Source organism: Acomys russatus, chromosome 21 (assembly GCF_903995435.1).
Source record: "Acomys russatus chromosome 21, mAcoRus1.1, whole genome shotgun sequence".
NCBI classification, from domain to species: domain Eukaryota; kingdom Metazoa; phylum Chordata; class Mammalia; order Rodentia; family Muridae; genus Acomys; species Acomys russatus.
The window spans coordinates 51,463,553-51,584,311 of NC_067157.1; the positions used below are offsets into that span (position 1 = coordinate 51,463,553).

General features: G+C 43.6%; 1 protein-coding gene and 1 non-coding gene across 2 annotated transcripts; one reads left to right on the forward strand and one right to left on the reverse strand.

The window, feature by feature from the left end:
* Window positions 1–4,385: 4,385 nt before the first annotated feature.
* Tulp4 (TUB like protein 4) lies at window positions 4,386–101,854 on the forward strand. The gene is made up of 14 exons (XM_051164052.1): window positions 4,386–5,538; window positions 45,952–46,080; window positions 51,197–51,358; window positions 64,428–64,608; window positions 66,781–66,915; window positions 75,511–75,677; window positions 81,580–81,804; window positions 82,575–82,809; window positions 85,698–85,842; window positions 90,057–90,201; window positions 91,785–91,878; window positions 95,376–95,519; window positions 97,419–99,931; window positions 101,708–101,854. The coding sequence occupies exons 1-14, from the start codon at window positions 5,287–5,289 to the stop codon at window positions 101,822–101,824; spliced, it is 4,644 nt and encodes a 1,547-aa protein (XP_051020009.1). The 5' UTR covers window positions 4,386–5,286; the 3' UTR covers window positions 101,825–101,854.
* Window positions 24,470–24,600, reverse strand: LOC127205405 (small nucleolar RNA SNORA17). The gene has a single exon (XR_007832621.1). It is a non-coding gene; the product is annotated as a small nucleolar RNA SNORA17 (small nucleolar RNA).
* Window positions 101,855–120,759: the final 18,905 nt, after the last annotated feature.

Here is a 120,759-nt window from a genome sequence, read left to right on the forward strand (position 1 = left end):
GGCATGATAAGTCCTGAGGTATTTCTAAGACACCATGTGATTGCTGGGAATTGAACTCAGGACCTCTGGAAGAGCAGACAGTACTCTTAACCTCGAGCCATCTCTCCAGCCCTGACCTGAGGAATTTGTAATTGAAGATTTATTGGCCATCCTAGCTGAAGTCCTGGCTGAAGACATTTTTATATTTTAGTCAGTCTCAGAACTGTTCCCTGTGGAGAGATCAGCAAATTAAGTCCTTGCTAGATTACTGTACACTCTGTGCCACGTTGGTATGCCATATGTTGAAGTTATTTTTACAAAACAATATTTGTCTCTCTTAGTTTATTTTTTAACCTGGCTATCATACAAATAATTGAGACTCTTTTATACTTGTTTATAAGGCTTTACAACACAATCTTGAGCAATTTAAGTCTACTCTTAACTGTCTGTGCTATCCTGACTCCATCTTTGCCAAAAATCCCAAAGTTACTTGCTTCTTAGTTCTTTCTCTGCTCCAGCTGAATTTTCTTTTTTTCTCTTCCTTCTTTCTTTCTTTCTTTCTTTCTTTCTTTCTTTCTTTCTTTCTTTCTTTCTTTCTTTCTTTCTTTCTTTCTTTCTTTCTTTCTTTCTAGTATCCCAAAAGTTTAGTTAGCAAAAAGTTTCATATGAAAAGGTACATGACCCAATTTTTTTTGTTTTTTTAAATTTTGTTTTATTAATTTATTCTTATTACATATCAATGGTTATCCCATCCCTTGTATCCTCCCATTCCTCCCTCCCTCCCATTTTCCCCTTACTCCCCTCCCCTATGACTGTGACTGAGGGGGACTTCCTCCCCCTTTATATGCTCATAGGGTATCAAGTCTCTTCTTGGTAGCCTGCTATCCTTCCTCTGAGTGTCACCAGGTCTTCCCATCCATGGGATGTGGTCAAATGTGAGGCACCAGAGTACATGTGAAAGTCATACCCCACTCTCCACTCAACTGTGGAGAATGTCCTGTCCATTGGCTAGATCTGGGTAGGGGTTTGAAGTTTACGGCCTGTATTGTCCTTGGCTGGAGCCATAGTTTGAACGGGACCCCTGGGCCCAAATCTGTCTATCATAATGTTCTTCTTGTAGGTTTCTAGGACTCTCTGGATCCTTCTACTTTGCTGTTCTCCCATGCTTCTCTCATCTAGAGTTCCAATAGGATGTCCTCCCCACTGTCCCAGTTTCCTGGTAAATGAAGATGTCATGGGACATTCCCCTTGGGCTAGTATGCAGATATAAGTGAGTATATACCATTTGACTCTTTCTGCTTCTGGGTTAACTCACTCATTATGATCATTTCTAGTTCAATCCATTTGTCCACAAATTTCGGGAATTCCTTGATTTTAATAGCTGAGTAGTATTCCATAGTGTAAATGTACCACAGTTTCTTTATCCATTCTTCTACTGATGAACACTTAGGCTGTTTCCATGTTCTGGCTATTATGAATAAGGCAGCTATGAACATGGTTGAGCAAATGTTCTTGTTGTGTGCTGGAGCATCTTCTGGGTATATTCCAGGAGTGGAATAGCTGGGTCTTGAGGAAGCCCTATTCCCATTTTTCTGAGATAGCACCAGATAGATTTCCAAAGTGGCTGTACTAGTTTCCATTCCCACCAGCCATGAAGGAGTGTTCCTCTCTCTCCACCTCCTCGCCAGCATGTGGTGTCGCTTGAATTTTTGATCTTAACCATTCTGAGGGGTGTAAGATGGAATCTCAGAGTTGTTTTGATTTGCATTTCCCTGATGACTAAGGAGGTTGAGCATTTCTTTAAGTGTTTCTCAGCCATCTGATACTCCTCTGTTGAGAATTCTCTGTTTAGTTCCAAGCCCCATGTCTCAATTGGGTTATTTGGTTTGGTGGTGTTTAATTTCTTGAGTTCTTTATATATTTTGAATATTAGACCTTTGTCAGATGTAGGGTTGGTGAAGATCTTTTCCCAGTCTGTAGGCTGTCACTTTGTTCTCTTGACAGTGTCTCCTGCCTTACAGAAGTTTCTCAGCCTCATGAGGTCCCATTTATTAATTGTTGACATTAAGGCCTGGGCTGTTGGTGTTCTGTTTAGGAAGTTGTCTCCTGTCCCAACGTGTTCCAGGCTCTTTCCCACTTTTTCTTCTAACTGACTTAGTGTCTCTGGTTTTATGTTGAGGTCTTTGATCCACTTGGATTTGAGTTTTGTGCAAGGTGACAAATATGGGTCCAGTTGCATTTTTTTACACATAGACCTCCAGTTAGACCAGCACCATTTATTGAAGATGCTATCCTTTTTCCATTGACTGGATTTGGCTTCTTTGTCAAAAATCAAGTGACCGTATGTGTGTGGGTTCATATCTGGGTCTTCGATTCGATTCCACTGATCACCCAGCCTGTGGCTGTGCCCGTGCCATGCTGCTTTAATTACTGTTGCTTTATAGTACAGCTTGAGCCTCGCAAAGACCCAACAAAGAAAGAGAATTTCAGACCAATTTCTCTTATGAAAGCTGATGCAAAAATACTCAATAAAACACTTGCAAAATGAATACAAGAACACATCAAAGATATCATTCACCATGACCAGGTAGGCTTCATTCCAGGCATGCAGGAATGGTTTAATATACAGAAATCCATCAATGTAATCCACCATATAAACAAACTGAAAATAAAAAAACACATGATCATCTCCTTAGATGCAGAGAAAGCATTTGATAAAATCCAACACCCATTCATGTTTAAAGTTTTAGAGAGATCGGGGATACAAGGCACTTTCCTCAACATAATAAAGGTTATATACAGCAAGCTAATAGCCAATTTTTTTTAAAAGATTGATTTATATTTATTTTGTATACAGCGCTCTGCTTGCATGTACACCTGCCCACCAGAAGAGGGCATCAATCTCATTGTAGATGGCTATGAGCCACTATGTGGTTGCTGGGGATTGAACTCAGGACCTCTTGAGCAGACCGTGCCCTTAACCTCTGAGCCATCTCTCCAGCTCCCCCACATGACCCAATTTTACATCACAATCAAACAGGCTCTTTGGGGAGGCATGTGGGCGCCTCTTCTGAACAGACATTGTTTAGACTCTGCCCAAGGCTTCTAACATGATGCCATTTCCTCATCTGACACCATATTCTGATGTTGTTCTGTTGCCCACTAGTTGCCATCTCCACACATTCATCAGTTATAAGATTCATAAAGGGATCAAAGCCCTGTAGTATTCCTTGTATGTGTCTGCTTGCGGCAGAATTCCCTACTGAATCTGCTACTTCCTCTACCTCCTCCTTCCCTGAATAGCAGGAAGTCCAGCCCTATTCTCTTTCCTGCTCAGTGTTTGGCTGCAAGCTGCTTTATTGACATAACAGGGAGACAATTGGAGATCAGAGATTATACAACATTGAGACTGGAGATTCTCAGAACAAGAGTTGCAACCAGATATGGGGGTGGGGGCACAGAAATCAGAGTTTGAATTACACAATAAACTTATGCCTGCAACAACACTTACTTGCTAGAATTTCTATTTGCTACTTAAAAACAAAAAACAAAAACATAATATATCCAATTTTTTGTTACTGTTGTTTTACAGATTTGTAAGAGCCCAGGCCCTTCAAGTCATGAGTGATCTGATGGTTCCTGAATTAACTGGGAAAACGAACATATCAAGTGCCAGTTGGAGAGTGTGTCTGCATGTGTAAAACCTTTTCTCTTCATATATACTTTTTCATAAGAAGACAGGCTCATTCTGAATATCAAGAGGTTTGTAACGGATGAAAATTAATCCAAGCATCAGATGGCAGAACTTGATGCTGTTGGGGTCTCGAGTCCATGGAGAACAGCTCATCACTAACTGCAGATTTTCCCTACGGTGTTCACAGGCGAAGCAAGTTTGTAGAAGAAGAAAGGATTGCATAGACCGAGCCTCACGAGGACCTCTCCAGTTTAAAGAAGGAACAGACTTTAAAACTGGACTGGAACTCAGTAACTTTTACTGTGGTTGTAGCTGGAGTGAGGGGAAAGATCTGAAAAGGAACAGATTCCTTTGCGTCTTCAGCTGACTGTTTGGTTTTTTAAAATTTATTGTTTATCTTTTCCTTTTCTGCACATATATGGTATTTACAGTTTTAGTTGGAACTGTCATTTCCAAAATAAATATCAAAGAAAAGCCTTTCTTGCCCTAAAGGTATGTGAACAGCCTGGGATGTGAACAGGAAGATACCTTTCAGCAAAGTGCAGAGCCATTCTCAGGAGACACTACAGCTTGGAGGACTCTGATGCACACCTGAGTGCATATGAGAGGGATTATTTAATGGACGTAATTCTAAGATTGCTTTTTATTAATAGAAGAATGCATGATCTTTAGGAGCAAAAAAGCAGAGAAACGAGTTTTAGGACAAACAAAATCTTGCAGCCCAACTCTTCGTAAGCAAGAAATAGGACCAAACTAAGGAAAATACTTGGTCCTTTAGGTGGCTCTGGCTTTTACCTCTGCTGAGGGCAAGGGGCTTTGCTCCAGTCTCTATGGCACTGAGGGTTGCTCCACTAGAGGAGGAGCCATTCTAGGGACACAGGGACAGTCTTTGAGACAGGAAGCTTCTGATTGTGAGCAGTGGGGGAAAGAGTGTTTTTCTTCCTAAGACTTCGACTGCTGTCTGCATGAGCTGTGGTCTGATTTTGCACGTTAGTGTGCCTTTTCCCTTATGCCACCTTTTCCAGCTGTACAGCAGAAATTTGTCTAATTCAGAAAACGTGCCAGAGTGGCTTCAGAGGGAGGAGGATCTTGTATCTTCATTCTCTGCATTTGAACTTTTGAATAGAAAATTCCAGCTAGAGGGATTCTTACTGCCTTATGTTACTTGAAATCTATGTGTTTGCAACCTTTTATCTCTGGAATCACACCACACACACAACAACAACAAAACAAAACCAAAACTGGAGTCTCAGGCTGAGAATAACCAAGCTGAGTAAAAAACGAAGAGAACTGATTCTCCATCACCACTTACTGACAGAGCTCTTTCTCCAAAGGATTGGGATATTTTCCCCCTAAGAACTTGAAATTAAAATACACCCCATGTATTTTTAGGTGTTACTTTTTTTTTTAGCAGGCTGACATCATCTTTTATAGCGGAATTTTTCACTATGCATTGGTGGATCTTTATAAAATACTGACCTAATTAGACTCAAGATCAGTTGTAACTAAAGGAGAAAAACAAAGCAGCGGAGTTCAACCACAAAAATAACCAATGAAAGAACTTGTTTTGATGTTCTCAGCACTCTGCAAGGAGATAATTCATTGAGAAAAGTATGTATGCAGCAGTGGAGCATGGGCCTGTGCTCTGCAGCGATTCCAACATCCTCTGCCTGTCCTGGAAAGGGCGTGTCCCCAAGAGTGAGAAGGAGAAGCCAGTGTGCCGAAGGCGCTACTATGAAGAAGGATGGTTGGCCACAGGCAATGGGCGTGGTGTGGTGGGGGTGACTTTCACTTCTAGTCACTGTCGCAGAGATAGGAGTACTCCACAGAGAATAAACTTCAACCTACGAGGCCACAACAGTGAGGTGAGCTGTGATTTTTGCTTTGCTTTTTCTGTGGTCATTTCCAGTGGTCATTTTGAGCTTCCCCCCGGCCCCAAGCTTTATTTCAATTTCTTAGACTTGGTGGTTGTAAGACTCGATGCCGTGAACTCTGTCTCCTGTGTGCCACCAAGAAGGGCACTAAGGTGGGCATGGGTCCCAGTGCCCTGTCCTTTCACAAGTAAGTCACTTGTCCCCTCCTTCTGTGCTTTCCTCTCCTCCTGAGAGTTGCTGCTGCTTGTGTGAAAGGCACAGCTATTTGGCGGATGCCCAGTGTAGGTAGGCGAAGGGAGAATCTCAGTAGACAATCCTAACCTGCTTTTTAATGCGTATTTTATTCTGTCTGTACGGCTCAGTGTGAAAATCAGGGTGGTGTTGCTTTTGTCTTAGTATTGGATTGCTGTGTGTTCTGTAGTGATGGCTTAATACCTAGCCTGTACTTTTGTAGTGGAAGTATAAGACTTCATTAATTTGACAAGACCCATTTTTTTTCACATTGTATAGGCTATATTATACTGATGTTTGGGTGTTCTATATTCACACATAGGTTCTCTCGTCTTCTGAAGCCCCAGAGTGTGTTATATTTGAAGTTTATTCTGCTATTTATTGAGGAATGCTTAAGTGCTAACTACTGCATTTAAAAGGCGGCCATGGCTGATAGTTTCTTTATTTATTAGTTTATTTGAGTGTTTCTTAAGAGGAATCTGACTATTTCAGGCACCTTAAAATGTCATTGTGGAAAAGCAAGACTTGTTGAGATATGTGTTTAAGCCCGTCAGGTTGTTATAACTATACGCCATAGATGTGGTAGTTTATGAACAACACTGACTTGTTTCCCACAGTTCTGAATAAGCTTGGCCTGAAATCTGGGTTGCCAACTTACAGGGTTCTGTGGAGATGCTGGAGGTATGCTCTTTTGACTTGTACACTGGGATGATTTGGTGATGCCAAGCATCCTAAAGGCGCTGTTTGAAAAAGTTCCTCCCGTGCTTGGGCAGCCTGGACTGACCTTTCATTGCCCTTGGTGGAAATTCACTACACAACTTTACCTTGTACTATATTCCTCACTCTTAAAGGCCTCTCACCAAAAGCTATAGCTGGGATAATGTAATAAGAACTGATGTTGATAAATATAGACTAATGGTAGTTTCCTGGGGAGAAACATCTATGCAGAAAATTGACTCTTCCATAGAACTGATTGCTTAGACACGGACATTTAGATATTAATGTCATATCAGTAAACATGAGACAGAGGATCTGAGAAAAACCATTAAAGGAGAAAAACTTAGGGAAATTCTAGAAGCTGACAAACTATAACTGAATCATTAGTTTTTCATGTCCAGCTTCAGAAACACAGAACTAGTATGGGCAGGAAAAGATTTTGATTATACAATTAATGACAAACTCTGGTGCCCTCCTGAAGGCACAGCAAATAGTTTTAGGAATCCTGATAGTCTTTTATCCTTTACAGGGTTATAGCAAAGATAAGGATCATAGTGAAACAGACTTTATTACAAAGACACAGGGAGGAATATTTGGCTCAGTGAACTGCCTGCTTTCTTGAGCACACTTATTAGATCAGGACTTCTCTGGTATTGAGAAAAACAAAGAGCGGACTGCGTTTGCATAAGCAATGTTTGTGTGATGCTAGAAAAACTGCACAGTATTTTAAGACTCAAAGGAAAGGATGGTGGTCTTATGTCAAATGTAAAAGGAAAGTAGAAGAGGAACAGGCAAAATTAAACAAGGGCCTGAGAGACTAGGCTTCTGTAGGAGGTAACTTTGATATGTCAGGTAGTAGGAAATAACTTCTGATCTGTTAACTCTGTGCCAGACTTAGAGTCAAACTCAAATAGAGTCATCCCATCTAGCATTTCTGTAACCTCAAGGAGTTATGACACTACTGTTAAGGAAAAAGCCATTGAGTTAAAAGAAAATTGATTTTATCAAAATGTTAACTTTTATTTCTCATGAAATTTGTTGTTTGCTCACTTTGTTTCTTTTATTTCAATATAATTATGTAATCAAGGAAAATCTTAGAAAAACTGTATCCTAAAAGGCGATATAATCAGTGATTAAAACTTCTGAAGAAATGGTTTTATGTATAAATAAAGCCGGTGAGAGACACAGATTGTCAGAGTAGGTCTAGGTGCTTCCTCTGTCTGTCTCTGGTAAAATGAAACTAACAGGTATCTCGCGTCTGACCGCTCTTGGGGTCCACCTGCTTCAGGCCCAGGGCTGGACCCCCACCCTCAGCCCCACCCCACAGCCACTATTTCCAGAACTGCCAGAATCTCACTCCCGAGGGCTCTGCTGTCAGGACTTCCACATTGTTAGAAGCCTTGCCTCCAGGTTATGCTTCAGCCAAGGGATTTAGAGAGGACCCAGCGTCCATAGAGGAGTAGTGTGACTTACAGCCTCACACATAAACTTCCACCAAATCAGACTTTATACTCATCTTAGTCCATTCTTGCTGCTGTAATATGTTATACTATATTGATTACAAATAATATAAATTTAAGGAAAACCAAGAAGTACCAGATCAAGGCAGGTTCGATACACATGTCTGAGAGCTTGCTCTTCTCTTGAGAGATGTCCCTTGGTGTAGTGCCCGTCGGGTCTTTCATAGAGGTGCTGTGTACTTCAGTGAGGCGCACCCTCACTGAAAGGTAGCCCGTGTTCTTTATATATATGCTGTGAGACTTCTTTTGCTCAGTATAATATCTAAGCTCCATCCCTGTTGTGTACATTGTTAGACTGTTCTTTGAAACTGGTGTTGGTTTTCCATTGACGTAAGATGCAGTTTGTCCATTCTTTTGATGAGCATTTGGATTTCTTTCAGTTTTTGGCTATTATATTCATAACTGCTGTAAACACTCATGTACAGTGCACATGAACTCAGAAAGTGGAATTTCTGAGTCATGGTGTTGGCATGTATTTAAGAGTGAAAATTGCCAGTTTTCCTAAGTGGTTATACCATTTTACTCTACCATCAAAATAGGAAAATTTCAGTTGTAAAACCAGGTTGAGATTCTACTCAGTTTACTAAGTTTACTAAGAGCTTTCTTATGAGTTTGAGCTTTCCTTACTAAAAATATAAGTGCAGGGATTATATCTGCTTATGTGTATATGTAATATTTTTATTCTTGGAGAATTTTATATAATGTATGTACTTTCATGAAGAATTATATTTTACAGATACTTTCAAAGTTCCTACAGTGGGTCCACAAAACACATGTCTTACATATACATGGTTATTGTCTTAAAAGATACATAATAAAATCAATATGAGCATGCTTGCTAAAATAGCATATATTTCAGGTCTTCCAGTGCTGTGGTTTTGAAGTCCTCACACAATGCAGTCTCTGCTCTAGATCTCAGTCTGGGTAACATGGTACTGGCATGCAGGTGTTGGAGGTGTAGGACTAAGGGTTTTGGGCCCTGTACCGACTGGTTTTGTGTGTCAGCTTGACACAAGCTAGAGTCATCAGAAAAGAAGGAGCCTCAGCTGAGGAAATACCTCCATGAGACCCAGCCCTGTGGGACTGAGCAGCTACTAGAATCTAGGTTTTATACAGAACCTCACACAGTTAAAAAAAAACAAAAACAAAAACAAAACTGTCAAGAGTTTGTTTGAATGGTTGGCTGAAACGTATATGAAAAGAAACAGAATTGGAAATGCCCGATATCCCTTGGCTTAGTGCTGATGACAGGATTCTAAGGCTCAGAGACATTGCAGTGCTAGAGTGGGGGTACACTGTGTAAAAACCTAGTCCTCCACAGTGGAAAGGTCTAGAAGATGTGTCCTTCACCAATTCTGTAAGATGAAATGGTGAGGGAGCACCAGCACATTTGAAGAGTTTCGTGGTCTCTCCATTGTGCGAGACCTTAGGGTTGGAGCTGCTACTCACTGGGACAAATTTAAGTGCAGTAGGTTTAATTAGAGCCCTAGGATCAGGGGCCAGGTGACAGCACAGACTCACCAGGGGCAAGGTGACCACGATGGGCAGTATAGACAAAGCAGTGTCCAGAATGGCCTAACTGGTAATGGTCAGCACAGATAAAGTGAATTTTTATGATGGTGTGACTCATGGACATTTTGTACTGGCTAATCAATCATGGTGTTTCCAGGCATAAAATAGATAAGAAGCCTACTAATTTTTGTTTAACCTGTGTAAGCAGAAAAATTCCCAAACAAATGGAAGAAAGGCTACATTGGGTCATGACAAAAGGCAATCTCGGCCAGTGAGTTAATTTGCAGATTTGAGTCAGTTTGCAGACCCAGAACCCCTTGAATGAAGAGGCAGCGAAACTCCCCTGAGGAATGATCTTGGTAAGACACCTAAACATTTTACTGTTAGCCTTTGTGCAGTTGTTTCCCAGAGGGACCTATTGCCTTTTATAAGGGTAACTGTGCACTGGGGGAAATGAAACAGTCAGACTTTGGAGGGTCTATTGGACACTGGTTCTGAGTTAACATTGGTCCAGGAGATTCCAGGAAACATTGTGGCCCTCCAGTTAAGGCCAGGGCTCATGGAGGCACGGTGATTAATGGAGTTTAGCTGAACTGTGACTCACAGTATGTCCAGTGGGTCACCAAACTCATCCTGTGCTATTTCCCCAGTTCCAGAATGTACAATTGGGATAGATATACTTAGAAGTTGGCAGAATGCTCATATTGGTTCCCTGACCTGGGGAATGAGGGCTATTATGGTTGGAAAGGCTAAATGGATGCCTTTAGAGTTGCCTCTGCCAAGGATAATAGTAAATCCAGTACTGGGAACCCAGTATTGCATCCCTGGAGGAATTGCAGATATTAGTGCCACCATCAAGAACTGGAAAGATGGAGGGGTGGTAGTTCCCACCACATCTCCCTTTAACTCTCCATCTGCCCAGTGCAGCAGACAAAGGAGATGGGCCATGGAGAATGACAGTTGACAGTTGAAAACTCAGTCAGGTAGTAACTCTGATTGCAGCTGTTGTACCAGATGTAGTGTCCTTACTTGAGCAAATCAACACATCTCCTGGTACATGGTATGCAGCTATTGATTTAGCAGAAGCCTTTTTCTCAGTATGTGTCCACAAGGTCCACCCGAAGCACTTTGCTTTCAGTTGACAAGGAGAAATATCTTTATAGTTTTACCTCAGGGATATATTAACCCACCTGCCCTGAGTCATACCTTAGTTAGAAGGGATCTTGATCATCTGTTTCTTCCACAGAACATCACACGGGTGCACTAGACATCAATAGACAGCATTACCCTGACTGAACCAAGTGAGCAGGGTGTAGCGACCTCTTTGAACTCATTGGTAGCACATATGGGGATCACAGGATGGAAAGTAAACCAAGATTCAAGAACCTTCTGCCTCAGTGGAATTCTCAGGGGTCTAGTGGTGTGAGGCACGCAGAGATATTCCTTCTAAGGTGAAGGACAAGTTATTGCACCGGACCCCTCCTACCACCCAGAAAGAAGTACAACGTTTAGGGGCCTATTTGGATTCTGGAGACAGTGTGTTCCCCACTTGGGTGTGTTACTCTGGCCCGTATACCAGGGGACTCAGAAAGCTGCTAGCTTTGTGTGGGGCCTGGAACAGAGAAGGGTCTTCAGCAGGTCCAGGCTGACCAATATGATCCAGCTATAAGGCATTTTCTCAATTAGTGATCAATGGGGGAGGGCCCAGTCCCATAGTGGGTGGTGCCACTGCTGGCCTGGTGGTCCTGGGTTCTGTAAGAAAGCAGGCTGAGCAAGCCATGGGGAGCAAGCTAGTGAGCAGCGCTCTCCATGGCCTCTGCATCAGCTCCTGCTTCCATGATCCTGCTCTGCTTGAGTTCCTGTCCTGACTTCCTTCAGTGTGGAAGTGTAAGCCAAATAAGCCCTTGCTTTTTAGTGACGGTGTTTCATCACAGCAATAGAAACCCTAATTAATACAAGTCGGTAACAGCCCAGTGGGATATTGCTGTGACAGACCTGACCGTGTCTTTGGAGGACTGTGGAAGGACTTTGTGACTTTGGGCTAGAAGAGTCACTGAGTGTTGAGGACATAGTGGGATGTTGTTCAGGAGCTTGAGAGATAAGAATGTTGAGAGCAGTGCAGGAGGTGGAGGCCTGGCCTGTGAAGTTTCAGAGGGAAATTTAGATACTATTTTGAATTAAGATTCTGTCGTTCTGATCTGCTGGGGCTGAAGAGTCAGCCTCAATTAACAAGAGAGAGAGATAGCACTGAAGCGAAACCTTTGTCTTCCTGGGACAGCGGATGTTGGTTAGTTGGAACCAGGAAGTTAGAGGTGATTAAGAAGAGGCTAGCGTCACTGAGGATGTGGAGAAAGGTGGGACTGCAAACTTTACAGCCATTTTGGATTTAGGCCTGGCACTATCTCGGAAAATTGGAAATAGTTCTACCTCAAGACCCAGGCATACCACTCCTGGATATATACCCAAAAGACATTCCGCCATACTTCAAGGACATTTGCTCAAATATGTTCATAGATGATTTACTCATAATAGCCAGAAACTGGGAACAACTTAGATGTCCCTCAACCAAAGAGTGGATAAAGAAAATATGAGATGCTACTCAGCCATTAAAAAAAAGAAATCATGAAATTTGCAGGCAAATGGATAGAACTAGAAAGGATCATCCTGAGTGAGCTAACCTAGACCCAGAAGGACACACATGGTATGTACTCACTTATAAGTGGATGTTAGCCATACAGTACAGGACAACCGTACTACAGTTCACAGATCCAAAGACACCAAGTAACAAGGAGGACCAGGGGAGGCTCTCCTTGAATCTCACTCAGATAGGAAAATAGAATAGGCAGCTGAAGTGGATGTAGAGAGGGGACTGGGTAGGAGAGGGTTTGGGGAGGGAAATGAAGAGAGGGATCAGATGTGAGAAATGTGGGGAGGTGAGGTAAGAGGGCTTGGAGAGAAAAGGGAAACTGAGGGCAGGAGTATCTCTAAGACAAGCTGGAGACCTGTGACAAGGTAGGCTACAGGGATGATATTGGGATGTCTCTAGCTGAGCCTCCTAGTAGTGGGGGTCATGGAGACTGAGGAGGTCACTCTCTAGCCAGGCGGGGCTTATACTGGTGGGAGGGAACACCAATCCACCTACAAAACCTTTGATTCAAAATTTACCCTGCCTACAAGATGCACAGAGATAAAGATAGAGTAGACACTGAGGGAATATCCCATCAATGCCTGGCCCAGCCTGAGACCCACCCCATAGGAGAGAGAGCCAACCCCTGACACCATTAAGGAAACTGCTATGTTTACAAACAGGAGCCTAGCATAACTTCCTCTGAGAGGCCCCACCCAGCAGCTGATAGAATCAAATACTGAGACTCATAGCCAAGCTTTAGGCAGAGCTCGGGGAGTCCTGGGGAAGGATTTGGAGGGGGGATGATAGAAGGACCTAGAGGGAGCAGTGACATCATAAGAGGACCAACAGAGTCAACTAACTTAGACCCAGGGGGGCTTACAGAGACAGAAGCACCAACCAAGGAACAGACATGGACTGAAACTAGGCCCTCTATACATGTGTAGCCGATGGGCAGTTTAATCTTCATGTGGGTCTCCTAGTGAGTTGAGTGGGTGCTGTTTATGGTGTGGACTCCGTTGCTTGCTTTCAGTCACTTCTCCCTGATGAGGCTGCCTTGCCTGGCCTCAGTGGATGAGAATAAGCTCAGTCCTTATGAGACTTGATGTGCTAGGGTGAGTTGGGGGTGGCTGTCATTTTCTGAGGAGAAAGGGAAGGGGGATAAGAGGAAGAGTCAGGGGGACCAGGAGGAAAGGAGGGAGGGGGCTGTGATCGAGATGTAAAGTGAATATATGAATTAAAAGTAAATTTTAAAATTAGGAGGGGGGGAGGAGGAAGAGGAACAGGAAGAGGAGGAGGAGGAGAGAACCCTGATATAAGCCCATTGAGCCATTCAGAGAATTTGTCATTTTAGCCTCTCTGTGCCATCTTTCTGATTCTGTCTCTGGAGAAAAGCCCAATTGCATTCTTTGAAGAGGACTGCAGGTTATACATACTAGAGTGAATGAGTTTACAATTCTGTCTACCACATTAGGGGTCTGTAACTTGTAGACAGTGACCTGTTTCATTGTTGAAACTATTTTGAATCATTTTTTTCCCTGACTGTACATTTTTATTCTTCATTAACTTCTATTTTTTCACATTAGAATGTGTCCCATTTATGACTACCTGCTGAGTAGAGTGACCAACTGTGCTAGTTTCCCAAGATGTGGTATGGCCCATACTAAACCCAGGGAAGTCCCTAGAGCACTGAGATAGTCATCCCAAGTTTCCAACCCCAGAAGACTCACAGTAGATACCATCCAAGCTCGCAGACATTGACACTTTGTCTAAGGTCAGGAGAGCTGTAATCTAATCTACAGCCCTCTGGGGGATCTTCAGCCTATCTTTATCTTTGCAAAACTTGCATTAAGTACAAAACCATAGTCCTCTATCCACAATTATGAAATATAAGGGCTCTAAAAATGGGAATTTGTGTTCATTGGTAAGATCTGACCTGATATGAGTGAGCTTCCTTATTATTATTCCATTGCTTCAGCTGCAGAAATATTTGTTTTATTATGAGTGCTGCTGAAGCTAGCCATATGTGCTCCACTGTGTTCTCACTGGCTGCTTCAGTTCGGCTACTTCTCTATGAAATGCTTTCTCTGACTTGCTCCCTCCTGTACCTTGTGCAGCACAGAAACAGACAGTACTTTGCTGAAGTTGTCTGCTCAATGATGGTGTGGCAAACATAGAAGAAAATGCAGCCGAGTCTTTCCAGAGACGGTTTAATTCTTTATTCCAGTTCTTTCCCTGTCATTGTAATGAAGCATGAACCTTCCCGTGACCTCACAGTGCTAAGCCTGTAGGTCTCCTTTCTGCACTTGATGTGCCTGTGGCAGCAGTAGAGTTGAAATGTTATCTTCTTTTTTCAGAGCACCAGGTTTTCCTATTTATTTTTTTGGCTTCGACTTTACACTTTCTTTTTAGCTCTAAACACCCCCATCTTTAAATGTTAGAGGGTATTCAGCTCCTTAAAGATCATTTCTTTGAGCCAGGCGTGGTGGCACATGCCTTTACTCCCAGCACTCAGGAAGGCAGAGCCGGTGGACTGCTGTGAGTTCAAGGCCAGCCTGGTCAACAAAATGAGTGCAGGACAGCCAGGGCTACTGAGAGAAACCCTGTCTTAAGCCCCTCCCCCAAAAGAGAAAAATTAAAAAGATTAATTCCCACCTATATTTCTGCCTTCTTCTGTCTTCTCCCTCTGGCTCCAGATTGCATTGCCCAATGTGGTATATGAAATTTAGATTGGACATCAATAGTCTCAAGTCATTGTCACCACATATAACTCAAATCAGGACCCTCGGCACTCCCCGCTTCAGTAGACGGAGAGCCAGCAGTCAAGCTTTTCTGATCTCCCGGAGTATTTCTAGTCCCCAAATCCAGTTGTTACAGCAAGATCTTCCCTGTCCGTGTCCCAGGTAGGCCAGATGGGTGAGAAGTGGGTGGAGAGAGCTCCAAACGGAATGCTACTCAAGGGCCCCACAGGCCTTTTAGGGATGGCAGACAATGGGGCACAATGCCACCTATTCTTATACAAAAACTTAATCATACAAGTTGGATATAACTGTACTACTTTAGGTCCTTGAACGTAGCTTTTTATTTACCATTTTTCTCACCTCTCTCATCATTTAGTTGATCTCTCACAATACTAACCAACACAGAGAACTATAAACATACTACACCCAGATGCCTAGCATAAAAGCACAATTAATAACATCCAGAATAATATATCTCCCATAGAGCCCAGAAATCCTACTATAGTGAGCCCAAGGGCTTCACAATATCTATTATGAATATAGTCAAGCACCTTAAAGAGGTCTATTAGTAAAATCCATGAAGACACAAGCAGTGGAATAAAATGGAGAGCACAATTCAAGACATAAAAGTGAAAGAGTCACTAACAGAAACCCAAACTGAGGTAACTAGAATTAAACATTGTGTGAACTCCTGACTTCTCATAGAAGGATCTGTGTTCATCTTTCCAGTATACATATGGTAGCCTGGAGCTGTTAGCAACCCCTGGGGATCCAACACCCTGGGCCTTCTTCTTTGGGCCTCTGTATATAGCTTCCAGATCGCATCATAAACGTGCTGTTTCCACCCCCTCGTCACTACACCTGCACAAGCCTCTTCACAGGCCCTTTGCCTTACACTCTGCCATTTAGCTTGTCTGGAGACTGTGCTTAACAATATATACTATTAAAATATTACAGAAATTATTTCTAAAGTACTTTTTCTTTTTTAAAACCACTGCACAGCATGCATCACAGTTCCAGAAAGCCAGGAATGTCTGGCTTATGAGAACAATCCTCTACATTTAGGTCTGTGCCTCTGTTGTGCTCTGTGGTGAGGACTCAGAGCCAGACTTCTGGTCTACTTCTCTGGACACAGGATGACTGGCTTTCTTAAATCCAGAAGAGCCGAAAACACTTTGTTGTTTTGTTTTGTTTTTTTAAAGACAGGGTTTCTAGGGGCTGGAGAGATGGCTCAGTAATTAAGAGCACTGGCTGCTCTTCCAGAGGGTCCCAAGTTCAATTCCCAGCAACCACATGGTGGTAATGAGATCTGGTGCCCTCTTCTGATGTTCAGGTGTACATGCAAACACAACATTGTATACATAACAAATACATCTTAAAAAAAAAAAAAAAAAAAGACAGGGTTTCTCTGTGTAGTCTTGGCTGTCCTGGAACTCAACATTAAAAAAAAAATGTTAAATTAGCATCCAAATAAAGTAATGGGTATTATTATGGCATTGAAAACTTTTGATTTAGAAGCATTTTGCAGAATTTAACACTTAGTAATGTATACATTGACTCTACTAAGAAAATTCATTCTGTGTTAAAGCCACCAAAGCCTATAATGCTTTTGTGTCTCTTCTGGATTCTTCATAGAAAAGTCTATTTGTGAGTACCGAGTAGGTCAGGACAGGATTAGTTACCGTTGTTTCTTTCCATTTCCTGTTCTCTTTTGGTTCAGAGAGCAAAAGCGCTTACTGTGCAGCTGATGACCTGTGCTTCCCTGGGACCTACAGTGGAGGGAGAGCACTGAGTCCCCAAAGGTGTCCTCTGACTTCTACACACTCTATGGGACATGCTCCTACATGCACATGTGTGACAATATGTTTTAAACATTGCCACAGTTAGCTTCACTGCTTCCTGTTAGGCCTCCTTAAGGCCATGTCTGAAGAAATAATGTGGCAGCTGTTGTCCTGGACTGGTGGCTACTGAGTGCTATAGCAGGTCAGAGGATGATGTGCTGTGGATGCATGTCTTCAGAGAAGCTCTCTTGGCAAATCAGACAATGAGCTATTCCTTGAACGCCCTCTGATTGGACTGTGCTGAGTTGGACCCTGCTAGTACAGAGATGAAACAGGAAGGGTTCCAGCCTAGATGATGTGGGCATCACAATGGCTACCATTCAGGTGAATATAGTGCTGCTGTTGGCTGATGACAGTTGTCACAAATGCCCATAATTCTCTATGTGCTTCATTAGTTTTTCAAGACAGGGTTTCTCTGTGTAGCCTTGACTGTCCTGGACTCACTTTGTAGACCAGGCTGGCCTCGAACTCACAGCAATCTGTCTACCTCTGCCTCCCGAGTGCTGGGATTACAGGCGTGCGCCACCACGCCCAGCTATGTTCATTACCTTTTAGCCCTTACAACAACTCTGTACAACTTGTTAACCGTGCTGTGCAGCCTTAGGGTTTTCAGTTCAGAGATGCTAGAGATCTGTGTCAAGGCTACAGGGCTAGACGATGGCAGACTTGGGATTTGCTTTTGCTTCTCTGTTTTTCCTTCTTTATGACACTGTTTCCAGAATGTGAAATGAAGAAGCACGGTAGTGAGCAGAGCGACAGTGAGTGCCTGTGAATGGCTGCAACAAGTACAGGGACACGGCAGTTGAGTGACATGCTGGAGAGAAGGGAAGGCCAGGCTGCGTGGTCAGGTGGCCACACACAGTCATGATAAGAAGCAGTAGTAGCAGTGTGCTTGTGGGAGGGACAAGGTGTGCTTTCAAACCCCGAAGACCATTAGAAGCTCATTGTTTTCAGAGTAAAGAAATGTTAAGAAATCAGATGTGAATACAGAGATTAGTCTTCTGTCCAGTGCACTTATCTTCACGGTGCTTTTGTCCATTACGTGGCTCCCTTGTTCTGACTTTCTCTCTGGAGCACTCCACCTGGGATGGTTTGTGCTTCTCGGTTAGAGCAGCCCACTGGCCTGCTGCCCATCAGATTGCCAGAATTCCAGTTTGTAATCATTACCTGGGTATTCCCTTTGCTTCTTACTCTTCTTGGATTCTTGTGCTTTACTTTCCAGTTTTGAAGATAGTAAAGTTTAAGATTTTGTATTACTAAACTGTTACTTTTTTCTTTTGTTTTTGTTTTGTTTTGTTTTGTTTTGTTTTTTGTTTTTTTTTTAAGACAGGGTTTTTCTATGTAGTCTTGGCTATGCTTGACTTACTTTGTAGACCAGGCTGGCCTCGAACTTAGAGATCCACCTGCCTCTGCCTCCTTGAGTGCTGGGATTAAAGGCATGTGCCACTGTGCCCGGTTTACTAAACTTTCTTTTCTTTTCCTTAAGATTTATTGATTTATTATTTATAATGTATTCTGCCTCCATATATGCCTGCAGTCCAGAAGAGGGCATCAGATCTCATTATAGATGGTTGTGAGCCACCATGTTGTTGCTGGGAATTGAACTCAGGACCTTTGGAAAAACAGCCAGTGCTCTTACACTCTGAGCCATCTCTCCAGTCCTACTAAACTGTTTTAATACTTGTGTGTGTCTGTGTGTGTGTGTGTGTGTGTGTTGTCGTCTGTGTGTTGTCTGTGTGTATGTGTGTGTCTGAGAATATGCTTGCCTATGTTTGTAGAGGCCAGACGTTACCCGCAAGTGTCATTCTTTTCTTTTTTAATTAATTTATTCAGATTACATCTCAAGTGTTACCCCTTCACTTGTATCCTCCCATTCCTCCCTCCCTTCCTCTTTCACCCTATTCCCCTCCCCTAGGTCTGTGACAGAAAGGGACCTCCTCCCCCACCATATGGTCACAGCCTATGAAGTCTCATCTTGGTAGCCTTCCTAGTCTTTCTCTGAGTGCCACCAGGCCTCCCCACCAGGGGGAAGTGGTCAAATATGGGGCACCAGAGTTCATGTCAGGGTCAGTCCCTGCTTTCCACACAACTGTTGAGAATGTCCTGTCCATTGGCTAGATCTGAATAGGGATTCAATGTTACTGCATGTATGGTCCTTGGTTGATACAATAGTTTGAGCAGACCTCCCTGGTTCCAGATCCATCCATCATGATGTTCTTCTTAAAGGTTTCTAGGACCCTCTGGATCCTTCTATTTCCCCATTCTCCCATACTTCTCTCACCTACAGTCCCAATAGGAAGTCCCCCAATCTGTCGCAATCTCCTGATAAGTAAAGACTTTCATGGGACATCCCTTTTGTGCTAGTGTCCAATTACAAGTGAGTGTATACCATGTGAGTCTTTCTGGGTCTGGGTTAACTCACTCAGGATGATCATTTCTAGTTCCATCCATTTCCTCGTTTTTAATAGCTGAGTAGCATTCAGTAGTGTAAATGGACCACAGTTTCTTCATCCATTCTTCAACTGAGGGACATTTAGGTTGTTTCCAGGTTCTGGCTATCACGAATAAGGCTGCTATGAACATGATTGAGCATATGTCCTTGTTGTGTGGTGGAGCACAGAACTCCAACAGCCCAGGCCTTAAGGTCCACAATTAATAAATGGGCCCCCATGAGGCTGAGAAGCTTCTGTAAGGCAGAAGACACTGTCAACAGAACAAAGCGACAGCCTACAGACTGGGAAGAGATCTTCACCAACTCTACATCTGACAAAGATCTAATATCCAAAATATATAAAGAACTCAAGAAATTAAACACCACCAAATCAAATAACCCAATTAAGAAATGAGGCTCAGAATTAAACAGAGAATCTCAACAGAGGAATATTGAATGGCTAAGAAACACTTAAAGAAATGCTCAGCGTCCTTAGTCATCAGAGAAGTGCAAATCAAAACGACTCTGAGATTCCATCTTACACCCATCAGAATGGCTAAAATAAAAAACTCAAGTGACAGCACATGCTGGCAAGGATGTGGAGAAAGGGGAACACTCCTTCATTGCCGGTGGGAGTGCAAACTTGTACAGACACTTTGAAAATCTATCTGGCGCTTTCTCAAAAAACTGGGAATACGGCTACCTCAAGACCCAGCTATTCCACTCCAGGTGTCATTCTTAAGGAGCTGCACACCTTGTGTTTTGAGATAGGGCCACACATAGTAGATGTGGCTGCCTTGCCAGCAAGCCCCTGCGATGCCCTGCTCGTACTTCTCCAGTGCTGGGACTATATCACACCTGCCTGAGGGCCTGTCTTTGCTCTCTTAACTCTGCCCTCTCTCCCTCCCTTCCTTTCTTCCTTTCTCTTTCTTCTTCTTCTTCTTTTTTTTTTTTTTTTTTTTTTGCTTTATTTATTCTAAAATTATGGGTTCTCAAATACACTGTTATCCTATGGTAGGGGAGCAGGGGTGGGAGACCTTGGCAACAAGAGTCTAAGTGGCTAGTCTGTTGAGAACTAGAAACCTTTCCCTACCTGCTGCATTAGCATATGTGAGAAAAGCCCTGTGCTAGGTGGGAGTGGAAGGTGCTGTGCAAATGACCTGTAAAGGGTACTGAGCCTTATGTCCCAGCACATGTCTTCCCAGATAACTAGCTTTCTCTCATTCTTGGAGGTGTTTTTATAAACTGTTTCTATTAATATTACATGTCCTTGGTGCAGTTCTTTGTCCTCTGACTTGTGCCTGTGACAGTCCGTAGGGTTTTCTTCATTTCCATTTTGCATTTCCTTGGGTGGCTGGAAAGTGGAGCTGAGGTTCACGGATAGAGGAGAGGAGTGTGAGACGAGGGGACTACAATAGCAGGGGAGTGTTGTGGAAGGAGGGTCCTACTGAGAAAGGCTAGGCTGCTGCCACTCTTTCCACTATCAGTTTGGGGTCAGTAGGATAATATTGTGTGTTGCTTTCTTATGTGCAAGGCGCTTCTGAGTAGGAAGCTTGTGCAGCTGCTTGCCTTTCAAGACAACCAAATGTGATCTGTGGCCTCCAGTGTACGCAGAACTGTTAGCAGACATTTCAGTGGGGAGCCCTTTAGATCAAAGCTGCCCTGGGATGGGGCTTAGGATGGGCAGTCTAAGGGAGACATGAGAATTCACCATGCGCTGTTAAGTATTTCCAGTTGGTCTGCCCACGTGCTTGACTCTGAGCTTGGCCTAAGACTGCACTGCTGGGTGTTTTTGTTGTACTTTCTGGGTTTTCTTCCTCATTGCTGCTGTTGTAGGGACTGCTTAGTGACATGTGTTGTTTTTCCACTTGGCCTATTAGATTTGATCTTCTAAAATACAGTCCAAGTCCATGTGCCTAGGGATGGCATCACCTGTAGTTAGTTGGGCCTTCAGACATGCCCATAGCCTAGACTGTTGGAAGCATTTCCCCATATCTTAGCCCAGATATGTATGTATAGGTTTGTGTCAAGTTGACAAAAACTATGACAAGTACCAGAAAACTGAGTTCACATATCTACCATGAAAAAGGAAAACAAAATAAACTACAACGAAGTTGAAAGTATAAAAAAACCAAAAGCTGAGCTTGAGATTGATATCCTTTCATGACTCAGGTATCCTTTGGCCTGTACTTTATCCTTCTTCCTCACCTGGTACCACCCTCCCCGTGTCCTCTAAATTTTAGATCATACCCACACTTAACCCTGTTTGTACTTATTATTACTTGATCTGCATATTAGTGATTATCTTCCAGGAAGTGAGAATTTGAATTAATGAGATAATTGTGAGTCCAAGCCAAGTCTTGTCTTTAACCTTCTTAGCTTCTTGGTCTGTTTATAGGTAGCTCCTGAGGCTAGCCCACTCCTTTTGAGATGTTTGGTCTGTTTATAGGTAGCTCCTGAGGCTAGCCCACTCCTTTTGAGATGCTTGTTGTTTATAGGTAGCTCCTGAGGCTAGCCCACTCCTTTTGAGATGCTTGTTGATAACCATCAGCAGATGAACGGGTAAGGGAAGGGAGGTACATATACAAAATGGAAAGTGATTCAACTGTAAAGAAAAATGAAGTTTGCAAAAAATTGTTGGGTTTAGTAAATATATTAATAGATGTAATCTAGACTCAAAGGGGAAAAAAAATCATGTTTTCTCCCATTATCAGATCCTAGCCTATAATGTTTATTTTTAAGACCAAAGTTAAGATTTTTTTGTTTTTTTTCTTCCCCCTCCAAATATCTAGGGTTACCCCCCCCCCTTTTTTTTTTCCTACTGTATGAGTTGCAGGTGTTGGTGTCTGGCTCAAGCTTAGCCAGCATTACAGGCATGTGCCGCTGTGCTTGGCCTCCTTCATCTGCTTATGTTTAGGAATTTTAGTCACTTTGTCTTGTTCATGTTTTATTTTAGCTAATTCACTAACTTTGGTGCCAGGGATTGAACTAGAGCCCTGTGCATGCTAACCACTGAACAATATCTCAGACCTTTAAACTTTTATAAGTTCTTTATTGTGAGGTATTATGACACACTTGTAATATAAGCACTCAGGAGGAAGAGGAAGAAATAGAAGTTTGAGGCCATCCTGGCTACATACGACCTTGCCCTCCCCCCAAAAAATTAGTTTGTGTATATTAGGGTCATTAGTCCTTTATCTTTGGTATATGTAATAAGTATTTCTTTCAGTGTTTTATTTAATTTTGACTTTGCTTATTGGAGCATCTGCCATGAAAAAGGCTTATTATTATTTTTATTTTTACATAGTCAAATATGGTAATCTTTATTGCCAGATTTTGAATCAGAGTTGGAAAGCCCTGTTTTAATCTTTGGTCGTATTACCCTGAATGTATATGATCTCATCTGCTCTTGAAAGCTAAGTAGGATTGGGCCTGATTAGTATGTGGATGGGATTAAGTCTTTTTAAAATGCAGGTTATAGAAGAATCCATGCAGTTAACTTGTAGTTTATAAGTGGACTCAGGAGTACTGCTAGTAAGCAGATTAACACAAACTTTGTACTCACTAGAATCTTGTATCTATGGCTCCTGTACAGCAAGTACTAATTAAGCACTCTCAGACATGCCAGGCAACCTGTCTTAAAACTGTTCCATACATAGCTGAACTAAAGAACAGAGCGATTACCATTCAGGTCTTTAGAATTTTAGTTAGTGAGATAATTGTGAATATATGTCTTTTAAAAACCTCTTTGGTTTGTCGGTTTATTTATAGGTCACTTCTTTTGAGAGTCTTGACAGGTTGGTCACTTTGTTTAAGATGGTGTCTTCTTGAGTACACTGTTTTGAGCAGAGTCTAATCCAAGGCTCATCAGTGTCAAAGAGTTCAATTTTATTGCAGAGTATTATTTGAAATGAAATATTGTGTGTTATAAACCATAGCCTGTCCTCCCTGATTCATACTAAGGGGACAGTGAAAGAATGAAGATTACCTTTTTGCTATTAGAAATTGTATGAGAAACACTTCCTTACCCCTTATTAATGGGGTTAACCCTTATCTAGAGGTAGGGAGAGATTTATCCTCTGCAACTGTAATTGAAAATAATATTGAGTCACTCATTTGCTCCTTGAAAAGATGCATAATGTACTGGCCATGGTTTCTCACACCTTTGATCCTAGTACTTGGGAGGTAGAGACAAACAGATCTCTTAGTTTGAAGCCAGCCTGGTCTACATAGAGAGCTCCAAGGTAGCCAGGCTACACAGAGACACACACCTTCTCTTTCTTTTTACGATGCACAGTGTAAAAGAAAGAACAGTCAAGGAGTAGCATGCTGATGCTGAGTCCTCAGTCCCCCACATTTCCCCTCCCATAATGGTCAGGAACCAGTAGGAAGACACTTGGGGTTTGTTGCAATTCTTAGAGGCACTGGGCTGGTGACTTTCAGTCAGCTACTTTTTGAGTTGTAATATACTTAATCTTTTAATGAGGTGATGTTTAAAGACTTTGCCAACTTTCAGGCTCTGTATTACAATGTGTTTTAATTCCTACTTTTAGTGTCTTTGTTACAATCCCAGAAAGCTTAGATTATTTGATAATTTTCTTTCTTTTCAATTAAATGAATTGTGAATATTCTCAGTCTTCAGCGGCTTCCTTAAGTAAGTTGTTTGCTATAGAGTATGTTGGGTACAGAAAGGATTAGGTAAATTGAGAATTGGTTCTTGGGGACCTGTGCCTGCAACTTGAAAGGTAAGTTCAAAATATTCAGTGACTTAACACTATACTCTTGAGCCATTTTAGTGCCTCTGCTGAGTTCAGTTTATATCATATCTACTTGTTTATGTCTGAAGGATGGAGAATCCAGTCATTAACAAGCAAATCCATTCTCAACTTGGAGGACATTTACTGGGAACTTTAGTCTTTTATTGATCAGCTAACTTATTTTCTTTTGTGGAGGAAAAAAAAAGCCATTTTAATTTTTAAATATGTGACCAAGGCTGGGTATATGGTGTTTGCCCACTTGTAATCCCAGGACTTGGGAGGTGGAAACAGGAGGATCCTGAACTTATGAAAAGTTCTAGGCCAACCTGGCTTACATAAGACCCCTTCTCAGTACTCTCCTTCCTCCTCAGGAAAAAAAAATCCAAACAAGTGGGGGTACGGGCAGGGGCCAGGTAACTTAGAGCCAGAAGCCTTTTGAGGCAGCCCCCATCTTCGTAAGGATCAGTTCCTGTGGCGCTGTAGCAGTCAGCTGGCACCATAGACTTGGCTTAATCAGGAAGGAAAGGCCCGTACCTTTTTTCAGGGAGTGTAAGGCTACTAATCATTTAGATGTTCATAGGTCAGAACCCTTGAGCATAGATATACCTCTCTTCTCTCTGCAACCTACTGACACACAGTGACACAACAGTCACATCTGTAATGCCTCTAGAGGCAGCCATCATTACTGTTCAGTGTTCAGTGATCACCTCCTACTCCCAAACTGTCTTCACCTCTGACTCCCAATCCCACCAAGTCCTTCTCTGGTCTAGGCTCTGCCGCAGCACAGTGATGAAGGTCCCTGGACCAAGGTCACCTTCCAGCCTACAAGGCTCAAACTCCCTACAAGGTGTAATACACTGCGGTTGGACAGTGTCACAAAAATTGAACTAGCTCACAACATGTACAGTGCTAAATTCTCTATGGGATATGGAGAAAATGGTAACTGTCCTGCTGTGGTACAGTTTATACCCTAACCAGGCCTTTTGTAGCTATGTACAATAACCCAAAGAAAGCTAGTTTTTTCTGGGTCTGAGGAAACTTGGGGTACAAACTCCACCCATATGCATACCAGGTGTGTGCTCTTCTCTTGGTATATTTTCTGACTGAGCAGGCATTCCCCATGTAGGACCAGGTCTCTAGAGAGTCATGGAACTCAAGTAGGCATATTCCCTATACTCAGGTATAGTATTGGGTCCCCTGAGACTCATGGCACTCAAGGTGAACTAATACAGTGGTTAAACAACTTTTAAGTGACATGGATCTACCTGCTCCTAAAAAGTGAATAAAATTGTGTGGGCAGCATAGCATATTGAAGCTCTGTAATTTCACTTGGGAGTGTATATATGATCTCCTTGGTCATAATGGTGGTTAGTGAATGCATTTTTTAGGGGAAATGTATTAGTCTCTCTCCCTTCCTTGATTTCCTCTCTTCCTCCGTGTGTGTGTGTGTGTGTGTGTGTAAATATATTTCAGTTTTGTTTAGTTCATTCTAAAGGCATTTGGATAGTGGCTGTGATGGTTTGAATAAGAAGGCTCTATAGGCTCAATGCTTATTCACCGGGGTGCGGCACTGTTTGAGAAGGAATCGAAGGGTTAGGAGGTGTGGCCTTGTTGGAGGAAGTGTGTCACGGGTGTAGTGTCAGGATGTAGTTCTCAGTGATTTCTCTAATATTTACTGAGTCACATGACTTATGCCTTGTGAGCAGTTAGCACCTGTTTTACAAAGAGAACTTCACTGGTGGGTTGTTTTAAGGGTCACTGTGAATAACAAGAGATAAAGGAATTTGTTGATTCTTATAAAAATGTTAGGTAAGAAAAGTGGGTGTTTCCTATGAGTTGGTTGTATATGACACGTCTGCTGTGCCCTGGTATAAGAAGGCCATGTAGAGACCTGTTATTGGAAGGCAGGAGCTACACTTGTAGGGCAATAAAACATCTAACACAGGAAAAAATGCTAAAGCAAAGGCCTGACTGAAATAGACAACTCGGAGAAAAATGCTTATTTTGATGGTGTCATTACACTCCTTTCAGAAAGAATAACACTTTAGGTTGGTAGTGCTCCCCCGCAGGCAACCAAGAGACAAGTACTGCCCACACTCTGTGTTTAGGGATATGAGAAGGCCAGCAGCTGGCTATGGGTGAGACACTTAGGGTAAGCATACAGTTGATGAGAGCTATGGGGCTTTGTTCCCAAATAGTCACCAGCTATGTTCCTCACTGATCTTCAATACAAATTCTTTGATGTTGACCAAAGAGAAAGAGGTGACATCAGAAAATAGATGTCACAGGACGTCTCCCCTGATTTAGTTCTTTCCCTTATATGGGTGTTGTGCCAGCCACCCTCTCTTCCCTTTTGACCCAGAAGGAAATGAGACCAATACACAGGGTCATGTATATTGCTAGAACTTGGTGGTGAGACCCCAAACACTTTTTCTTTTTAAAAGAAGAATCTTCTTTTGATAGTTATTCCTGCATTCCTTCCTGGTTACATTCTCCAATGGAACTGACTAATGCTTTCAAATTTGGAAGTTAAACATACTAATATTATGCAGGCTTTTCTTCCCTTAAGCTGAGGAGGCCTTGCACACACAAAAAGCTTATGTTTTGTTCTAATTATTTGATGTGCCTTCCTGTGGATTAGCATAGAACTTGCCGTTCAGCTTTGGCCTTTGCCTTTTTAGAACTAGCAGTGATTCTTCAGGCTTCTGCATTTTGGGTCTGGCCTTGCGGGACTAGATTGTTAGGACCAGCTGCGTTAATGACCAGAATGGATTCTTTGAGTTTGAAAAATAAACTGAAGCTTTCTGCACCCCTTCCCTTTGTCTCCAAAATAATGTGGCATGAGATTAACCACAAACAGTGCCACTTCAGGCTGCATCCCAGCACATGGTACCTGTGACCAACAGAAGCCACTGTGTGCAGCTTCTTCAGCTTTGCAGTGGGTGTTCCTGCGCCTGCCTGTCCATCTTGGTAGGTTGTAAGGATGCAGAGCCTTGAGACAGAATTCTAGGACGGACAGACCCTGAACTCGCCTTCTTCTGAATTGGCAGCATCTTAAGGAAGGAGCAGTGTCTATCTCAAGGAGTGTGTTGTGGGACACTATTCTTAGCAAAAGTCTATTCACCTCAGACAGGGAACTGACAATAGACCAAAGTTAGCATGCCGCCAAAGTCCAGCTTGAAGAAGCAGTGCATTTTAATTGGGGTTGCTTACAGAAGCAGAAATGACACAAAGACAAACCATATCACCAAAGTCCACTCCAGCATGGTGGTAGCTCACTAAAGCTGACACTTAGAGTACACTGTACAACACTGCAGAGTGGTTTTTATTTGTTTGTCTTGGTAACTCTGTTGGTCTGGGCGTCTTTCAGCTAGCTCTACTAATGTCTGCTCTGTACAGGCAGTTCAACTTGTCTGAGGGTGTCTTAATTGCACCAGCCCTTAATTGCATATATGAGTGGAGAGGGAATGATCCAGTACATCTGCTTGTTTATTTCCTGGTTTTTATAAGCTTCCCTGCAAGATTTAGTGTTTCATTTGGAGCCAGGTTGTGGTGGTGCACACCCTTAATACCAGCACATGGGAGGATCTCTGAGTTCCAGGACAGCTGGTCTACAGAGTGAGTTCCAGGACAGCCATGGCTATAGAGAGAGACCCTGTTTCAAAAAACCAAAGAGAGGGAGAGGGAAGGACAGAGAGAGGGAGTGAGGGAGAGAGATAGGAGAGAGGAGAGAGAGAAATTGTTTAGTCATTGGGATCAAACTTGGGTAATTAGGATTGAAGGCAAGTGCATGCACCCATTGAGCCACCTTACCAGCCCAGCGCTGAAATCCTGTGATGAAATCAGGCCTTGTTACCATCTAGTTACATTTGTCTCTCCCCTAGTCATTATGAGCTGGAGCTAAGTTGGAGCTGCTAGGCAAGATTGTCTCTTCAGCAAGTGGTGTCGGAAGCAGTTGTCGTCATTAATGGTATACTAGGTTCACTGATTATTTGACTAGAGTGGTGTTTAGCTATATAGTTTAGAAATATTTTAAAAAGTGTGAGTAGTGCATGTTTTAGTGTTAAGAGATAGTAGTGTGTTGTCCTTTGCAAATAAAGAGGTAAGCAGTAACTGCCTAGACAGGAACTTAGCCTATTTTATCTACTGTGCTAGAGTGCCCCTCAATGAGCTCTTTCTTGCTTGCTTGTTTGCTTTCTCTTTCCTCCTCCTCCTCCTCTTCCTCTTCCTCCTCCTCCTCCTCCTCCTCTTCATTTCTTTTTATTTTTACTTTATATGTATGGGTGTTTTGCTTGCATGTTAGTCTGTGCACCATCTTTATGCAGTGCCCAAAGGGGCCAGAAGAGGGCACTGGATCCCCTGGGATTGGAGTTATAGAGGGATGTGAGCCATCATGTGGTTGCTGGGATTTGAACCAGGTCCTTTGGAAGAACAACCAATGTTCTTGGCTGCTGAACCATCTCTTCGTCCCCAAGGGTTCCCCCCCCCACCCCTTAAATTAGTGGGTTTGTGTTCTATTTCATTGAATTGGCAGTGAATCCCTAAATTACAGTTTGTTGTTCAAATCTTTCAGCATCTCTCTTTCAGGGATGCAAATCACTTACCATCATTTTAAAATTAGTATATACACATTTTCTCTCAGTAAAAGGCCGCACTACATACAAAGGTATGTACTTAAAGTCTTCATTTCTCCTGATAGATTAAAAACTAGCTGTTTACTTTATCACTTCCATTTTTGTTGCTCTTTTTTTTTTTTTTTTTTTTTTTTGAGGCAGGGTTTCTCTGTGTAATATAATTTCCTTTTTAATAAGGAACATATAGCCACATTTAAGAGGGTCTAATACCAATTACATCTTGATTTTATAAGTTATTTGTAGATAAGTCTGTTTGACTCATCTCTTTTTTCTTGTAGTATAAACTATTTCTTATCAATAACATAAACATTTTAGGTGCTTTATTGATTTTGCCTCAAAAATTTTCAGATATGTCAATTTTGAAATTGAAATTGGTTTGAGATTACTTTTATTGGTTTCTACCAAGAAGGACCCATTGCATCATTGAAATAGCTCTGTTGCATAACTGTCCTGTATCTAAAAATACTCAGTTGAATGGCATCAGCATTTGCCAGGATGTGAACTCAACTCCTTGCTTCTGTGACTCCCTGGAAGTATGTCCCTGGAGCGATCACCCACAGATCACATCCAGCTTGTTCAGTGACACTTGATACTGTTGTGGTTACCGACAGCATAACAGACAGACTGAGCTGATTGATGTTCAGGGCTGGCCAGTTAATACTGAGGTCTTTAATGATTGTATGTATACTGCTCAAGTGTCTCTGGTGCCTAGAATATTCCATACCTGCATCTGATCTATACACAAAAGCTGGTATGCATTTCACTCCACCTTTGTATTGGAGCCAGGAAGCTTGTCATGGTTACTTAATACTAGTCAGGATTAATATTCCTTTGATTGCCTAATTTGTCACATGGAAAAAAATCACACAAATTTTTCTTATAGCTTGTGTGTACAGGTTACAAATAATTTATTGAGCCTAAAAACAGCTAAGTTAGGAGGGGTGTTTGCTGTGTTTTCAGGCAATAGACAGGACACCAAGTGTTGGTTAATCTGTTCCTGCCACAGTGAAGTTAAGGTTGTATTTCTTAGGATTTTTTTTTCTGCATCAAAATGATGTCTAGAAATTAAATTTATTGAGTGTTGACTGTAATAGATAATGTTGTATCTTTTAAATTTTTTTATGTGTCTTTGTGTGTTTGCCACGTATATACTTGTACCCACAAAAGCCCAGAAAGAGTTCCCTGAAAGTGGGGGAGGGACAGGGTCACAAGCTCTTGTGAGCTGCCATGTGGGTGCTTGGAACTGAGCTCAAGTCTTCTACCAGCGCAACTGTAAGTACTATAAAATGCAGAGCCATCTATCTGGATCCTGTGTTAAGGTTTTTAATTTGTGCAATATTTAGCATTCAACGTAGTACAGAGAATCTTTATCACACTTCTAGGTCTCAGTGCTAATCTGCTAGAGGTGTCTCCCTGTATATATATTGTTAGTTTTTACAATACCATTACATTTTTCCATAACGGCCACAGTTTTAATCTCAGGCCTTTATCTTATTATAATTACTTGTGATAATGTCACTTTAGAAGGGAGGGCAACTGCGCATTGGGAACTTTGAGTCATCCCTGGCATAGAGTGCAGCAGGCAGGATCAGGACCCTGACACTGAGGGCATTCACCAGGAGGGTTTGTTTGCTCATCCTGCATTGAACATTTTCTCTCAGGCTCCTCAAAGGTAAAAGCTGGTATGTTTTAAAAAACAAGGCATAGAATAGATGATGCCATTGATTGTTTCTAGGAAATCTGTACTCATGTTTCTGTATGTATAGATATCTCTAGAAGGGGATGTGCAATAAACTAGTAACTGGTTGTCTCTGGAGGGAATTAAGAGGCATGGAGACAGAGCAGGAGGGAGCTTTTCTTCTCTGCATCTTTTTCCACATTGTGATATTGTACCACATACATGCATTCAAGCCATAAATACAAAAACCACAAAAATTACCTGATTCCACAGTAGGTTTGTTCTGGTTTAAGAGTCTGTTCTTCTTTCTCCTGTTTGTTTTGATCAAAAAGGAACACTATTGTGAGTTGCATATGGAGTAAATCCTTGAAATGCTTACCAGAGAATGATTCAAAACCCGGGTCTATAGTTTAAGCAATAGTACCCTCTCCGGTTTGTTGGGAGTAAGTTGTGTGGTGGTGACAAGATGTTAGTGGAATCAGAATAGTTCTGACAGCAATTTATTTAAAAGTCTCCTGAGTCTCCATTTTCTCTGCAGCATGGTGTGACACCTGTTGTTTAAGGCATTCACCCACCCTCTGTGCCAGTCCCACTCTCTAGCTGGGGCTCCTGCTGAGTGGAGTCCAGTTTGAGACAGCTGATGATAGCCTAGGCTTAGGTGCTCTGTGCTCCTGGAACCAGTGAAATGGCATCAAACAGCTCTTCCAGAGCAGTGAGGTGCAGAGAAACCCTGAACAGCCTATCAAGGGGGGAAATCTTTGTTCATTTCCATTGGACTTGAAAGAAGAGAACATGAAGTTTGGAGTAGTCATCTGTATGTTAGAACCAGGAGCCAGGGAGGAGGCCAACAGATTGTGGAGCATGGAGACAACTGCTGTCCTGGTGACCCTGCTTGGACCTGGCTTGAGCTATAACTGATGTTCATCCTGCTTCTGATCTCATCTGAACTCTTCACTGTAGGGGCTAAATGGCAGTTTTTCATTGTACATTTGTATATTTAGAAATACAGTTTTCAGCCAGGCATGGTGGCACACGCCTTAAATCCTAGCACTCTGAGAGGTTGAGGCAGGAGGATCTCTGAGTTCGAGGACAGCCTAGTCTACAAAGTGACTCCAGGACAGCCAAGGCTACACAGAGAAACCCTGTCTGAAAAACAAACAAAAAAACAAACAAACGAAAAAAGCAATACAACTTTCAGTTGATACAATGGGTTATTAGCTGGTGAAATGACACGTGATCTGTACAGCACAGTGTATTGGTACCTAAAAAGCACCAGTGAACAACATTCCAAAATAGAAAGTAGAGTTGAGGCTACAAGAGCATATAGCAAGGTGTTTAGTTCCTTAGCTGGCACAGGCATACTAACTGTGCAAAGCATGTCCTTTAAAATAAAAGTCCCTTTGCCATAAAACTGTCAAGAAATACTTAGATAAAAGTCCAGAAGAGAGGCCTGTTGAGTGCATTCTTCTTTGAATAGATTTGAATCTCCTGTTTATTTTCATCTTAAGTTGTGTATGGTGGCACACACCTGTCATTCTAAGTCCCTGGTAGGCTGTGACAAGAGAATTGTGAGTTTAAGCCAACTTAGGCTACATAATAGGACCTCATCTCAAAAGATATTAATAAACAGATTCATTCTGCTATCTTTAAGACAAAAAAGGAAGCCATCTGATAACTTGGAAAAACAACAGGAACAACAAAACCCTCAACAGTATCAGGACAGGTATGAACTGACAGGTTCTCAAAAGCAGCATTGTGGTCTGTGCAGATTTGGCTTCTTTCTTGGGTCCTCTAAAGCAAAAAGGTTGGAATAACAATGGTAATGCTGTAGAGATGGGAGTAATTTAAAACTGTTAGCATTGAACTACAGGACCTATTGGGTTACACAACAGCAGAAATGTCTTGTTGATTTCCTGACATCTTGACAGGAAACCTTTAAACCTAAAGATTAGGTTTAAATAAAAGTCCATTTTGATTTTAAGAGTTTGATGAGTATGAAGTAATTGGAAAAGACCTGGAGAGCTTCAAGACTAGAGAACATGGCTGGAGAGATGGCCTGGCAACTAGAACACTGCTTGCTTTCCCAGAGGACCTGGGTTTGATTCCCAGTGTCTGCATGGGGCAAACAACACTGGTCCCAGGGGATCTAATACCCTCTCCTGACCTACATAAGTGAAAGGCACACACATGGTGCAGAGACATACAAAACACACATGCACATAATGTAAATACAGATTTAAAAATAATAGTAGGGAACCGTTGTTCTTTTAAAAGTTTTTAAATTTATATAGTCACTTTACATGCTGAGAGTAGCCCCCTCCCTCCTCTCTTCCCGGTTCCACCTTCCCACCCTCTTCCTCTACTCCCCCTCCCCTTGCCCTCAGAAAAGGGGAGCCTCCCCCAACCCCAGCACATCAAGTTGTATCAGGACTGAGCTCATCCTTTCCCTGGAGGCCAAGCAAGGCAGCCGGTTGGTTAGGACAACATGATGGAAAGCAGGCAACAGAGTCCATGCCATAGACAATGTTCTTAATAAAAATGAGCTCTGCAGTGACAAATGGTCTATACATTCTAGATCATCTAAACTTTAAAATAAAAATATTTCCACTGCTTGTGGAACTTATGGTCCCATCTGTAATGATTTTACCTTTCCCTCTCATTATTGCCTTAGACACAACATTCTACAGTGTTCTCCTTTTATTATCAGCAAGTTGACTTTGGAATACTTATTCTTATTTTTGTTGCTCAGTTACTTCCATATTATGAAAAGGCATACATTGTGACAAAAATTTGGGTATAAATATACATAAGACGAGGAAATCAGGCTCAGAATTTAGATTTTTTGCAGTAATAATGGAAATTATTGATAGTGTTTTATATTGGTCTTGATGTGATCAACTTGACCCTGTTGAGTTAGAAAGAACTTGAAAGCAGATAATGTATAAGCAGGTGGGAGCAGAACTGTAAATAAATGTTAAATCAAAGAAAGTTCTTCCATGTGATTGAAAGCAGAGTCTAGTAATGACAGTCACCTGAATTGCAGCAACAGAGCTTGCTTACATCGCTGTATGCTAGTGTGTTCCTGATAATAGAAACACTTTCTATGCCATTGAATGTCCACACAACCCTCTGAGGCAGGTGTTTGCTCTATCAGGAAACATAGGTGGTTAGATGTCTTATTTCTCCACTTCCTGCCCTGCTTCCTTACAGGAGCCATAAGTAAGAAACCCAAGAGACTCCAAGTAAAAGTGTAGGATGTGGCAAACCCACTCCAGTTGAATGGGTTTTACATCTCTACATGGGAATTTTGTCTTACTGATACCAATACTTTTCAAAGAAGGGGCATTTGACTAAACAGGTCATGGAAAACTTGGGTGTCTGCTAGCCTTTACTCAAGGAATTACCTTTTTTCTCAATCATGCAGGCTTTTTCTAGGGACTTACCATAATATTCATCTATGAGCTACTGAAAAATGGGTGTTTTAGGATCTGTTGTTGATAACATTCAACAGATTTTTTTTTTTTTTTTTTTTTTTTTTTAAAGCAAGGCCCCCACTATGCTCTGGCAATTGGAAATATGATTTAGACCTCCCTTCCTCTCCCCCTTTCCTTCCTTCCTTTCTTCCTTGTTTGTTTGTTTAATTAGATTTAGTTTTTTGAAGATAAAGATTTCATCTTTCAAGACTAAATTGATTCCATCTAGGCGGGAACATTGGCAGACCTTGCTGGACTTGTAGGGTGTGTACCTGCCTCAGCACAAGTGTGAGAAGCACTGCTGTTGTCTTTTGTTTGGAAAGACAGTTACTTCATTCTGAGAGTAGAGGCAAACCTCCAGGTTGGCATAATCCATTATTTGGGAACTTGGGTTGAAGAGACTGTTGTGTTAATGGAGTGGTGAAGATTCTATTAATAACAGTAAGATGGGTGTGCCTGGATGCAGTGCTGATGAGAACGGAAGTGCTGATGTTTTCTAGAGTGAATTACAAATGTGGTAGGTCACAAATGTTGGTGGTATTTTGTCATTTATGTTGATTTTACAGGAATAAAATGTGGGAAGAACTATAAAATTTAAAGAAGATAATTGTCCTTTAGGCTCAATTCTCACTTTGTATTCCATCATGAGGGTGGGCGGAGAGAGCCGCCACACTGGTGGAGGGGTGCTGTAGCCTGCTGTTGACTCAGGCAGCATAGCTTATCACTTTGATTGCCATGTGATTTCAGAAACTTGCTGTTTACTTTTAATACCTTAAAGCTAGAGTTGCTTATGAAGCAATCCCCTTTCCCCTGGTAGTAGTAACCATAAATATAGGGAACAGTGTGCTGCACCAGCTAGTGTCACATAAGCACTTGCGCTCTCAGCCGTTCAACTGTGAGTTTATTCAGGAGTGGTCCTGTTAGTACTCATATTTTTGTTTCATATTTTCAGGGTGATTTTCCTTTAAAACCATGGCCTTGCTATGCTCACATAATCTAAATGCTAAACAATCCAGGTTCTCAGCTACAAGTTAAACAATTAAGTGGAGTTTTGCATTTTTTATTTCCTACCTTCCTCATTTCCTTTGACAGATTCTCCCTATGTTGCCCAGGGTGGCCTTGGACTTCTGGTCTCTAGTAACTAAGATTATAGGTATTAACCACTGTACACCTTTAAAATAATATGTAAATGTGAGAATGTGGTGAGATATCTATGGCTCATACTAAAGAAACTAAAGATATAACAACTAACGTACCTTTCAGGACAGAAATAAGGGAGATTGTGGCTTGCTAGAAATGGGGCTGGAGTATATGGACACTTTGGCAGTTCTAGGTAGAGCTCTGATGAAGAGCAGTAGAGATAAGAAACAGCATAGAGCCGGCTGGCGGTGGCCACAGCTTTAATCACAGTACTTGAGAAGCAGAGGCAGGTGGATCTCTGTGAGTTCAAGCCCAGTTCTGACCAGAACAAGTTCAGGTCAGCCAGGGCTACATAGAGAACCTTTATCTTGAAAAACCAAACCAAATACAAAAAGAAAAACAGCACAGAATTTCACAAAGGTAAGAGATGTGGTGGGCACTAGCAGCGAACCCTGACTGTCCGCATCGACTTCTCTGTGCCTCACCCCTCTTGCTTGACTCCACTGCTGCGTTGGTTAGCTGTTGCTGCACGGCATCCTACCACAGAGCACACTGGTGGAAACAGTAGAGGGTGTTGCCCATTCAGGATCTCAGGAGCACACTCACGGGCAAGTCCTAGGTGCGGCTCTGATAATTAGGGTGGCTGGGTGGTGCTGGGTCATCTTGAAGCCTCTTCACCCTTGACATCTAGGCCTAATTAGGGCTTCTTCAAGCCTCTGGGCTTTCCTGTGTGCTGTCTAATTCCTTAATCTCAGCATAGCTAGACCCTGCACCTGACACCAAGGGGACAGAAAAGTGTGTGTGTGTGTGTGTGTGTGTGTGTGTGTGTGTGTGTTTTCACAAGTGCATATGTGTATGGAGGCCAGAGGATAGGGTGTGTGTGTCTTTCTGTGTATTCCTTCATCTTGCTCTCTACCTTAGTTTAATTTTTTTTATAACCCTGAAAAGTATTTATTATATGATGTGTGTGCTGTGCCTGTATTTGTGTGCAAGCATACATGTGCCATGGAACACATCTAGTCAGAGATAACTTTTGAGAGTCAGTTCTCTTGTTGTAGGTTCTGGGACTCAAACTCAGGTCATCAGGTTTGACAGTGCTTTTGCCCACCGGGCCATCTTGTTGACCTTTCATATTTTTATCTTACCATTTTTTAGAATTTCATGTGTATGAGTGTTTTGCCTGCATGTATTCATGTAATATGTATACATGTATATATGTGTGCCTAGTGCCCACAAATGCCAGAAGAGCATGTCAGATCCCCTGAAACTGGAGTTACAGGCAGTTGTAAGCCACTATGTGGGTACTAGAAACCAAACCAAGATCCTCTGTAATTGAGCAGAAACTGCTCTTAACTGCTGAACCATCTCTCCAGCTCCATTTTCTGAGGACATTCTATATTCTAGAATATTTTTATATTGTCTTGTAACACAGTTAAACTTTGTAGCAGTTATTATATTAGTATTTTGTAGTGTAAAACAACTTATTCCAAAGCTTAGGTGTTGTTGCTGTTTTGTTTGTTTTTTCGAGACAGGGAAAGGGAAAAGGGGGAAAAGAAAGGGAAGGAGAACTCAAACTAGCAGGAAAGGTGACTGGATGCTGCATGTGCTGTGCCTGCAGATTGGCAGTATTGACCAGTGAGTCACATTTGAGATGTGCTAGAGATGACTCAGAGCTTCCCGGCCTGACGATCAACTGAAGAGTGGAGCTGCCTTCAACTCAGACACATAGAAACTTTTGCATCAGTGCTGGACTCTGCGCTGGGCATGGGTGGGAATAGCGGTTCCTTACTATCATTCTTTGGTGGTGACAGCAGAGTGGTGGGTCTTTTCAGCAGAGTTTGTGACTGAAGTTGCCCACATAGGGTGGGGAGGGGAGTTCTTATATACAGAAAACCTGCCCAAACCATCCCAAAATAAGGCCTTGAGGGTCCAAACAAAGGAACCCTGAGTATCACTGTGATCAAACGTCCATACGGGTGGGTATACCATCTGCACCACAGTAGTGAGAGTAAAAGAACACTCTGCCTAAGTATGTCGGTAAGGGGGCAGAATATGAGGTTCTTTTTTTCATATACATTAAAATTTTTTTTTTATGTTCAGGTGTTTTTACCTGTGTGTACATTTGTGCATCACATGCCTACAGTGCCCTGGGAAGGCAGGAGACAGTGTTGGATCCTCTGGAAGTGGAGTTGCAAGGCAATTGTTAACTGCTACGTGGGTGTTGGGAATTGAATCCACATCCTCTCTTCTTAACTGCTAAGCCATTTCTCTAACCTCAGGGTATGGAGCATCTCTGAGGCTTTAAAGTATTTGGCAACATGTTTTATATTTACTAGTATTTTGGACAGTAACCTCAACAACCTTTTCAGTCCCTTGGAATGTTCAAAGCTCCAAACTGAATTGAAGCTTACAGGAAAAACTTGCTTCAAGCATCGAGGAAAGTCTAGGTTCTTTGCTGGGAGAGAAGGCTGTAGGGTTGAAGGGTGGGTTGTATTGTTTAGGTCAGCCTTCCAGAGCTGTGCTTTGAACTTGGAAAGTCAGGAGGTGCTGTTCTGACCTTGTAGAGACTGAATACGGCAGTTTCATTAAGGACTTAGGGTTCAGGTTATAGCAGAAAACCAGGAGTCGTCTGCGTGTAACTGAATTAAAACATCAGCAGAGTAGATAAAGCCACTGAGGGTGCTCTGATAGATGACCACATGTGGACAGGGCGAAGCCAGCAGGAAGTGTAGGTAGGAAATCCTAGGGCTAATTAAAAGAAAAGCAAAGAATGACAAGCTAAAAATCTAAGGAAAACAAGGAATAAAAATGTGTAGGAAAAAGACCAGTCTTGTTCCCCTACCCTGGGGTGAATGAAGGCACTTTTTAAGATATTTTTATTAGTGTGTAATAATTGTATAAGGTAATAGACTGCCTAAAAGTACTTATTATAATCTAATATTTTATAAAGTGAAACATAAGGAAAAAGCCTTCTAGCTAAGAGAAGAGTTAAAAGGTAAAAATGACAAGCCTTTTATACTTTTGAGATCTTATTAGCAGTTTCTAATTTTCTTTTCCATTACACATTAAAATGAAGATCATTTGAGTTTTGTATTTGCACTGAGGCTCTCTCCACTAGTTCAGCAGATATTATGGCCAGCTTCTCACTAGCATCCAGGCTACATGTTTTCCCTAAAGTTGCGCAATAACAAGAGTCAGGAAACTATTATACTAAACAACTGCTTCTTAGTCCTTACCTGGCCTCTCTGTGTTCGGCATCCATGCGTCACATGCGTTGCTTGGTCCTATCAGACAACTTCCAAACAAAACCAAATGCCAGCAGAAAAACACCTGACACAGGTGTGTGTGCACAGCTGCACTGACAGGCAGGGCAGTGTTGTAAGTGCCACTGGATCTAAGTGCAGATGACTAATAGAATGCTTTCCATCTGACAAGAGCCCCAGTGCCTTGCCAGGCTCTAGGGTGGAGAAATCAGTTGTCTTTGTATAGTGGCTCTTATGAGAGAGTAACAGACAAACATGGCATGAGCTGAGGTGTCATATTACCCAGGCCAGGGAGAGGGCCCAGGAGGATCTAGGGATTCATTTATACATTATCTCTGATTTGTGGTGTCTTGGGAAATGATTACAGGTAATAAATAAGATACACAACTTTTTCCCCTTGGCAGTGAGTAGGGTTTTGTTGTTGTTTGTTCATTTGTTTGACACAGCACCATGATTTTATCTGAGGCTGCCCTTGAACACTTATGTTTGTGGTTTAGGAGGCATGCAAAGCACCTCCTATGTGGTATGACCTAAACATACCACAGAGCGTGAAGGCACTTGCAGTGCAGCATTAACTTTCCAGCAGGCCTCACTGAGCAGGAGGAGTATGGGCCTGGAACCCCTTTTGAAAAGGTTTTGGAGTCATTTTTGGGTAACTTAGTGGAAAATGGTTCACTTTCAAAGATTTAATATTTTAAAAATATGAGTAATGATAGATTTGTATTTAAATATGAGCCCCCCCCCTTTTGTGGACTTGATGCTTAATAAAGTTGTGAGAGACTGAATTTGTGACTTGCTGTGTGCATAGAATTTTCATTCTGCCTATCCAAGATGGCCAGTTTGGATGTTCTTATTAATATAGGCAATAGCATGGTTTCATTCATCTTTCTAAAAGCTCAGACTATAGGCCTGGAGAGATGGCTCAGTGGTTAGGAATGCTTGCTCCCTTGCAGCGGACCCAGGTTTGGTTCCCAGCACCTATGTGGCTGTTGATAATCACTTGTAACTCCAGTTCCTGAGAATCCTGTGACTTCTGCGCTCCATGGGTATCTAAACATGGTGCACATAAATTCATGCTGGTCTGCATGCGCACACACAAATGCACATGCACATGCTCATGCTCATGCACAAATAAATAGCCAATTAAAAAAAAAAAACCTCTTATTTCTTAATGAAATCTTAAACAGAGCAAATTGGCCATTGATCTCTGTTTGGGTTTGATGTTGTCGCTGTTAGTACATGTAACACATTTACAACTTACACATCTGTCTCCCTTGAGGGGAAGCTCCACTCAGGCAGAAGGTGTGATGCTTTCATTTCATTTTTGGTGATGGGCATAGTAGACACTTAGGCGGGATGTGCCTAAAAGGGAAGCAGGAATCTGTAGTGGAGGTGCAGAGTGTCGCTCTGACTTGACACTGAGGTGCGCCATTGTCTCCTGTGTTCTTTAGACCATTCCAGAGGATCTGCTGTGGTCTTTTGTGCAACACCTAACAGAGTTCTGGGAATTCCTCTGGCTGGGTGGCTGTTCTGGGATCAGGACACCCTTGCCTGTATTTGTGTTTGTTTAGTTTTGGGTTCTCGAGAGTCCTTGTGCCTACTGACCTCCTGGGCCTCTGGAAAGGCTGGCAGGACAGTGGGTTCAATGACTGATGAGGCCATGAGGACTCGTTCTCAGCTTGAGTTGTATAGTAGTAGGATGGGAAGAGCTTTGTAGCATCATAGATAATCATCCCCTGTGATCTTTCCTGTCTGCAGTAAAGAGGGCGGCAGAGCAGAAGGCGTTGGTGGCCTTTCCCTTGCTGCTTTTACTTTGGTGAAATTATCTTAAATTTATGAACCAGGTTCTCAGCTCTGAAATGATAGTAGTACATATTCTCCCACACAGGTGAATAGTGAGAGTAAAACGAGGTACTTTAAATACTGTGATGTTGGGGAAAGCTACTTAGGAACCTAGACAAATGTCACTTCCCATACCATCACTGATAATTCATTATCAGAGGCTTGTGGGTCATTAACTCTGGTATTTATTTGAGCTGTCGTTACAGCAAAGGGTGATACATTAATTAGGAAAATATCTTTTTCACAAAAATAAGTCAAAATGCATAATAAATGCCATTAATCTTGGGAAGTCAAGGGGGAATGATGCTATGTCAAAAATTCATTAAGAGCTCAGATTCAGAGGTCAGTGTCAGTTTAGTTAAGTGGGTCCTAAGAAGCAGTTTGTTGAATTAGAGGCTAAAATCAGCCCATCTTTCCCAGTCCCGCAGTCACTAAGCTTCAGAGCCTGAACTCAAGCTCAGTCTGGTGACTTCAGACCTGGCATGTTGTTCTTCATTGTGCTGCCTTACATTGTTCAGAATATAACCACCTGCTTGGTACACATTCCAGCAGTCATTCCTGCTATACTTTGTAAATTATGCTAATATTCTGTCTAGTTCCCTGTTATCATCTGGCCATGCTCATATTTGTTTTATGGCACTGTTATGTGGATTATAATGAAATAATCAAAATGAAAGTGGTTTACAAAAAATACCATACCTTTTTTTTGCTAAAATTAGAGGTGCAGTTTTGAGTTTTCAAGGTCATGGGTGACAGTAAGGTGATGAAACTTAGAAAGGATAGCAGCAATGTGCTATTAGTGTTCTAGAATAGGCAAAATTCATCCACACCCAGGAGGAAGATGTCACGGTCCACAGGGACCATAACAGTGCTCTGAGCTGGACATGAAAGATCTGGGGATGCAGAAGAGCACTGCAGACCACTGGTGGTGAAGACAGAGCCAGAAGCTATGTGTTGCTGTTCTGCATTCATGATCTACTTGCCTCAGCCTCTCTCAAGTGGCTGGGAGGACAGGTGCTCAGCACTACTCCCAGGTAATTAACAATTTGACTTTTAGCATAAGTGCTTCAAGCCTGTTATAAAGATACATTCCCCCCCCCCCCACCCCTTTAATGACTGGTATTAGCTGATTTTTTTTTTCCAGACCAGGCTTTGAATTTATTGACAGGGATCAGCCCATCTAACTTGAGCAGAGGTGACATTCATTATAACCTAAGTGGACATGGGCAGCATTGACCTGAACAGAGTTGTGCATGAAGGCTTCTAGGATAAGGCAGTCTTGGGTTTATTCTGACGGCTGTAACTGTTGGTTTATTCTGGGTCCGTCTTTCTATTTGATGGGTCTTCACATCTGTTTCTGTGCTGCCTCCGTGTTCTCTGTCACTTACAGCTCTGTAGTATAATTGTAAATTGAGGTCAGATAATGTGATAGCTTTAAGGTTGTTCTTTCTGCTTAGAATTTCTTTGGCTATTGATGTATTTTGTTTTATCATATAGATTTTGGGTTTTTTTTTTTAAGTTCTGTGAAGAATGTTACTGGAATTTTGATGGGAATTGCATTGAATCTGTAGATGTCTTTTGTTAATATAGTCATTTTCATGTTATTATTTTTGTCTTGTGCATTTGAACTTGTTGCTATTTCACTTAGTAAATTACAGAATTAGATGAACTGGGTGATGATCATCACAGGATTGTTATAGAGACTTTTTAATTCAATTTTTGTTAAAATTGTGTTCTTTTTAGATTTGAGGAAATGTTCCTGGACATGAGTGAAGTGTTGCTCATTGAAGTAATGTCTTGTGTGTGTGTGTCCCAACCATTTGGAGGGTCTTTCTCTAGAAGTGATTCTAGGTATAGGGAATGAGCAGCATATTTTGAACTTTAGCTTATAACCCAAATGGACTTCCAGAGATCCTGTCCTGTGCTTTTATACTAGGTTTCTCTGACTTTTTAACAGCTTTAATAGTCAATTATTTATTGACTGCCATGCTATAAAATGATAAAATAAAATGCTGGGTCTTATATGAGATGGTCATAGGTTGTTGTTTTTGAGTACTTGAAGGTGTGAATGAAAACTTTTTCTAATAGATGAATGAAACCTTCAGCTAACACCCTAGCTGAGGGAGTCCTTCGATGCACAGGCAAAATCAATCCTGATCTCATTAGAAGGGCAGGAAAGCCGTGGCTAGGATGCCTAGATGGATCCATAGCATCTAACTACATGCTCTGGGCAACTGACCCCAGCTGACCCCTGGCTGGTAATTCCTCAGTACTCTGGTATGTCGTAACATTGCCAAGTAGGCTGGCAGGATTTAGAGAACAGGAAATAAGCTGCTGGAAGATAAGGCGGGCAGCTGTGCATTGCAGACAGGAAAGGAAATGAGAGTGAACCAGCCAAGCAAACATTGGCAGTTCTACATTTGTTTTAAAAAGTTTTTCGAGACAGGGTTTCTCTGTGTAGCCTTGGCTGTCCTGGACTTGCTTTGCAGACCAGGCTGGCCTCGAACTCACAGAGATCCGCCTGCCTCTGCCTCTCGAGTGCTGGGATTACAGGCATGCGCCACCATGCCTGGCTTTTTCACGCAGCTGCTCAGCTGTGCCAGTGAGCAGCCGGGGTGAAGCAGCCTGTGAGTGAGGGCCGCATTTCCAGCTGCTACAGCATCTCACTCAGAAGAACAGAAGCTGAAACTGAGTCAGAAGGCATTGTTTACCCAGCAATAGCAATGGGGTTATCTTACTTTGGTAGTAAATGGTTTTTGAATGTATTTTGCCTCTGCTCTGTATTGTTTGTGTCATTCTGTGACTGGAGATTATTTCCAGGCTGAGACATTTTCTTGTTGGTAACTAAGTATGTAATCACAGGGCACTGGCCACTAGAGGTAAAAACATCCATTTTAAAGACAGCCTTACAAAAGGTAAATGTTCACTATGTTCACCTAGGGAAATAATTTAAACCCTGACAAGTCATGAACATGGTGCTCCTGCCTGTCACATTCCATGCTTTGGTAGCCATGCCCAAATGGTTGTGGACGTCTGGGAGTAAAGCTTGTCAACTAGACACCTACGTATTTGTGTATTGCAGCGCTCATGCCAAATCACTGTCAGATCTGAAAGAAGTAAGGGAATTTGGCTTTATTTATTGACTGTTAGGAATTTTTGAATTTAATGATACATTCAAATGTTATTTAAAGACTTTAGATTGCAGATTTAAAAAAAAAAACAAAATCAAGTCAATTAAATAAAGAATCAAACTAGATTTATATGAGTGAATCTTACTTTATTCTTCCTTTATCCATACCTGTGAAGATCTCCATCTCTGTTCATTGTGTTGAGCACTGTATTTTATCTCTTTATTAAATCAAACTCTTTGGAGCCAAAGATGTCTTACTATTTTTTGGCATATAACAGTGTTGATTCATCTTAAGCACACAGGCAATATTTATTATTGTTAAAATGCCTTTGGGAGTTTGAAATAATTTTTAAGACTTTTATAGTTCAAAGAAATAATAAGGATTAAAGCTTTCAATTATTTATTATCATTTCAGAATACACCAGAAGTAGCTGGTCATTTTGAAAATGTCCTTAGCAGCACAGACCCTGCACTCACAGTGACAGTCACAGCGCATTATGGCAGTAAGGAACATCCAGGACAAGGATGTCCTTGGCACAGGACAAGGCTGGCTGGGGCTACTAAGGGAGTTCTTAGTCTTGCATGTTGTCTCTAGCATGGTAAGCCATCAACTGGGTTAGGTTAGAGATTCCCAGGGTTCAAAAGATCAAAACTTGACAGCTTCCTTTGTTTTCAGTAGTGTTGTAATACTCTTCCTTTAAAAAATGTTGAAGTAAGCAAACTGTGATCAGCCCAAGGCAGACTAAGTCAGACTATATAGGGAGACTGTTAGTTGTCTTGTGTCCTGGAAACCTCCAGAGCTGGACTTGGTGGCTCACAACTATAATCCCAGCACTCAGGGAGGCATAGGCAGGTGGATCACTGTGAGTTTGAGGCCAGCATAAAAAGACCTCCAGATCAGGAGTTCCCACTGAATAGTTTTGAGAAGTTACAGGGTTTGTGTATTGTTGGTCTCTAAGGGGGAAATATTACAGATGGACATGAGGAGAGTCTGTTGTGGACGTCTGGGAGTAAAGCTTGTCAACTAGACACCTACGTATTTGTGTATTGCAGCGCTCATGCCAAATCACTGTCAGATCTGAAAGAAGTAAGGGAATTTGGCTTTATTTATTGACTGCTCCACATTGGAGCAGATCTGTTAGCCCCCTTGGGTTTACTTCAACTGTAAAACTTAAGTTAGAACTTGGAAACCATTTATAGTGGCGCTACCTGTGATGACAGCTGCACTGGGTTTATTAGATGGAGTGGTAAGGACAGATAAGATGTCGTGCCTTGATCAACTGGAGTGCGCTTGCTGATCGGGGACAGTTCCCTCCTGTCATATCAGAGGCTTCCATGTATGTGTGTGTGGGTGTTCTAGGTTCCAAGTTTAACTTTGAGCTCACTGAGGGTGGGGGAAGTGATTCATAGCCTCCACCTCAATTTTAGCCACATAGCATAAGTGTAATGCTGCTGCTGAGTTCATCACAGTCACCAGGGTAGGCCAGGAGGGAAGAATCTGAGGGGACACTCACTGTGGTGAACCTTGAGATACTGGTTTCATGGCTTAGATTCTCAAGACTAGGCAGCTGGTCACTGCTGTATGGTTGTTCTGACCCTTTTAATTGGGGCTCCCAGACTTGCCAAGTGTTTAGTACATAGACTCACAAACCATCTGACAGATTCCTACCTTTTAAAGTTTTACTTATTATTATGCATGTGTGTTTATGATGAAGAGGACACAGGTGCCACCACAGACATGCATGGAGGTCAGAGGGCAGAACTATGTAGTTGTTCTCTCTGAACACCCTTCCCTCAGGTTCTAGGGATCAAATTTTGATACTGATCATCTTGCTGTCCCCAGATTTTCTGCATTTTTAGATAAAAAGTTATAATTTATAATTGAGAAAGATGAAAGTAATTTTTTAGATTTAGAAAAATCTAAACTTTAAGTTTTTCTAATTAAAAAATTAGTAGTGTATTAATTTTATAAAAGGAGTTAAGTTCCCATACTCATAAAATTAGAAACTGTTTCAGTCGCTGTTCTATTGCTGTGAAGAGACACCACTACCAAGGCAACCATTATAAGAGAAAGCATTTAATTTTGGGTTTGCTTATGGTTTCAAAGAGTTAGTCCATTATCTTCATCATGGGAGAAAGCATGGCACTGTGCTGTACCTGATTCCTAGGCAAAGGGAGAGTGAGTGACACGGGGCCTACTGTGGGCTTTTGAAACCTCAAAGCCCACCTCCAGTGACACACTTCCTCCAACAAGGCCACGCCTTCTTCAATAAGGTCACACCTGCCAATCCTCCTAACCCTTTCAAATAGTGCCACTCCCTGTAACTAAGCATTCAAATATATGAGCCTTTAAAGGTTGTTCTAATTCAATCACCACAGAAGCTTATAGCTTTATATAACAGATAAATTCAAAACAACTTAAAAATTTCAACCGTGAGTTTTCCACAGTTGGTCTGTTTAGATGCTGAGCTGTTCAAAAATTAGATAGTCCAGAAAAGACCAAAAGTTGAGACTTCTTTTTCTTGTACTAAACAAATACCATGTTTTAAAAATGAGAATTTTGTGAAAACTGTTTCTACCTAGCACAAGAGCAGTAAATGAGAGATCTTTGCATACCTGTGAGAGGCAGGTGGTGTGTTGAGAGGGGGGCCTCTCTTTTCCTATCAGTGAACATACTTCATTGTTTACTCAGGTGCCTGGGTTGTCTAGGACATGTCAAGTATCTGGATTCATGTGGCCTTCACATGGCCCCTTACTACTCCCCGTGTTCTCTCCTTTTCCTATTTACTTCTGGGATCGGAATACTTTATGGAAATGAACTTGGCCAGTTGTTTTCTTTCTTATGGTTAATACTTTCTTAATTTCTAGGTTGTGCTGGTGAGATGGAATGAGCCATACCAGAAACTGGCCACATGTGATGCAGATGGAGGGATATTTGTGTGGATTCAGTATGAAGGCAGGTGGTCTGTGGAACTGGTCAATGACCGTGGGGCTCAGGTGAGTAGATGGCTGACCTCTTCCAATGAACCACTGTCTCTTAAAGGATACAAAGCCGAGTCCCAGAGCAAATGGAATAGCCTTGGTCTGCAATGAAACTTTTTTATATATGAGGTAAAGGGGCAGTAAATTAGGTCCTTCCCTTTCATTCAGTTTGAGCATGAACATGGAAGATCATGCCTTCTCCTCATCAGCCAAATGAGCACACTCTGTGCTGCAAGTGACTGACCTAGCTAGCTATATGCCTGCCTGCCTGCCTGCCTGTCTTTCTTTCTCTCTCTCTCTCCCTCTCTCTCTCTCCCTCTCTCTCTCTCTCTCTCTCTCTCTTTCTTTCTTTCTTTCTTTCTTCTCCCTTTCTGAGAGCTGTATCCTAGTTTGTAGGCCAGGGGAGAGACTCTGGCCTTGGCATGGGCTTTTGAACTTTCAAAGTCTACCCCCAATGACACACTTCATCCACCAAGCCCACAATTCCTAATCCTTTAAAATAGTGTTATTCTCTGGTGACTAAGCATTCAAATATGTGACCCTGTGGGGCTGTTCTTATTCTAGCCACTACAGCATATGTCCATCTCTTCTGTCCTGTCTTTCTTGGTAATGATTTAAAGTGTTCCTTGATATCCTGAGTCTGAATGTACATCTCTTCCCATCAGTAGGGCTGAAGAGACAGCCCAGTGGTTAGAAGTGCTTGCTAGTCTGCAGAGGACCTGGGTTTGGCTTTCAGCATCCACCTGGTGTCTCACAGCCATCTGTAACTCCACTTCTAGGGCATCTAGCGTCCTCCTCTGGACTCTGAGCACGTGGCGTGCACTTGGTATGCATACACGTGTGCAGGCAAAACACTAGTACACTTTAAAAACAAGAATCCTGCATTTGAGCTAGGTAGATAAGTGCAGCACCAAAGAGCCCCTGTAAGCAACGTTAGAAAGGGATCTGTCTCACAGAGCTCATAAAGAGCTTGACTTGACTTTGGACATGCCTTAGGGCTACTGCTCTGACAAGCAGGCTCTGTGCTAGGGCTGTGAGGCAGCAGTTCTGTAAGAGTCTGCAGTGACTGTTAGGTGTAAGCAGTGTTTTAGTCACTTCTCATATACACTTAGGTTTCATTCTCAGTTTCCCCCGAGACAGGGATCATTACTGTCACCTTATTATAGATGAGAAACCAGGCACAGAGAATTACCTTGACCTTGCAAAGAGCCATGAACTTCTCATGGTCTTATAGACTACTGCATTTGAAGTTTTCCTTCAAAAGGGGTGATTAGAGTCACAGGGCAGGTACTGTTCCTCCTTTCCTCACTCTGAGGCATGGTGCAAATAGATGTGGCTTTCTCAGGGTCAAGTGACCCCATTATGCCTAACCTACTAAATGAAAACACTCTTACACACAAAAAAGAATGTTCTGTTTTTACAGAGGCAGGCTCCTGTGATGACAGCTCACAAAGACTTCAGCCTAACCAATACTGACAATAATAGCCTGTTCCCTTGGGGGGTTTATGCTACCTGAATGCTCTGTATTTTTCAAGTATGAGAAGCTCATAACTTAGGTGCAGATGAGAAAGGAGCAGACGACGATCCAGTAAACTAGAAGTGCACAGTGAGGCAACCACAGGGTAATAGTTAAACTAGTATGCGGAACCTTCAGTGGTAACTGCTCTCCGAGGGTGCCCTTTAATACAAGAGAGGAGGTGTGCCAGAGAGCCTCACTCTGCTGGGTAGGCACTGGGCTGCATGACGGCATGCCTGAACAATCCAAGGCCAGTTTTGTAACAGCAGCAGCTCAGCAAGAAGTCCTTGGAGGTGTTCGTACTAACTGAAACAACAGAAAAGAGCCATAAAACTCTTCAGTTGGTGAAGGGCTGTGAGAAACTGTCATAGAGATCAGCACAGCAGATACCTCCTAAGACAGCAAAGGAGTAATCACTAGAAGCCTCTCAGAGGATCCAAACTGAGCATGGAGCTGCTGCTCTGGCCCCTGCCTGCACGCTGCTGTGCTCCCTGCCATAGTGACAACAGAGCATACCTCTGAGATGGTAAGGCAGCCCCTAGTAAATGCTTCCTTTCATAAGAGTTGCCTTGGTCCTGGTGATTAAGACATACGCCATAAGTGCTTCCCACCCCCCCCACCCCCCGGTGTGTTTTTCCCTCAGGCTTCACAGGAACTTTATTCTGAAAATTTGCTCTTGTCAGTTAATAGAAGAGAAAAAAATCTGGGTCAAGATGCTCAATAACTTGCCCAAGGAGGTTTATGGGTGTTAAATTGAGTACTCGAACCCCATTTTCCTTCTAAAACATTCTACCACTGTTTCTAGACAAAAGAAAAACCAACCAGATCAAAGACAAAAACAAAAACTCCAAACCAACCTATTTCTCTTTGGCAAAAATCCATGTGTTCAAATCCTAAGTGCCCAGACTTTATTGTTTGAAAGACACACCTTACCAGGCAAGCACCAGCACCACTGTGTGTCCCCCAGCACTGTCATTTCTCAGCCAGGGCCCATGTGCACTCCAGTCCCTGTTCTCTCCACATGGCACCTGTGTAACTGATGTACCTGTCACATTCGTCTTTTTTTTCTACAGAGAGTTTAGAACAGACACACATGTCAGAAACAAGAAAGGCGAGGGAAGTGAGTCCTGGGGACAGGTGAGCTGATGTGGCCCACAGGACATCTGGCAGCACTCAGAGGTCACAGACGCCTGTGCCTGCAGTTGCTACTAAAGGAATTGCTATAGCTTGTGAAGTACTTGGAATTTTTCTGTTCTTTTGCTGTTAAAAACTGGTTCTTCAAACCCTAGACCCTATTGAGCAGTCACTATCTTTAAACACCGACATTTGGGGAAGTTCTGTTTGCTTCTGATGATGTTGAAGTTAGAGCTGCCCTTAGTTTAAAAAAAAATGAACGCACAGATTACTGATTACTGGTTGAGGCAGTGAGCACTTAGTACACTTGGAAAGTGTCTGCTGGAATGAGCAACTCTGCACCTTGGAGGAGGAGCATCCTTGAAGCCAGCTCCAAGAAAAGCATCAGTGTTTTAGGAGGAGAAATAGGTGATCCTCACTTACAGCATGCAGTTTGTTGTCACAGAGTAGTTAAGCATTTGGCAAAAGCTAAGCAATGCTGTAGCAGTTTCTTTTTCAGGAAATGATCATGAGGCCATTATTTCAAAGTGGGTGTGGAACAGTGCCTGCATTCTTTTACAGAGTTAGTCACTGAGGATGGCTGTGCCAGGCACATACTCTGAGAGGGTCTGATGAAAAGCTGCCTCAAGAAGTGATGTGGCCAAAATGCTGCCCAGCTTCAAGTAACCTGAAAATGGTCTTCAGTAAAGCAAGGCTGAAATTTCAGTAACATTTTCTGTTCAAAACAATCCCCCAAAGAAGAATTTCTGCCATTTTTGTTTTGTTTTGTTTTGTTTGTTTTTTTGAGTGTGGGGATAATACTCTCAAAAGCACAGGAGTCAAAAGCAAAATGAAACAGGATTGTCTCAAACTAGAAAGCTTTGTATAACAAAGAAAAGAGCCTTTATTTTTATTTTATTTTATTTTATTTTATTTTATTTTATTTTATTTTATTTTATTTTATTTTATTTTAAGAAAAGAGCCTTTAGAGTGAGAGATGCTTCCACACTGTACATCTGACAAGAGGTTAATATTTAGAATGGCAAGGAATATAATAGCACAAACAAACAAACAAAAACAAAACAAATCCAAGATGATCCAGTTAAAAACTGAATAGTAGACCTAAATAAATATTTCTCAAAAGGAAACATACAATAGGCAGCAGGTATATGAAGAAATGTTCAGAATCATTAGTCATCATGGAAATGCACATCACAACCACAGTGAGATGCCATCTGATGAGGAGTCTCCTGTCCAAGAGACAATGACAGTAAGAACATGCATACCATGCTGGCTAGTCTTAAGCCAGTTTCCCACAAGCTAGAGTTATCTGAAAGGTAAGTGTCTCTTCGCTTTCTAGTTAAATTGGCTCAAGGGTTGTCTATATTGTTGATTTTCTCAAAGAACCAGCTCTTGGTTTCCTTGATTCTTTGAATTGTTCTCTTTGTTTCTATTTGTTTATTGAGTTCAACCCTGAGTTTGATTATTTCCAGCTGTCTACTCCTCTTGTGTGTGTGCTTCTTTTATTCCTAGGGCTTCTATGTGTGTCATTAAGTTGCTTGTATGAGATGTTTCCAGTCTCTATGAGGGCACTTAGTGCTGTGAATTTTATCTTAGCACTGCTTTCATTGTGTCCCATAAGTTTCAGTATGTTGTACCTTCATTGAATTTTAAAGAAGTCCCTAATTTCTTTCTATATTTCTTATCTGACCCAGTTGTCATTGATTAGAGAGTTGTTCAGTTTCCATATGCGTGTAACTTTTTTTTTTTTTAAATTTCTGTTGTTGAGGTCCAGCTTTAGTCCATGGTGTTCTGATTGGGTATCTATTGAGGCTTTCTTTGTGACCAACAATATGGTCAGTTTTGGAGAAGGTTCTGTGAGGTGCTGCAAAGGTATAATCTGGTTTTGGGTGAAAAGTTCTGTAGATACCTGTTAGGTCTATTTGATTTATGACTACTGTTCAGTGTCATTATTTCTCAGTTTAGCTTTTGTTTCGTTGACCTATCCTTTGGTGAAAGGGGGGTGTTGAAGTCTCCCTATTAATGTTTGGGGTTGTTTATTTGTTGGGATTTTTGAGACAAGGTTGTAGTTTGGAGCTAAGATTGATCTGGAATTCATTATGATAGCCTGTACCATGCTGAAAATATAGGCATACACAGTCATGTCTCCTGCTGTAGCTTTCCCCCTCCCCCTTTTTTTTTTTTTTCCCCTCTCTTTTTTTTTTTTTTTTCTCCTCTGTGTGGCCCTGGCTGTCCTGAAACTCACTCTGTAGGCCAGACTGGCCTTGAACTCACAGAGATCTGCCTTCCTCTGCCTCCTGAGTGTTAGGATTAAAGGTGTGTGTCCCTACACTCAGCCTCAGCCTTCCCTTTTATACTGTTGTCTTTAACCCATCTTGATCTTAAACAAAAATTTAAATGAGTGAATATACCTCGGCTTTGATAAAAGTATTGTCTCTTTCATGCTGTGTGTAAACTGACCCTTCTTTATATGTCTTTAAGGTGAGTGATTTCACGTGGAGCCACGATGGGACTCAAGCACTGATTTCATATCGAGATGGGTTTGTCCTGGTTGGTTCTGTCAGTGGACAAAGACACTGGTCATCTGAGATCAACTTGGAGAGCCAGATCACCTGTGGTATATGGACTCCTGATGACCAGCAGGTAATGCTTCTGAAATGTCTCTGTGCACTGTGACTGAAGCAAGTTGAGAAGGAGGCAGGAGGGGACTGATGCCAAAGCTTCTGAAAGAATCACACAGCACTGAGAACACTGCTCACTGGAGGACAAAGCCCTGAATCCCATTTTTAGCACTGAAGGAAAAATAAAACAAGAAAACCGCTCAGGTGAAAATTAAAACAAAAATGTGAAGAAATCCTAATGTGGTAAACATTCAGTTAATGTTTTAACTATATAAAATGGTCATAGAAATCCATTTTAAACATCCCCAAAACCAGCCAATTGATCAATAAGTAACAAGTAAAAAAGGAAGTTCAACTAATAATCACTTTCCTCTGCAGGAAAGGTAAAATTACCAGAGTTCACTTACTAACAACAATGATGAAATAGTGTAGATGATGCTGAGATCATTAAGCAGGAGTGTGAATGGTGCTCCCCTTCACTCCTGCTCAGGGAAGTAGTTTGCCAGGCTCTGTCAGAGACTTACCGCTTGTCAGCATCCTGGGAATACACTCCTGAGAAGAACAAAAGCAGGAAGAATCAGCTGCAGACCTAAGGCTTTGTCTGTGATGGTAGAAGAGGGCCTTCCCTGTAAAGTAGGTGCATATGGTGTGGCTCAGCCACAGAGAGAACTAAGTAGGGAACAGGCCACAGACCGTAGTTATGAAAGTGGGAGACTAGCAGTGCTCTTAATGTGCTAAAGGAAAAATTAGGGGCCTGGAGAGATGGCTCAGAGGTTAAGAGCACTGGCTGTTCTTCCAAAGGTCCTGAGTTCAGTTCCCAGTAACCACATGCTGGCTCATAACCATGTATGAGATCTGGTACCTTCATCTGGTGTGCAGATGTTAAATGGAGGCAGAACATTGTATACATAATAAATAAATAAATCTTTTTTTAAAAAAGGAAAAATTGGGATATGAAGTGGTATGTTCTGTGTTGCCACATTGTAAATTAAACCCCCAGGATTCCCTGAGTGTAGTGAAAAGAACTAGGAGGGTGTGAGTCAGACACGTACCACAAATGCTTTCATGGCAACAAGCCTGTGGCTGGTTTTCTGAAGTATGATTTCAAATGTGTCTTTAGTGTCCTTCTTTGATTTAATGATAAAATAGCATGATGGCTCATAAAATTATGTATTGATAACTTAAAATATATGCTTGGCTGATTTAAACTTTTGCAAATATAAGACACGTGTTTACCAAGTATAACAGAATTCATAAAGTGCCAGATTTCATAGCAGAGCTGAAATAAATTTTCTTTCTTCATGATCAGTGCTGTTAATTGTAAATCCTTTTGTTTTTCCTTTAAGATTTATTTATTTATCTTATACACAGTGTTCGGCCTGCATGTCCACCTGCACACTGGAAGAGAGCACCAGATCTCAATTTAGGTGGTTAGGAGCCACCATGTGGTTGCTGGGAACTGAACTCAGGACCTCTGGAAGAGCAGCTAGTGCTCTTAACCTCTGAGCCATCTCTCCAGCCTGGATTTGTGAATTCTTAAGCCTCTTCTCTCACCCAGCAGGCTTCTTACTGTCCATGAGTGTTTCTGTGAAGGGTTAGTTTTGTGTGGAGTTTGATTCTCACAAGGCCTTACTGTTCTTACCTTCTCACTGGCTGGCCTTTTCCTCTTCTCATCAGTTTTCTCTTCTGTGAAAGGCTGTGAATTACTTCCTGCCTTCTTCTCAACACTTTTGTAATGTGATCCTCAAATGTGAGGATACTTGTGGGTGCACTAAAAAATGTACCAAATTGAAGTCTTAGGTTCAGTTTCTAAGTTGCCTAGAAAGATGGAACTTGTGCAGTATCTGTGAAGATCATTTGATGCCTGGTGTGCTCTGCCAGCAGGTGTTTCCAACAGACCACACACATACGCACACTTGCACACACTTATAGTATGGCAAGTATGGGCCACACAGAAGATGGCTCAATAGGGAGATGTGGCTTCTCCCTTGGGGAGCTTGGGAAATGTGAAGAGACAGACGCCTGAGCTCACAGATGCAGTACCTGGAGTGCATTCTCCTGGGAGGGAAGCAGACACACCCCCATTGGACTCTGGGGGATAGTGTCCACGACATGTAGCAGATCACAGGGAATGCAGGGATGTACAGCACTGCCCTGGGTCCCCAGAGCTGGCACTTTCATGCTGTTGTCACTATTCTGAAGCAATAGAAATGGGCTGAAGGAGCCAGTGGGGCAGGGCCATGATGATACACGTAGTAAGGCACTGCCTGTGTGCTGTGATGTTCCCAGCCTACAGTCTGTGTCCTCAAGACTGCTTTCACTCCCAGGGAAGGATCTGCATCCACGCTTTGAAAAATGATGCACAGGGCACTGAACGATGTGGATTTGTAGATGAAGTTAGAGGTGAGAGCTGGATACTTCTGTAGGCGTATTTGACCTGAAAATTGAAAAAGAAAGTTTCTTCCCCCGTGTCAGCTACAGGCTGTGGCAAACACTTCAGGGAGCACAGGAGAAGAGATTCCTTTTGACTCACAGAGGTTGCAGTCTCCCATTGTTAGTATGGTTTAGAGCCTGTACTAAGACAGAGTTATCATGTGGAAGAGCAAGAAGGAACAGAGCTGTTTAACTCATGCCAGCCAAAAAAGACACAGAGAGACAGGAAGAAAAAGGTCAATACGTGGTCTTCAAAGATAGACTCAAGGTGACAACAATTCTTCCAACCAGACCTAACCTGGTGCAGTTCTGTGACCTTTATTTACCTTCCTTTAGTCTGTTGACTTTGAAATCATTGTTGGATGAAACCATTGATTAAGTCAGACTGCTTGTTACCTAAGAGTTCCTTGTGACACCATCACAGATGTGCTGTCTTAATGTCTTAGGTATCTCTCCATCCCATCAATGAAAATGAACTCTCACGTCCTGTTTTGCCATCCTTTGATCTCTCTTACATGGTTTTGAAGACACTTGAAGTGGCTTTATGTTTGCAGTTAGTGACCTGGTTCCAGCATTGGCTATGTGACATGGAGAGCAGGATTCCCATGGCTCCTGCAAGCCAGGAGTGGGTCAGACTAAACCTCCAGGTATATAAGGGCTGGCTCCACCTTGTTTCCCAGAGAATTTAACAATGGTCAAAATAGCATTCAATAGAAAACCCCCTCCCCCCGAGATAGTTCAGACTTGAAGAGGATTTGGGATATTTCTTGCCAGCCTCCAAATATCTAAGCAGTGAGTCTTTTACAATTGAATTAAGTCTAGTTTTCCCCCTCCTGTCTGCTGTATACTTTCTTCATTTTAGATTGGTGGCTTATGTGCCATTTTGGGTGGAGAGTGTGTGTAATGGGGGACTCTTGAGTATCAGTTGCTAACTGTGCACACACTCGTAACCAATTCTCAGTGGGGAGTGCATTTCCACCTGTGAACTCTGCTCCACCTCATGCTAACTATGCACACACTTGTGACTCCTTCTCAGTGGGGAGTGCATTTCCACCTGTGAACTCTGCTCCACATCATGCTAACTGTGCACACAATTGTGACCACTTCTCTGCGGAGTGTGTTTCCACCTGTGAACTCTGTTCCACACCGTGCTCCAGATGGTGGTGGGGTGGGGAATGTTTGCCCAGTTTGAGGTTATGAACATGTTCAGTATAAAGCATATTTAACAGAATATATTCTCTTTAAATTCAACAAATATAATTCTATGATATTTTTGCTCTCAGTTGTGTTTTTTTCCTCTTACCCTTCATGCACATATTTTTGTAGTACATTTTGTATACATTGTGGGTGTTGGCACACCAGCCTTACATAACGTACAGTCCCATACCTAAAAAGTAGTAGTGATGCCATCCAGTGTCTAGGTTCATTTCCCTGATTGTTAGAGAAACATATTTGGGTTTTTGTTGTTGTTGTTGTTGTTGTTGTTGTATGGATTTTTTGCCTACCTGTGTGCCTGTGCACCATGTGCATGCAGTTCCTTTGGAGAGCAGGAGAGGGCATCAGATCCACCAGCAGTGGAGTTGACAGATAGGTGTGAGCCACCATGTCTGGGAATTAAACACAGTCCTCTGGAAGAGCAGCCAGTGTGCCTAACTGCTGAGCCATCTCTTCAGCCCTAAGAATGCGTTAACCTTGTATACTTTTGTTTTGTTTTTGGAACCAGTTGTTTACTTTGTATATGACAATTGCTTGTCTTTTCCAACCTTTCACTTTTGAGTGTTAGAATCTAGAGCTGAATGTTAATGACCATGACCCAGGAACGCAGATTCTGTGCTCTAACACAGTAATGGCTCTCTGTTTTTTTCGTAGCATGGAGAAAGTCATATATCAAGACACTTTTCACATGAATTAAAATACCAGGTTATAGTACAGAGGGAAGTCTCTGCCCCGGATCTCAGACATTGCCTGGTCACATTCTTCACCTTTGGGCTGCTTGGAAGCTAGAGCCCTATCCATACAGTCTAGGAGGGAGCCTGCCTGTCGTAGAAGGAAATTTCCCCAATAGAGCCCTATCCCTACAGTCTAGGAAGGAGCCTGCCTGTCGTAGAAGGAAATTTCCCCAATAGAGCTCTATCCCTACAGTCTAGGAAGGAACCTGCCTGTCGTAGAAGGAAATTTCCCCAGTTTAAAGAAAGAAATGCCTTTAACATACAAGAGGCCTATATGTGTGCTGGATAATTTTACATCAACAGGACACAAGCTAAAGTCATCTGAGAAGAGGGATCCCCAAATAAGAAAATGCCTCCATAAGATTGGGCTGTGGGCAAGCCTGTAGAGTATTTTCTCAGTTAGTGATAATAGGGGAGGGCCCAGCACATTGTGGGTGGTGCCGCCCCTGGGCTGGTGGTCCTAGGTTCTATAAGAAAGCAGACTGAGCAAGCCATGGGAGCAAGGCAGTTAGCAGCACCCCTCCATGTCCTCTGCATCGGCTCCTGCCTCCAGGTTCCTGCCATGACTTAGATACCAGTGATGACTATATGATGTGGAAGTGTAAGCCGAATAAATCCTCTCTTCCTCAACTTGCTCTTTGGTCATGGTGTTTCATCACAGCAATAGAAACCTTAACTAAGGCACTGTGTAATCTCTTCATATCCATACAGAACTAGTTTTAGATAAGCACAACTGTGAACAGTGGTTTACAGTGAAGTGTGAAACCAAGCTCCCCTAGTGGTAGACTGTGAAGATGTAGCATCATTTTCAGGATGCTTACGGGGAAGCAGCAGCATCTCACCAGTGCCTTTATCTCTGGGCACAAGTGTCATCTACGTTCATCAGTAAGACTAGCCTGAGGAGCTGCGCGTCAACAACACGTGCTTCCACGGACAGCTCTTTGTAATGTAGTGTAGTCACCAGTACTAGGATGAGTTCCTGAAGGAGGTGATGACTTTTTCTACAAGCTTTAGGGCTCAGAGCTGAGGGAAACAAACACTGATAAAGGGTTCCTGGAAGCCTTGGCACTGATGGAGGCAGAACTGAATGGCCTGCCGAGGACCAGAATGAAAGGACATTCCTCTTTTTCTTCAGAGGGAGCCTCTCTTCTGATGTGCAACACACACCAAACCTCCCTCTCAAAGACTTCCCTTGTGCATTTTAGAACAGTGGCCTTCAAAGGAGCTTCAAGGCCTAGACATTTTGTAGCTAAAGAAACAGTTTCTAAAATGGGGCAGCTGTAAATGAAAAGAACTGCTCACCTGACAGACTCTTTCCTATTTCATTTTGAAAAGATATGAAATGCGGCTTTACAGCTGACCTTAACCATCACTTGTAAACCTGTGCACTTCTGAAGATACCTCCTCTCTTTGTGGCAGAAAAGAGTACTTCTAAGCTAACCTAGAGACAGGAGGAGATTGCCCTCTCCTGCCCGGAAATGAGCGTTTCCTTCCCTCCTTCCCACACATCTAGGAATGACTGTGTAGTAGTGCTGCGCTGTAAACAGGAGCCCCATCTTTATTTTAAGCCCTTAGCTAATCATATATGGAAAGATTCCTTTCCAGAACGAGCAAGGAGTACATGAATCATCACAACTGAGGGAAAGAGGAGAGTTTGGGTGACTCTTGCCTTTTCTGGCTATCTTCATCCATCCATTGTCCTATTGTGTTTCTGGTTTGGAACATTTTGTTTTGTTTTATGTGTATTCTGAAATTTTTCTTGAGTACTTTGTGGGAGAAAATTCATTTCTTTAACTGAAACAGGTGCAGTTACTGTACATTGTACTGGACATTTGTACATTGTGTTTCAGTTGTTGTTGTTGTTGGTGGTGGTGGTGGTTACTGAAGGTAGCAATTAAGACTCAGAGTTGGGCACAGTGGTGCACATCTGTAGTCTCTGTTTCCAGGAGACTGAGGTCGGAGAACCACCAATTTGAAACTAGCCTGAGCTGCTTAGCAAGACCCTACTCCAACACACAGATTAGAATTCTTACTGATTGTGGCTCTCTCTGGGCTCAGCTAATTATAGAATCATGAGGTAAATTGTAAGATGTATTAAATAGAAATCTTTCATGAAATTTACACTGAACAAATTAAAGCCACATTTTCATCGATTTTCTTCATACTACAAGCCTGATGATGGTCTTACCTGAATGCCAGTGTCTGGCTAGGTCTTTGATCTCCTGAATCAATTTTCCAGGGATCCACAGGCATTCTTGAAGAATTGTTATGGCTATCTTTTCATGCCTGTGCTTGGCACTGAGAGCACCTGGGTCTTGTCAGAGAGGTGATATATGTGCAGTTCCAGGACAGAAACTTTCCCCAGCCATACACCAGTCAAAGCCTTTGACCCCTGACCTTGACTGCATCTAACCATGACCTAAGGAAAAAGAACAATCTCAGCACAAATAGCTTCATTCACTCCCTTTCTGCCTCTCCTGGCCCTCAGTGATCATTGGTATAATTTCTAAAAACTCAAGACCATGTCCCTAGAACGACACTGACCTCCCTCAAGTTCCTGCCTATGAACCTTCCAGGTCTCTAAGAAAACTGGTTGTTCTAGCCCACAACCCAAGATAAGGCCCCATCTCCTTTGTTTGTCCCTTCCTACTCAATAGAATGTCAGTATGCCCCTTTCTCCTTGATACTTTTTCTTTTAATGACCCAGTCACCTCTGCACAGATGGCAGAGCAGCTCAAGTCACTCAGCTGCAGTAGGTGCTGCCAGCTGAAGTTTGTCCCTCCTGTGTTGGCACCAGTGATAGTCCTGGTACTGTGGGACAGGACCGACCCAGATGTTAGGACCTCTCAAACCCCCTGCCTGGCCTCAGACTTACAGATCAGCTTGCCTCTGCCCAAATGCACCATGCCCAGGCCTCCTCTCAGCCCTTTCATGAAGGAGTTTATTAGTAGCCACAAGAAAAAAATTGTTTTAACCATATTTAGGAATATATTTGGATATATTTTAGGGTTTTAAAATTTTCTTTTGTAGCATTTTATGGCTGGTAGAGGGGAGGTAGGAGTTTGAAAGCAGGAGTTACAATAGATCAGTTGACCACAAACTGGCCCTGGTCCTGGGTCCTTTGCATAGAACAGGATGCCTCCCAGCAGGTCTACACAGTCTATACCAACCCAACAAACTAGGAAGATCCCAGCATCACTTGGAATCATTCATAAAAACCCAAGTGTAGATGACCTTGGGCCTCCTTTTTGGTGACTGGCAAACTGGACATTTGTGTTAACACAGAGGCTTTGTGTTTTAGAAGCATGTTCCTTAGATCAAAATATATTTAAGCATATATTAGTAGGCAATGCATTTGAATGAGAATGGGGTAGAGAAGACCAACTGTTAGATGTAATTTAGTGATTTTCCTAATGCACTGCTTATACTGCTCGTTTCTAAGCACTGCTTCACTGCTCCCTGGAACAAAATGGGAGATTGCCCTTAACAACTTGTTGACTGCCCCATGTGCTTCTGCTCACTTGCTTAATCGTCTCACCTTACAGCTTTAGAGTAATCAGAAAGCAGACTAGATTGGAGACTGGAGAGCCACCTTGGTTTTGTCCCACTGGTAACTGCTCTCTTCCACTCTCATTGGTGTTGGAGTGTTTATTCCAAAAAAATCCTTTCATCACATTCATGTTGTATAAGTCAAAGTTCCCCCAAAACTTTTCTGTCCTGTAGTCAGGCCATTATTTTCCACAGAGGCACCTGTCTCCAGTGGCTTGGGTACCCTTCTGGAGATGATCTAGTCAGGAGCCAACAGTTACCACATAGGCTCTTTTAACACACTTGCTCAGTTCATCAGCAAAGGTCTTCAGCAAAGGCACTTATCAGTTTTCAGAGGTTTTTATTTTTCTTTTTAAAGAAACTATTCCGAAAGTCTGTGTGAGGGATGTGAGAGTGCTGTTTTCTTTGCCTGTAGGGTTGAGCATTTGGCTTTTCAGCCTTTTCTGGGAAATGAAAACCTTTGCCAGAGGACTCACATCTTACAGGCTCTCTGGGAGGTGAGTTGAGCTGTGTGGTCAGCCAGCCCTTACATAACAGCCAGGGAGATGTTCCTACAGTGAATGCAAATCTGCTGCAAACAGTAAACAGTCAGAAATACCTGTAGAAGGATCTCTTGTAAAAACCTATGGCCTATGGCTGAGGCAGAAAATAGGTGGGGCATCCAGTAGGCAGAAGAGATTCTGGCATAGAGCCTGGCACATGAGTTTTGGCCACCAAGATGTGAGGGAGATGGAAGCATGGTGCCTGAGCTCAGGTAACTAGCCAACATGGCACAATGCAAGTTAGTATAATGGGTTATAATGAGCTAGTCAGAGAACAGCCTAAGAATTTGCATAATATTTAAGTGGGTCTCATGAGTCGTTATTCCGGCAGCTAAGGGACAGGAGGAAAAACATAATGGTGACCTACTACTACAAATACCTTAGTTTCTCTCTCTCTCTCTCTCTCTCTCTCTCTCTCTCTCTCTCTCTCTCTCTCTCTCCTTGGATTAAAGGTGTGTGCCACCACGCCTGGCCTAAACCAATGATTTTTGCAGAAACTAACTTATAATCATCACTGGTCGTTCTTCACAGAACCATCTGACAGCTTGGGGTACAGACCTGCCCTCAAGATGTGTGATGGAGACTGATCCAAAACCAGAGTGGAGTTCAGAGTACTGTGCGTGAAGGCTGTACTTAGCATCATGTTTGCTCTGTGTTGGAGGCATCTGAGTACCTGCTGTGTACCACATGGACCCTGGGCATTGGAGCCTAAGCAGAGCCACAGTCTTTACTGCCAAGAAGCAGATCTGTGTGTTTACTCTAAGTGAAGGCAGGATTGTGTGTTTCTCCTTGGACATACTGACATGGAAGGACTTCTGGTACTTCTAGGGACGTACAACAGGTGGCACTTGGATATGTGATTCTAGGGCCCAGGAGAGATACCTTGCAAGACGTTGACTGTAGCTGAGGTCTGTGAAGCAGTTGACATGATTATAGTCTCTGAGAGAAAAGAGAGGTAGGTATAACCTTAAACAGAAAACAAAGAGAAGCTTGGAAGGGGCTGTGGTGCGGGGACAAAACCCCAGCACCAGGTTGCCTCAGCTGTACTCCTTAGTTGGCTAGGACTGTGGGCAAAAGTTGATGTCTTCCCACATGTGCATTCTTGTTCTCCTGAAGTCCTTTGCTCACTTAGACTTTATGTCATCTGAAGTAATTAGACATGAAAAGAACTTGTAATTGAGGTTTTTTTTTCTTCCATATCTTATTTCTTGTTGTATTAGTGTTCTTCAGTTATCTGTGACATACTTGTTTCAAAACAGACGCTTTTTCAGACATTGCTCATAGCTACACTGGGAGGACTTCTTCTCCCTTTCAGTAGTTCCAGTGGACTGTCTCTCTGTGGGAGCTACAGTTGGGATGAATTCATAATAGGCTCTTGGAGCTGGTATTTGTTGTCACTCATTAAATTGCCCATCTTTTATTTTAAAGTCTTACATGTCTGTTCTCCTAGCTGCTTTCTGTTCTTTCTCTAAAATAGAAACCGAGATGCAGAGGCGTGTTCTGCCCTTTGCAGACACTGTGATGAGCGTCATGCACAATAACAGGTCACGGGGAGACACATGCTGATACACGAAGTTCCCATCCTTCAGATTTCAGCTCAGGTTGCCAGGACAAAGTACTGTAAACTGGTTGGCTGAAACAGACATCAATTTCTCATATTTCTAGAGGCTGAGAAGGTCAAAATAAAGGTGTCATAGTTTGATTATGGTAAGCACTCCTTTTGGCTTGCAGATGGCTGACACCAAGTACTCACATTGCCTTTTGGTGCTTGGGTGTAGAAAGGGAGAAAATATAACTTGTATAACTTTTATCTCTTTTCCTCCTAGAAGTGTGCTAATCCCACCATGAAGGCCCCATTCCTGTGACATTACTTAGACTTGACCCCCTCCTTTAGGCTTCATCTCAAATTGCTATCAGCATATAGATTTGACAGATATATAAACACTCAGTCTGTTGACATGTGTCCTCAGGAGGGGGCCAGACAGTCACATGGTAAAGACAGGGCTGGAGAGGTGATAAAGGTACTAGTCAGAGCCCATAGCAGCAGAGATGCTTAGAATTCTTCAGGATTGACATACATTAGTCCTGAGTACTTTTGAAGAATTGCTGTCATCTGCTTGGGTGTTGTTTTCATTAGTAAAGTCTTAGGTGCCAAAATGTCACTTCACTTCATATGAAGGCACATTAGAGTATGGGAGGGAAAAAGAGACCTGGGAGGGACTCCCAGACCTTACCTTTTCCTTTGGAAACATGCATCTCTGCTGAAAGTGTAAGCAAACATGTTCTGCGCCTTTTGTTGCAAACTATTCACTAAGTACATTAAACACCTGCCTGTCTCAGGGTAGAATTCAGAAGGTCTAAGCTGTGTTTTTGCTTTCGTTTTTGTGCCTATGTTGTTTGAATGTCCTGTAGACATGCCATCAGATTGGATTTTTCTGTTGGTAGCCTGACTGTGTTTACCTTTAATCTACGTGCACTGATGAATTCATCATTCCGTCTGAGAAATTTTTTCATTAAGCCACAGATTATGGTTTTTAAATTTTTATTTATTTTTATTTTATGTGCATTGATGTTTTACCTACACGTATATCTGTGTAAGGATACAAAACTCCGGAAAGTGTGGCAACAGGCTCACAAGTTTTAATCTAGCTTGGGCTGTACAGATCCTGTCTCAAAAAGAACAAAACACAATATTTAATCAATGATTGGTTTATTATAAAGCAGCTATACAAATTCCATAAGCTTGTTGTTTCTTAAGGAAAATGTATTTTCCCTTGTAGTTAATCATCTAACCATATGTCTTAAAATTACCACTGTTTTTAATTTTTTCTATTTTGGTTTTTCAAGACAGGGTTTCTCTTTGTAGCTTTGGCTGTCTTGGACTCTGTCTTTGTAGAACAGGCTGGTCCCTAACTCATAGAGATCCACCTACTTATGCCCTCCCTAGTGCTAGAGTTAGAGGCGTGCACCACTGATCCCGTTCACTGTCTATAATTTTAATTCATTCATTTCATTAAAAAAAATTTACCAAGAGCCCACTGTATACCCAGGGCTCTCTTCAATGCCAGGGACATATAACTGCTGAATTAGCTGAGGAGGTACTTGTCATAGCATCTCAAGAGCAAAAAGATACTCAGATGAAAAAGCTTTAAATATGTCCTAAGTGTGATTCTAGCCCTTGAAGTGAAATATCCCTGGCTTGACTATTTCATAGCTTCATCAGGTTAAATGGTTTCTCTTAAGCTGATTGTGTCTGTAAAATACAGATGATGGTTGGCATGCTGTCACAGCGAGAAGTGGGTGTTAGGGACAAAACCCCTCAATCGTTTAGTCACAAAAACACAAAGTTTATAACAGTGTCAGATGCAAGATCCTGAGAGGCTATCACATAGCAGGTGACAGTGCTCCTCATGCTTCCTGGGGCCCAAGGCTCCTCTTGTGGTGTTCAGCTGTGACACACGTGTGTCCAGCATGGTTTCTAGCAACTGTGGCGTGCCCCATGCTACCATCAGTGAGGAGCCGACACCCACAGAGTCTTCCTTGAGAGTTTGCCAGCCTGCTGTGTGCCTGCCTACATCCATTGCCTCCCACACCCAGTTTGTGTGTGTACTCTGAAAGCCAGGGATCAAAGAAGAGCTCTCAGGAGTAGCCCTAAGCATACTGAGGTGTCAGGCTTCTCTGAGGTCCATTCTAGCATGGACCAGTAATTCCTGTTTTTGTGATGAAGGATTTAGCATCATACTTAGCACCAAAGTAAGCATTCAGTGAGTATGTGAATGCCACCCACACAGCACTGCATTTATTACTAACTCAATAACATTATCATCTGTGAAAAAAAATTCTAAACATGAAAATTAAAACCTTTTCCAGGAAAACATAATGTACATGTATGAGAATATATTAATAAGACCCATTATTTTATATGCCATCTAAACTTTTTAATTAAAAAGTTACTTTAGGAGCATCTTGTTGTCCAAATATGACAAGATAACATGCTTAAATGACCAAATGTATTTATTTGGTCAAACATAAACATTTCCTGTAAATTAGAGAAAATTATAATGATGAATTTCTACTGTATCTTTATTTTCAGAAAAATGAATATCTTTTTTTAGCTCCTCTCCTTTAGCCAGAAGACAAAAGAAATAAAATCAGTAAAGCAGGCTTTTCTGGTATTTGAAAATGCATGAATAGCATAATGCATTCATTTTGCTGCTAGTCACATTTCAGTATGTGAGGGTTACCTGGCCGCATTAACTGAGGTCGGAGGATCCACTCTTGATTGTGATCCTGGGCTGTGTAAATGGGAGACATGAGCTGACCACGCACGTGTGTGTTCATTGTTCTCTGGTTCTGATTATAGAAACAGTGTGGCCAGCTTCTCAAGCTCCTGCCGCTATGACTTCCCCATTATGGAACTGAGAGCTAAAATAGATCTTTTGAATTGCTTTTGTGGGTATTTTACCACAGCAGTAGAAAAGAAACTAAGATAATTGTCCTGTTATCCTCAGTTTTCATTGATTTGTCTTTCTAGTTGTGCATGTATTTTGTCCTCCTAAAACAAGCTGAGATTGAGGTTTACGCCTACTTGTTCAAGGGCCCTGCTCTTTGGTTGCAGGTGTTGTTTGGTACAGCAGATGGGCAGGTGATCGTCATGGACTGCCACGGCAGAATGCTAGCCCATGTCCTCCTGCATGAATCTGATGGCATCCTCAGCATGTCCTGGAATTACCCCATCTTCCTGGTGGAGGATAGCAGTGAGAGTGACACAGACTCAGATGATTATTCTCCTCCCCAAGGTAACCTCCTCACTGGCCCTTACTTGTATTGTATTTGGCAGAAAGAGTGAGATCACTTGCAGGTCCCTTACACATAGCTCTCTAACTCACTGGAGAAACTCTTATGCTGCAATGCCATGGAACTGGCTTCTCTTTCTCTGATGAGTCTGCCCTGCTATCCTCCTCCCATTAACACTGGCTGAGGTGATTGCATTCCACAGGCTCAGGTTTTCCTAGACTTAAAACAAGACGTATGCCTCCTTATGTCCCTAGGGTTTTGTGGGACTTAGCTGCTTAGCAGGAATAGATTTTCATTGCCAATGAAAAATTGTGTGCTATTAATATAACTCAATATGTGGTATGGCCAAATCTCCAGCGGTTTTAAAGCCGGTGGCTTAACTTCAGTGTATAAAAGATCCGCTCTGCTGTTCTAGAAAGCAACAACTGGGGAGTACTAGGTCAGTTGGTCTTATGAGGAGTATTCAGCACCCACAGGTCCACTGAGGAGGTAACTGTCTTGTGCTGATGGACACAGCTTGATAAAAGTGTTGGCCACACTTCTGCAGCCTCAGTAATAGCATGCGTTTCTGTGAAATGCAGATAGCTTGTCTTCAAACGGAAATCCTGTCTAGTAAGCAGGGTCCAGATTTACTCATCATTATTTTATTAGAGGAAGAAATAGGGTGCGAAGACTGAGGTTATAAAGTGAGTCAAATGTTGATCTGAGGCAGCGGTGTGTCCCTGACACTTCCCCAACCAGGGTTCACTATTGAGAAGCAGTAGGGTGCCTTGGGGGTAGCACACACTTGCCTTTTAGATGTCCTGGGGTTTGAGTGCAGAGGTAGTATGGTGCAGTGGCTTAAGGGTGAAGAAAGGGATGCAGTGTGGGGCTGTCCAGCTGCTGAGTGTGCAGCCCCTCTCACTGGCTGCTGGAGATGAGTTCAGTGTGACTGTGATGCCTCAGAAGCTCCAAAGAGTTCTGACCATCCAGGTGTTCAGAGAGATTTTTACTTACACATTTTCTAATTCTCTTATTTTATATGTGTGGATTTTTGCCTGCATCTCTGTCTGTGCATCACATGCATGCAGTGCCTGCAGAAACCAAAAGAAAGCATCTGATCTCCTGGTGCTGGACTTAGACGAATAGTTGTGAGCCACCATGTAGATGCTGGGACTCAAACCCAGGTCCTCTGGAAGAACAGTGCTCTTAGCCACTGAGCAGCCTGACATCACTTTCTAAAGTAATGTGTGGGCGAGCTAGCTCATGGCCTGCTGTACAAGAGCATTCCCACAACTTCCCAAGCAGAATTTCCCTATGCTGGTCATGTAATCCACACATGGTAAAGTACATTATGAATCACACCTGAGCTCTGCCCTCTGTGTAATTTTGGTGTCTCCTGTGGTTAAAATCGTAAGGAGCTAATACTGGCTGCCATGGCTGCTTATTGCCTCTCACAGTCAGTGAAGCTTTGTATTCTGTGCATTGGACCCCAATTAAAACATTTTTTATTCCATTTACCACCATTCTTTCTGTTACTCAACATTTCAATAATTTACACTTAATATCAGAAGAAACATACAATACATTAACATACACACTAATAAACTCAAACACATCATCACTCTCAGTTACCTCTGAGTCTGCATTTCCTGCATTTTCATTCCTGCTAACCATGCCTGTGCCCTACGTACTGTGTGACTCCTGCATGCTGTAGTGCTCGCTTCACTTGGCAGAGTGTGATCTGTATTATTAGACAACTTTTAGTACACTGTGGGTAGTTTGAATGAGAATAGCCCCCATATGTTTGAATACTGGATCCCCAGTTGATGGAACTGTTTGGGAAGGACTAAGAGGTGTGGCCTTGGAGAAGGTATGTTACTGGATTTGAATTTGAGGTTTCAAAAAACCCACTCCGTTCCCAGTGAGCTATCTTTGCCTCTTTCTTATGCATAAAGATGCAAGCTCTCAGCACCATGCCTCCCTCCCTGCCCTCCAGCTTGCTAGCTCTAACCATCTGCAACTGTGAGCCCCAAATTAAATGTTTTCTGTTATAAGTTGCCTTAGTCATGGTGTTTCATCATGGCAATAGAAAAGTAACTAGGTCAGGCATCATGACACAGTGCAGTCTTAGATGCCTGGATCAGGTTGTGTACGCGTTGCCTGCTTTTCACCTGGCCCTTGTGTCTCTACAGATGGTCCTGCCGCCTACCCCATTCCTGTGCAGAATGTCAAGCCTCTGCTCACTGTCAGCTTCACCTCTGGAGACATCAGCTTAATGAGCAACTATGATGACTTGTCTCCCACTGTCATCCGTTCAGGGCTGAAAGGTACAAAATACACAGCTTCTCCTAACCCACAGGTGGAACCTGTGCACATCTGCCCTCCATGCTGGTGCTGTGCCCGGAGTAGCTGTTGGGTTTTCTCCTGAGTGGTGACCTTTCCTGGGCTTACTGGAGTCCCTTGACAAGGGCTCATTTTAACAGGTCTGTAACTGCTCTTAGGTTGAGTAGGCATTCCTGATTCCCTTTCTCTACTCTCACAAGGGTGGCCTGCTGTTGATTATACTTACATCTGACTGTCACTTTACTCAGGTGGCAGCACCTGCCACTTCTGAGGCAGCATATGGTACACAAGTTGTTCCTTACACAGAAGCTGTTAAGAGTTTTGGCAAGCTTATTAAGGAACTGATGACTGTGAGTAGAGTTACCTGAAAAGACTGTGGTGGTTCCAGATTGTCATAGCATGAAGGGTGGTGACAAGTGCTAGTACCTTTCTGTGAGGAAACGTTACCACAAGACAGCACTACTGGGAATGTTCTGCTCATGCAGTTGAAGATTACTAAAGCCATACTGACCTTGGTAGGATTTGGGGCGGGGGTGGAAATTAACTTGCCTCTTTAGGGTTCATTGGGACAAGTAGAAAAAAAATTAAAAGTCTAAGCCTAGCTGGTTCTGGTCCTTGATAGTACAGGAACTACTGTCATCTGACTAGGGAGACGGATCAGACCTTCTGTGCAACAGGTTCCTGTCTGAAGCTGGCCATCATGAGTATTGCCATGGCGGCAGCCGCTGCTTCTCTAGACTCTGCAGGAACCACGGGCATGACACGTCATGTCTGTACACATCACACTTGGCAGCAGTGGATTGCGCCTGTCTATACTACCGCACGTCCCTAAGTCTATTTTTAAGCAAATGTACTCATTCTAAAGTATCCCAGTTTGCTGTTTCAGAACTGCATTTGTAGGGAGTTATTTAGTCTATAAGCTCCTCCAGGACAGAAACCATGCAAAGTCTGTGTTCATGCCGCAGATAGTCCTTGAGGAGTTGAGTAAGTATCTTTCTGTTGCTGGCAAACTTAAATTCTTGTGCTTTTCTGTTCATTATTTTCTGAATGTTCTGTCTTCCATTGAGTTAAAAATAGGGCTGGACATTTTAAATTTCTACATCTATCTCCAATCTAAAGTTCTGTTTTTCTTCACAAATTCTATTTTTAAACTTTTAATCATGGCTGCTGAGTTCCTGAGATCTACCTCTAGTTGTGGAATCCTGACTTTTATTCTCTATCAATTATCTGGTTACAGTTAAAATAATGTAGTTACCATTCCATTCCTGTTTATTCTTTACAGATTTTTTAAAATTTTCTTTCACCTCCTTGCTTATGGAAGCGCTTGCCTTCTTACTTACCTGTGTGATATCTACCTGTCTAGCTCTCTATCAGCTCCTTGACTGTGTTATTTGTTGTGTCTGTCAACACCTCTAATATGTTCTCCTCAAGTGCATTATGGGAATAGGAAAACAATAAGTGACCCAAGTTAATCTTTTTAAATGTGTTGTATTTTTAACTCCATTGGTTTTTTTAAAAAAATAAATTTAGCATTGTAGTCATTACCAATGAGAATTCTAAATCTGATCTGCAATGTTTTCAGTTATTTATGGTATTGCAGCTGTAGATAGTTGCATATGTGTGTGCTGTGCTGTCTCTTCATTTCAGAAATTTAGATTTATATGCGCTAGTATCATCCACTAGTTGGTGTAATAAGTAATATTTTTCCTACCTTGGTGTCAGGATATCTGTTTCCAATCTGCTTTGAAGCAGTTTAGATTTTCACATGTGGTGTGAGCAGCAGCAATAGTTCTTTGTTTATAAAATTTATTTTTACTCTATTTTCTTATGGTCTGTATTAGAGAATACTGGGAAGAAACAAACACTGTGAGACCAGAGATGCCACAATTGTCACTTTATGGCAATGCTGTAAGAGAGATGGTAGACAGAGGCACTGAGAGTGTTCAGACTTGGCAACTCAAGGTGACTACAGATGCTGAGACCTGGTTCTTTGGAAAACAATCTTGACGGCTGAAGGGTCTCTGATCCCTTGGTCTTTCTGTTTTTGAAATGGTGACTTTTATGGACGGGTCAATGTAGATGTGTTGCCACCTTCCTTGTACATCTTGTCTCTGCCCACCTGTTCCCTAGAGGAGAGGGAAAATAAGCCTCTTGTAATGAAAGTTTTGGTTTCCTTGTTAACTCAGTTATGTTATGTAAATATGTTTTTGTTTTAATCCCAAGTGTGGAATTTTAGTTTGATGATTGTCTCATGTGGTGTGTGGTCTTTGCCAGTGGGTAACAGCCTGCCTCCTGCTACAAGGAGAGGGGCATGGTCTAGGACTCAGAGGAAGAAAAATAGGAGAATGCAGAGAAAGAAGGTGTAGTGCGAGTGGTGGTGGTGGGATGCATAGCATAGCAGTCTGGAGGCACCAGAGACTGGTGTGGCAGACGCAGAGAAACGTTTCAACGCAGTGCCTCAGAAGAGACCACTTGCCGCGTTTGCTGTTGACAGAGATTGTTATTTCCCGAAAAGAACCCAGTTGTCCCTAAACAGCTGGAAGAAGTAAAGGGGTCTGTGCCCCTTCTTGTAAAAGTAATTTTATTCTCTTGGCTCAACTGTTGTCTGGGAGGCTCACTGCCTCCTTCTGCTAACCTAGGCCTAGTCTTGGAAGCTTCTAGCCTCCGTACAATTTAACCTAAGCCTAGAATGTTTTAGTCTCTGAGACTTAAACTGCTTAATAAGCTCACTCTAAATTGTTCTTTCTGAGCTCTAGGCTGGTAAAAAGGAGATAAAAACATCAGTATTTCAAATAAAATAGACTTTAAAAATAAGCTTCCACAACCTCTCTTTTTAAATGTGTATGTAGGTGTGTGCATGTTTCTGTATGTATGGAGGCCTGAGAATAACCTCCAGTGTCATCTTCTGAACTAGTATCTGCTTTGAGGTAGGGTTTCTTATTGGCTGAGTGCTCCCCAGTTAGACTCTGCTGGCTGGCCAATGATCCGCGGGATTCACCTCCCTCTGACACCTCTCTAGCAATGAGATTTTACCAGCATGCCCCATCATCATACCTGGCAAGTACTTGAGATCTGGGCACTCAGGACTCTGGTAAGGATGCTTACAAGGCAATGCTTAACTGGCTGGGCTATCTCCCCAGCCTTTAAAAAAGAAAAGAAAACAAACAATAAAAAAAACCTTTTTTTCCAAGACAGGGTTTTTCTGTGTTGCCCCGGCTGTCCTAGATTCGCTTTGTAGATCTAGCTGGCCTTCAACTCACAGAAATCCACCTCCCGCTCCTTCCTCGAGCGCTGGGATTACAGGTGTATGCCATCATGCCCGGTGACAAAAACCTTCTTTATGAAAAAAAGAATCTTAAAGAAAACACTTTTGGGCTACAGAGATGGGTCAGTGGCTAAGAGCACTGCCTGCTCTTGCAAAGGTCCTGAATTCAATTCCCAGCAACCACATGGTGGCTCACAACCATCTATGGTGTGATCTGATGCAGGCAAAACACTGTATACATAATAATAAATCTTTTTATTAAAAAAAAAAAGAGTTAACATAGTAAAAATGGCCATCCTACCAAAAGCAATCTACAGATTCAATGCAATCCCTATCAAAATAACTACACAATTTTTTAAAGACATTGAAAGTTCAATTCTGAACTTCATATGGAAAAACAAAAAACCCAGAATAGCTAAAACAATCTTGTACAATAAAAGGTGCTCTGGAGGAATCTCCATACCTGATCTCAAACTGTACTATAAAGCAATAGTAATTAAAACAGCATGGTACTGGCACAGTAACAGGCTGGTTGATCAGTGGAATCGAATCGAAGACCCAGATATGAATCCACACACATATGGTCACTTGATTTTTGACAAAGAAGCCAAATCCATTCAATGGAAAAAGGATAGCATCTTCAACAAATGGTACTGGTCTAACTGGAGGTCTATGTGTAAAAAAATGCAACTGGACCCATATTTGTCACCTTGCACAAAACTCAAATCCAAGTGGATTAAAGACCTCAACATAAAACCAGAGACACTAAGCCACTTAGAGGAAAAAGTGGGAAAGAGCCTGGAACATATTGGCACAGGAGACAACTTCCTGAACAGAACACCAACGGCCCAGGCCTTAATGTCAACCATTAATAAATGGGACCTCATGAGGCTGAGAAACTTCTGTAAGGCAGGAGACACTGTCAAGAGAACAAAGCGACAGCCTACAGACTGGGAAAAAATCTTCACCAACCCTACATCTGACAAAGGTCTAATATCCAAAATATATAAAGAACTCAAGAAATTAAACACCACCAAACCGAATAACCCAATTGAGAAATGGGGCTTGGAACTAAACAGAGAATTCTCAACAGAGGAGTATCAGATGGCTGAGAAACACTTAAAGAAATGCTCAACCTCCTTAGTCATCAGGGAAATGCAAATCAAAACAACTCTGAGATTCCATCTTACACCCCTCAGAATGGCTAAGATCAAAAATTCAAGTGACACCACATGCTGGCGAGGATGTGGGGAGAGAGGAACACTCCTTCATGGCTGGTGGGAATGCAAACTAGTACAGCCACTTTGGAAATCTATCTGGTACTATCTCAGAAAAATGGGAATAGGGCTTCCTCAAGACCCAGCTATTCCACTCCTTGGAATATACCCAGAAGATGCTCCAGCACACAACAAGAAACTTTGCTCAACCATGTTCATAGCTGCCTTATTCATAATAGCCAGAGCATGGAAACAGCCTAAGTGTCCCTCAGTAGAAGAGTGGATAAAGAAACTGTGGTACATATACACTATGGAATACTACTCAGCTTTTAAAAACAAGGAATTCCTGAAATTTGTGGATAAATGGATTGAGCTAGAAATGATCATAATGAGTGAGTTAACCCAGAAGCAGAAAGAATCAAATGGTATATACTCACTTATATCTGCATACTAGCCCAAGGGGCATGTCCCATGAAAGCCTTCACTTACCAGGAAACTGGGACAGAGGGGAGGGCATCCTATTGGGACTCTAAATGAGAGACACATGGGAGAAGAGCAAAATAAAAGGATACAGAGGGTCCTAGAAATCTACAAGTAGAACAATATGATCGGCAGATTTGGGCCCAGAGGTCCCGCTCAAACTAAGGCACCAGCCAAGGACAATACAGGAGGTAAACTTTAAACCCCTTCCCAGATCTAGCCAATGGTCAGAATATTCTCCACGTACTCTGGTGCCTCACATTTGACCATGTCCCCTGGAGGGGGAGACCTGGTGGCACTCAGAGGAAGGACAGCAGGTAGCCAAGAAGAGACTTGATACCCTATGAGAATATACAGGGGGAGGTAATCCCCCTCAGGAACGGTCATAGGGGAGGGGAATAATGGGAAAATGGGGGGGGGGAATGGAAGGATACAAGGGATGGGATAAACATTGAGATGTAACAAGAATAAATTAATTTAAAAAAAAAAGAGAGAAAACTCTTTTAAAAAAACACTTTTTCTATGATTTTACCATTATACAGTTACCAAATTAGTTATTTCCCCATCACTTCAAATCCACATGTGTATATGTGCACACACACATACATGTATCTCTTAGTAAATAAAAATAAGTCAACCATAGAAAACTGACCTCAGACTCCCAGATCGTGCTACAGTGTGTATGGATGGCACCATTCTTTTACTGCTAAGCCTTGGCCACCTCTTTTTGAAGGTCCATAACGTCTCCTTATGGACTATTCTAGTTCTTTCTGTTGCTGTTTTAAACACTGAATGAAAGCACTTATGGGAGGTAAGGTTTATTTGGAATGTGTTTTCAGGTCATAGTTCATCACAGAGCGAAGTCAGGCACATGAAGCAGGGAACTTGAAGGAATGTTGTCTGGTGACTTGCACACAGGCTTCCAAAAAGTCCCAGAACAGCCTGCCCAGGGAATGGTGTCTCCCACAGTAGACTGGGCCTTCGCACATTACATATTAGTCAAGAGAATCTCCTACAGACATCCCCGAGGCCCATCCCTGACAATTAAAGATAACCAAGATGAAGAGAATAGTATAAATTTGTTTTTCTTTGTGTAAAATGCATAAAAGGCCCAAATGCCCAGACCTGAAGTCACGAGAAAAGTAGGTGAGGCGTGGTAACAGACCACCTCGGTGCTTTGTAGTTGCCAGGCCAGGCTCTGCACACAAGAGCTGCAGCAGAGCAAAAGGGGCTTCTGCAAACAGCATGTAGTGACTGCATCTGCATTATATTCCAAATCACCTTCTCAGATTTAAAAATTATTAATAGGAATCTTGAAAGGAAGCATTGAAAACTTTTTAAAGTGATTAAGCATAATTTATTTTTTTAAAAATCCAAAAAGAAATGTTATGTCCCAGTCACACCTCGGCTTCTCGTCTCGTTATCTAACAATCATATGAGTACTTGCTTGTATTCTTGTTTCCTCTTCAGTTCATGACTCTTTCACATTTTAATCCCAGGAACTGTGCCCCTGTACAGAACTTAGTACCTTGGTTGCTTTTCCAGGTTAGTTTTTCTTAGTTGTCAGGGCTTACTGAGGTGACTGAGTGGGACACAGCTGGACCATGCTGAATCTCAGAGAAGCCAACACTTGGTGCTGTATCCCTTGATGGTGCAAGTTCTGTCCTTTGCCAGAACATGAGGTGGCCGTGTTCATAAGGAGTTTGTGCTTTTGCAGAGAGGTCCTTACCTTTGCAGGTGACAGCTCTCAGTGTGTCTTTTCACCTGCATCAGTGACGTTCCTGGGGCTTCGTTCATAAAGACTCAGACTCGGTCTCACCTCTACATACTGATCGCTTGAGTTCTCAGCACGGCGGGACTTAGTTCTGAGCAGTGTGCAAGCAGTGTGCAGCCAGGCCAGTGCTGCAGAGGCTAGAGCTTGCTTTCTAGTTCTTAAATCCACGTTGACAAAATTCACAGAATCTCAAAAAAGAAAAGGGGAAAGAGTGCACAGTTACTCACCTACCCACCCACTAAGCAGGGTAGGCCAGATGATGAGCCTTGGGAACACTGCCATCTTTTTCTTCCCCATCTCACTGGTGCTGTCAGGGACCATTCTGTTTCTGCTTTACTGGGTCTTTCTCTATTTTCTTTGTGTACAGAATGCTACTATCCGGAGAAGGCCATTTCAATCCATGATGACGACCAGTCAGTCTTAGAGACACATCTGGCATCCAGGTGTGCAGAGCACACTGCCTTTTAGGTTTCCTCTCCTGTTGTATTGAACATCTTGTTAACCAGGATATTTGCTCGATTTTTAAAATTACTTCTTGTCTTTAATTCATCTTGAATTTAATTTGTATGAGAAATCCTGTTTATTGATGGTTATATGATTTAGGTACTTACAGCCTTTTCTGTTCTGTTTAAAGCTGGTGAGCTTAGCTCTCTGGTTTCTGCTCTGTGCTGACTGAATGAGAAAGCTCCCAGAGGCTGACTTGCCTCAGGGAATGCTCTCCAGCTTCTCCAGGTGGGAGAATTCTGGTGACTACAGAGTGCCCTGGCTTTACACTCAGAATCACTCCCATCGCATGGGGTTTGATCACTGAATTCTAGCCCTGGGTTCTAAACTCTGTGGCCTTCGACGATTTAGTCTAACCTCTCTACAAAATGAATCTATATTTCAGAGAGCTATGTAACTAGTTGATGGTTTTAAGGCATTGAGTGAAGGGAAAGAACCGTAAATCTTATTAGTAGTAATAGGTTATCTATCTGTCTATCATCTCTATCAGTCAGCAAGAGATAAACAGCTGCTCATCCTAGGCTAAGACAGCATTCACTGGCCAGTGTAGGTGGGCATCTCATTTCTAGTATGAAGACGCCTCTGCTCATGCTACCTGACACTCAGCAGAAATGCCTTTGTTCTTTCTCCCACGTTATTGTAAGTGTCCAACAAAAGTCAGAGCTCTCCTGCACCACATGCATCCAGTGGCTATGGGCTGATGGTGCCCAGACATCAACTAGTAAACTTGGGGTTTGCCTTGATTTACTTTTTAACTGCAGAATTTATAAATAAACTCTCCTAGTCACCTGTGGGCATAAAGAATACCACAGTAGGAAAGCCCTTATAGGAATGGCTCAGCCTAGGTCTCACCTACTTAGGAGCAGTTCACAGTTTTGCTGTGGGAATGATGGTCCTGGAGGTAGATAGTGACACTCCAGCATTTGCTTGTTTTTACACTGTGTATTTATGTGTATATCTCTCTGTATATGCTATAATAATTAGATCTTGCTGTATAACGCAGGCTGGCCTTACACCTGTGATCCTTTTGCCTTAGCCTACCAAGCAGCTGGGATTGCAGGCACATGATACCATTCCTGGCTTTAGCTTGCCTATATTCTTAGATTTGATTTTCACCCTGAATTAACCATGTTCCCGAGGAACAGCAATCCCCATCCAAATAAATACCTGTTTTTAGTTGAGTAGTATTATTATCCTATACAAAATGGACCTTTGTGAAAGGAGAAGGAAGAGTCATGATTGGCTTTGCTCAGGAGCTCTGTTTTAAGCTACTGAGGACACTGATGTGGCTGTTGAGATCTGGGTCCTCATGCTAACCGACCCTTTTGTGTGGTTTCAGAGGTGGTGGCTCAGTGGTGCACACAGGGAGACTTGCTGGCAGTTGCTGGGATGGAGCAGCAGGCCCAGCTCAGCGAGCTGCCCAATGGTCCTCTTCTGAAGAGTGCCATGGTCAAGTTCTACAACGTTAGAGGGGAGCACATCTTCACGCTGGACACACTTGTGCAGGTGAGGACACTTGAAATTGCCCATGGGTGGCTAGTTATTTTTATTATAATTACCTTTGCAAGCTCTGTTTTAATCTTTTTCCCCCATCCATTGGTTCATGGCCTATAAAATAGGAAAATAGGGAAGAAAACAGTTTTTACCTTTTAACCAAAGTGCTTTATTCCAAAACGAGTAGAGAGTAAATACAGGAATCTGATTTTGATACAGCCATGTAGAGGAAAAACCTAAGGAAGAATGAATTCTAGGTCCTCACACATTCGTTTGTAAAGGGGAAGGAGTTTTTCCTGTAACAAAATGAAGTTTACAAGAGAGAAATAGAAACATAGAATTGAATAGACCTCTAAAGTAGATCTCAGAGGGCTGTATTAGCCTCTGCGCTTAAAGACTTTGCTAAAACAAAGAGTGAGGGAAAGGCTTGTCAGAAACAAGGTAAGACAAGGCCATGGTTTGTCCTGGAGCCTTTTCCACAAGAGTGTCTAGCAGTTCATCTTCCTCATCCTGGTGAAGACAAATGGAAGTTCCCTGTCTGTGGCAGCATCGTTTCCTGTTTGTGGGAGTTACTCTATATGCCTCTTGTGAAGGGACTCATGGGGGATTCATCTTTATTTCACTCTAATTCATGTCATTCAGTGTGATGCCCTCTGTGTCCATCTGTGTTATAATGCAAAGGGTGAATTTGCTGCCTTTTGTGGCTAAATAAGTTTTGTTATGTGAACGTAACACGCTTTATTTGCCTTCTTACACACCTTTGAATATTTGAATTCCTTTCATTTTTGTCTGTTGTTTTGTTTGAGGCAGGGTTTCTCTTTGTAGCCTAGGTTGGCCTAAAACTTGATATGTTTCCAGGCTGTTCTTGAAATTGCGGAGTTCTATCTGTGTCTCCCAAGTGCTCGTATTAAAGGCACCCACCACCACACCTGTCTGACTATTGTAAATAACGCTGCTATGAACACGACTGCGCAAACACCTCTTTGAGACCCTTCTTTAAGTTCTTTTGGATATGTACCCGGAAATTCACTTCTTGGTCATGTGATAGTTTTTAATTTTTACTTATGACCTACCATTTTAGAGTCACAGTTTCTCTCTGTCCTCACCAGTGTTTGTGATTTCCTGGACCTTGTGTTTTTATGTCTTGGCCTTTGGTAGTAGCTGAGTATGAGGCACTATTTCAGCGTGGCTGTGAGCTGCATTGCCTGATACTGTGCTGAGCAGCACTGGTGACTTAATGTACCTTTAAAGGAGTGGCTCTTTGATACTTTGCTCATTTTTTTATCAAGCTGTCTTTTTTGTTTATTTGTAGGATTTAAAAGTATCTTTTGATAATATTATATCTTGTGGGAAAATAAGCATATACATTTTGTTAACTTATCAGTCCAAGCATAGCTGATGTTTTGGGAGGGTACTGTGTGGCTGGCATAAGCCTTTAAGTACCACAGTGTAGGAACTAAACCAGGAGACAGAATCTCTGCTCCCCAAAACCTGAGAAAACACTTACAGGAAAATACATAAATAATTATAGATGTACACTCTAGATTTTGAACTAGAAATGTCTTCCAAATGCTGTGTTTACACAGAAAAAAGGAGTAATTAGTGCGACTTGCTTTTTATGGGAATTTTTCCATCTCTGGCAGTCCCCTCTCTTGCCTCATTCAGAAATGTTTGTGCAATCTGAGACACCCCTACGGTTTCCATGGCTCTTTGTAAAGGTGCAGCACATCGGAAAGATGTGTATGGGCCAGTGCCTGTCCTTTAGTGCTGCGCACTAAAATGGAACACCTGAGGGGTGAGGTTCTCTGAGTGTCAGAGCTTAACCCAGAAACCAAGTCAACCTCACCTCAAATCTCAGTGGTTATTTTTACTGACTTTGAGCTAGAAGTTCAGCCAGATCTGTGGATGGGGATAGTTAGGAAGAGGGACTGTCATCAGAAAAGAGAGTGAGCTAATGACAGAGATCCCCAGTCAGCGCAGAGAGACCGTAGTTAAGTGAGGCTGGAGTGAGTGCCAAAGGAGTAAGGAGTGAGAAAGACAAGAAGGGCATATCCATGATTTGATAGTAGAATATGGCCCTCAATTAGGGAGCAGTACATGCCAAGGACATAGAATGTCATAAAGAACCATTTAGGGAAGTATGTCAGCTTGCAGGGTAGCAGTTGAATGTAGACATTGCAAAACTTGATTTGGAGGTTTTACGCTTGAATGATCTTATCATAATGATGGAAATTATACTGTAAAGTAGTTTTTTCCAATCCACCAGTGTTTATGGAGCCATTCGTAAGTTAAGTGTTGTCCTAGAGCAGTGGTCCTCAACCTTCCTAACGCTGAGACTCTTTAATATAGCCTCCTCATATTGTGGTGACCCCCACCCATAACATTATTTCATTGCTACTTCATAACTATAATTTTGCTACTGTTTATGAATTGTACTCTAAATATCTAATAGGCAGAATGTTTGATATGTGACCCCAAAGGCTCCTGACCCACGGTTGAGAACCACTGCTTCTAGATATGTGACCCCAAAGGCTCCTGATCCATGGTTGAGAACCACTGCTTCTAGATTCTGGAGCTGTCACCGCAATAGCTAAGATAAAGAGTGAGAAACGGTTTTTTTTTTTTTTTTTTTTTTTTTTAAGTAGTAAAATATCTGAACTTTAACTGTGTAATCTGACAGTGTGTGAAGACAAAATAAGGAGTGGGAGAGCATGTGAAACACAGAGTTGTGAATGTTTATAAACAACTAATAAGACATTGTGACAGAAAAGAGGAGGAGGAGGAAGAGAAGGAGGAGGAAATAAACAGAAGAACACTGAGCAAGGGCAAGGTGGAAAGTGGGCTTGGGGACAGCATGGTCAGCCTGCAAGACTTGCACAGCAAAGAGACTTCAGCAGGAGCCATGAATGTTTTAAAGAAAGACAACTTTGGATTGACTTCCTGATAAACTGGAGGATGGAAGTAGGATGCAGAAGCCCTTGCTGGGTAGTAAGCTGAGAGGAAATCACGTGGCTTCACAACAGAGCCAGTGGTGCTGCCTCCTCCACCTTCCTAGAGTCAGAAGGAGCGCTGGTGCCTGGAATGAGGACTTAGAAAGGCCAGTGTGGTGCATGCTAGCAGCCTCAAAAATGAAAAAATGATGGGGACAGTTGCCTGCCTGAAAAGTCACCCAACACTCTCTTTAACATTGGAGCCTCATCTTCAGCCTTCTGGCCCAGTATCTCTGCCAGACTTACCCACTTGCTTACCCTGGCTTGTCAGAGTTTGGCTGTCGACTCTGCCTGTATCTAAGCCTGCCCATTTTTAGGCAGAATTCTGTCTGTGGCAGAAACGAGGACATTTTCCCAGTGGCTGGTTTGCCACTTGAAGCCAACTTCATAAGGAGGTTCTTTGATGCTCCTCATCATCTTTGAGGTTGGCTGGGGGTTGTCAGGAGTTAACTTGTCTTGTTGTCAAAGAATCTTTAGAATAATAAAAACATCTTTAAATGCCATATTCTGTGGGTCTCTGAGACTTTTGAAGACCTTATTTAACTATTTTACCTTATATATCTATAAAGTCATATCTATCTGTTCGACTTAAGATATATATTCTTGTGCTAAATTAGACTAGTATTTGACATGACCATGATTTGTATCAATATACAAAATTCTATACCAATGACTTAGAGATAACCTGCACTTCCGGTTCACTCAGGCATTTAAGTTTTATTCCTTCTCAAGTCTCTAAGCGGGGTTGAAGACCAGATAGTTTAGTTTTACAATCAAGTTTAGTTGGTTAGGGGATAAAATCTTTTTAGATAAAGATAAATGATTTAAATTAATAGAGATGAGATATGATAGATACTGAATTTCATTCAGAAATTTGGACCCAACAAGATAGGAAAGATGTTTACTTCAACTTTGACATATACAAATAGCCAAGTCACTATGACTATAACATTTATATAACTCAGGATTGTCTCATGGTTCTCCTGGCTATATGTAGTTTGTTTTATTCATGTGTAATAAAATAAATATATATTTTTTTTAAAAAAAAGGTCAATGTAACTTCCGATGAAGGCCTTCTGGACATGGTCAAAGTATGACGGAGGGTAGCACAAACAGGACAGAACAAGATGCCAGCTGGAGTCCTTTCCATCTTACTGAAACCACTTGTGCCTTTAGGGAGCTCATGACCAGCTCAGTCCCTATTACCTCTCCAAGGCCTTATGTCCAAGTGACAGCCACAGCATATAACTTTGAGGACGCATCAACTTCTTGGAGATGCACTCAAATGTGCCTGTAGTACAGGAGAGGTACTTTTGTGTTTAATGGGATATTTGTGAATTCAGGACTGAGACATGCCTAACGATTCTGTCTTAGAGTACCTGTCCCACTGGCATTCCGTTCCCTGGGTAGAGAATGTCTTGCATTGCTTTCTCAGCTCAAAGAAACCTACCTGCAGCACCAACTTGTTAACATGCTGTCTTAACCCTGCAGTGTATAATGCCGCTAGCATGCATTACTTTGATGTCTTGCGTGCTTCAAGCCAAAGACATTTGCCTTGGTTTCCTGAGTCCTCTGATGCCAGCCTGAAGTAGCGCAGTCTGCCCTTACTGTGCAGAAGTGCTGCAGCTCTGCTTCTTTCTGCTTCTCTGCTCAGACTTTTGCTGGTACATCCTTGCTTGTGTCCCACCCGATCTGTGGATTCTTTCCTGCCATTGGCCAGTGCTGTCATTGAAGCTTGTTTTCCCTATCCTCTTATCTCTTCTATAAACATGTTTTTGTTGCTGTTCAGTAAAATAGCCTTTATCCAAATGGACTAGGGAGAGAGTGGGGCTCATTACTTACTGAGTGGCAGGTAGTAAAAGCCCTTAGACTTGAGTTCCTGGACCCATAGCTAATAAATTCATGTTCTTCTTTGATGGGGGAGCTGTGCCCAGCCCCATGGATAAAAATACAAGATAAATTATCTTCACTTTTTCTTTTTCAAGTTGAATCCAGGATTAGCTTGACTGTAGGGGCTATTTTAAAGAATTGTCTTTATGTGTTCCCTTTGTCTTGATGTTTGTCACTAAAGGGTTGTGAAAATTCTGTTTCAATCTGTCTTTCATATAAAATATCTGACATCTCCACTTGTGATCTCGGAAACTCCTGGAGACCTCATTAAATTAGGACTCCATGCATCTCAATCAGCATTACCACATATCACTATTTCTCCACATAGCTCTGCGTCTCTTTCTGCCTTGCTTGGTTTATATATACCCCTACTTAGATAATACTCTCGAGTTTGAGATTTATTTCAGTAAAGGAAGTTTCAAACATATGCGTATTTGGATCATAGCTTGCGTTTTCAAAGATCCTCATAAACCCCTAGAGTCTCCAGTAGGAACTCGGCTTCTCTCACGCTCCTTTTCACTAAGAGAAGTCAGCTTGCCATTCCTGACCCATTGCTTTGAGGAGAGCTGAAAACAGCAGTGATTCTGTTCCTGGGTTGCAGCCATAGTAGGTCCCAGAAGCACCATGGTACTACCTTCCCCTGTCATGCCTACAGCATTCCTACTGACTCATGAAAATGTAGGAGGCAGAGCTAGGGATTAGCCCCTAGCTCATGACTCAGAGCTCCACATTCCAATGTTAATTTGACCCTGAAGTGCTGTGTCTCCTGAAAAAACTGGGAAGGCCCTGTGTCCTGCCTCTTTATCACCTTCTAATTCATGGGAACCACTGGGTAATTTGAGGATCCAGATGACCAGCCCTATGGTAAGAAGTGGAGGTAGGTTTACCCTTAAGCAATTGCCCCTGCTTTTAGGAACCATTTCATAACAGAACTAGTATTTTCTGCTGTGCTTTGAAAAACTAGTACTCTCAAAACAGTCAAATGACTTGATTTTGCTGAGACAAGTTTAACTATGTACCACTGACCCCTGCAGCGCCCTATCATCTCCATCTGTTGGGGTCATCGGGACTCCCGTCTGCTTATGGCCTCAGGACCAGCCCTGTATGTGGTCCGTGTAGAACACCGGGTATCCAGCCTCCAGCTGTTGTGCCAGCAGGCCATCGCCAGCACCCTTCGAGAAGACAAGGATGTCAGCAAGCTGACCTTGCCCCCTCGCCTCTGTTCCTACCTCTCCACTGCCTTCATTCCCACTATCAAGGTAGAGTCTAGCCTTTATACCACACAAGATGGGCTAGAGCACCAGAGGTAATGCAGAGATGTCTCTTTCTCCAGGAGAATGCCTGGGGATGGGTGCATGGACTTTGCAGAAACCCATATGTTCATATGTATCTGCAGCCTGCCTGGCATTCCTGTTAGTGTGCACATGAGATTTGCTTTACGTGATGGGCTTCCTTTCTCGTGGCCGCCTCAGCTATTGTGTGTGTCACCTTGATGATCAAAGGAGCAAAGCATTTAGTACCTGACAGTACACCTGGTATTTTATGAAGACCCTTTATTTAGTCTTGCCTTCCAGCAGACTCTTAGCATTGTTTCCGCTTGATAAAGCAGGAATTCCTATAAGGGAAGTAACTGGTTCTAGAGCTAGTTAGGAGTCTAGTCAGGATTGGGTCCAGGCCAGTCCTCAGCTTGCTGTTCTCCCCACTGTACTGAGTGTGACTCCCACATAGTGCACCTCCCAGCCATCTTTTTACAGACTGTCACCCTGGAAATGCCTATAAAGAGGCAGCATGTGTAATCTATCAGAAAAGTAGGTGTCCATGTGTCACCAGTTGTTGAATTTCATTGTCCAAAGTGGGGCCTCACTTAATGATTGTTTAAAAGCATTCACAGTTTCAAGTCACCATTCTACAGCATGTAGTTGACCTCTGTCAAAGTGGCTATGACAAAAGCCAGTCTGTCCTGTGCCTGCTCCTTTTCTTTCTTTCTGAAATTCTAGATCTGCTTTTTCTGTCTGTGTCTTGCGTTTAGCCCCCGATTCCAGACCCCAACAACATGCGAGACTTCGTCAGCTACCCATCAGCGGGCAATGAACGGCTACACTGCACAATGAAACGTACTGAGGATGACCCAGAGGTCGGTGGGCCCTGCTACACACTCTATCTGGAATATCTGGGAGGACTAGTGCCCATTCTCAAAGGGAGGCGCATCAGCAAACTGCGGCCAGAATTTGTCATTATGGACCCTCGGACAGACAGCAAATCAGGTGGGCCCCTTGCTGCGGGCACTGGGACCCCATTCTTGTGTGGTTGTGCACTACTCTTAAAGCCATGCAAAGACAATACCTGTTCCTGAGACCTGCTTCATGCTGGTTAGTGGGACAGTTTTAAAGTTACTCTGTCCCCTGGCTCTCTCCTAAGCGAGCAGTTCTCTAGATGCCCTTGTGGAGAGGTTTTCACAGCATTCCACATCAGTCCCCAGTTCCCATTCCAGAGAAAACGGCCATCATAAGCCTCCTGGCCCTGACTGTCCCCCTCTCACAGTCACTGGATAAGCAGCCGTTGAGTACCGGCTTGTAGTGCTGAGGTGAGTAGAAAAAAATAAGCCCTTGCCTTCCAAGGAGGGTGACAGAATTCGGATTTATTATAGTTCAGACATGAAACATGGTTTAGTTTTTGTAGTAATCCCATCTTGGGCATCAGTGCTTACCTATGTTAAAGGTGCCTGTCTACAGGATCCTAGGCTGAGGCCCTCACAGGAAGGGGCTGTGCGGTTCTTGTGCCAGTTAGTTGCCAGCTGAATATACATTGAGCACTGCCACCTTCCTGTGAGTGCTGCTGCAGAGTGCACAATATCGATCTGCTGCCCATCACCCGCCATAGTGACCTGCTTGGTGTACTACAATCCCCATTCTCAGGAGCCTGCCTGCCCTGCGGGGAGGAACCGATCATCTGTGTAGCACCAGACCTTGAGACAACATTGTTTGGATTGATTTGTTTCATTGGTTAATACTCACCACTTCCCAGTGTCGGTTCACTTTCCACCTGTCAGACAAGCCTTTATACCTCACTGTGTCCCTGAAGCCACCATAGTATGTGTGACCATGGTCTTCTTAGTTCCTAAAACAGTGGCCATGTTTACCCTCAGTCTCAGATGCTAATGCCGGTACTTTACATGTCTGCTCCAACCAAGGTCCTAGGTGTTATCACAGCAACTGTGGCATTGTTCTCGACCAGTGTTGTCATATGAAGTTAAAAGCAATAAGCATTGGGCTAGAGAAATGGCTCAGAGATTAAGAATACTGTCTACTCTTCCAGAGGTCCTGAGTTCAATTCCCAGCAACCGCATGGTGGTGGTTCATGACCATCTATAATGTAATCTGATGCCCTCTTCTGGCCTGCAAGTGCACATGCAGGCAGAGTACTATATACATAATAATAAATAAATATTTTTTTTTTAAAAAGCAATAAGCCTCAGCTTTAACATGTGAATGTTGGTCATCTTTCTTTATTTTTGAATAGCATGATCAGCTAGTACCAAGGATAGTAAGAACGAGAAGAATTGAGGGTATGCAGTCAGAAAGGAGGGGAAGGGAAAATGGAAAATTGGAGAGCATGGCTTCAGGGAAGAGCTTACTGACTGGAGGGGTGCAAGGCCAGGCCTGTCAGGGCTTGCACACTTCTCACTGTGTATCTTTTTCTCCCAAAGGACCTTACCTGCACCAGGCACAGCTCTAAAAACCTAGACTGAGAGCGAATCTTAAGATCTTTGGGATGAGGGGCTTGTTTATTTCCCCCATGTGCCTGGCTTCCCTCTGCAGAGAGGGCTGCAGCCTCTCAAGGCCAGACTTAGCCGCCTGGCATGCCTGACTCTCCTTAATGTTCATACTTGCCAACTCAGCAAACACAGACTGCTCAGTTGCTAATGCTTCTTTGGGAAATGAGACATTTTATCATTAAGAGTTATAAAGTGAATGCACAAACACCAAGTCAGTGCCCACTTTATGCGATTTTCGAGCCCCTTGTGAACCCCGCTTGAACAGAGGACAGCGTAAGCACTGGGAAAGTTCTTCAGATTCAAACCTTCGTGACAAAAATAGAAGCTGTGTCACAAAGTACAGTGTGACCAATTGACAACTAAATGGTATATAGAAAGCAGCTCAGAGGATGGAGGAGATTTGTAACCTTAATTTTGTGATTTACTGCTAGAAAATTTCGCCAAGTGTCCTGACAAATAGAATTACCTTAGAATTATCATTGTGGGGCTGGAGATGTAGCTTGGTCTATATTGTGCTTGCCCAACACACAGAAAACCCAAAGTTTAGTGCACCATAGCTTGGTATGGTGTGACATTCCTATATCCTCACCTTTCAGAATTAAAAGTAGGAAAATCTGAAGAGCAAAGTCATCCTCAGCTATGTAGCAAGCTCAAGGCCATGCTGGGACGTGTGAGCAGAAGGTGGGGCTGTGGGGATTGATGGCAGCAGGAAGGGGTGAGAGAGTATGATGGTGGAGGCAGCAAGAGACCTCTGGCATAGTACGCTCAATTTTGTGCATGGTCCACGCTGTGTGTTTCCTTACCCTCTATTTGGGGCCTCTAATCTTCCTTCTGATGGCTAGTAGCAAAGTGACCAGAAATGGCTTCTATATGAAGTACCCACAGAGTACCCCAAAACTACCATTGCAGGTTCTCACTGCCAGAGTCTCCCTTCTGATGCTCTAGTGGGTCAGCTGCACCAGGTGGGATTGTCAGACTGTAGACAGCGCTGCCTAGAGACCTTGGAATGGACCCAACTCGAGGATGGTAGTTCCTGCAGGCTCGGACCAGTTGGGCCTTTGCAGGCTAGAAGCAGGTTCCAGGGAGTCTGTGGATGAGCCCTCAGCCAGCTTTTCAGTCTACTTGAGAGTTCCTGCAAGCCTAGGTCTCCGGAGTGTTGTGAGGATCAACAGGAAAGTTTTTGTTTCCAGCTTTTGATCTAATGAACACATTAGAATGTTTCCAGGGCACTGAGTTATCATCTGTTGAAACAGCAGTAGTAGAGATTGCCTACTTCTGTTTAGAAAAGAGCAGAAGAGAGGTGACCTCTGACCTAATGAGGAAACCACTGAAGTCACCAGGCCTATATAGCAGTGACAGTTGCTTGCTCTCTTGCAGATGAGATCTATGGGAACAGCTTGATTTCTACTGTGATTGACAGCTGCAACTGCTCAGACTCCAGTGACATTGAACTGAGTGATGATTGGGCTGCCAAAAAGTCTCCTAAAATTTCCAGAGCTAGCAAATCGCCCAAACTCCCAAGGTAACACAGTAGGCTTCCCTTTGTTGTGCCTCTTTATGACTTGTCATTGTTCCGTTAACGCTGACTGTGATGAGATTCTGAACTGCTTGGGTCCAGATTGCTGCTCAATTCTAGAACCTTTTCTACCCACATAACCTTGTCTACAACGAGAAGAATAGGAAGGAAAGGAAGGTCATCCTTGCATAGCAGCAAAATCAGCTCCCCTTTTGTTTTCTCATCACTTTTCATTCTGGAAGGTTCGTTCTGGAATAATTATAGCTTGCCTGCCTACCTTTCTTTCTCCTTCAGAATAGAAGAATGCTAAGGCCTCAAGACTTCACTAGGGTCAGCAGTGAGGGTGGGTGACCTAGAGCAACGGTTGCACTGTGTTGAGAATGTCAAGTTCCATGCCTGTAACACTGTCTGAAGAAGGGAGAGAGCTGGTGTCATCACCTGGAAGAGCAATATCTTTCTGCTCTTGCTGTCATGGCTGTGTCACTAGACAAACAAGACCTACCCATGAGGAGACAGAGTGTCATCAAGACCCTTACTTGTTTACAGTTCACTGATAGCATACAAAATTAAGATGTAGCACCTTAGACATGCCCAGATGGTCATCTTTTATTTATTTATTTTTATTTATTTATATCCACTTTATATCCCAGGCGTAGCCCCCTCCTTCCTGTCCTCCCAGTCCCACCTTCTCTCCCCCAAACCTCTTTCTTTATTCCTCGGAAAAGGGGAGTACCCTTACCCACTCACCCCAACTCATCAAGTTGCATTAGGACTGAGTGTATCCTCTTACCCTGTGGCCTGGCAAGGCAATCCGTCAGGGGGAAGTGATCAAAAAGCAAGGAACAGAGTCCATATCAGAGACAGCCCCTCCTCTCCTTACTAGTGGACCCACACAAAGCCTGAGCTGCCCATTGGCTACATCTATGTAGAAGACCTAGATCCAGTCCATGCATGGTCCTTGGTTGGTGCTTCAGATTCCATAGTCCCTTTTGGGTGCTCGTTTGTTGGCTCTGTTAGTCTTTTTGTGGAGCTCTTGTCACCTCTAGATCCTTTTATCTTTCCCCCCACTTTTATGCTAGACTACCTATGCTTAGCCCAATGTTTGGCTGTGAGTCTCAGCATCTGTTTTGGACCGCTGCTGGGTGAGCCTCTCAAAGGACATTTCTGATAGGCTCCTGTCTACAAGCATAGCAGAATATCCTTAATAGTATCAGGGGTTGGCTCTCTTTCATCAGGTGGGTCTTGGGTTGGGCCAGCCATTGGTTGGACAGTCCCTTAATCTCTACTACTTGTTCTATATTTATCTTTGCATGTCTTATAGGCAGGTTGAGTTTTGGATCAAAGTTTTTGTGGGTGGGTTGGTGTTCTCCCTGCTCCACTAGGAGTCCTGTCTAGTTACAGGGTGCCCTCTTCAGTCTCCATGACTCCTACTACTAGGAGTCTCAGCTATAGCTCCCCTCATGTCCTCCCAGAGGCCTATTGTGACTTAGGTCTCCAGCTTGTCACCATGATGCTTCCAGCCATGGTTTCTCTTTCTCTGCAGGTCTTATGTCCTTCTACCCCAACTCTCCCTAGGTCTGATCTCCACCCTTATTTCTCTCTGTGTTTCCTCTCCTACCTTGTTCCCTCTCTTCAACCACTACCTCTGTCATTCTGTTTTCCCTTCTGAGTGGGATTTAAGCTTTCTCCCTTGGGTCTTCCATGTTACTTACCAAGGAAGGGTCAGTACATTATAGTATGTTTGTCCTGTACTATATGGTTAAAGTCTGCTTATAAGTGAGTATATACCATGTGTGTCTTTCTGGGTCTGAGTTACCTCATTCAGCATGATCTTTTCTAGTTCCATCCATTTGCCTACAGATTTCAAGATTTCCTTGTCTTTAATAGCTGAGTAGTATTCCATTATGTAAATGTACCACAGGTTCTTTATTCACTCTTTGATTGAGGGGCATCTAGGTCGTTTCCAGATTCTGGATATTACAAATAAAGCTGCTGTGAACGTAGTTGAGCAAATGTCTTTGTTGTATGGTGGAGCATCTTTCAGGTGTATGCCCAGGAGTGGTATAGCTGGGTCTTGAGGTAGAACTATTCCCAGTTTTCTGAGAAACCACTAGATTGATTTCCAAAGTGGTTGTACAAGTTTGCACTCCCACCTGCAATGGGGGAGTGTTCCTCTTTCTCCACATCCTCACCAGCATGTGCTGTCACTTGAGTTTTTGATCTTAGACATTCTGACAGGTTTAAGATGCAATCTCAGACTTGTTTGGAGTCGCATTTCCGTGATGACTAAGGACATTAAGCATTTCTTTAAGTCTTGCATTTATCATGACTTCTGTTGCTATAGATTATTTTTTTTTACTATTGAATTTTATATGAATATGGGTGCTATTTAGATTTTTTTTCTCAACACAGTATTATGGATATCAGTAGTTTGTCTTTTTATGTTAAAACACTTTATGAGATTATTTCATTATAACAAACATGTCACTTTGTAATTATGTGCTTTCTCAGTCGATTGAGATTTTTAGTCTTCAGTTTGGGACTGTGATAAATAAATCCATTATAAACTTTTGTGCAAATCTTTTGGGAGATATCACACTTGTGTTGCTTGCATATATTCTTATGAAAGGAGTTAACTGCTAAGGAACATTACAAGGTGACTATACCAAGCCTACTTTCTACAACCATGTGTAAGAACACCAACTGTTTGCATTCTCACCTCCAGCTCTGTGTGGGTGTGCAGTGAACATCAGAGTTTGACTCTGTTATCTCCAGGGATTGGGGATGCTGAACTTCTCCTGTGCACTTCAGCAGGCTGCTTACTGCCTTTCGTGAAATGTCTGTTTGAATTTTCCCTTCATTTTGTAATTGGATTGTTTTATTGAGTTGTAGCATAGAAAGAACTCCATATAAAATAAACATTTTGCTAGGTAGTCCGATATGTGAGGTCCATTATAATCAGTGCTTCTTGTATTGCATTGAGGAAATTTCTGTATGTCCTAAGACCATGGGCATCCTTCCTGAAGCTTCAAATTTTTATTTTTTACATTAAATGAAGGGTAAATAATTATATGATCCAGCTGCTCTAATAATGTAATTCATTGTGGTTTTTTTATCTAAAGTTTGTTAAAACTGCACATAAAATTATGAGCTTGTAGCATTCTGTAGTGTTTTTCTACTCCCTGGGCAGACAGATCACTTATTTCACATTCTGTCTGAGTATTCTTGGAAGGTCCTGCCAGTCTGGTGAATGGTGCCCCTTCCTCATCCCCTCCTGCCTGGAGCTCTTGCACAGAAGCCTGTGCCAGTAAATAGCCTTAGCTCGAAGCTCATCCTTCATCTTCCCATTTCTCTGGAGCTTGAAGTTTCTTACGACGTTTCAAATCAGTATATATCTGGTGCTTTGTGCATTTTTTCCTAATGGACATCATAAACCTTACCATAGATGTTTTCATAGCACTGTCTTTTGGGTAGACTAGTTTTAAACACCTGTTTTGTTTTGAGGGGGTTGTTTGTCTGTCTGTTTGTTTGTTGTTGTTTCTTGATTTTGGTTTTTGGTATTTTGAGACAGGGTTTCTCTGTGTAGCCTTGGCTGTCCTGGACTCACTTTGTAGACCAGGCTGGGCTCGAACTCAGAGATCCACCTGCCTCTGCCTCCCGAGTGCTGGGATTACAGGTGTGCGCCACCCTGCAAACATCTGTATCTTTACATTGTAAATAAAGGAGTAGAGATAGAGCATGGAATCAAAGGCAACAGAAAGCGTTAGAGTCAGTGAGTTGACTTAAATGTTATAGGTGGCAGTGTTGAATAACCTGCTAAAATCCAAACTGACACAGGAGTCTTGTAAGTCACAGTGGCCTTGGGATGAGAAGCAATCTTACCTCCTGCCATTTTCCTAGGGCTGATTCTGCAAACCTGTAGCAACAGACATGTGGACTTTTCTACACACACTGTAAGTCAGTAGGTCGTGAGCCCAGGCTCTTACAAATGAGTCACTTGGTGTAATCTCCGTATTTTTTTAAATTTTGTAGGTATTACTTAGTATTTAGTTGCCGTTCTTTTCTTTTGTTCCTAAATCAAAAGCAAAGAGAGCTCTGTGAGATTAGGACACTGACCATTGAGCGCCAATATCCACAGCTGAGGATCAGAGGAGAGGGACATTCTGCATCCATGTGCATTCCTCTGTGCATGTCTGACCCCTCCAGCCTTGTCTCCACAGGATCAGCATTGAGGCCCGAAAGTCACCTAAGCTGCCCAGGGCTTCTCAAGAGATTTCTCGGTCTCCGCGATTGCCCATGCGCAAGCCCTCCATGGGCTCGCCCAGCCTGACTCGGAGAGAGTTTCCTTTTGAAGACATCACTCAGGTAGGCGTGCATAGCTGACAGTGGAGCCTGTGCACAGTTGAACCGTCAGGCTACCTGGAAGCACAACTGTCCTTCCCACCTGCCCTCCTCATTGCCACGCCTGCACACACACTGTGCGGCTCTGTTGTGTGTACCTCTCTGTTGCTGGAGTCTTCCTCCAGGACATGTGTTCCCTTCTTCACTTTTGTCTCCTGGTCCTGTGGTGACTCCTCAGTTCTAGGAAGGGAACGCTGGCTGTAGCCCACAGTGTGTCTTGATGTCTTGGCAAGCCTGCCTTACCTGTGCCTTTGTTCTGCCTGAGTCACCCCTCCCCAGCCTTAACTCAGTCCACATCTCCTCTGTGAAGGCTTCCTGCCCTAGCCAGCACATATGGTGTCTAACCCTTCTAGTGTTCATCAGAGACTTCCTTGTATACAAGCCAGGGGAAGTCTTGTCCTGTCTTCTCATCTCCATTTTACTCACACCCACCTTGAGCAGAGCAGTGACTTTTTAAGATGTTTTTCATCGACTTGAAGAGACACTAGGATAATTGGGAGGCTTAAGGACATAATGGTTTCAAGTCAGCCGACATCTGCAGAATGAAAAGGAGAAATGAACAAAATTGCGTCCCAATCATGGTAGCCTTTTTACTTTTAAATTTTTATTTGTTTTATTTTAGGTTATATTTTGCCATTTTACATAGTATTGTTATTAGTTGGTTGGTTGGTTGGTTTTAGATACTGCTAGTAGTCTAGACTGTCTGGAATTCAGTGTGCTCCTATTTCACCCTCCCAGCTGCTGGGGTTGCACTCTACAGCAACCTTACTTACTTTGAGATGAGGCCATGCTGGTTTGCCCAGGCTGGCCTCAAATGCCCACTTCTCTTCACTAGTTGAAACTACAGGCAAACACCACTACTCTGAGCTTTGAAGGCCATTTTATTTTATTTTATTTTATTTTATTTTTTATTTCATAGACAGGGTCTCCTCTACTCCATGGTGGCCTCAGACTCACTGTATAGCCAGTGATGGCTTTGACCTTCTGGTCCTCCCAGCTTAACCTCCGAAGTGCTGGGATCAGAGGCTTGTATCACCAGGCTAGTTTGTGCAGTGATAGAGATCAACCGTGCAAGGCCATTCCTTTAATAACCTTCTCAAAGATTTGTCTGTGTATGTTTATGTGTTTGTGTATGTTTATTGCACCAGGTACATACATGTACCCACTGAGGCCTCATCCCCTGGAATTGGAATTACAGATAGTTGTGAGCCACCTGATGTGGGTGCTAGGAATGGAACTCCAGTCCTCTGCAATAGTGGCACATGCTCGTAACTGCTTGAGCCATCTCTCTAGCTGCTAATGGCCCTTTTAAACTGAACAGAAGTGCTGGGTCAGTGCTCCCCTCCCAGCTCAGTGTACCAGCATGGGACAGTGGCAGCTCATCATCCTCTAGGTAACCTTTGACCTTAAGAGTAGCATAAGTTGAAGATTTAATGTTGCTGACAGTGTCTACTTACAGCATTTTACATGTTGGCATTTGTACTAAGTGCACAGTAGACAATGTGAAAATAGACTGAGATTCTTTTTCTTTCCTCTTCCCCTCACAGCACAACTATCTTGCTCAGGTCACATCCAATATTTGGGGAACCAAGTTTAAGATTGTGGGCTTGGCTGCATTTCTACCAACCAACCTTGGTGCAGGTAAGGGCTCATTCTATTTTCTTACTGTCCCATTTGGAAATTAGAGTAAAGGTTCCAGTTTAACATGTGGCAGCTTAAGTTAGAAAATGAGCTCCTAAGACAGTACAGGATTTGTGTGTACACCCTGATTCTAGCCACTGTGATGTCAGAAAACCAGACCTGTCACCCACTGGGTTTTGTTTCTGGTGCTTTCATAAGATAGGCTCTGTGTTGTCAAAGTAGCCAAAATCTCGAGTAGAACACTGAAGGACTTCTAGACATTCGGCTGTTGTGAGCAGATTTAGGTTTGGCTGTTAAGATTGCAGTTCTTGTTTTTTCTTATCTGGTAAGCAGCCTGCCTGTGACAGGCTTGAGACACAGAAGAAAACTTATGCAAGGGGAGTGGCGGCTGAGCCAGAGCCGGGCTTTGGCTTTCATCTGCATTCCCATCCAAGAGAGCAGCAGCAGCAGCCCACTACCTTTACCTCAGGGGCAGGAAAGAAGTGCAGGTAGCAGAAGAGCTTTCCAGAGCATTCTCCTGCCTGCAGTGTCTTTGGCTGCACACTGCTGCTCTCCCTGCCGTCGTTCTGGGGTCCCTCCTTGCCTGTTATACATGTCTCTGTGAGGTCAGGCCGACCTTGCCCTTCATCCAGTATGTGCTTTCTGCGACTGAATGAAAATTGTTTTCCAAGAATTCTGTTTACAAAAGTTATATCCTATGCAGAACTTATAAATTATTCTTGTAAACCAAATGGTAGAAACCCACTGAGGATGGAGCGCAGTGGTGGAGCACTTGCCCAGCATCCCAAGGCTCTAGGTTTGATCTCTACCACCACCACCTCACCCCAAACCAAAAGGCCTGATATTTGTGTGCACCTACAGGTGTTTATTAAAACAGTATTATATTTAGATCTTTAATCTTGAAGTTTTCAGTTTATAAAATTGAAGCAAAATTAGAATATAAAATTGATTTGGATTTAGTCGTCAGCCTCACAAAAAATAGTAAGTCTTGATTTACATACTGTGATAAAGAGTGATGTGACTGTGTACACGTGTGGGTTTTTATACAATAAATATTGTTTTATTACATGAATAATGTATCCTTCCTCTCTTCCCTCCCCCATTTTCTTCTTTTCTCCAAAGGGATTTCTTATACTATTTCAAGTAATCTGGAAAAACTCTGATGACCACAGAATGTTTAGTTATTCATCTGTGCCCTACTAACTTATTTAAATATCACTGTTGCTTCCATCTCAGTAAACTGAGAATTTAGCCTTCCTGAAATAAAGATTGGGAGAAAGAATTGAGATGAAAATGTATTTAATGTATCTTTTCAAAATTCTGTCCTTATGGTGAGTAGATCCATAGTTAAGCCAATACAGATACTGAAACGGGAGCAGTGGATCACATCAGGCCCCTGCCGTCCCAGTCTGAATTAGCAGAGTGTCAAGACAAAAGCTTCCTGAGTGACAGCAGTGAAATCATTGTTCTCTAAGTCATTGACATTTTTTTTAAAGATCATTAGGTCCATATAGTTGCTATAACCAAGCTTAGAATTCCCCCTTGATAATGTTATAGAAAGGAAGTCAGCTTTTGGATTCTAGGAAGTGTACTCACTATGCATAACTAATAATTCTTTCAGATACAATATCTGTTGCTCTAATGGGCTTAGAAAGTGAGCGTTCCCTATATTTAATCATTTGTTTCCTTCAGTTAGAACAGACTAGCCCATTGGGCAGGTGTATGTGTGGATGTGGATAGGGAGAGACAGACAGACAGACACAGACACAGAGAGAGAGATGGGGGCCAGAGAATGTAAGTTCAATATAAAGATTGAGGGAGAGGACAGCAAGTGAGTCTGGCTTCATCACTGGCAGCTTCTCAGCCTCTTTCCGTTATCTCCCTGCTTTCTCTTGGCACCACCCCTTCTACCCTCCTCCCTCCTCCTCAGAGACAGGGTCTCATTATGGAGTCCTCCCATCATCTATTTAACTTGATCTGCTGACCTAGAGCAAGAAGCTACACCTCCAGGGTCATGTCCCACTTGATTGATCTCTTTACTGATGCTCCCAGAAGTTTGCTGGATATACCTGGGCTTGCTCACATTTTTAATCACCTGTAGTCCTTGTTAAGACCTATGGCCATGGGGTACTTATTTTTATTTTCATTTTTTCACATAACCTAAGTATTATGTCATAGATTGAGAATTCAGAAGAGAACTAAAGGAGCATATACAGTAATATAAAAAGAGTCTGGACTGAGAGGGAGAGATAGAGACACACAGACAGAGAAGGAGAGGGAGAGGGAGGAAGAAAGAGACAACGAAACATGGTGTTTGTAATCATTCCTCAGTTTTAAAAAAAAATTGTTCTTTGTGGACAAGCGTTGCACTTTTGCACTAACTCAGAACAATATAGAACTTTTCCACCAAAATTCACACTCTGTTTTGTGGTCAAGAGTGATGAGACTGTGACTGGGAAAGACCCCTCCTGAGTGCCAGGTTCATACAGAGGTCTCAGCAAAAGCCAGGCTTCAGAGCAGCACCAGTTTGTCAGACCCAGAGCCTGTGGAAGAGCAGGGGTAGACCCAGGAGAGCGAGTAAAAGTGCCTCTGTGTACAGTTTTACAGGAGGGAGTGTTAAACATAAGTGATGGGTCAAAGAGATTGCTCAGTGGGTAAAGGCACTTGTGCAAGGCCAAGCAACCTAAGTTTGATCTCCTAAATCTACAAGATGGTAGAATAGAGTTAAGCTTCACATGTGTGTCATGGCACACTTATGTCTGTCTGTCTGTCTGTCTGACTGTCTGTCTGTCTGTCTGTCTGTCTGTCTCTCTCTCTCTCTCTCTCTCCCTCCCCACACTTATGTCTCTCTCACACACATACACCCACAATAAATTAATAATAAGTAATGATAATTAATAAATACTTAAACATAAAAGAATTGACAGAACCCTAATCTTGTTTTAACCAGCTTGTTTTTAACTTAGATTCATAGTTTTATCTTTTCTAACTATTGTATTTACAACTTAGGCTTCATCCTGTCTGTATTAATCAATTTAAATCCTAAGGTTTAAGTAGACCATGGAAAGCACAGTAAATCCTTCACAGGGCACTATAGGTAAAAGTCAGTAAGATACGAATTCAACCTGGACAGTAGCAGTTCTTCATGCCTCTGTGGTACCCAGTCTCGCAGATGTCAAAGAGCTCCTGAGTTTAGCATTCTCAGCAACACTGTTTGAACTAAATTATCCTTCTGGTTGCAAATGAAGCTTATAAAGATGCCCAGGGTATGTTTTTAGCATTGAAAATGTGTGGTTTTGTAGGCAGACTTAAAGAGTTTTCCAATCCCACATTGTATATATCACAAGAAGCTAGGAGCTCCACTCCAGCCTCTGGTCTAGCCTGTGCAGATCTGCCTGCCAGCAGCAGGATCCTTGGCCCTCTGTCTGCATCACACTGTTGGCTCTCTGGCTCTCCTGGGGTGCCTCCATTAACTGTGTACTCCTTCCTCTGACCAGTAATCTATAAAACCAGCTTGCTGCATCTCCAGCCACGGCAAATGACCATTTATCTCCCAGAAGTCAGGAAGATTTCCATGGACTACATTAATCTACCTGTCTTCAACCCAAACGTTTTCAGTGAAGATGAAGATGATTTACCAGGTGTGTTACAGTTATGGACTTGTCTGTCACAGTTCCTCTCTTAGTGGATCATGCAAGGGGACAGCGCTGATTGATTACAGTTGCTCATGAGCTTTGGGAAAGGCCCCTCTTGGTAATCTTAAGGGACAGTGTGTCCTGGGAGGAGAACCACAGTGCGCACTTTTTGGCAGGAGGGAAACTGCAGAGTGTGGATGGTTAAGGTAGTGGTGTCGCATGGTGATTCACAGAACACTTCTCACATGACGTGTTGTCTTTCTTTTCTTTCTGTTGCTTACATAAACAATGTGACCAAAAGCAATTCGGGGATGAAAGAGTTTATTTCACCTCACAGCTTAAAATCTTCCAGGAAGGGAAGTTAGGGCAGGAATCTGGAGACAAGAACCAAAGCTAGAAGGCTGTGCAAAGTTAGAACTAAACTCTGTCTTGGTGGTCTCGCCTAGCCTCCGTCTCTTCTATCCCTGCTCAGAGGGCACCTCTCTAAGGAGCCTGTGTAGTGCTCATAGATTCTAGCTCCTCGGACCTGCCCTATGTCCAAGACTGAGGGCCTCCCACCATGCAGAGCGAGCCTCTGCCTGCACAAAGGCATGGCTTAAGCTGCAGGTGCTGTTTAGCACACAGTCTTTGAATTCTACTTTACAAATTGTGAGACATCTGTTGGTTGTGAGATTTGTTTGTTGTAGTGGGGGATTCTTAAACGGTCCTATTTTATTCACAGATCAGAATGTTTTCCACTGGCTGCCAGTAAGTTGTATCTAACTATTCTCAGTTACTTGGGGCACTTGAGAAACAGCCCCTGCCCTTTAGTGAATGAATTTTGGGTACTTAAGCTTGTACTCTGCTGCTGAATTAGACAAGGCTTAGACTTTCCCTTTGACAACCTCTCTGTTGTCCTAGATGCAGCGATTAGGGCTTTCTCCACAGTTGTGCTGCTGGAGTGACCATCACTGCTGTGTGTGGTCCTCAGGTGAGAGGATGGAGCGCGATGTCTTGGGGCTCACAGTCAGTGATGGTTATTCGACAGACTCTGCAGCCGAGAAGGAGATACCTGAAGTCATTGCTCTCTGGAGACCAAAGAGAGGTCAACAGAAGAATGATAGTTAGCTTGAGATGGGACCCAGATTCTGCAGCCAGAGGGTGGACTGTCTCAGTGGAGGTTCCGGGGAAGGGGCACATACAGGCCCAAGGCCAGGCTTCACTTTTGATGTCATGGTGGCTACATTCTGCTTTTTGGGTGCAAAGTCAGCCAACGTATACAGTAAGCCTGATAGATCCTGTTTTCTGCTCAGCTACTTTTTGCTATGCAGCATTTCACACCAGGTCTCAGACCTCTGGACCTGTGACAATGTGTCTGAGGAGAAGACAAAGCCATTCAGTAGACTAAGGGGAGCAAAACTGGAGTTAGACCCACTACCAACAGGCACAGACTGGCTCTGAGCACCTGCCTGCAAGTCACCATTGACATTCATGGTTCATAAATAACCACTGGATAGTAAATAGAATATCCACATGTTTTTATTGGTTGGCTCTACCTTAAATGCTGTTTGAAATGCTAAAAAGCAGTAAATAGGAAAAGGTCATTCAGTTCATATTTACGTTTCTGTGGGATTCTGAGTGTCGTCATTATTCTTTAGACATTTATGTATGATGTATCATTCAGGCATGTGGTACCAAATTTAGAAGGTTCAAAGATGTTCATTGTGACAAGCAGGTCATGCTGCAGACTCTCTACATGGCTCTAACATCCCAGAACTGTTAGAGAAGCCTCAGTCTCCAAACATATTTCAGTCTTAGTTGCCATTTTGCTTGCAGGATCAGAGAAGTGCAAGCACACAGCTCACTCAGTCCCAGTCCCGTGATACTGTTTTTGTGACCAGTTCTTTTTTTCTGGTTTTCTTGCAGTTACGGGAGCATCGGGTGTCCCTGAAAACAACCCGCCTTGTACAGTGAACATCCCTATTGCACCAATCCACAGCTCCGCTCAAGCTCTGTCTCCCACACAGAGCATAGGGCTGGTACAGTCCCTGCTGGCTAATCAAAATGTGCAGTTGGATGTCTTGACCAATCAGACAACAGCTGTAGGATCAGTAGAGCATGCAGGTGATGCTGCCACCCAATATCCAGTCTCTAGTCGGTACTCCAATCCTGGACAGGTGATTTTTGGAGGTGTAGAAATGGGCCGCATTATTCAGAACCCTCCTCAGTTGCCTTTGCCACCACCGCCACCGCCATCACAGGGGCCTATGCAGCAGCTGTCCGTGGTGGACCATGGAGATCGAGACCATGAGCACCTGCAAAAGTCAGCCAAGGCCGCCCGGCCAGTGCCTCAGCTGGCAGCAGAGGGGGATGCAGTGGTTTTCAGTGCCCCCCAGGAGGTCCAGGTGGCAAAGATGAATCCCCCACCCCCCTATCCAGGAACTATCCCTGCTGCCCCCACCACAGCAGCACCCCCACCCCCGCTGCCACCACCACAGCCCCCAGTGGATGTGTGCTTGAAGAAGGGTGGCTTCTCCCTCCACCCTGCGGCAGCGCAGTACCAGCCTCCCCTGGGCTATGAGAGAATCACCACCTTCGACAGCAGTGGCAATGTGGAAGAGGTGTGCCGGCCTCGCACCCGGATGCTCTGTTCCCAGAACACCTACACTCTTCCTGGCCCAGGCAGTTCTGCCACTTTGAGACTCACGGCTACTGAGAAGAAGGTACCCCAACCCTGCACCAGTGCCACTCTGAACCGCCTGACTGTCCCTCGATACTCCATCCCCACAGGGGACCCACCTCCATACCCTGAAATTGCTAGCCAGCTGGCCCAGGGACGGAGTACTACTCAGAGACTGGACAGTAGTCTCATCCATGCCACCCTACGAAGGAACAACCGAGAGGTTGCACTTAAGATGGCCCAGGTGACTGACAGCTCCCGTGCCCCACTGCAACCCCCACCTAAGCCTAAGGGTGGCGCTGGTGGGGCAGTGGCACAGCTTCCAGCAAGACCTCCACCTGCCCTATACACCTGCAGCCAGTGCAGTGGAGCAGGGCCCAGCTCCCAGCCAGGTGCAGCCCTGGCCCATGCTATCAGCACCTCCCCACTGGCCTCCCAGTCCTCCTACAATCTTCTGAGCCCTCCTGACACCTCTCGTGATCGTACTGACTATGTCAACTCAGCCTTCACTGAGGACGAGGCCCTGTCTCAGCACTGTCAGCTCGAAAAGCCTCTGAGGCACCCCTCACTTCCTGAAGCTGCTGTCACCGTGAAGCGGCCTCCCCCTTACCAATGGGACCCTGTGCTGGGTGAGGACGTTTGGGTTCCCCAGGAAAGGACAGCACAACCTGCAGTGCCCAACCCCTTAAAACTGTCCCCTCTGATGCTAGGGCAAGGCCAGCACCTGGATGTGGCTCGAGTGCCCTTTGTGTCTCCCAAGTCTCCATCCAGCCCTACTGCCACCTTCCAGACAGGCTATGGGATGGGAGTGCCATATCCAGGCAGCTATAACAACCCCCCTTTGCCTGGAGTGCCAGCACCATGCTCCCCTAAGGATGCTCTGTCCCCGGCACAGTTTGCACAACAGGAGCCTGCTGTTGTACTTCAGCCAGCATACCCACCCAGCCTTTCCTACTGCACCTTGCCCCCCACATACCCAGGAAGCAGCACATGCTCCAGTTTACAGATGCCACCTATCGCCTTGCACCCTTGGAGTTCCTACAGCACCTGCCCGCCCATGCAGAGTCCCCAGGGCACTCTCCCTTCCAAGCCCCACTTAGTGGTAGAGAAGCCTCTTGTGTCCCCCCCACCTGCTGAGCTCCAAAGCCACATGGGCACGGAGGTGATGGTAGAGACTGCAGACAATTTCCAAGAAGTCCTCTCTCTGACAGAAAGTCCTGTCCCCCAGAGAACAGAAAAATTTGGAAAGAAGAACCGGAAGCGCCTGGATAGCCGAGCAGAGGAAGGAAATGTTCAGGCCATCACTGAGGGCAAAGTCAAAAAGGAGGCTAGAACTCTGAGTGACTTTAATTCTCTCATCTCCAGTCCCCGCCTGGGGAGAGAGAAGAAGAAAGTGAAAAATCAGAAGGACCAACTGAAATCAAAGAAGCTGAATAAGACGAACGAATTCCAGGACAGCTCGGAGAGTGAGCCCGAGCTGTTCATCAGCGGGGATGAGCTCATGAACCAGAGCCAGAGCAGCAAGAAGGGCTGGAAAAGCAAGAGGAGCCTCCGGACGGCCAGTGAGCTGGAGGAGTTCAAGTGCCGCAAAGCCAGTGAGAAGGAAGACGGGCGGCTGGGCAGCCAGGGCTTTGTGTATGTGATGGCCAACAAGCAGCCGCTATGGAATGAAGCCACGCAGGTATACCAGCTGGACTTTGGAGGAAGGGTGACCCAGGAGTCTGCCAAGAATTTCCAGATCGAGTTGGAGGGGCGGCAGGTAAGGAGACTTGTGGTACTGTGACCATGAGCAAACGGTGCCAGTGCCCTGGACTGTGGGAGCAGGCACTTAAAGGGCCAGGCAGGATGTACAAAACGTGACATCTCTCTCAGGTGGATGGTTGGTCTGGGTTCTAATTCTCAGTGTGCCTTCTGATGCCTTTTCATGCACTTTAAATCCAAGTGATGTGTAAACCTGTAGCCAGGTGGGTCTGTGAGATGAGAAAGGGAAACCACAGGCCCCGCCCCTTCCCTCACCACCTGCTCTTCAGTTGCAGTGCCTCCTACAGGCTGGGCTTTTTTGGTATCTGCCATTATATTTGCAAAGAATGTATATTTTTATTGATTGATATTTCTAATTTAGCCATCAAATGTTGCCTTCCTCCTGTGTAACTCTCCAGTGGGTTGTGCTATCTATTTCTCTCAGGAACTGGTAATCCTAGTTAACCTCTTTCCTACTTTCCCACTTTGAGGCTTTGCTTCCCACTACCTTTGGCCCCAAGATAATGCAGTTTGGACAGATTGACTCAGCTGTTCATTACCAGCTATGGAAGAATGTTACTTTTTTTCAACCCTCGTACCCCTACCTCATAATTTCACATGAGATCTACTGCAGTGTTCCCAATTTAAGCAGTAACCATTGGCGACTGCATTACGTGATTGAGTGTCTTAGTGAGGGTTTTATTTCTGAAGACACACCACGACCAGGGTAACTCTTACAAAAGGAAAACATTTAATTGGGGCAGGGTTACAGTTTCAGAGGCTCAGACCGTTATCCTCATGGCAGGAAGCATGGCGTCATGCAGGCAGACATGGTGCTGGGGAAGGAGCTGAGAGTTCTACATCTTTATCTGCAGGCAGCAGAAGGAGGCTGTGCCACGCTGGGCAGAGCTTGAGCATAGGAGACCTCAAAGCCCACCCCGTAGTGACACACCTCCTCTAGCAAACCCACACCTATGCCAACAAGGCCACGCCTCCTAACAGTGCCACTCTCCACAGGTCAAACATTCAAACACAGGAGTCTATGGGAGCCATAGCAATTCAAACCGCCACACTGGTGATTGACAACCATGCCGTGTATGAGTTGCCTGGTTATTGTTTGCTTATTTCTCTGAGTGTTTGTTGCTAAGTCATCCTCCAGTTCTCTACTAGAAGGCAAGTCTCATCTTGATGCAGATCAGGACCAGAGATGACAAGTCAGTGTTTCTTGTAGCATGGTGGCCTCTGTAGCCCTGCACCTCAACTCACTTCACCATCCTAGGAGGGCCATCCATTTTAAAAGTTCATTTTTACTTAACTAACTCATCAAATGTGTTTACTGCCTGCTGTGTTCCTGGCAGTTTCTAAGACAGGAATCTCATATTCCGAGGCCACAAGAAGTGGCAAAGTCACAAGTTGAGCCTGGCAAGGAGGCACATGGTGGAAAGCAGGTTGTGATATTCTAGAAGAGTCATCAGGGAAGCCAGCTCTGAGGCAGAGAGACCTTGGAGCTTGGCACATCTCTGAGGTCTCTCAGCAGGTGGCGCCATCTTTTTCTCATCTCTGGAGAACCCACTTTATCTTACCTGTAGCTCTTCATGTGAGCGTCTTGTCTCCCTTGACGTTACGATTTCTGTCCTGTGTCCTGTAAACCTGTAGTTAGATCTAAAAGCCCTGTGAGAGTCAGTTACTTGGGCTTCTAGAACTCTGATGGACTCTGCCCTCTGCTTCCCTCAGAGTTAGCTGCTATCTCACTTTATTTTCCTTTCATGTGTTTGCTTCCCGCGTCCTTCCCTAGGTGATGCAGTTTGGACGGATTGATGGTAACGCATACATCCTAGACTTCCAGTACCCCTTCTCAGCTGTGCAGGCCTTTGCTGTTGCCCTGGCCAATGTGACTCAGCGCCTAAAGTGAAGAGACAGATGCGGGAGGAGACACGCCAGGAGCCTTGGAGGCAGAGCTAACGCTGCTGCTGCCCAGGAGGACAGAGGCCAGGAGCACGCGGGTCTCTAAGCACGGTTGTTTGCTCAGCTTGTTTTTATTGTCTCTCTTTTTTTCTTTTGATAGAGCAGTATTTGGAAGCCAAGAATTTGGGGTATCTTGTGTTCTTGAAGGTAGGATAGCTTAGCTACAGAATGTTTCCTGAATTTACTCACGAGTAAGACAAGGACCTGTGGAAAGAAAACAGATGGCCTTTGTAGACATAGGGCGTGTCAGGGTTCATTCTTCAGTCATCAGGCCCCTGTCACCCTTCCCACACTGTCACTAGTGCAGAAAATGTGTTGTTTTTTAAACATAACCCAAACTCTGGAAGATTCAGCTTGAATGTGAGGGGAGGACAGCGTTTAGTTCACACATCTGTGCTGCTCACTAGAAGGTACCTGGATGAATGAAGGGCATGTATGCAAATGCCTTGTGCTTCTGCTGACGTAAGCCATGGTAAATGGATGCTGTCACCAGTGTGAGTGCGATGTGGTAGGCTGTGGAAGGGAAGGGACTGCCATGGAGACAGGCTCACAGCACTTTGCAAACAGCTGAATGAGCTGATGGTATGGCTTTTGCAAGGGCTGTTGTCTCCCAAGGATACTAGTTGGAAACCCCACTGGTTTCATGTGTCAGAATTGCATGGCATCACTAGTGTGATCCGTCTGATGTTGGGAGAAGGTAGGAGATGCCTGTGGGCAGATGCAGGCTGGGGCAGCGCCGGCCTCACATCACAGTCATTAGATACCTCCACTTACCAAGAACCAGCCTTTGTTCTCCCTACTCCTCTGTCTTAATCTGGAGCATTTTATTGTAGACATCTTCCTCTCTAGATCCTCTTGCTCTGTCTTTTTCGAAAGCGTGAATGAGACTTGATTTAAAGCTGCACCTTTCCTTTCCCTGGCCACATTAAAATTCAGTTGAGTTGAATGCTTTCCATCAATTATAAGTGTAATAAAAACATTTATGTGTTTCTTAGAATATTAAAAGATAGGGGTGTGGTCAGATCTTTGGGGGAAAACTCCACAATATGCTCTAAGGGAAAAAGAACTGCCTTTGGGTGTATAGTCTGTACTAAAAAATGAGCCACTGGGAAAACCTTGTTAAAGCTGTCATTGGCTGTCAATAGTTCATTCATTCTGCCTATAGTATCTTTGCCCAACTTCTTGGGAGCACACCTTGGGCAGATAGTGAAACTGGATAGTAAGACCTAGTTCTTGCTGTTGTTGTTACCAAGAGCACAAGAACTGCTTGCTGGTTTTGACTCCTAAGTTTGGGTTTTATTTGAAAGCTGACAAGTAAAAGATGCTACAAGAAATGTTTTCAGCTTAAAAGTGTGTGTGCGTTTGTGTGTGTATGTGTGTGTGTGTGTGAGCGCGTGCGCGCACGCGCGTGTTTGGTTTAAGAATTACAAAAGAAACTAACTGATTTCTTTAGTTGAGCAAAATTAAATTATTCATTATTCTTTCCAAATTCCAAAGACATAGTGACAAGAACATCTCCCAGCTGATACTGGAGTTTTCCATTTTTTAGTTTAAAATATGGGAGCTGATTCTTAGATGAGTCAGTTGTCCCAGAAAGAGTTGAACAGTGTATTCAAAATTACTGTGTTGGTTTACGTACTTTTCTGTAGCTTGATAAGGTGTTTCAGTGCTTATGATTAGTTGTGCAATACGGTTGTAGCCTTTCTGTTTATGGAATAATTTAAATGTAATTTTCTTTGTTTTGTTGTCTAAGAGATAGTTATTTATCATGCTCTTTATGGTATTCTTGGGAACTATTTTGTAACTATGTATTGGTGATTTTTGCCCATTTTATTATTTATTTAGAAAAATAGTACCTTTGTAATGACTGATTTGGTGGCAACATATTTTGCTGCAAAAAATAAAGAAAATATGACAGAAGATTTTTTTGCTGGATATTTTGTAATTTTCTTGGAGAGTTGAGAGAAAAATCTTATTAATCCCTTAAAATAAATTCACTCTTTATGTCAGTATTGATTATATGCTTTTCTTTAAGATAGCATGCTCTAAGGTAGTATTTCTCCTCATTTTGAAAGTTTGAGATGAAAATAAAAAGTGGTGGCACACATGGAAGGGCGAGACTCTTAGACAAGAGTAGCAAGTAATCCTCAAGCTTTTGACTTTTGGTTTTTTGTTTTTGTTTTTAGTTAAAACTGGCTTTTTGCAAAAACTGCAAAAGTCATACGTTACAGCTTTCCTAAATAAGAACAGATATGGGGGAAATCCCTAAAAGAGACTTTCCATCCATGGAAATACAGGCTTCCTGCCTTGAATAATGCTTGACCAATGAGCTTGATGAAATGGGCCAGGAGCACCTGCCAACCCTCGACTCCCCGCCAGGCTAAGGAGGAGTGCACCTCAGGTTCCACCTGAGCACTAAGCTGCTGGCTACAGCCGCTGTGACATAGTGTCATTTAAGGTAATGACTTCTTTTAAAAAATAGCTTCATCCAGTCAACATGACTTGATTCAGTTCTCCTCAAATTAAGACTTTAAGTAACACAATTCTAGGTATTTTGTGGTTATTAATAGCAATTTGTGAATGCCCCAATGTCTCAGTGGATCCCTAAATTAAAAACAACCAACTACATAGAAGCTTGTAGGAAAACAGTATATTAACAACAAAACCAGTGTTAGGTTTGCCTGGCTCTCACATCATCAAAACTAAGGTCATGACAAGTGTATGTGCACTACCCATTTGAATGTGTGCCCTGAAAGAACTGGGACAGTTAGGCTAGAGCTCTAATGGACAGAGAAAGCAAAAGCTTCTGCATCTGGGTACTTTTCATTAAGGTCCCAAGGTCACATCACTCTGTCACAGGGAAGAGTGTGCCTTTTGGGCAAGTCCCTGGGATTATCTGGCTTTTTTTTTTTTTTTTTTTTTGTCCATCTCTTAGAGGGATTCTTAGGCAAGCTTGAAAACTCCATGCCAGCTCCAGTAGCCTGAGAGCTCAGAATGCAGGAGCTCATTTCCCCCTTCACAAGGGGGAGAGTATTTCAAAGCATGGTCTTTCTGTAGAAGAAAGAAGTTCTTTTCCTGAGTCTGTGAGCTGTCTCCTGTCTCCTGAATAGAAGCCAGCATATCTACCATGTTTTTGAGAATCCAAATGTGTTTGGAATGGTGTTTATGCTACTAAAATTGTAAAAGCACCAAGTCCATGGACAGTTGAAGTCCCCATGGATGTGCTGCTCAGTGCACTGCCCTTCAGTAAACTACAGCACTGTTTGTGCCTAAAACTGGGAGTGGGCTGAGAGAGGAGTGCTGTTCCAGGCTTGCCTCCTTTAGTGTGCTCATGGGTAAGAGTGCTACACTTCTTTCAAGTTCAAAAGTTTTTCTGAGAAAAGAAACCCATGTTATCCCTTTGTGGGCTGTGGTGGCTTGACAACTTTAGCTGGGTTGGAACTGTCATTTGGGTTCCTGGAAATCCATGGCAGCAAATAGTTCAGAACTCTACACCGCTGTGTGTCTCCTCATCTCTCATCTCTGGCTGATAAACTCTGGAGGATTGTGGCTTACTTTGTTTCCATTTCTTCAGCTTTGTACAGTTTTCTTGTGACATTAACTGCATCTGTATTTTCTGTTTACAAGTTAATTTTAAGGGGAAGGGCAGCATTTTCCAGTCTCGGTTTTTGTAGATAATTTTATTCTTGTGTTGTAGAAAAGCATGGGTTATACATTTGAGTGAAAAGGGCACTGTATTATTTACCAAAGGTGTATTGTTTGCATTTGTTTATAAATGCATTATTTAGTACTGTAAATTTGGGCATAATTTGCTACTATTGCTACTGCTGGCATCTATCTTTCTCATCTTTTTATTCCCATAAATGTGCAATGTGGGGTGCATAGGTCACAGACCAAACAAGACACCAGCATGTTCTTGTCCACACTTGGGGAACAGCATACACTGTTTGATACACATCAGTCCCTCCAGTGCTGCTGTTGTTTGTTGTTGTTGTTGTTTCTTTTGTTTTTAAATTTTTAAATTCTTTAACTTTCCAGACAAGATCTGTTGAGAGTGACCATTGCATCTCAATGATCTCTCTCACTTGCCTATCTTTGTATGTATTTTGTATATTAGACTGTGCGGGACATGTTCTAGAAGGGATTAATGCTTTGCATTCAAAATTATGTAGTTTGTCCAAATTATTTTGCCTTTAAAGTTGAGATGAATTTAGTCTCATTTTTTTCTTGATGATTTGAAATTGTAAGATTTGTCCAGCTATTGCTTAATAAAATTTTGCAGATCAAAAAAGATAAATTACATGTGTGCCAAATTTGAATTATGGTTTCGGGTCTTTGGGGAAGAAATCACCTCCTTCCAGTGGCATGACCTTCTGACCCTCCAGTTACTTCAAGGGTCCTCTGGGAAATAATCATGGCTGGGAAACACTGGAATGTCCCTGTCATTCCATTGCCCACTTGGCAAATTGTTTTGATTTTTTTCTTCTTTATGAGAAAGAATCCAATTATAATACACATATAATCTGGGATGGCACTGAGTTTGCCACATTGTGTAGCCCAGTGTTGTGCTCCTTATTAATTTTTTCTGATAAATGTTTAGTTATATCATGGGGGGAAATGAATGCACCTGTATTCTACCTAAAAGATCAGAGGTGCTAAATATGTTGACACCTAATTTGTAGAAAATGTAACTAAACCCAGTTTTAAGCCATCTTGCTAAAAACACACCAGTGTAACTGTTGACTGGTTCTACTGAGTGCTTGCAAGCCTCCCTTCTCAGGCATGCAGTGTGAGAAGCTGAAATGTTGGAAGCATGTGTACAAGTGTCTGTGCACAGAACGACTGTTGTGCTCACTCAGGCTTAAGGAGCTAGAGCACAAGCCTGCACCAACTCTAGCACAACCTAATTATGAGTTGTTCTAAAATAATTATGGGATTATATATCTGTGCTTTATATAATCAAAAGATGGCCAACTGCCTTGACTAGAATCAAGTATGAGTGTTAGTCAGCATTGAGGAATAGTCATGACAATTCACTTCAACCAAGTAGCAAGGTCAGCTAGCCAGTCGCACCACCTCCCACCCCTCCCCCACCCCGCGCCAGCATTCATAATACTCAGGTCATACCCGGGTCTGTGGGAAGGAGCTACATTCAGGATTTCAATCACCACCACCACTTGTCATCTTTGGAACAATTTGGTCAAGTCAGGTTTCCCCAGAATGATTTGTTCTTTCCTAGATTTATTTATTTTACTTTATATGAAGAGTATTCTGCCTGCGTGTATGAATGTACACCACATGGGTGCCTAGTGGGTCGAAAGCAGATGTTTGATCCTCTGGAACTGGAGGTTATGGACAGCAGTGACCCGCCACGTGAGTGCTGGGAATCAAATGTTCCCTCTGTGAGAGCAAAAGGTGCTGTCAACCATTCAGCCAACTCTTCAGCCCACATGATTCATTCTAACATCCTGAAGAGGAAGCTTGGAAGCCTTTGTCTGTGACTCAGTTTAGAATGGATGTGTTCTGTTTATTAGGGTAAGTCTCAGTCTCCTGGTCCTAAAAACTCAGTGTGGAAGAGGAATCCCTGCCTCATGGAGATTGCAGTGCAGTTTCCCAAGGACGTAGAGATGCTAAGCAGAGCAAGGTGCCCTAACTCCATTGTGAAGGAGGGGCCCTGCACACCCCACCCCTCTCTTTTTTTGAGACTTGTAGCTCTCTGGCTGTCCTGGAACTTGCTCTGCCTCCTAATTGCTGAGATTAAAGGCATGTGCCATCACCTCCCTTTTTATTAGGACAAAATTACAACACTGAAGAGATTGAAATACTTTTTGGATTCTGTAGACCAAAACAAAAAACAAAAAACAAACCCTGAACCACACAGAGAACACTGAAGAGGTTGAAATGGTTTTTGGATTCTATAGACAAAAACAAAACAAAACAAGAAACCAATCCTGCACCAGAATCCAGAATTTCTGGGTCACAGTAGTGAGTAGACCTCATTTATTTCTAGATTTATTTTTCACTCTTTTCTGTTTTGCTTTAGATAGGGCCTCCATATAGCCCTGGCTGTCCTAGAACTCGTTAGTTGGACCAACCAGGCTGGCCTCACCCATAAGTACCCACTTGCCTTTGTCTCGCAGATGTTTATATTAGAGGTGTGTGCCTTGCTGGGCTCCCAGCCTCCCACTCCTGCTTAACAATGAATCACCTGTGAGGGGTAGCAGCCGAGCCGTTCTTGCCCTTCCCTAATGAGCTTATCCACTCCTGATGTTTTCTCATGTCTGTACTTTCAAATGTCAGTTTTCGAAGTCTGAAAGCCTGTCTCACGGGCTGCGTTGCTCAGCCAGGCATCACAAGGGCACAGACTGATGTACAGTAGTTTTTCTGTGGTTCTTAGAAACACTTGTGCCATGTGCTGAACAGCCTAAGTCCTGGAGTCCACTTAAGTTTCTGCCAAACGGGGCTCCATTGTGGAGCAGAGCCCAGTAAGAACCCAGTGCCAGGTGTGGACACGGCACATGCCCCTTCCATTCCCCTCTGGGTTTCCTGCTCTATGCTTCTCTCCACAGGGAAGTGTGTTCCTGCACTGTGGAGGATGTCAAAGCCAGTGCTCAGTTCTCCCGAGTGGAGGTGGGAACCTTCAGTGAACTGTCATGACTTTGAAACTGGAGATGAGGTAAGAGAGCTCTTGGGAAATTACAGAACCATAAAAGTGAAGTGACTATTCATATTAAGGAGAAATAAGTCTGAAGGATTTACTCAGCTCCAGCTTTTTTCTCTTCATCATGAGCAGTTCCTACCTCCTCCCACTTCAGCACTTTTGACACTCAGGAATCGTATTTGCCCCTTAGCCCATTTTCCTCTGCAGGTACTTCCTGCACCCAGTGCTTCGGCAGTCATTCATCAGATGTACAGCTGTGACTCCCTTGCTCCATCCACACCCCCCAAAAGACGGAGGACGCTAGATAAATGAGGGCCTGATGCATAGCAGTCCTCATCCGCGGATCCAGCTGCCTTCTCCCGCCATGGCCAGCCAGCCCTACCCTGTGGCTGGCCTGTGCTACTGTGTGGGTTCTCCTCTTTCCCACCTTTTAGTGCATCTGCAGCTGGCAAAACTATCCCTCTGCTCCAGCACAGGGCATTATCATAGCTGCTGCAGACAGTCTGAAGAATTATAACAAAACAGATTCTTAGTAATATTTCTGTGTTTTTAAAGAACCCAGAGTTCCAGAATTGTCACTACATTACCACTCTGGGCCCTCAGGGTAGAGAGGGCCTAGTGTCCCTTCTCTTGACTTCCAGAACAAGACTGGGTCATCCTGACAGTTGCTAATCTTGAGTGGGAGCTGAGGCTAGCCCAGCTCTCTCGGGTCTCTGTGGAGCTCATGAAGGTTGTGAGTCCCACTTTGACATGAAGCTACTAAAGAGGTTGCCTCAAGGATCTTCTATTAAACCTATTAAAATCTTGAACTTTGGTCCAGTAGTGGGTACAATTCCTTTTCATGGGTCAATGAAACCTGAACCCGACCAGGGTTTTTGTTGGCTTTTTGTTTTGCTTTGCCTTGTCTGTTTTTTCTCTCCCCCAAGTGCACAAGCCCACACACCAGAGTACTTACCCCGCAGGCATAACTCCCTGTCAAGGATTGTTCTCAAACAATGGACTTCTTTCTATGCTTCAGCGGAGTCGACTTGGGTCTCCTAGCTTCCTCAGGTTCGTGCTGCTAACTCTAGGAGGCTTGGAATATGGTTTCTTATAGTGTTTTCAAGGTGTGCACAACTGTTTCTCTGGTCCCCATTCATCCATTAGAACAGCCAGCCCCTGCGGGCCTCATCTCTAGCAGCTATGGGAAAGTCTCTGCAAGCCCAAGCGGGGTCTAATGGCTGCAGACCCACCGAGTAGGCGTAGGAGGGAAAGTTGCTCTCCGACTCTCTAATTCAGTCCAGGCTCCTAGGAGTTAGCCTCAGCTTCCTCCCGCCCCGAAGTTCCCAAATGCTGCACCCGGCGGGGGGGGGGGGGGGGGGGTTGGGGGGGTTCCTCTTGAGCGATGAGCTTACAAACATTCATTATGGCTTCACCCACACCTCTTAGCTGGTGTTAAATGCAAAGCTAACTTTAGCTCTAGGGAAGCTGGCAGGAAAGTGGGTGCAACAGTTGCTGTTGGGGAACTGAGCTGCAGTTCTCCACGTGGAGCTCCCCGGAAGAGCTGATGGGTAGGTCGCAGGTCAAAACCAAAGAGCTTTCTGAAATTTAAGTCCCACGGACCTGCTCAACTCCTAGTGAGGAGTTCTGCCTGCCAGTCAGTCAGCTACAGCAGTGATGGCCCAGATCCTCTGTCTTGTGATCAATCTCAGCAGCAGCCTTGGCCATCGCTGCTGACTGACAGCAGCGTTGGCCACAGCACTGCTTACCCAGCCCACCTCACTTCTTACTGCATTCTTTAATGACGGTGCGGGAAAATGCAAATTGCCCTCTGATGATTCAGTAAGGAGTTTGCTGAAGCATGCTAACATTAGATAAACAGGAGAAAAGGCACGCAGTTTCTAGGGAACACTGCAACCACTCAGTATGAAAACTCAAAAGACAGGGAATGTGGGTGTTACCGCTGTACACTCATTCCTTGGGAGGCTGAGGCAGGAGGATCACTTGAGTCCAGGAATTTAAGCCAGTCTGATAACTTGGTGATTTGATGTCTTTAAATAAAATAATATAAAAGGAATTCTAAAAAGATGGTTTGGTAATCAAAAATACTGCTCTTGCAGAAGACTTGTGCTTGGTTCCAGTGCCCTCATGGCAGTTCACAATGGAATAACTCCAGTTCCAAGGGATCTGACATATTGTTCTGTCCTCTGTGGCCACCAGGTACACGTAGTACATGGGCAGTATATATCAATCTTCAAACAAACAAACAAAAAAAAGGAGATAATGGTAAAATACCTGCAAGACAGAGACAGGACAACTCCAAGGCTAAAGTCAGACTGGGCTGTACAGTAAGTCCAGAGGCAGCCTGGTGGACAGTAACTGCTTATCTTGAAAACGACAAAGGGAAGGAGGACCAGCCGGGGGGGAGGGGCAGTGTCCAGGGTCTGGGATTCACTCATAATCTTTGGGCTCCTCCAAGGGCCGTGGGTCAGTTCTCCAGCTCCGCCCTCTGCAGCACACGCAGCCTGTCTCCTGGGCTCCAGCTGGCTCCACTCCATGGCTGCTGCTGTTTCTGGTGGTCACATCCCATGGTCCTGGCATCTCCAAAATGCTGGGGTCTTCTGCTGCAGCTGGGCTGCACTTTGACCAATGGCCTCTCACAGGCTCCCTTCATGGTGCCAAGACTCAACTTCTCTTCGTGATCCCTTTCAATCCTGGGGCTTCAACTGCTGCCGAGGCTGCACCTCACCTGTTTCAATTGTTGTCTGAGAGGCTTACTGCCTCCTTCTAACTTAGGCCTAGTCCTGGAAACTCCTAACCTTTGTACAATCTAACCTAGGTCTAGAATGTTTTCAGGCTCTGAGACTTACTGCTGAATAAAGTCACTCACCCCCCCACCCCTGCAGCCCTTTTTTTCTTAAAGATACCTTTACTTTTTAAGGATACAGTGTTCTGCCTGCAAACCAGAAGAGGGCACCAGATCTCATTATAGATGATTGTGAGCCACCCTGTGATTGCTGGGAATTGAACTCAGGACCTTTGGAAGAGCAGACAGTGTTCTTAACCTCTGAGCCATCTCTCCAACCTCCAGGGCCCTTTTTTGTTCTTACTGAGCTCTGGGCTGGCTGGTTCAACTCAGCTGTTCTGGCTCAAATGCGTCTCCTAGATGACTTAATTCAATCTGGCTTCTCTCGGCCCCTGAATTGCCCTGCTTGGCCTCTAACCCTAGCAGTCTGCTCTAATCTCCTGGCTCCTCGTTTTCTGTCTCGTTTGGCTAAGTTCTCTCTCTGAAACCTGTCTCTCTATTACTGTCCAGATGAAACTGCACGCTCTCACTCACTCGAGCTTTGTTCCCTCCCCCCACCCCGAAACTTGATCTATACAGGCTGGCCTTGAACTCGTATCTCTTTGCCTCCCTCCTGGGCTAAAGGCATGTCTGTATTCCAGCAGGATCAGATCACACAGACCTAGAAGGTCTTTGGATGGGATCTCTTGCCAGAGCAGCCATGTTCTGAATTAAAATTCCTCTGTATTCACCAGTATCCTCTCACAGTGCCAAACCTCACTTAGTCACCATGACCCTTTCATACCCTCAAAACCAATACCACTTGGGTGACTCTTACACTACCAAGTTTGACTGCCAGTGCAAGGTACAACCTTGGCCACCTCTGGAACGAACAGCTTCTGGGTCCTGACTCTGAGGAAACATTTCCCAGAAGATTTCACCTCAACAAGGTTGGTCTCTTTTTGTTTGTTTGTCTGTCTGTCTGTCTGTTTGTTTTTTGGAGACAGGGTTTCTCTGTGCTACAGCCCTGGCTGTCTTGGAATCATTTTGTAGATCAGGCTAGCCTCGAACTCATAGAAATCTACCTGCCTCTGCCTCCTGGGTGCTGGCTGGTCTCCTCTTAATTACCACTAATTTTTCAGCTCCAGTTGACCAACGTCAGTTGGCAAAGCAAAGGTTTCACTTTAATAGTCTAGTTTCTTGTTAGCCTCAGCTGGCCAGACTCACAGATGCTTAACTCCAGTGGCGCAGTAGAGTCTTCCCTTCCCTCTGAGACTGCACAGGCCAGGCCTGCATCATCTGCACCGCTCTCAACCCTCTTAGCTTCCACCCTCCTTACAGAAGAACTTGCTGAACCCTCAACTCTCAATGGCTTTTCTAGCCCAAATTTCCAAAGTCCTTCCACAATCTTTCCCAAAACATAATCAGTTTTTTCACAGCGATACCCCACTTCTGGTACCAATTTCTATCTTAGGGTTATGAAACATGAGGAAACACTATGACCAAAGCAACTTGAGGAGGAAAAGGTTGATTTGGTTTACACTTTGAAGTCACTATCACTGAAGGAAGTCAGGACAGGAGGAACTCAAACGGGGTAGGAACCTGAAGGCAGGAGCTAATGCAGAGACCATGAAAGGAGTGGTGATTACTGGCTTGCCTCATGGTTTGCTCAGCCTGCTTATAATACTAAGGGCCAAAAAGAGAAAAAACAAAAAAACTAAGGACCACCAGTCCAGGTATAGCACCACCCACAATGGGCTGGATCCTCCCACATCAATCACTAAGAAAATGCCCTGCAGGCTTGCCTACTACTGGCTTTTAGGAAGACCTTGTCTCACTTAAGTTTCCCTCCTTTCGTATAACTCTAGTTTGTGTGTTAAGTTGACATGAAACCGGTCAGACTAGGAAGAGACAAGGGCAGGGGAAGGTCAGAGAGATCAGTCTGGCTCTGAATTATGGAAATGTACAGAGCTGGTCATTGTCTGCTGAACCAGGTACCATGCCCATGAGCCTGCTGATAGGGTGATGGGTGTGTACTGTGAGGGACGGCTTGATCAGAGCTGTGCTGCCTTTGTGTCTTTGATCACCGACTGCAGCAGTTCACACCCGCCCCTGCTGCTAAGTTATGGTCTGTCCTTGCCAGTGCGGTGTTCCCTGGTACAGGACACGGTCTTCTTCCTGCAACCCTCCTGAGAACCCATCCTCAGAACAGTCATGTGCTGCCAAATGCTTGCCAACCAGCAAGCCAGAAACAAGCACAGGGAAAAGCTGGAGTGTTCTGCATGGGTGTGAGTGCTCTGGACTAAGATGACACGATTACAAACAGTAAAATACTTAGTACATTCTCATTCTAACCCCATTTAACCAACTGGTGCAGAAAGCTTTTTTCCTCCTAACACCAGCTGTGGTTCTAGTCAGCAGAGTTCCATGTTACTGATGTTTTTATGTTCGTTTTTTAATAAGAACAGTGGAAATGGTGTGTTCAGTGAGCATAAGGTGCAGTTGTAACCTCCCCCACATGTTAATGGCACTTCTTTGTCCATCTGGATAATAATTGTTTTTAATACAAGGTTTTTGTATTTTGGGGGATACCCTTGATGAGGTGGCTGCAGATACAGGATAGTTTTCATTTAATGCACCCCACCCCCACTCCCCTCACACTTGTTCATTTGCCTTAAAAACAGGAATCATAGCCTAGGCCCAGTGGCACTTGACCCATCAACCCAGCTACTATGGAGACTGAGGCAGGAAGATTACAAGGTCAAGACCTGACTGGGCAGTTTACTGAGACAGTGTCTCAAATAAGGGTTGGGATTATAGCTCAGTGACAGAGCATCTAGCTAACATTTGCAAAGCCTGGCCTCATCCTTACCACGAGTGCCCACACCAAAACAGTAAGTGTAAAGCAACCGAAGACCTAAGTGTTCCTGCCAAAGTCCCTGAAAGGGACGCTGCATGCGTGCAGTCAGTAGCAGCTTTCATTTTTTACAATGACCACGCTTACTAACTCTCCAGGTCAGTGGGAAAGGATTCCAGCATGCTTGGGGGAGGTGTGGTGTGTGTGTGTGTGTGTGTGTGTGTGTGTATAGGCCAGTCTCAGATCCAATGGCAATGGAGGGATAAGTTGGTAAGGCAGTCACACATCTGGCACATATATGTATGTATGCATGCATATATGTGTGTACGTACATATGTATGTGTATATGTATGTTTCTGTGTGGTATGTGTATGTATGTATGTGTGTATGTTTATGGATGTATGTGTGTTCATATGTGTTTATGTATATGTGTGTATATGTATATATGTATTGCGTATTATGGTGTATGGTGTCTACCACCATTCTACCTGACTTGAGAGGCAGTCATGCTTTGGATAAGACAATCCCTGACCATGCAGATCCATGAGATGCTGAGTCCTTTCTTACCCACCCAACATCTAGTACTCCAGAGCCCTGGAGAAGGGTTCACACTTGCACGAGACAACAGAGAGCCACCCCTGACCTTTACCTCTTCTTTCTGTTCCAGGAAGCTCCCCACCAAGTCCTGTTGGCCCTTCCTGCTGCAAAAAAACCACTGTAGCTCTTCCCTCTCACTGACATCGTCAGTGGCTTCTCTCTGAGTTGTTGACACTCTCTTCCGAGGCCAGTCTGCTCAGCACCCAGAGTGGGGTTTGTTGTTTTGTTACATATATACATACATAAATGTGTGTGTGTGTGTGTGTGTGTGTGTGTAAAATACTGGTGTTACAGTATTCCTCAGCAGTTAAGTGTGCTTGGGTGTGTTCACTTGCTGCTGACTGGTGACAGACGTCCCTGCATGTTTCTCCATTGCAGAGTGAAAATCACCGATACTGTCTGGGCCACATGTGGACTAGGCAGCTGATAAATACTGCAACTGGCTTCTCACAGCTCTGGAGATGAAGGATGAAATGATGATGTCAACACGGTGAGGATCAGGTGAAGGCCACCTACTCACTTTTCACTCAGCCTAAATGGTGGCCAGGGTGAAGGGCCTTCTAAAATTGCTTCTGTTAGGTCATCCATGGGGGCAAAATAGATGCCAGGATGACACATTTTAAAAAAAGAGTGAGAAAGCACAAAGATGACTCTTAAGAATGAAGAGAAGACGTGACTTCACATGGAGACTGTTGTAGAGGATAAGACTCTGGTGGATGAGTGTAGGCTGTAGGTTCAAATACTTGTAAATTGAGTCATTAGCAGAAAAAAATCTTCCTACAAAGAAACTTCCAATGCAAGACAAGTGATTTTACTGGTGAATGATGTCACCTTTGAAGGAACTCCTTCAGCTCTTCCCGTACTTCCGGGGGGAGGGGCTGTGGTGGTGGGGGGCCTATTTCTTCCTGAGCTCAGCTTCTACCCTAAAGCTCTTGAATTTCTATACAGACAAGACCCCACCAGGAAGGGAGGCTAGGCCTCACCTCTGTGTGTCTCCCTTCTTCCCTTAGAAACTGCCCTTACAACAGCAAACTTCATCAGCCAAGGTCAAGACAGACTCAGGGGCCTCTTGCGAGCAAAGTCAATCAGAAACAAACCAATTCTATGTAAACGTGTGCAAATAACATGACACAAATAGGATCACGTTTGAAGGCTGAGAGGACTGTTGCCAATTCCAAATGGTCACACAGAATTATTCTGTAGCACCCTGATGGAATCCTAATTGTGGGACCCATTGAAAGCAGCATTTAGCTGTCTCACACTTTGCAGAGCTCAGAGACCTGTTGGCAGCTGACAAGGTGTTACCAGGGGTGGTGGCTCATGCCTGTTATCTCAGCACTCCGGAAGCTAGGGTAGGATTGTCATGGATTTGAAGCCAGCCTGGCCTACTTGAGCCCCCAAACATTATGAGAGCCTGTATCAGTACAAAGCAAAAAGGCACTGATTAGAAAGGTGCAGGGTCGGGGAGTGGGAGAATTGTCACCTGGCTTATGCGAGGCCCTGGCTTTAACCCCGCTTCAGGGAGGTGTAAGAACAGCAAGGATACAGGGTACAGGTCAGTGGTAGAGCATTGTGTAGCATGCATGAGGCCCTGGGTTCCATCCTCAGAGACAGACAGACAGACAAATACGTGGAGCTTTCTCGGAAAGGGCACCAGGCAAGGCAGGGCCGACTGGGATGAGGCAGCAGGGGCCAGGATGGCAAGCACTGACTTTGTTCAACAACTTCAGCCACCTCAGGAGCTGAAGCAAGTGGTCCGCACATGCCATATTTGGTGAATAGACAGGTGCTGCTTGCCCCTTGAGTCTCCTCTGCAGAGACGTTTGTACTCCACATGGTAAGAACAGCCAGAGTGATGCTCCATAGGAATGAGAGCCGACTCTACGTGGCCGAGACCCAGGCTCCATACTCGCTTCAGGTAGAAGCAGAAGTGTGCTGCCAACCCTAACAGAGACAGCGCGTGCAACATGGCAAAGAAAAACAAGAGCGATGTGGCTTCTGCAGCACTGAAACGCAATGGTCCACCTCGGCCGTATCACGTTTCCAAGAGTGAGGGTATTACATGGCACACCACCTGGTGGAACCTCAATGGAAGGCTCAAGGGGACCTAGTGTCACCCACAGATGCTCTTCATGTGAAGTGTCTTCAGCCACCATCCCCAGGAGAGCCTCTGTTCCATCCAGCCATCACTCTTTGGCATGTCCATGCCCATTCTTGTAAAGTTCACTGCTATGTCTGGCATAGCAATTCCCTTCTGCTGTGCCGGCTCCAGCCGCCAGCACTGCTTACCCAGACAACAGCAGCAGCTTCCTAGCCCTCCTTACGTCTGCTCTACTTTATGGCTCCCGTTCATCCAGACGGTCTGTGTGGAGTCCTTACAAGGGCTTCACTTCATTCAGGACAGCACCGGAGCTGTGCCCTCTGCGCTGATGTCTGCCCAGTTTGCTAGGAGAACCAGTGCTACACTCTGTACTGTCTTGGGCAGCCATTCTTGTGGGCTGTACATGTAGTCTCCATCCCTGCCTGGTTTTTCTCTGGCCTGGTCCACTCAGTGAGCACATTCTGCTTTGTGTTTCAACACAGCACTGCCTCTGTGAAGCCTCCCACATCCAGAGACCTTGGCCATGACTTCTATGCTGTGGTCCTTTTCAGACATTGGGGAGCTACCCTGTGTCGCCAAGTTGGAAGGACTGAGTCAGCCTCTGCTCGGCTGCCTGTGTTGCTGCCTTGTATTAGCCTCTTATTTACAAGTGGGCTTCCATTTCCCTTCACAGGGAAAAGCATACTGCATCCTGGCCTGTGCCTCCTAAGCTTTTTCTTCAAATGCTCACAGATCAAGGGAAGAGCTCTCCTTCCCTGTGGCTGGCACTGCCTTGGCTTTCTAGTGCCCTTCTCTTTGGACTAAAGCTGGCAGACGCCAAGGGCAAGCACAGCTACCTGCTCTTCTTAAAGCAGCCCCAGGAGGCTGCAGAAGAGACGGCATTTGCTTCTCTTTAAGTCCTTTTAACTTCTCCATCAAACAGAAAAGCTCATAGGTTTGCTGATTAACAGGGAGAAAGGGTAAGTGGGAGTGCAGGCATTCTCTTGCCTACCCTCCTGGATCCCAGGTCTTCCCCTCTATTTAGTTCTAGCTGAGAACAGCAGGAAGAATGAACACTAACAACTCAAGTAAATGTGTGACCGCCTATGCCTGACCATTGCTATCAGTCCCGCTGCCACAGGCTCTAACTTCAGTCTCACGTGTCCTTAAAATACAGGACTAATGGCTGTGTGGCACCACGAGACTAGGGAGGCTGAGTTGTTTGAGGGGTATGGAGGACAGGGTCTCATGTAGCCTGGGCTCGCCTCAAGCTCAGTATGTACCCAAGGAGCACCTTGAACTGATCCTCCTGCCTCTGCCTCCTACGTGCTGGGGTTACAAGCATGGACCATCATCCCTAAATGATAAGTGCTATGATGAGACCTAGGATTCTGCGGAAACTCAGCAAGCACCCTACCCACTGAGCTTACCTCCCTAGCCCGAACTCAGAGATCCTCCTGCCTCTGCCTCCCGGGTGTGGGGATTAAAGGTGTGTGCCACCACCACCCAGCCAGAGTTATTTCTCAATGAAGCTACGGTTCCTTGGTTTTGAAACATTCAGTCCTTGGTACCTGAGTAGAAATTGTACTATATGATGAATAAAGGTGGATTTGGGCCTGATGAGATGGTTCAGTGGATAAGCGTTTTGATGCCCAACACCCGTGTAAAATCCTAGTGCATCAGCCTGTGTCTGTAAATCCCAGCACTCTGTAGCAACGACAAATGGATCCAAAGGTTTGCTGGCTGGACAGGGCAGCTAAACTAGCACTCTCCATGTTCAGTGAGATAGTCTGTCTTCAAAAATGAGATGGAGGAGCTGGACATGGTGGTGCACACTTCTAATCCCAGCCCCCTGGGAGGCAGAGGCAGGTGGATTGCTGTGAGTCCAAAGCCAGCCTGGTCTACAAAGCAAGTCCAGGACAGCCAAGGCTACACAGAGAAAGCCTGTCTTGAAAAAACAAAAAACAAAACTGATGGGGGGCTGAAGAGGTGGCTCAGTGTTTAAGAGCACTGACTGCTCTTCCGGAGACCTGGGTTCAATTTCCAGCAACTGTATGACAGCTCACAACTCCAGTCCCAGGGCATCTGACACCCTCTTCTGACCTCTGTGAACATCAGGCGTGCAAGTGACATAAATTCAGGCAAAACATACAATTTTATTTTAAAAACAACAAAAGGGATGGAGAATGATAGAAGAAGATAGTCAACCTCTGACCTCCACAAGGACACACTTGGGTGAATGCACCTGTGTACATGCCGTACACCCATCTTAATCACCCTTGAACACAAAGTCAATTTCTCTCAAGTCAGACACACTGGATTCAAATATCACACCATTCCTTGCTGGTACAGTCTATCCAAGAATGCAATCAGCAGTAATACTTGGAGGTAAATTAGCCACACTGAAAATGTTGGCTAGCCACATTTTATAGAAGGAGAGCCTCTCTGGCTTGTAGATAGGATCTGAGAAACTGGCATACAAATTTTCTGAAAACTTCATTTGTCTCAAAGTAGGCATAATAGTCATACCTGTCTCAAAAATTGCAGAATACCAAGGAAGACAGTGCCAGCGAATGCTTAGGCAAGCCACCAATGCACAGTACAGTACATGCTCAGAAAAACAGCTCCCTCATTAAGCCAGATGTGGTGGCACACACCTTTAATCCCAGCACTTGGGAGGCAGAGGCAGGCGGATCACTGTGAGTTTGAGGCTAGCCTGGTCTACAAAGTGAGTCCAGGACAGCCAAAGCTACACAGAGAAACCCTCCTTAAAGTGGTTGTTATCCTGTCTTAAGTTGAATAATCAGACTGGCTGTGTCTTCAGCTATGTGTGATCTCAGGTGAGTATATATACATGAAGTCTGAATACTCCACACACCTCTTGGGCATAATATGTGTATTGTATCTCCTCAGTGGTTTCCATTGCTGTAGCTCACTGTGTCCCTTAAATGTTAGAAACTAGCCCTTCACTCTCCAGTAAGAATGAGAGGACCCTTCTCTACTGAACTAGGCAAATTGGGTCTTTCCTGTTCTAGCAAGAAAATCTTCTGAAAACCAGCCAGCCTATGACATCAGCAGTGTTGGGTTGGTGGAGCGACAGGTGGTGTCTCCTAGGCCACTTGCTTTCACTGGTCTTGCTTCTATGGCTGCTGCAGCTGAAGGCTGAGTGCAGGCTGGTGCCTTGAAGAAAGCCTTGCTCTCAGCCTGGTGGTTGGTGCAGTTTGTGGTGGGAGGAGTGGCACAGTCACACTACAGGGCTGTGAAATGACATTGCACCATAGTTAGCAGAGCAGGGGCCAGCCCGTCCTCCTTAACCTGTACAAGGTGGTTGATCTGTGTCTGCTCCCTCAAGTGCTCCCACTCTTCATCATTTCTGCAAATACAGCATAAAGGCACAACTTTCAACACAGTCTCAGGCACAGGTAGTATAAAGATGGCATGATGCGGGCTGGAGAGATGGCTCAGAGGTTAAGAGCCTTGGCTGCTCGTCCAAAGGTCCTGAGTTCAATTCCCAGCAACCACATGGTGGCTCACAGTCCTCTATAATGGGATCTGATGCCCTCTTCTGGCCTGTAGGTGTACATGCAGGCAGAGTACTGTATACATAATAAATAAATATATATATATTTTAAAGATGGCATGATGTACCCTGTAATGGAATTATGGTAACAGTGTGGCTTTGGAGCCCACCAGCTCTACCAGTGTTTGTGTGCTCCACTCAGGAGCAAGATCATTTAGCCTCATCTCTTGACAGCTCAAGAAAATATCTACAAAACACAAGCAGTAAGCAACATGAAGCTAGGCATGGTGGTGCATACCTGTAAACCCTGACTTGGTAAGTAGAGGCAGGAAGATGAACTGAAGGTCAACTATCTGAGAATCTCACATGCACACACAGGAACACATGCATGTGCTAGGGGCAG

Excerpts from the sequence above, each read along its gene's own strand:
- Tulp4 (XM_051164052.1), top strand. The coding sequence starts at position 5,287 with ATGTATGCAGCAGTGGAGCATGGGCCTGTGCTCTGCAGCGATTCCAAC. Across the intron at positions 90,202-91,784 it reads CTTTTGAAGACATCACTCAG|CACAACTATCTTGCTCAGGT; the intron begins GTAGGCGTGCAT and ends TTCCCCTCACAG. Across the intron at positions 95,520-97,418 it reads AGATGAAGATGATTTACCAG|TTACGGGAGCATCGGGTGTC; the intron begins GTGTGTTACAGT and ends GTTTTCTTGCAG.